At 45.4% G+C, this 144,179-nt stretch overlaps 1 protein-coding gene and 1 long non-coding RNA gene across 3 annotated transcripts; one reads left to right on the forward strand and one right to left on the reverse strand.

Annotated features, from left to right (window-relative positions):
• Nucleotides 1–22,927: 22,927 nt before the first annotated feature.
• Nucleotides 22,928–97,706, reverse strand: LOC143808768 (uncharacterized). 2 transcript variants are annotated; one of them, XM_077291750.1, is made up of 7 exons: nt 97,567–97,706; nt 59,871–60,023; nt 50,450–50,519; nt 44,733–44,796; nt 32,447–32,668; nt 29,968–30,515; nt 22,928–23,092 (listed from the first exon to the last, which is right to left on the reverse strand). In XM_077291750.1, the coding sequence occupies exons 2-7, from the start codon at nt 59,999–60,001 to the stop codon at nt 23,078–23,080; spliced, it is 1,050 nt and encodes a 349-aa protein (XP_077147865.1). In that variant the 5' UTR covers nt 60,002–60,023; nt 97,567–97,706; the 3' UTR covers nt 22,928–23,077. The 2 variants fall into 2 exon arrangements, with proteins under 2 accessions (XP_077147865.1, XP_077147866.1); XM_077291751.1 differs by lacking the exons at nt 59,871–60,023; nt 97,567–97,706 and adding an exon at nt 52,505–52,530.
• Nucleotides 65,249–70,432, forward strand: LOC143810229 (uncharacterized). Its single transcript, XR_013222712.1, has 3 exons — nt 65,249–66,192; nt 66,309–66,413; nt 69,727–70,432. It is a non-coding gene; the product is annotated as an uncharacterized LOC143810229 (long non-coding RNA).
• Nucleotides 97,707–144,179: the final 46,473 nt, after the last annotated feature.

Raw genomic sequence — 144,179 nt, forward strand, 5'->3', positions numbered from 1 at the left:
ACAAACGTTATGGCCCCATATAGTGCCTGCAGGAACGTTATGGCCCCATAGATGCTCCATAGAGACACTTGCCCCATTTGCTGCGATAAAAAAAATAAATCACATACTCACCTCTCCGTCGCTCAGGCCCCCGGCACTTTCAATAGTCACCTCTCCTCGTTCCGGGCGCCGATCTGTCTCCAGCACTGACGTTCAGCAGAGGGCGCGCACTGACCACATCACCGCGCCCTCTGACCTCAGCGTCACTGCTGGAGACAGATCGGCGCCCGGAACGAGGAGCAGGAGACTATCGCGCAGCGCTGCGCTCCCCTCCCCGTATACTCACCTGGTCCTGCCGCTGTGTATATCCTGCTTCCCCGACGCCGCAGCTTCATCCTGTACTCAGCGGTCACATGGTCCCGCTGATTACAGTAATGAATATGCGGCTCCACCCCTATGGGAGGTGGAGCCGAATATTCATTTACTGTAATGAGCGGGACCATGTGACCGCTGAGTACAGGAAGACGCTGAAGCTGCTGCTGCCGGCGCCGGGTAAGCAGGGACCGCGCCTGGACTAGGTATTTTTAGACAGCCCCCGCTCCCCCTCCCCTGCCGACCCCCGGTATGACTCGAGTATAAGCCGAGAGGGGCAATTTCAGCCCAAAAAAGTGGGCTGAAAATCTCGGCTTATACTCGAGTATATACGGTATTATTTATTTAGGACTTTTTTTTTTTTTTACACATGCAAAAAAAAAAATTTGTCTTTTTTTCCTTGCCCCGGGGGGGGGGGGGGGCATCACCTTATATTGACAGATCGCTGATCCGACACTTTGCTGTGCACTGTGTCAGATCAGCGATCACACAGGCACAGCAGGGAGGCTTACCAGCGCTTGCTCTGAGCAGGCGCTGGTAAGGGCACCTCCCTGCAGGACCCGGATGCAGCCCCGCGGTCATTGTGGATCCGGGCCTGCAGGGAGGAGGAGGTAAGAGACCCTCGGAGCAACGCGATCACATCGCGTTGCTCCGGGGGTCTCAGGGAAGCACGGAGGGAGCCCCCTCCCTGCGCAATGCTTCCCTATACCGCTGGAAAACTGCGATCATGTTTGATCGCAGTGTGCCGGGGGTTAATGTGCCGGGGGCGGTCCATGACCACTCCGGGCACATAGTGCCGGATGTCAGCTGCCATAGTCAGCTGACACCCGGCCGCGATTGGCCGCGCTCCCCCCGTGAGCGCGGCTGATCGCACTGGACGTACTATCCCGCCACTGGGAATTAAGTCCCAGGTTACCTTGACGGGATAGTACGTCCAATGGGAATAAGGGGTTAATGTACACTCCGCACACCATCTTGACTGAAAAAAAATCAAATGTAGAAATTTTTGCAAATTTATTAAAAAAGAACTGAAATATCACATGATCATAAGTATTCAGACCCTTTGCTCAGACACTCATATGTAAGTCCCATGCTTTCCATTTCCTTGTGATCCTCCTTGAGATGGTTCTACTCCTTCATTGGAGTCCAGCTGTGTTTAAGTAAACTGATAGGACTTGATTTGGAAAGGCGCACACCTGTCTATATAAGACCTCACAGCTCACAGTGCATGTCAGACCGAATGAGAATCATGAGGTCAAAGGAACTGACCAAGGAGCTCAGAGATAGAATTGTGGCAAGTCACAGATCTGGCCAAGGTTACAACAGAATTTCTGCAGTACTCAAGGTTCCAAAGAGCACAGTGGCCACCATAATCCTTAAATGGAAGAAGTTTGGGACCACCAGAAGTCTTCCTAGACCTGGCCGTCCAGCCAAACTGAGCAATCGTTGGAGAAGAGCATTGGTGAGAGAGGTAAAGAAGAACCCCAAGATCACTGTGGCTGAGCTCCAGAGATGCAGTAGGGAGATGGGAGAATGTTCCATAAAGTCAACTTATCCCTACAGCCCTCCACCAGTCGGGCCTTTATGGCAGAGTGGCCCAATGGAAGCCTCTCCTCAGTGCAAGACACATGAAAGCTGCATAGAGTTTGCTAAAAAACACATGAAGGACTCCCAGATTATGAGAAATTAGATTCTCTGGACTGATGAGACGAAGATAGACCTTTTTGGTGATAATTCTACGCGATATGTGTGGAGAAAACCAGGCACTGCTCATCACCTGCCCAATACGATCCCAACAGTGAAACATGGTGGTGGCAGCATCATGCTATGGGGGTGTTTTTAAGCTGCAGGGACAGGACGACTGGTTGTCATTGAAGGGCACATGAATGTGGCCAAGTACAGAGATAACCTGGATGAAAACCTCTTCCAGAGTGCTCTGGACCTCAGACTTGGCCGAAGGTTCACCTTCCTGTTATGACCCCAATGGCGAGGGTCTCAGAGGAACGTGGAAGTCTGCAGAATACAAAAATCCAGCTCATAGGACAGTGGTAACTGGGTTGACCATATATCTACTCCTAACGCCAACACTAGAAGTAGCCGGGGATCATTCCTACGTTGATTCTAGATGACACGCTCCAGCCGGAGAATCTAGCTACCCCTAGTAGAGGAAAACAAAAGACCTTTCTTGCCTCCAGAGAAGGGGACCCCAAAGCTGGATAGAAGCCCCCCACAAATAATAACGGTGAGGTAAGAGGAAATGACAAACACAGAAATGAACCAGGTTTAGCACAGAGAGGCCCGCTTACTGATAGCAGAATAAAGAAAGGTAACTTATATGGTCAACAAAAACCCTATCAAAATCCACACTGGGAATTCAAGAACCCCCGAACCGTCTAACGGTCCGGGGGGAGAACACCAGCCCCCTAGAGCTTCCAGCAAAGGTCAGGATATAGATTTGGAACAAGCTGGACAAAAATACAAAACCAAAACAAATAGCAAAAAGCAAAAGGCAGACTTAGCTGATATAACTGGAACCAGGATCAGTAGACAAGAGCACAGCAGACTAGCTCTGATAACTACGTTGCCAGGCATTGAACTGAAGGTCCAGGGAGCTTATATAGCAACACCCCTAACTAACGACCCAGGTGCGGATAAAAGGAATGACAGAAAAACCAGAGTCAAAAAACTAGTAACCACTAGAGGGAGCAAAAAGCAAATTCACAACAGTACCCCCCCCCTTAGTGAGGGGTCACCGAACCCTCACCACGACCACCAGGGCGATCAGGATGAGCGGCATGAAAGGCACGAACTAAATCGGCCGCATGAACATCAGAGGCGACCACCCAGGAATTATCCTCCTGACCATAGCCCTTCCACTTGACCAGGTACTGAAGCCTCCGCCTGGAGAGGCGAGAATCCAAGATCTTCTCCACCACGTACTCCAACTCGCCCTCAACCAACACCGGAGCAGGAGGCTCAGCAGAAGGAACTACAGGCACAATGTACCGCCGCAACAAGGACCTATGAAATACATTGTGAATAGCAAACGACACAGGAAGATCCAGACGAAAAGATACAGGATTAAGGATTTCCAATATCTTGTAAGGCCCAATAAAACGAGGTTTAAATTTGGGAGAGGAGACCTTCATAGGAACAAAGCGGGAAGAAAGCCATACCAAATCCCCAACGCGTAGTCGGGGACCCACACCGCGGCGGCGGTTGGCAAAGCACTGAGCCCTCTCCTGTGACAACTTCAAGTTGTCCACCACATGATTCCAGATCCGCTGCAACCTATCCACCACAGAATCCACCCCAGGACAGTCAGAAGGCTCCACATGACCCGAAGAAAAGCGAGGATGGAAACCAGAGTTGCAGAAAAAAGGCGAAACCAAGGTGGCGGAACTAGCCCGATTATTAAGGGCAAACTCAGCCAACGGCAAGAATGTCACCCAATCGTCCTGATCAGCAGAGACAAAACACCTCAAATAAGCCTCCAAAGTCTGATTGGTTCGCTCCGTCTGTCCATTAGTCTGAGGATGGAAAGCAGACGAAAACGACAAATCAATGCCCATCCTACTACAAAAGGATCGCCAGAACCTGGAAACGAACTGGGATCCTCTGTCTGACACAATATTCTCAGGGATGCCGTGCAAACGAACCACGTTCTGGAAAAACACAGGAACCAGATCGGAAGAGGAAGGCAGCTTAGGCAAAGGAACCAAATGGACCATCTTGGAGAAGCGATCACATATCACCCAGATAACGGACATGCCCTGAGATAGCGGAAGATCAGAAATGAAATCCATGGAGATATGTGTCCAAGGTCTCTTCGGGACAGGCAAGGGCAAGAGCAAACCGCTGGCACGAGAACAGCAAGGCTTGGCTCGAGCACAAGTCCCACAGGACTGCACAAATGACCGCACATCCCTTGACAAGGAAGGCCACCAAAAGGACCTGGCCACCAGATCTCTGGTGCCAAAAATTCCCGGGTGACCTGCCAACACCGAGGAATGAACCTCGGAAATGACTCTGCTGGTCCACTTATCCGGGACAAACAGTCTGTCAGGTGGACAAGACTCAGGCCTATCAGCCTGAAATCTCTGCAACACACGTCGCAGATCCGGAGAAATAGCTGACAAGATAACTCCATCTTTAAGAATACCAACAGGATCAGCGACTCCAGGAGCATCAGGCACAAAGCTCCTAGAAAGAGCATCGGCCTTCACATTCTTTGAACCTGGTAAATACGAGACAACAAAATCAAAGCGGGAGAAAAACAATGACCAGCGGGCCTGTCTCGGATTAAGGCGTTTAGCAGACTCGAGATACATCAGATTTTTGTGATCAGTCAAGACCACCACACGATGCTTAGCACCCTCGAGCCAATGACGCCACTCCTCAAATGCCCATTTCATGGCCAACAACTCCCGATTGCCCACATCATAATTTCGCTCGGCAGGCGAAAACTTCCTAGAGAAAAAGGCACAAGGTTTCATAACAGAGCAACCAGGGCCTCTCTGCGACAAAACGGCCCCTGCTCCAATCTCTGAAGCATCCACCTCAACTTGAAAGGGAAGTGAGACATCGGGCTGGCACAAAACAGGCGCCGAAGTAAACCGGCGTTTCAACTCCTGGAAAGCCTCTACGGCAGCAGGAGCCCAGTTAGCTACATCGGAGCCCTTCTTGGTCATATCCGTCAAAGGTTTCACAATGCTAGAAAAATTAGCGATAAAACGACGGTAGAAGTTAGCGAAACCCAAGAACTTCTGAAGACTCTTAACTGACGAGGGCTGAGTCCAATCAAGAATAGCTCGGACCTTGACTGGGTCCATCTCCACAGCAGAAGGGGAAAAAATGAACCCCAAAAAGGGAACCTTCTGTACACCAAAGAGACACTTTGAGCCCTTGACAAACAAAGAATTTTCACGCAAAATTTTAAAGACCAACCTGACCTGCTCCACATGCGAGTCCCAATTATCAGAAAAAACCAAAATATCATCCAGATAAACAATCAAAAATTTATCCAGATACTTCCGGAAAATGTCATGCATAAAGGACTGAAAAACTGAAGGCGCATTGGAGAGCCCAAAAGGCATCACCAAGTACTCAAAATGACCTTCGGGCGTATTGAATGCGGTTTTCCATTCATCACCTTGCTTAATGCGCACAAGGTTGTACGCACCACGAAGGTCTATCTTGGTGAACCACTTGGCACCTTTAATCCGGGCAAACAAGTCAGACAACAGCGGTAAAGGATACTGAAATTTGACAGTGATCTTATTTAAAAGCCGATAATCAATACAAGGTCTCAAAGATCCGTCCTTTTTTGCCACAAAAAAGAATCCCGCACCAAGAGGGGAAGAAGACGGACGAATATGTCCTTTTTCCAGAGACTCCTTGATATATGAACGCATAGCGGTATGTTCAGGTACCGACAGATTAAACAGTCTTCCCTTAGGAAATTTACTGCCTGGGATCAAATCTATAGCACAGTCACAGTCCCTATGAGGAGGCAGTGCACTGGACTCAGACTCACTGAAGACATCCTGATAATCAGACAAATACTCCGGAACTTCCGAAGGCGTAGAAGAAGCAATAGACACAGGCAGGGAATCCCCATGAATACCCCGACAGCCCCAACTTGAGACTGACATAGCCTTCCAGTCCAGGACTGGATTATGGGTCTGTAACCATGGCAGCCCTAAAACAACCAAATCATGCATTTTATGTAAAACCAGGAAACGTATCACCTCGCGGTGTTCAGGAGTCATGCACATGATAACCTGTGTCCAATACTGCGGTTTATTTGCTGCCAATGGTGTAGCATCAATACCCCTAAGAGGAATAGGATTTTCTAATGGTTCAAGAGTAAAACCACAGCGCTTAGCAAATGACAGATCCATAAGACTCAGGGCAGCACCTGAATCTACAAACGCCATGACAGGATAAGATGACAGTGAGCAAATCAAAGTTACAGACAGAATAAATTTAGGTTGCAAATTACCAACGGTGACAGGACTAACAACCTTAGCTATACGTTTAGAGCATGCTGAGATAACATGTGTAGAATCACCACAGTAGTAGCACAAGCCATTCCGGCGTCTATGAATTTTCCGCTCATTTCTAGTCAGGATTCTATCACATTGCATTAAATCAGGTGTCTGTTCAGACAACACCATGAGGGAATTTGCGGTTTTTCTATCACATTGCACCGAATTAGGTGTCTGTTCAGACAACACCATGAGGGAATTTGCGGTTTTGCGCTCCCGCAACCGCCGGTCAATTTGAATAGCCAGTGCCATAGTATCATTCAGACCTGTGGGAATGGGAAAACCCACCATAACATTCTTAATGGCTTCAGAAAGGCCATTTCTAAAATTAGCGGCCAGTGCACACTCGTTCCAATGTGTCAGCACGGACCATTTCCGAAATTTTTGGCAATACACTTCAGCCTCGTCCTGCCCCTGAGACATAGCCAGCAAGGCCTTTTCTGCCTGAATCTCAAGATTGGGTTCCTCATAAAGTAAACCGAGCGCCAGAAAAAACGCATCAATATCAGCCAATGCCGGATCTCCTGGCGCCAGCGAAAAAGCCCAATCCTGAGGGTCGCCCCGTAAGAACGAAATAACAATTTTTACTTGCTGAGCAGAGTCTCCAGATGAACAGGGTCTCAGGGACAAAAACAATTTACAATTATTCATGAAATTCCTAAACTTAAACCTGTCTCCGGAAAACAGTTCAGGAATCGGTATTTTAGGTTCTGACCTAGGATTTCTGATAACATAGTCTTGTATGCCCTGCACACGAGTAGCCAGCTGGTCCACACTTGTAATCAAGGTCTGGACATTCATGTCTGCAGCAAGCATAGCCACTCTGAGGTAAAGGGGAAGAAGAAAAAAAAAAAAAAAAAAAATCAGAATCTTCTTTCTTATAATCCCTCTTCTGCAATGCATTAAACATTTAATACTGGCCTGGCAAACTGTTATGACCCCAATGGCGAGGGTCTCAGAGGAACGTGGAAGTCTGCAGAATACAAAAATCCAGCTCATAGGGCAGTGGTAACTGGGTTGACCATATATCTACTCCTAACGCCAACACTAGAAGTAGCCGGGGATCATTCCTACGTTGATTCTAGATGACACGCTCCAGCCGGAGAATCTAGCTACCCCTAGTAGAGGAAAACAAAAGACCTTTCTTGCCTCCAGAGAAGGGGACCCCAAAGCTGGATAGAAGCCCCCCACAAATAATGACGGTGAGGTAAGAGGAAATGACAAACACAGAAATGAACCAGGTTTAGCACAGAGAGGCCCGCTTACTGATAGCAGAATAAAGAAAGGTAACTTATATGGTCAACAAAAACCCTATCAAAATCCACACTGGGAATTCAAGAACCCCCGAACCGTCTAACGGTCCGGGGGGAGAACACCAGCCCCCTAGAGCTTCCAGCAAAGGTCAGGATATAGATTTGGAACAAGCTGGACAAAAATACAAAACCAAAACAAATAGCAAAAAGCAAAAAGCAGACTTAGCTGATATAACTGGAACCAGGATCAGTAGACAAGAGCACAGCAGACTAGCTCTGATAACTACGTTGCCAGGCATTGAACTGAAGGTCCAGGGAGCTTATATAGCAACACCCCTAACTAACGACCCAGGTGCGGATAAAAGGAATGACAGAAAAACCAGAGTCAAAAAACTAGTAACCACTAGAGGGAGCAAAAAGCAAATTCACAACACCTTCCAACAAGACAATGACCCTAAGCACACAGTTAAAATAACAAAGGAGTGGCTTCAGAACAACTCTGTGACCATTCTTGAGTGGCCTAGCAAGAGTCCTGACCGAAACCCAGGGATGGCGTTAGTGGCAGGCAGACCAGGCAGCTGCCTAGGGCCCCCGCTCCCCTAGGGGCCCCCAGCCAGTGGCGTGCCACTAATAGCAGCTGCTATTGGGCCTGTGAGTCAGGGGGCCCTCCTGCCGCCAGTGCCAACTCGTCCCCATCCCTGCCGCATTCAACTATGCCGTCGTCTATGACGCCTGTACAGCACCCACTGTCTGCCGCCGCTCAGACTGGAACCGAGCCTGGAGCAGCGCGGGGCACGAGGAGAGGTGAAGATTGTGTTGCGTTTTTTGTACTGGACTGTGGGGCCATTCTCAGGGGGCTGCATTATAGTACATTATATTCTATGGGGGGCTGCATTATATCCTATGAGGGAGGATTGCATCATACTCTTTGATGGGGCTACATTATATTCTATTGGGAGGTGGGTTGTATTATATTCTATGGGGCTGCTTTATATTCTATGGGGAGGTGGGCTGTATTATATTCTATGGGGGCTACATTATACTCTATGAGGGAGGATTGCATCATACTCTTTGATGGGGCTACATTATATTCTGTGGGGAGGTGGGCTGTATTATATTCTATGGGGCTACATTATATTCTATGGGGAGGTGGGCTGTATTATATTCTATGGGGGGCTACATTATATTCTATGGGGGCAGCAGACGCAATGAAGACAGGCGCGTACACACCGAGAAGGCTCACATAGTAAATACCACACCGCAAACCAACAACCTCAATTTAACACAAATAATCAGGGAAAAAAATAATAAATTGCATTGAAAACACTTCACACTATTAAAATGGGCAATCCATTTAACAATGCGGCAAACATCACTTGATGGTATAAACAGATACTGTAGTATCATAGTTAGTACATCAGTTTAGCGAATCCATATGAAGACATCTTTCCAATTTGCTGCATCAATAATTTACAAAGGACTGGATATATCCCAAAATAATGTAGCATGAGATAACTAAATGTGGATAGGCGAAGTCACATGAAGATGGGATGGCATAAATTACACACTGGCATTGTGCAGGCCCCCCGAAGAAGGAAGGTCCGAAACGCGCGTCCGGGCGGACGCGTGCTGACTTGGCTGTATTATTATATTGTAGTATTATACTATATGGAGGACTGAGGAGTGTATTATACTATATGGAGGACTGTGGGAAGTGTATAATACTATATGGAGGACTGAGGAGTGTATTTTAATATATGGAGTACTATAGGGAGTGTATTGTACTATATGGAGGACTATGGGGAGTGTATTATACTATATGGAGGACTATGGGAAGTGTATAATACTATATGGAGGACTATGAGGCACATTATATTATATAGAGGACTATGGGGTGTGCATTTTACAATATGGAGGACTGTGGTGCACATTACACCATATGCAGGACTATGGGGTGTATTATACTAAACAAGTAAAATGCTACATATTCATCGAGTGATTGGATTGTTTATACCGGAACAGAAATCCTTGTTCTCAGCAGCACATCGCCGGTGTAAACTGTAGATAACATGATCCTGTATGGGGACAGATTGATCTAATTGTGATTCTTCTGTTCCCTTCATTCTTTCTCAGTTGGTGTAAAGAGGCTGGGAAACAAGCGAACGACTTTAATATTGTCGATCACACTCGTTTAGCGGCCTGAACTCAGTGCATGTAAATACAGCAGAAATGCTTCTGTGTGATGGTGAATGTGTCAGCATTTGGGGCCCCATTATAAACTTTTGATTAGTGCCCCACTGTGTCTAAAACCGGCTCTGCATAAACCCAACTTAGCATCTCTGTAGAGACCTGAAAATGGCGTCCACCAACGTTCACCATCCAACCTGGCGGAACTGGAGAGGATCTGCAAGGAAGAATGGCCGAGGATCCCCAAATCCAGGTGAGAAAAACTTGTTGCATCATTCCCAAGAAGACTCATGGCTGTACTAGCTCAAAAGGGGCTTCTACTAATACTGAGCAAAGGGGCTGAAGACTTATGACAATGGGATTTTTCAATTTTTCTTTTTTAATAAATTTGCAAAAATTACTGCATTTGTGGTTTTTTTTGGTCAAGATGGGGTGCAGAGTGTACATTAATGAGAAAAAAATGAACTTCTTTGTAATTACTGCAATGAAACATAGAACGAAAAATTAAAAGGGGTCTGAATCCTTTCCGTACCCACTATATATAAGGTGGATATTGCATGGCCTATAAGTCTCCGTACACACAGGGAGAAACATTACCTCTTAGATTTCCTAATAGATTATTACAATGTCTCAGCACATGTGAAATGTATCGATCTGCAGTGCGACTGTAGAATGTACAGAAGATTGATACAATTGTAACAAACCAGTTCAGGCTATAGACTAGAACACTCCTCTTCCCTGACAGCAGAGCTTCTTTATGGGAGAATTGAAATCCATTCTTATCTATTTACAATGTGATCTTATTATTATATTATATATATATATATTATTATAATATTATTATTATATCTTGTTCTCAGAGTTTTCTTATTTCTTCTCCAATTTCTTTCTAAGCAGAGATGCTGCAGTCGTGTGTGTTTCTCCTTGGTAATAGGAACCCAGCAGAATTTTGAATGCAGCTTTGGTTGTGACTATGAGGATGATCCTTTGCTTCTCCATCCCGGTATCTGCGGTGCGGGGGGAGACGTCGCCTCTTTTTTTTTCTCCTCATCTTTCAGCTTTAGAAGAAAGATTTCCCTTTGCAATAATTACAATCTGTTCACCTAAGATGGGACCGTCCCTTTAACGCCATCGCCGCTTCACCTAATGGGCCACTTGTAGGTAATAATGACCCGCGCGGCGGCAGAGATGACATTGTCACTTAGTTCAGGGATCTGAGGTCCAGATGGTAACGCCGAAAGATCTGTGACCTCTCCAAGAGCTGGAGCAGCAGCTGGGGGTGTTTTTCTGGAAGAGCAGATGTTCCTTTTCTTTAAGAAGCCACGTGACAACATAGATGGGCGAACGGGAAAGTGATGACTGTTGTGTTATAGCTTTCAGACCGGAAAGGTTCTACAAAAATTCCAATGTGTCCATGTATTACATGCAAACAGCGCATTGATCTCAATATCAACTGTGTAATACTTTGTTAGTCCAGCGGAGGCACCGCATGGAAACTGAAAACTTGCAGCCAGATTCTCCCACAGTTTCACTGGGCGTCACAGCAATGAAATAATCTGTAATTATTGACCAGTAAATCAATTCTGCACAAGTCGAGTTCGGAGCAAAAGTTTTGAAATTAATCCTAAGTTTGCAAATTTGAATAATTTGATACGGACCGATCGCCTAAAGTGATCGAGAAAGAAGGATCACGTGACATCAGGTGCAGCCATTAGGGCATGCAGGTAATCCACAGCCAATCATGAGGGATTTTAGGCTTGTAGCCACTATAAAAGCACAAGCAGGAGTAGCAGCTGCCATTTACTGTTAGAATGGGGAGATGAGAGAAGACCACAGGGCTCAGTCAAAGAGACGTAGTGGACAGATGAGAGGACATGAGAAGAGATAGATGGAGAGAGAGGCAGGAGTCACTGACTCTGTGTTAGGCAGACGCTTCTGCTGGCGCACGTGCAGTGTCTGCATTCGCCGCATCCAATATTACTTTTTGCATTCTCCAAATACTAGCTTTATAGACCACTCCACACCGCGTCATTCATCCACAGCACTGTCGACACCAGCCGTCCGGCCAGTAGTAGCAGACACACACCACGGTCGTCCCCTCCCCCCAGTTCTGTGCATTATTTAATAAAAAATTAATATTTTTAATTTTAAAAAGTATAACATTTCAGGCAGTGCAGGGCGATATTATGCAGATGTTATTACACCATCCATTCACCCATGACCAATTATGCTGAGTTTACCAAGGCTGTGCATGAGCTAAAGAGCTTGGAAGGAGTTGGATGCAGTCCTAGGAGACCTCAGAGTGTTACACGCGTTTTTTCAGAGTAATTAGATATTTTTGAGCAATTTAGAATCAAATCTAAATCGAATTTCTGGAATTCTGCTTCTCTTTACTCAATAGGTGGAAAAACTCATAGTGAGGGAGGAACATGGACACATTAAGGTGCTTATGCCAGAAATCTGGGGTACGCATCTTAAAAAGTCGCAATATTTTGGTTACGGTGGTGCACGCTGGGCATCAGACACGCCTGATTCATTCCGCAGCGAACATGAACCAGGTCAGCGCACTCCTATTTTGTTTGATTGTGTTTTTGTGCATTCAATTTTAACCCCTTCATGACATGTGACGTATATTTACGTCATATGTCTTGTCCCTGCCTTTGATGCGGGCTCACACGTTTTCCCGCACATGATGGATGATTTAATCAGCCATCATGAGCCTTTAACAGTACTCCACCTGCGACTGTTAACCTGTTAAATCCCACTGCCAATCTCTGACAGCGGGTACCTAACATGCGCCGACAGTGGGCCGCGTCATTTATGACCTCTAGGCACCAATAGGTTATCATGACAGCCAGGGGTCTACTGATGACCCCCATGCCTGGAAATCATAAGAGATCGTGATTTTCTGCATATACCATGCTATGTGTAGTACAAGGGATCAGATGATCGCAGCTTTGAGTCCCCTAAGGGGACTATTAAATAAAGTAAAAAGTTAAAATAAAAGTTTTTTAAAAAAACACAATGTTACAAATTGCCCCCCTTTTGCTCCATTGAAAATAAAACAATTGAAAAAATACACATATTTGGTCAGAATCGCCCGATCTATCATAAATTAACCCAATCATTGAACGGCGTTTTGAGAAAAAAAATCGGAATTCCAGAATTACGGGTTTTTGGCCTCTGCTACACTGGAATAAAAGGTGATTAAAACTTTGTATCTAGCCCAAACTGGTATTGGTAAAATCGTCAGCGCAGTCCACAAAAATAAGCTCCAGATCCCAAAAAATGAAAATGCTACGGGTTTCGGAAAATGGCGACAGAAGTAAAAAAAAAAATTTCATACAAATTTCTGAACTTTTTTCATGATTTAAATTAAAAACCTTATGCATGTTTGGTATCTGCGCACTCGTACTGACCTGGAGAATCAAATTGCCAGTGAACATGGAAAATAAAAAAATTAAAAAAAAACAGTTGTAGAATTGCACTTTTTTTTGCAATTTCACCTCTCTTGCAATTTTTTTCCCATTTTCCAGTACGTTATATGGTAAAATAAATGGTGTCGTTCAAAAGTACAACTCGTCCAGAAAAAAACAAGCCCTTATACTGCCATATTGATAGAAAAAATAAGAAAAAAATGTTATGGCTCTTTGAAGAAGGGGAGGAAAAAAACGAAAAAACAAAAAAAAAACGTAAAATGACCATGACGTGAAGGGGTTAAAGGGTTAAACACAGTGTGACTTTTCTCTCATACTGACAGTGTTAATTAAGCTCATAGCCTTGTAGGGGATTAAGCCAAAAAAATCTCATGAAAAAAAATGAAATCAAGAGCAAGAATGGTGATACATTTTCACAGAAGGAAACATTGTATCATAGTTGAGGTTTTTTTACTAAATTATTGCTAAGCAAAATTGTTTTCTTTTGCTCAGTTATATCTCAACATGGAATATTGATTAAAAAAACCCTTTGCTTACTTTTCCACATAACTGTATTGCACTGGGACGTGACCATTCATTCCTCCAGATAGGTGTGAACATCAAGATGGGGCAAACAAGACAGACCTGTTCCTGGAGAAGGCAGCTCATTGGAGGGTAAATATTGCTGTGTGGCCGCAGGGCAGGAGGCATAATTCGCCCGGAGCATTGCTCACATACTTTCTGCTCCATAGCTTCTTATTTTAGATCCCTCATTCATCTGTATTTCTTGGACTTTATAATCTATTGGATTCCTGCCACAACGTGAGGTCCAGGTGAGGACAACCCTAGATGAAGATGCCCCAAGTGGGAATCATTAAACAAAGTAGGGCCAATTTCATAGGAAGCTTCCGTAATTAACCAATCTTTATGTTTTTGGAGTTGGAAAGTAAACCAGAAAATCCAGAGGAAAATGCAAAAAAGCAAGGAGACCATATAGACTCTAAGCAGATGGCTTCCAAGTGCTATACTCAGCACGAGAGCCTGGTGCCGGAAGTTTTATGAAATGGTTCTCCATGGTGGAGCAGCTGCACAGAAGGGCAGGATCAGCATGCTCAATGCCACGTGTCTCCTGGAGTAATGTAAAGCATGACACTGTGTGGTAAAGGAAGCCTGTTCACTCGGGGTGATGAACTAAATCTCACTGTTGGCGTCGGATGGACGAAGTTGGGTTTGACAAATGCTCGGAGAATGATACCTGCCCTACTGGGATACATAGAACCTACTGAAGGGAATTTTTTGGTGCCGTATTTCCAGATTTTGTGCCCATTTTTCCAGTCCAGAATTCCTTCCTTGTACAACATTACCAATGTGGCAGAACTTTAAGGGATAATTTAATAAGGCCATAATGGTCTTTTGTCGATGAGGTGTAGAATTGACCCGGTGGCCTATACCTATACCAAGAATTCCACAGGATGCCCGAACAACCTCGGTGAGACAGAACTGGAGAAGGTACACAGTTTCGCTTATCACACCTCTGTTGTGATGGGGAAACTCAAACTCTTCAGGTAGCTGATGTCAGTGGACCAGTCGGGTCCAAGCTCCTGAGTTCATAAAGATAGAAGATTTTACGGCCTAAGGCTAGGTGAGCCTCATGTCATTGGAGGGACTGTATAGTTTATACCCCCACATAGGCCTAGGATTGGCCCTACCCTCTGATAGACTTTGCTTTGAATTTATTTTTGCTACATCTATAGTGCCCTTTTCCGCTAGATTAAGGGCGCTTAGGCAGCTGAAGGGTCCTACACCATCAGTTATGGACTGAACCACATTGAGGACTTCCCTAGCACTTTGTGGACTGTAATCAAGTTCAAGGACTGTGTTCCTGTTCCGGGGGTCCTTACCAAGAAGGACCAGATCAACTCTTAAGGACTGTTGCACCTTAAAGTTCTAGAATACATTATATTATGTGGCTGCTTTCATTGTGTTGCAGGTCTTGGATGGCTGAGGACGGCCATCATTAAAGAAGGGGGGAATGTAAGGGAGTGGAGAAGCTGTCAAAATCCCTACTGAAGATCTTATAGTGATAAAATGCTTTGAATGTTACTTTATCTATTTTGTGGCCTTCAGCACTTAGCTAACGAGAGGAGGAAACCATGAAGGGAGGAGTTAAGTGGGCATAGGAAATTCAGTTTCCTGTTTGTGAGTCAGATAGGGGAAAGCATAGTAAAAGTAAGGACCTGTGGTCCAAAGGGGTGTTGTGTGAAGACGAGAGAGGGGACCATACTTGGATAGCACATTCTAGGGTGAACAAGTAGCAGAAGAATCCTATATCGCATGCCTACAGCAAGCGTTATCTACACTGGAGAAGAAGCGTAAGTGTAGCCAGACCTGAGGGTCATAGAGGAGAAGATGGCCAGCCTGGGCCACGTTTTCGCCTACACTGAGGACTGTAGATGTAGAGGCCCATTTCAATTGGAAGTTGAGAATAGTTGTGAGGGGTCGTAGCGAAACACCTCGGGGAAGATTGAGGCTCCCATTGTGACCTAGGTCTTTAGTGTACCATGTACCAGAAGGACTGTATGGCCACGTGTAACCATGAGGTTCCTGCCTCTCGATTGTGCAGAAGATGGTCATGCCTGCTATCCGATGTACATACTTTTCACCAGTCCGTTCAGTAAATTTTATTTTTTAGCTCTCCCTTAATCATCTTTACTTTGTCGGGTCTTGGCCATGTTAATCGTCAGCGTTCGGTCCACAATGGTGTATCGCTAGGGTAAGAGCTCACACATCCAGCCAGGATCTTCATTTTTCTGTAATCTACAGGAACACGGAAACAACCAACCGGATGACAGTAGTAACCCATATGTAGGGGAAGTGTGGCCCTCCCTACTGACCTCTATGGAAGTTATGGACACCACAACTTTTCTTTGCTGGATAGAATCGCCAATTGGCCATGGACGAGGGAAGAAGACGACCCCTGATTGTCCACTTGTATGAAGCTTCTACACGGCCAATCATTGGCTGTTCGTAGAAAATTCGTGATCTAACATGGACCACAGTAATGGCCTCTAATTCAACTTTGATCTCCTACAGAGACATGAATGGCCGCACCCTGCAATGCTAGAGCTAAGTCTGAATGGGCCGGTTACCCTCCTCCATGCCCCGGCACCTGAACCCTTTCCTTTCAGGGAGCTTTCATGTTTGCACGTTATTGTTTGCAGTCTGTTTTCCTTCCCTCATCTATAAAACGTCCACTCTGATTAGATTAATGAAATGTTGTAAGCGCCGGCCGGCTGTAACTCGAGTGAGAAAACAACAGTTATGCAAGTCAGCACAAACTTGGCAGGTTTGCTAAGCCCATAGGACAGCGCGCTGCCGCTGCTTGCACTACCAGCAATGTTTAACTTTTATGAAGTTTGAGCTCAACATTCTGCACTTCGGAGGCTCAACAACAAGTTTTTACTAGTAGCCGTCAATGTAATGTATATTGGCCCAAACCTATGGAATCAGGAGGTGGATACATAGATGATATCTCAAGTGACTACAGACATTTCATACACCGGGGTCAGGAATTCAGTACGGACCCTGCTACCTCTGGTATCACTCCCCTAGGATTAGCTGCTCCTCGGGGGCGTGGCAATTTTACACAGCCCATGCGGTCCTTCATTATTGGGACTGAAATCTGATATGGAAGAATCCCGATGACTACCTATATTAGGAATGATAAATAAAGGCATGATGAGGGGTGTTATGTCATCAGACCCCTTAAAGATCCACAGCAATAACATTCGCCATGCATCTAGATCCTCTGTTGTGTTGTCTTCTCACATCGACTGTTGTTACTTCAACTGAAAAATGAAAGGATTCATCAATATTGTTGGCTTGTCTTTGAGACAGACTATGCAAAGCAGATGAGTGGTGGGCCAGACCCGACACCCCCATTGATTAACTGACTGAAGGAACCATGGCGATGTACAAAGAGTTGCATATTAATGTTTTTACCTCTCATGGCTACTTTTAATATTGGTTGTGCCTGGTACTGCAGATCTCTGCCACATAGTGAATGGGACTGAACTGCAGTACTAGGCAAAGCTACTACATAGAAGATCTGAGCTGCCATACCAGGAACAATCACAACCAAAAAGAATTGTCGGACCAGGCAAAGATACTACCAAAAATAACTGGATTGCAGGACCAGGCACAATCACAACCAAAAAGGACTGACGGACTGCAGCACCAGGCAAAGCAATTACTACTAAAAAGCACTGTACTGCAGCACCAGGCAAAGCCACTACATAGAAGGTCTGGGCTGCCATACCAGGCACAATCACTACCAAAAAGCACTCACGGACCAAGCAAAGCTACTACCAAAAAGAACTGGATTGTAGTACCAGTCACAATCACTACAAAAAGGGACTGACGGACTGGAAGTTCCACGCGAAGCTGCTACCAAAAAGGACTAGACTGCAGCACCAGGCAAAGCCACTACATAGAGGGTCTGGACTGCCATACCAGGCACAATCTCTACCAAAAATGGACTGATGTACTGTAGCACGAAACAAGGCAATGCTATTACTAAAAAGAACTGGATTGCAGCACCAGGCAAAGCAGTCACTACCACAAAGGACCAACGGACTGCAGCATCACGCAAAGCTACTTCTAAAAATAAGTGGATTGCAGCACCAGGCAAAGCCACTACATAAAAGGTCTGGGCTGCAGTACCAGGCACAGCTACTACCAAAAAGGACTGAACTGCAGCACTAGTCATAGTTACTACCAACAAGTATTGGACTGCAGCACCAGGCACATCTAGAACCAAAAAATATTGAACTGCAGCAGCAGGCACATCTACTACCAAAAAGTATTGAACTGCAGCACCAGGCACATCTACTACCAAAAAGTATTGAACTGCAGCACCAGGCACATCTACTACCAAAAAGTATTGAACTGCAGCACCAGGCACATCTACTACCAAAAAGTATTGAACTGCAGCACCAGGCACATCTACTACCAAAAAGTATTGAACTGCAGCACCAGGCACATCTACTACCAAAAAGGACTGAAGTGCAGTACCAGGCACAATAACTACCAAAAAGGACTGAAGTGCAGTACCAGGCACAATAACTACCAAAAAGGACTGAAGTGCAGTACCAGGCACAGCTACTACCAAAATGGACCAAACTGCAGCACCAGGCACAGCTACTACCAAAATGGACCAAACTGCAGCACCAGGCACAGCTACTACCAAAAAGTATTGAACTGCAGCACCAGGCACATCTACCACCAAAAAGTATTGAACTGCAGCACCAGGCAAAGCCACTACATAGAGGGTCTGGACTGCCATACCAGGCACAATCTCTACCAAAAATGGACTGATGTACTGTAGCACGAAACAAGGCAATGCTATTACTAAAAAGAACTGGATTGCAGCACCAGGCAAAGCAGTCACTACCACAAAGGACCAACGGACTGCAGCATCACGCAAAGCTACTTCTAAAAATAAGTGGATTGCAGCACCAGGCAAAGCCACTACATAAAAGGTCTGGGCTGCAGTACCAGGCACAGCTACTACCAAAAAGGACTGAACTGCAGCACTAGTCATAGTTACTACCAACAAGTATTGGACTGCAGCACCAGGCACATCTAGAACCAAAAAATATTGAACTGCAGCAGCAGGCACATCTACTACCAAAAAGTATTGAACTGCAGCACCAGGCACATCTACTACCAAAAAGTATTGAACTGCAGCACCAGGCACATCTACTACCAAAAAGTATTGAACTGCAGCACCAGGCACATCTACTACCAAAAAGTATTGAACTGCAGCACCAGGCACATCTACTACCAAAAAGTATTGAACTGCAGCACCAGGCACATCTACTACCAAAAAGGACTGAAGTGCAGTACCAGGCACAATAACTACCAAAAAGGACTGAAGTGCAGTACCAGGCACAATAACTACCAAAAAGGACTGAAGTGCAGTACCAGGCACAGCTACTACCAAAATGGACCAAACTGCAGCACCAGGCACAGCTACTACCAAAATGGACCAAACTGCAGCACCAGGCACAGCTACTACCAAAAAGTATTGAACTGCAGCACCAGGCACATCTACCACCAAAAAGTATTGAACTGCAGCACCAGGCACATCTACTACCAAAAAGGACTGAAGTGCAGTACCAGGCACAATAACTACCAAAAAGGACTGAAGTGCAGTACCAGGCACAGCTACTACCAAAATGGACCAAACTGCAGCACCAGGCACAGCTACTACCAAAAAGTAGTGAACTGCAGCACCAGGCAGAGCTACTACCAAAAATAACTGAACTGCAGCACCAGGCACATCTACTACCAAAAATATCTGGACTCTAGTGCCAGGCAAAGTCTCTACGAAGAGAATGGAGCTATAGCTTGTAAACAAAAAAAGTATGAAGGGCTCGCTGGAAAGCAACCGTCCCTAAGTCAGCAGAGACGGGAGTGAAACCAAAATGGAATCCTGACTTGTCAGATATTTATGGGGTATGCTGTCTATTGGTTTTGAACGGCTGTTCAAATGCAACTATTTATTTCCGTACGGTAGTTCAATGTCTACAGAGCGGAAATGAACTATTTCTGATTCCATCTGGATGGAGAACATCATGGCTTGCCTAATCCAGGAGTCTCTCGGTTATAAGGTATCACCAAGTGAGTAATGGGCCAACGTCGAGGTACAACGGGTCAGCAGCAAAACATTACAAAGACATTTTCAAAAGCTGTTGAATGTGAGTTTTTTAATTATATTAGTAATTATTAGAACATGCTGGGAGTAGTAGTCATAAAAGACATAGTCCTAATTCGTTTTATGATAGACTCTGCTCTTTGTTTTATCTATGGGTTTCCATTCTCGTCTCTCTAGTGCTTAATCTGAATAAATAGCAAATTTAGTAAACGACAGATCAAACATCTACAGCCTTCATAAAGCACAGATGGCGGTGTAGGAATGTAGACAGTATTGCAATGTTAGGTAAGTTATCACTTTGTATTCGTCTCTCTTTAATGACCTTTGCAGCAATATAATCATTTACTACCCTTTTGGCAAAGTTCCATATAAGAGAAACTGAGAGCCAAGGAAAGAATAGCGATTGTTTGATCTTTGATCGACTTTAGCAGTCACACCACCACCACCACCCTTGTAAACACAAGCTGGAATAACAATCTTACAGCATCATCGGGCTATGAACTGGGCTGTGATAGCTCCCTCCATTGTAGACAAGAAAAAAAATGGATTCCTGTTTTGTTGAAATACTGCCAAAGTATAATCCATGTTTCTTTATCAGCATTGTAGCCAAATATTGTACAAGAAGCTGTTTATCAAGATGTTGAAATATTCTATGTGTTAAATGTGAAGCATAAATTTAATAACTACTTAACACTCGCTGCTGTGCTATTCTAAAGCAGAAGCGCTGGATAATGCAGTACAAAGGGAACCGCCATGGGTACCTTGCAAAGGCTACTTATGTAGACATTTTAATAGAATTGCAAGCATTATGGCATGGGAACCACCATGGTCTCATATCTGTGTGTATGCTTCTGCATTGGAAATTACAAAGGGTGTGACTCAAAAATAAAACAGTAACATATGCTGTAGCAGATATATAGGCATATACAGCCTACAAATCCAATATAAAGAATAGCTATTAAGATATATCTGTGGATGATTTTTTTTTTTACTTTAGGTAACTCCCTATTACTAACCATTGTTATACTTTGATATAGAGGGTGTGAATATTGCAATACAGAGGTGACTGCTATGTGAGCCATATTTAAAGTATGGGCCTTTAACATGAATGCATGGCTGTCATTGTGGTTCAGAAAGCACAACCTCATGATTGCTTCTGATGCCCTGGTTCCTAGGTTAGGAATTGACAAGGCTATGACTAAAAGATAAAACCTAAGTACAGAAGTGAATGTAGCAATATACAAATCAGACTAAATATGTTATTGAGCTAACTATATGTTAAATTCATTGATAGTTTTATTTACAATAATAACTCCTCATTGTTAAGCAGTTAACCATTCTAATTCAGAGTATATGTGTATTATAATACAGGGGTGACCGCTATGGGTGCCATTTATAGATTAGCATTTTCACCATAACTAGAGTTGGTTTACTTAGCTTCTGTAACATACATGAAAGTTAGCACAGGAAATATGGTACTATGATAACTTCTGATGTTTGGTTTCTAAGTTTATTAATTGGTGATAAGGATATGATTAAAATGAATTAGTAAACTGCATGTAAAAATAAATACATAGGGGAAATATTAATGTTAAGAAGGTGAACATATTCATAATTGCTAACCATTGTATCATGCCAATGCAGAAGATATTGATATGATAATATAGAGCAGTGTTCCCCAAGTCCGCTCCACCAACAGGTCAATTTTTCAGGATTTCCTTAGTATTTCACAGGTGATGAAATTGTTGCCTGTGAAGGTGATGCAATTTTCACCTGGGCAATACCAAGGAAATCTTGAAAACATGACCTGTTGGTGGCTCTTGAGGACCGGAGTTGGGGGATCACTGATATAGAGGGAACAGCTATCGGTTGTGCTATGTATGCAGCTTTTAATTTCCAGCATTAATATAATCAGTTTAGACATGACATCAAAAGCATGGTCACATGATTACAGCTGCTGTCTTTGTTCCTGGGTTCTTAATAGTATAACTAAAATACAAAACAGCAACATAATTATCATATTGAAGTAGATACAGTACATCAAATAATGCTAAACTTTTGTATCCAATAATAATTTTATCTCAGGTAAGTAACTTGTTTTTCCTAACCTAACTTTCTAATACTGGGGATATAGAGATTGTAAAATAAATGGGGACCGCCATGGGTACTCTACATAGGCCGTTCCCTCAAATTAGAATTTGGTTAATAGGATTTTGTAAAATCAACAAGGTTTAATTCTGTGATACAGCTGCAATGATTTTTTGGTTCAAAATCAATGAGTATAACATTTTTTGCTGTTTCTGCAGAGACCTTTTCTGGTATTCCTCATTCCAAAACATACAGATGATGTTTTAGGTCATTTCTTATCCTTGTCATATTTCACAATCTCATGTCCTACTTATATTTGCTTGTGTAGCCAATTCTAATAAAGGAAACATTTACTTGGCTAGATTCCAAGTGTCTACCTATTCTGTCAGCATGAGCATGTCCTGTTACTAACACACAATCGTTATGGGGATAGGAACATTATGAACAATACAAAAAAATACAGAATATAGATAAAATTGAAAGATTTTTATACTGTAGTTTCTTTTTAGTTATCAGTTTCCAGTTATTTGAGCGAGAAGGATATTTGTTAAAATGAGTTAAAACGTAAGACACGACACTACAAAACTGATATGCAATCGAGGGTCCGAAGCAAGATTCATATAAAACCGCAAATAGGATCCCGGTGCTAAGCTCCGCCTCTTTGACCTTATGCTAAACATAGTACAATGTATCAATTTTGTATGATGTAGTCCTATAAAATGTTAATTCACAGAAGCAAATTCAACTGAATTCTTGCAGTAGCAAAATGTAAAAATAACATTTTTTATCACAACTGATACATGAGTTTTAAAGACTCTTTTAAGTCCGTATGTTTTATTATGTATTTACATCTGTCTAGCTTCAAGTCTCCTCAAACTGCGCCACAGACGTCTGCTTATCACCACAAAAGAGCAACTGGATGTCCCTTTGAAGACTTTATAATAAGTGTTGATGACTCTGGTCCATGTCTGCACCATGAAAGGATTCCATGAAGGACATACAGAAAATTTAAGTTCAGTCTGTATCCTCCTGCAAGAAAAAAAAATGCACATATATATTAAAGTATATACAAATGTGTACTTCCTTATCTTAAATCCTAGGCTTTCTATATTCTAAGAAAAGTGGTGCCAAATAACTAGCTTTAAAATAAAAAGGACTTCATAATACTCTATCTGGAGCCGTTTCAGCTTTAGGTGTCTGTGTGACCACCTAGTGGCTGTAATGTGAATAGCAGCCCGTTGAAGGTTTTGGTAGAATGTTGGCCAAGAAAAGGCAAAGAATGGACATACCTATAGGTATGAGCAATTCAACGAGGGGCAACATTTTGGATATTGAGGGACTTACGTGATAATCTGCAACCCAGATATCTGAAGGAAGGGAAGTTCACAGCTGGCCAGGTATAGGTTTCTGAATAAGGAGGCAGAGATTTCGAGCTCACCATAAAATGTTGAGTCCGGAGCAGGGAGACAGCTTTTCCACAGCATGAAGACAAATACGAGAAGAAAGATCCAGCCTGATGGACATGTTGGACTGGAGCTTTCTTCTCATAGTTGTCTGAAGCCTAACTTGCCATCTCCAACCATGTTCAGTCATGGGTTTGAATATGACTAGGTCAACGTGGATTCCTTTATTATGGGGTTCTTCATAACTCATGAGAACTTATTTTAGTTCCCTAGCTTCGGTATAAGTTAAAAAGTCTAAGGTCTTGATTGATTGCCCAAAAACATTGGCCAACTTTGTGACTTTATGTTCCTAGTTCCAGGAGGTTACACGTGAAAGATCCCTTTTTCATAAACATAAGTGGTCTTTGGGATCTTCTGATGCCATTATGGGTGATTTTCACACAGAGGATGTGTAGCAATACAGTCTAGCTGCTAAAAACGTCTAAAAAGGAAATGATTCAGACCCATGTGAACCACATATAGAGATTAGTACATGTGATGCAGAGATACTTTTCGGAAGGCTGATGTTATCAAACACGAGTGTCGCGTGGCGTGTGGCAGTTCTCCATCAACTGCATGCAATATCCTGCTGCTCTGACCTCATGCATTGGGCGGTGACATCGCTCTATCAAAGAACATTAAGCCATGGTTCAGTACTGACTAACACAGGTCAATGGGGACAATACATGGGACCCCGCTATAAATTCCATGCAAATACCGCATATATGGGTAATCACAAGACAATCATACCTAACCTCAGCTCACGGTCAAGTTGACCTTAAGCACTTAATATATTTTACTATGGTCCTAATTTGGAGCAATTACAATAATTGTTGGGCCATTTTCTGGGACCATTTGTCTCAACTGGGACTAGCTCAGCCATGTATGAGTAGCCAGGGTTCATTTTGTTTAGTTGATTGTCTTTGAGAGGGTGAAAGACAGGGAGAAACTGCCCCCAGACCAATGGGCAGAGGTCCTAGTTCCGTACGTTTCTGGGGAACCACAGAAATCGTACCAAGATCCTTGTCCAACAGTGTGCTGAAGAGTACGGCAAGCTGAAGGTGGAGATTACGGCATGTTTTGCCATAATCCTGGCAGTTCAGATGCAACATGTGCAAATTTGACGCTATAAAAAGGTCAAGCCTCCCCGGTCCCACATGTTCGACTATTTATACCAGGGGGAAAAATTGCTGTAGTCCGAGACCTGCTCTCCATCACAGATGGTGGAAAGAGTAGTAGTAAACTCTCCAGATCCTTGTTTCCACCCATTTGTGGATGCTTCTTCAAGTATGTTTGGCGTCATTGTCCTGCTGGATGACCCGTGACCTAGGACACAAACCCAGCTTTCTAACACTAGGCACTGTGTTGTGACCCAAAATCCTGTGATAATCTTCAGATTTCATGATGCCTTGCACACAGTCAAGACACCCAGTGCCAGGGGCAGCAGAACAACCCAAAAATATCTTGGAACCTCCACCATATTTGACTGTAGGTTCTGTTTTCTTTTCTTTGTAGACCTCATTCCATTTTCAGTAAAGAGTAGAATGATGTGCTTTACCAAAAAGCTCTATCTTGGTCTCACCTGTCCACAAGACGCTTTCCCACAAAAATTCTGGCTTACTCGCATACATTTTGGTAAACTGCAGTCTAGCTTTTTTATGTCTGTGCCATCAGGGGGGTCCTCCTGGGTCTCCTACCATTACGTTTCATTTAATTCAAATGTTGACGGATAATTCGTTCTGACACTGAAGCACCCTGAGTCTGCAGGACAGCTTCAATTTCTTTGGACCTTGATTGGAGCTGCTTATCCTCTATCCGGACTATGCTGTGTTGTAACCTTTCATCAGTTTTTCTCTGCCGTCGCCGTCCAGGGAGATTAGCTACAGTGCCATAGGTTGTAAACTTCTTGACTATTTTGCATATCGAGGACTAAGGAAGATAAAGGTCTCTGGAGACAGACTTGTACCCTTGAGATTGTTGGTATTATTTAACAATTTTGGTTCTCAAGTCCTCAGTCAATTCTCTTCACCTATTTCTGTTCTCTATGCTCATAGTGGCACACAGACCCACAATGCAAATGCAAAGTCAACGTCTCCATTTTTTATCTGGTTTTAGGTGTGATTTTCATATAAGCCCACACCTGTTGCTTGCCACAGGTGAGTTTCAACGAGCATCACATGCTTGAAACAAAGTTGTTTACCTACAATTTTGTTTGTCCCATTTTGGGGGATTGATTATGTACAATTTGCCTCTTCCTCTGTTTTTTTGTGTTGTTCCAATACAGACAATGGAAATAAACATGTGTATAAAAAAATGTGCGTAATTGCAATAATTTTCTGGGGGAATTTCAAGTGCCAACACTTATGGCCATGACTGTATGCAGTTATCACCCTTGTGGGTAAGCAATTTTGCTTCCAGCATGTGATGCTAATTCAAACTCATCTGTCGCAAGTAACAGCTGTGAGGAATATGGAAATCACACCAGGAACCAGGGAAAAAGGGGAGAAGTTGACTCCATCTTTGCACTGTGTATCTGTGTGTACCACACTAGGCATTGAAAGCAAAAAGAGAAGAGAACTATCTGAGGACTTGAGAAACAAAATTGTCGAACAATATCAACAATTTCGAGGTTTCAAGTCCATTTCCACAGATCTTGATGTTCCTTTGTCTATCAAGAAGTTTACAACCCATTGCACTGTAGCTAATCTCCGTGGACGTGGACAGCAGAGAAAAATTGATGAAAGGTTCCAATGCAGGATAGTCCGGATGGTGGATAAGCCCCAATCAAGATCCAAAGAAACTCAAGCTGTCCTGCAGGCTCAGGGTGCATCAGTGTCAACATGAACTATCCATCCATATTTTAATGAAATGAAATGCTATAGGAGTAGACCCAGGAGGACCCCAAAGCTGACAAAGACATAAAAAAGCTAGACTGCAGTTTGCCAAAATGTAGATGAGTAAGCCAAAATCCTTCTGGGAAAGCATCTTGTGGACAGATGAGACCAAGATACAGCTTTTTATTAGAGCACATCATTCTACGGTTTACCGAAAACGGAATGAGGCCTATAAACACAGTACCTACAGTAAAATATGGTGGAGATTCAAAGATGTTTGGGGGTTGTTTTTCTGCCTCTGGTACTGGGTGCCTTGACTGTGTTCAAGGCATCATGAAATATGAAGATTACCATTTGGGTCGCAATGTCGTGCCCAGTGTCAGAAAGCTGGGTTTGTGCCCTAGGTCATGGGTCTTCAATTACCCCAAACATACTTCAAGAAGCCCCCAGAAATGGGTGGAACCAAAGGGCTGGAGATTTCTGAAGTGGCAGCAATAATCTGGATCTAAATCCCATTGATCACCTGTGGAGAGATCTTAAAATTGCTGTTGGGAGTAGATGCCTTCACATTTGAGAGACCTGGAGCAGTTTGTAAGAAGAGTCATCCAAAATTCCAGGTGAGAGGTGTAAGACGCTTGTGGATGGTGTGAAGCAGTGACAAGTATTATATGCCAGGGTCGCTATGTATCCCCCAGGATGCGCATAGAAGCGTATTAAGGCCGCGGAAGTGCATTGCAGTCACAGACATAGCTGTGGTTGCAGTGCAGAATAAAAGTGTGGACTACAGGATGGTAGTGGGGCAGTTTGCTCCGTCCACGTAGGGTCTTACAAGTGGCCTATGGCCACAGATTCCATTTAAAAACCCTGCAGCAAAGGGTTGGAGGTGTCAGTCTTGGTTTGCAAACTGCAGAGCAGGTGGCTCTGCAACATCCAGCTGGTGTGAAGTAACACGGAGCCAACTGAAGCCAAAAGGCCTCACAACACTCAGCATGACAAGGTGGTACAGTCGCCCACGGCAACCGGTCTCGGATACTGACTGTCTTGACCCCCAGCTGTGATCCGGTGCATAGCATTTGTTTTCCATATGTGAGTTATGTTGGACATTAAAGACACTTTGTTTGAACTTTCCTGTGGTCACTGCCTGTCTGTCACACTGCACCAACCCCGCTGCACTACATAGGTTAAAGGAAGCAATTGATTGCAGTTATTTATGCCAAAGGGCGTGCAACCAAATTTTAAACTGAGGGTGCCAACAATTCTGTCCGGACCATTTGGGGAGTTGTGTGAAATTACGTCCAATTTGCCTTTTTTTCAGTTTTTTTAGTTGTTCCAATACACTAAACAATACAGTAAACATGTGTATAACAAAACGTGCAATGGCAATAATTTATAATTTTCTCTGAGAAATACCAAATTTTCTGGAACAATTTCTAGGGGGCCAACACTTTCAGCCATGACTTGATACAGGTGCTTCTCACAGAATTAGAATATCATCAAAAAGTTAATTTATTTCAGTTCTTCAATACAAAAAGTGAAGCTCATATATTATATAGAGTTAGCAATGACCTTTTGTGGCTTCCCCTCCTTGTGGAGTGTGTCAGTGACGCCTCCTGGACATCGGTCAGGTCAGCAGTCTTCCCCATGATTGTGGAGCTACTGACACAGACTAAGGGACCTTTATAAACACTTAGGAGCCTTTACGGGTGTTTATTGTTAATTATTCTAATTTACTGAGATAATGTGAGAAGCACCTGAATATATATATATATATATATATATATATATATATATATATATATATATGTATATAATTGGGTTCTCTAGTTTTCTTTTGTTCTGGTCATTTTAATATATAATATGTATTGAGTTATGTGATCGAACCGTTTGGCTTGGCGCATGTGGTGTTTACTTCTTTATTAGTGTTGTATACTATTTTTTTTAATATATACAGTATATCAACAGCGTTGTGCAAAAGCTTTAGGCGGGCGAGGAAAAAATGCTGCAGAGTAAGAATGTTTTCAATAATAGAAGTGTTAATGCTCTATTTCTTTCAATCAATTAACAAAATACAAAGTGAATGAACTAAGGCGAAATCTAACTCCCGCCAGTATCTGGTGACAGACCATCGTCTTCATTAGTTCTACTTTACATTGTTACTTGCACATCTCACAGGATCTCACATCGTCCCGTCTGTCAGGGATCAGAAGAGACAGAAGGATCTGCACAAGCCTCATACACAGAAGATCTGGGGTCGGGTCTCCAAGATGTTTGGAACAATCTCCTGCTGAGATCCTCCATGACCTGTGTACAAGTGACCAGGAGAAGTGATGGAGGTGATGGGCGGTCACCAAATACTGATGGTGGAGGTGATGGGAGGTCACTAGATACTGATGATGGAGGAGACGGGCGGTCACCAGATACTGATGATGGAGGTGAGGGGAGGTCACCAGATACTGATGATGGAGGAGACGGGCGGTCACCAGATACTGATGATGGAGGAGATGAGTGGTCATCAGATACTGATGATGGAGGAGACGGGCGGTCACCAGATACTGATGATGGAGGAGACGGGCGGTCACCAGATACTGATGATGGAGGCGACAGGAGGTCACCAGATACTGATGATGGAGGAGACGGGCGATCACCAGATACTGATGATGGAGGAGACGGGCGGTCACCAGATACTGATGATGGAGGCGACAGGCGGTCACCAGATACTGATGATGGAGGAGACGGGCAGTCACCAGATACTGATGATGGAGGAGACGGGCGATCACCAGATACTGATGATGGAGGCGAGGGGCAGTTACCAGATACTGATGATGGAGGAGACGGGCGATCACCAGATACTGATGATGGAGGCGAGGGGCAGTTACCAGATACTGATGATGGAGGTGACGGGCGGTCACCAGATTCTGTTGGGATTTAGATTTCTCTTTTGATCAGTCACTTTACATTTTGTTAATTGACAAAAATAATTAAAAAAATTTGATAAAAACTAACACTAACACTTCCATTTTTGAAAGCTTCTTTCATTCCAGCATTTTTCCACCCCTTGATTAAACTTTTTCACAGCACTGTAAATGTAAAAATAAAAAACATAAAATAATATAAGGAAAAAATAAACATAGTAATATTATCTATCCTCCGATGCCAATAATGACCAGGTCTCTCTGCCTATTGTCCTTCATTTTCCCTTTTTCCTCCTCCGGTTGGACGGGCATGTAACTGCAGCAGGCAATCATTGCCAGTAGCGGCCGGTGACCAAGGCACCAAAACTGATTATCTGCAGCGGTCACATGTCAGTCTGGCCGGGCTGGCTCTGTGCATCCTGTCCCGGTTACAGTGGTGGTGAGTTGGTAAGGTGAACATGACTTATCTTTGTATTATAGAGCTTCATTCATGGACAACCCCTCCAAGGACTTGGATTTCTCCTGATACAATACATTTTAACACAGACGCATGAAGCATAAACAACACCCTACAAAGTAAAGCAATGTTTGATCAGAATTGGTCATCTAGACCTCTCAGCTCAGGATGTCTCAAGTCAGATGATGAAGGAGACATCCGCACGTTGTCCACTTCTGGACACAATCCACCACAGCCGTAACTCATTTCACCATCTTACCTCAATGATATATTCATCGACTTCACTTTCTATGTCGAATCGCTTGACTGGGACCAGTGGCGGAACCTCTTGGATAATATTTAAAGTCATGGCTTCCTTGGGTGATTTTATACTCCTCTTCTTCCAATTATTTAACATCGAGTCTATTTTATTACCAGAACTCTGGGAATTTGGTGATTTTAGCTCCACGGATGCAATAAAGTCAACTCTTTGCTCATCACTGTTGAGTTTTTTCTGCAAAATAACGTTTTGAGCAGCAGAATCTTGAGGACTTCTCGTTTCTCCTCCTGGATCTCGCGGTGGTGGCTTCTTCACTGATGGATCCTTACGGATTACAGCATATAAAGGTTCAGGAACCACCTTATGACCTTCATCCTTCGTGACTTCATGACCTTGAAGCTCCGGTGTAGTCTCTGGGGTTGATGAAGATTCTTTCAGTTTATCTGTTGATTCATATAATGGATTTATCCGGTCCAGGTTCTGTGGTTCTTGGTTTTCCAGCGTGGTCACATTATTGGACTTGGAGATGTTCGTTTCGTTTTTGTTATCTGTGTTTGGAAAGAAAAAAATGGATGTCAGCAGGGTTGAACCTATCGGCTCTCACAGACCACAGGGCTTTATCTACAGACCTTGGACATCAGATACATCCTTTCTGTAGATTCTCCATAAATCTGAGACATCAGATACGTCCTTTCCTTAGGATCTCCATAAATCTGATACATGTTTAGAATTTTTTTATTTCTCAGAAACGAGATTTCCAAACCTATTCATAATGGACTTCACTTTTTAGCCTCATCCCAAGAACTTGGCCATGTGGGGCAAAAAGTAACAAATGCCCATGATGATTAGAACAGCTAAAAATGGCACGTAAAATTTTGACCAAATTTTGGAAAATATGGGTAATGGTCAAGAGCACGGTGTCCAGTTTTAGAAGACCACAGCCCACCCAAGGATTTGGAAATTGTCTCATTGACAGGGATTGACTTCAGCATTTCTTCCTGTGTGTCCTACCAATGGGTGAATGCAACCTGCCATGTAGTCGCCTAACCTCCACGATATAAGCCAGTACCTATGAAAAATACAATTTTGACTCTGACCAGATCTGGGTAGAGGAGATTATGATTCTCATGGAGGAGATCCAGCTAGGGAAGGGAGTCTTATGGGCAATGCTCCATGGGAAAAAACATGCAAATTAGCTCTCCTTCAGTAGGAAGAACGATGTCTAGCTTCACCTACCCTGTAAGTCAATGCTAGATCCATGGTGGCACCTTGCACCATGAGTAGAGACTCATCTGTTGGCAGAACAGCTTTTCGTGCAGTAAAATGCAAATTAATTATGTAAAAATCATACAATGTGATTTTCTGGATTTTATTTTTAGGGCTCATACTCACTTGGGATCATAGGAATACATGCAGCCGCATGCTCCGCTCCTGAGTGCCAGGTGCAGTACCGGGTATTGACGTGCGAGACTTTCTCGCAAGTGAGTATGAGCCCTTAGATTCTGTCTCTCACAGGTAAAGTGTACCTATGATAAAAACCTGCAAAATCTGCCAACACGGTAGCTCAGTGGTTAGCACTGTATGGTGACTCAGTGGTTAGCCCTGTATGGTGGCTCAGTGGTTAGCACTGTACGGTGGCTCAGTGCTTAGCACTGTACGGTGGCTCAGTGGTTAGCACTGTACGGTGGCTCAGTGGTTAGCACTGTATGGTGGCTCAGTGGTTAGCCCTGTATGGTGGCTCAGTGGTTAGCACTGTACGGTGGCTCAGTGGTTAGCACTGTATGGTGGCTCAGTGGTTAGCACTGTATGGTGGCTCAGTGGTTAGCACTGTACGGTGGCTCAGTGGTTAGCACTGTATGGTGGCTTGGTGGTTAGCACTGTATGGTGGCTCAATGGTTAGCACTGCACGGTGGCTCAGTGGTCAGCACTGTAAGGTGGCTCAGTGGTTAGCACTGTACAGTGGCACAGTGGTTATCACTGTATGGTGGCTCAGTGGTTATCATTGTATGGTGGCTCAGTGGTTATCACTGTATGGTGGCTCAGTGGTTAGCACTGCAACCTTGCAGCGCTGGGGTCCTGGACTCAAATCCCACCAAGGACAACATCTGCAAGGAGTTTGCATGTCCTCCCCGTGTTTGCATGCGTTTCCTCCGGGTTCTCCGGTTCCCTAACACATACTGATAGGGAATGTAGATTGTGAGCCCCATTGGGGACAGTGATGATAATGTCCGTACAGCGCTGTGGAATATGATAGCGATATATAAGTGAATAAAATAAATAAAACCAGATTCAGGACAGAAATAAAGACTTGTTTTTTATTTTGCACAAAATTCATGAACTGTTTGCGCCATCTTGATGAATTTGGTGCAAAAACACCCCAGCAAATACCAAAAGAAAATAAAAAAAGAAAGAATGGCGTAAATAAAACCCGAGAAATGATGATTAGGAGTCAGAGTCTATCACCCTGTGTAACACTCACTGCTCGGTGCACGGTTCTGCCGCGTTTCGGGCAGTGGTTCCTGCAGCTCTCGCACGCTGTCATACAGCGGATCACTCGCGGCCCGTGTGGTCTCCGGAGGGGACGGAAGGTCTCTGTTCATTAGATCCAGTGATGTCTGATCAGAGCCGGGGACTTTTCCATTTGTCAGCCCGGACGACATCTTCTTCTCCGTCTCTTTTTCTTCCGAAATTAATCCAGTTTCTACAGTGAGGAAAGAGGGAGACAACCGTAAGAGTCTGAAGATGAAAACCAATCCTCATAAAGTCCAGCTCTCGCAGCTGCACTTTGCTACAATGTATCAGAAATTCCAAGTGGAGGGGGTAGAAAATAAAAAAATAAATTAAATAAAAATTCCACCAGTTTTTCTTTTTTTACATCGTTCACACCTTGTGACTTTGTTTTACCAGTCAGTACAGTTCTGGGGAAACCAAAGTTATATGTTTAATCAATGAAAAAAAAAAAAAAGTTTAGGTTGTCATATTCTGAGAACTGTCATTATTTTTCCGGTGCGAGCTGCCTTTTTTTTATTGGGGATCTCTTTGTATTCCATTTCTTTGGTAGGAGGCAAAGTGGCCAAAAAACTGTAATTCTGCCACTTATCTTTTTTTTTCATTGTTCGGACAATTACGCGGGAAGAGATAACAGATATGTAAATTTTTTTTCATTTCATTATTTAGGTTTTAGAAATAATTTTAATGGTTACTGTGTAATCCAATCGGAGTAAAATGTAGAATTTTAAAACCTAACTTTTAATCTTTAATTTTGAAAAGGATAAACACACATTACAGCATCAATCCAAATACACCAGGACTCATTTCCATCCCCAAGGACTGAATAATGAAGGTTCACAATAATTAACAGCAAGCAGCGATATTATAAACAGTGAAAATTAACACAGAGTATATTAAAAAATTCTACAAATATAATATAATATATTGGGTAGATGCTGTCAGGTCACCAGGATGATGGATGATTGGGGCATCCGTTTATTTCTCATCATGTCTTGTATCCCAGGATCTGAGAAAAATCCGAAGCCTCGACACATTCTTGTCTCCGGCTCATGACATTATCAAAGGTGAGAGCTCCAGTGCCAAAACCAGACTGCAAAAAGGAAAAGTATCCTCCCCTGATGTGCTGAGACTCGCCGCGCCGTCCTCCTGTTATCACACGTCCACTATGTGCAGATACCTTCACCTGTACAGAAAAGGTGCAGCATATGGAAAGTGCTGCGGAAAGTGCAACAGGGAGAATGTGCAACACAGAAAAATGCTGCAAAAACGGAAATGCATGGAAAGGAATCTATGGAGAAAAAGGGTAAAATACAGAAGTGCAACATATTCAAAGTGATCCATAAAATGCAACAGGGAGAATGTGCAACACAGAAAAAGTGCTGCAAAAAGTGCAACAGGGAGAATGTGCAACACAGAAAAGGTGCTGCATAAAGTGCGACAGGGAGAATGTGCAACACAGAAAAAGTGCTGCAAAAAGTGCAACAGGGAGAATGTGCAACACAGAAAAAGTGCTGCAAAAAGTGCAACAGGGAGAATGTGCAACACAGAAAAAGTGCTGCAAAAAGTGCAACAGGGAGAATGTGCAACACAGAAAAGGTGCTGCAAAAAGTGCAACAGGGAGAATGTGCAACACAGAAAAAGTGCTGCAAAAAGTGCAACAGAGAGAATGTGCAACATAGAAAAGGTGCTGCATAAAGTGCAACAGGGAGAATGTGCAACACAGAAAAAGTGCTGCAAAAAGTGAAACAGAGAATGTGCAACACATAAAAAGTGCTGCAAAAAGTGCGACAGGGAGAATGTGCAACACAGAAAAAGTGCTGCAAAAAGTGCGACAGGGAGAATGTGCAACACAGAAAAAGTGCTGCAAAAAGTGCGACAGGGAGAATGTGCATCACAGAAAAAGTGCTGCAAAAAGTGCAACAGGGAGAATGTGCAACACAGAAAAGGTGCTGCATAAAGTGCAACAGGGAGAATGTGCAACACAGAAAAAGTGCTGCAAAAAGTGCGACAGGGAGAATGTGCAACACAGAAAAGGTGCTGCAAAGAGTGCAACAGAGAGAATGTGCAGCACAGAAAAAGTGCTGCAAAAAGTGCGACAGGGAGAATGTGCAACACAGAAAAGGTGCTGCAAAAAGTGCGACAGGGAGAATGTGCAACACCGAAAAAGTGCTGCAAAAAGTGCAACAGAGAGAATGTGCAACACAGAAAAGGTGCTGCATAAAGTGCAACAGGGAGAATGTGCAACACAGAAAAAGTGCTGCAAAAAGTGAAACAGAGAATGTGCAACACAGAAAAAGTGCTGCAAAAAGTGCAACAGGGAGAATGTGCAACACAGAAAAGGTGCTGCAAAGAGTGCAACAGAGAGAATGTGCAGCACAGAAAAAGTGCTGCAAAAAGTGCAACAGAGAGAATGTGCAACACAGAAAAGGTGCTGCATAAAGTGCAACAGGGAGAATGTGCAACACAGAAAAAGTGCTGCAAAAAGTGAAACAGAGAATGTGCAACACAGAAAAAGTGCTGCAAAAAGTGCAACAGGGAGAATGTGCAACACAGAAAAATGCTGCAAAAACGGAAACGCATGGAAAGGAATCTATGGAGAAAAAGGGTAAAATACAGAAGTGCAACATATTCAAAGTGATCCATAAAATGCAACAGGGAGAATGTGCAACACAGAAAAAGTGCTGCAAAAAGTGCAACAGGGAGAATGTGCAACACAGAAAAGGTGCTGCAAAGAGTGCAACAGAGAGAATGTGCAGCACAGAAAAAGTGCTGCAAAAAGTGCGACAGGGAGAATGTGCAACACAGAAAAGGTGCTGCATAAAGTGCGACAGGGAGAATGTGCAACACAGAAAAAGTGCTGCAAAAAGTGCGACAGGGAGAATGTGCAACACAGAAAAAGTGCTGCAAAAAGTGCGACAGGGAGAATGTGCAACACAGAAAAGGTGCTGCATAAAGTGCAACAGGGAGAATGTGCAACACAGAAAAAGTGCTGCAAAAAGTGAAACAGAGAATGTGCAACACAGAAAAAGTGCTGCAAAAAGTGCAACAGGGAGAATGTGCAACACAGAAAAGGTGCTGCAAAGAGTGCAACAGAGAGAATGTGCAGCACAGAAAAAGTGCTGCAAAAAGTGCAACAGAGAATGTGCAACACAGAAAAGGTGCTGCATAAAGTGCAACAGGGAGAATGTGCAACACAGAAAAAGTGCTGCAAAAAGTGAAACAGAATGTGCAACACAGAAAAAGTGCTGCAAAAAGTGCAACAGGGAGAATGTGCAACACAGAAAAAGTGCTGCAAAAAGTGCAACAGAGAGAATGTGCAACACAGAAAAGGTGCTGCAAAAAGTGCAACAGAGAGAATGTGCAACACAGAAAAGGTGCTGCATAAAGTGCAACAGGGAGAATGTGGAACACAGAAAAGGTGCTGCAAAAAGTGCGACAGGGAGAATGTGCAACACAGAGAAAGTGGGAATTTTTCTGAATATTTTCCCACGCTCGAGTTCATATGAGTTTATGCCAGCAGGGGGCGCAGCACCGCAAGTCTAAGTAGCTACGTTCCCCTGCTTTCCATTCATTCCCCAGATTTTACAGTCAGGAGCACAGCTGCATTAGCCGAGCTCCTGGCTGTAAACTTATTTAACCCCTTCAGATGGATTTACAGCTTGGGACATGACTGAACGACGGAAGGTATGGCATATTTTTGCTTTTTAATTTTAACTTTGTTTCAGGTGACAAGGGTCTTCAGTTGGATTGAGACTATAATAAACTATTACAACACCCTGTGTCTTTATTTCATTAAAATACTTTTTCCTAATGTTTGTGTGTTTTATTAACCATTTACTAGTATTGGATTAATAATGGATAGGTGTCATAATTGACATCTCTCCATTATTAACCTGGCTTAATGTCACCTTACAATAGCAAGGTGACATTAACCCTTATTACCCCATATCCCACCGCTACACGGGAGTGGGAAGAGAGAGGCTAAATGCCAGAATAGGCGAATCTTCCAGATGTGCCTTTTCTGGGGTGGCTGGGGGCAGATGTTTGTAGCCAGGGGGGCAATAACCATGGACCCTCTCCTGGCTATTAATATCTGCCCTCAGTCACTGGCTTTACCACTCTGGCGGAGAAAATTGCGCGGGAGCCCACGCCAATTTTTCCCATGATTTAACCCTTTATTTAAACAGCTAGAGCCCCCAAATTTAACACACATACACTTATAACATTAGTAAAGAGGAATATGTAAAAAAATAAGGGATATGAGATGGTTTACTGTATGTAACCATGTTTCATATACTGTCGGGTTTGGGAAGGAGAGAGCAAAAGCCGACAATTGAATTACCGGCTTTTCTGCTATCTAGCGCTGAATTAAACATAAATATATATATACCTATTCTATGTGTAGACATTTATTCTATCTATTCTATTCTAGTCTGTCAGTGTGATTTTACTGTACACCGCACTGAATTACCGGCTTTTCTCTAGAACACCGCTGCGTATTTCTCGCAGGTCACACTGCTGGTCCGTGTGTAATCTGTAATTTTCTCGCCCCATAGACTTTCATTGGCGATTTTTTGCCCAGTACGCTGACAAACGCAGCATGCTGTGATTGTCTACGGCCGCACAAGACCGTAAAATACTGATACGTAAAATACGGCAGATAGGAGCAGGGCCATAGAGAATCATTGTACCGTATGCAATATGTATTTTCTGCACCTCTCATACGTCCGTAAAACTCGCTAGTGTGACGCCGGCCTAAGAGTGCAACATATGCAAAGTGCTCCATAGAGAAAGGGCAACAAGGAGAATGTGCAGCAAAGGGAAAGTGCAACACTTGCAAGTGCTCCATAAAGAACATGCAACACAGAAACTGCTCCACACCGAAATCATAAAAGCTTCTTATGGAGAAAATGCAACACAAGAAAGAGATCCACAGAGAAAACGCAAAACACAGAAACTGCTCCACAAAGACCAACATGTGCAATGTAGAAAAAGTGCGACACAAAGAATGGGCAACAAAGGGTAAGTGCAACACACAGAAACTGCTCCATGGAGCTAGTGCAACACAGAAAAAGTGCAACACAGAGGAATCATTTCAAAGAGAAAGCACTCCATAAAGAAAGTGCCACAGGGAGAATGTGCAAGAAAGGGAAAGTGCAGAAAGTGCAGAAGCTGCTGCATAGAAAAAGTGCAACACAGAAAAAGTGCAACACATAGAAACTGCTGCACTGAAAAAAAGGTGCAACACAATGAAAGCAAAAAAAGCAAAAGAAAAAATCTAACACCATGAAAGTGCAAACCACAGAAACTGCTCCACAAAGAAGTGCGACACATGAAAATGTTCCATAAAGAAAGTGCAATGTAGAGGAAGTGTTCCACAAAGTGCCGAAGTTGCCTTCCCCATTGCCCTTAATAATAAAGAAGCATGCCATGCGGACCCCATCTGTGTGGCTTTCTTAACAGGTTCATAGCAAAAATGACATGGGAAGTTGAAAGGAGCCTTTTATAATTAATTGTAATCACGGATGTAAAAAATTTATGTCATAACAACTATGAAAAAATTGACCTACAGGACACTATACGAACGAAAACCATCCATTTAATCCTGCACAATGGTTTCTCTTGTTGGAGAAACTGCTCCATAGGAAAATGCACCATGAATAAAATACACCGTAGGTAAAGTGCTCTAGAGGGCAAGTGCTGTTTAGAAAAAGGACATCATTGCGTAGGGACAGTGTGCAATAAATAAATCATTTTAAAAAATGAAGTGGGGTCCCCCCTAGTTTTAATAATCAGCCAAGGGAAAGCAGACAGCTGGGGGCTGGTCTTTCAATGCTGAGAAAGGTCCAATATCCATGGCGCTTCCCAGCCTATTAATATCAACCTATGTCAAACTCTCTGCGTTGATTTTGCTAGTTATTATTAAATGGGAAGAACCTAAAAAATTATTTGGGTCCCCCTAATTTTAATAACCAGCTAAGGAAAAGCAAAGAGCTGGGGGGTGACAGTAATAGGCTGTAAAGGTCAATGGATATTGGCCCCTTCCTAGCCTTATAAGACATTCCTTCAACTGCCCCAAAATTGGCACATCCATTAGAGTTGGCACATCTAATGGATGCGCCAATTCTGGTGAAGCTGAAGGCTGGTGTTATTAGGCTGGGAAGGGACCAATATCCATTGACCTTCCCAGCCTATTAATATCAGCCCCCAGCTGTCTGCTTTCTCTTAGCTGGTTATTAAAAATAGGGGGACTCCACTTCGTTTTTTGGGGTGTTGCCCCATTTTAAATAACGAGCAAAGATAAAGCCAACAGTTTATAAACAGAGGTCGGCACCTGATTGTGCATGCTGAGAATATTTTGTTAATCAGATTCTGTGTTTATTCGATTTCAAAGTCGTTCATCAGACTATTATTCTCTGACCTTCCAATAATCCAGAATCTTTGACAGTCTGGCACTTACTGAGCACTTCTGCATGTCAGAACTTTCCCAGTTATCAATTGCAGCCCATCACCTGCTGTATAAACGCTTATCAGGAGGACTCGCTACCAGTAAGCACAGGTCCCGCTGCCTCCGGCTCCTCCAGTCCGTGCTTGCTCAGTAAGAAGCCAGAAACAAACCTTTTGTCTACCTGAAACTTTCCAGGTTCTCATCACACCCACAGCGAAGAAGAAGACGAAGAAGAAGAAGAAGAAGACGAAGAAGATGAAGAAGATGAAGAAGAAGAATATCTCCAGATAAAGGGACGAAGGCAAGAAATCATCGTGTAAAAGTAATTGGCCTGTGCTGAAGTATGCCTGCCACTAGGGGGAGCAGTAATGGGCAATGTGCAAATATAGGAGGAACCATCTGCTCTTAGTTTACTATCACTTATGGATATGCAGCACATCGCTATCCTATAATAATGCAGCACATCGCTATCCTATAATAATGCGGCACATCACTATCCTATAATAATGCAGCACATCGCTATCCTATAATAATGCGGCACATCACTATCCTATAATAATGCAGCACATCGCTATCCTATAATAATGCGGCACATCACTATCCTATAATAATGCAGCACATCGCTATCCTATAATAATGCAGCACATCACTATCCTATAATAATGCAGCACATCGCTATCCTATAATAATGCGGCACATCACTATCCTATAATAATGCGGCACATCACTATCCTATAATAATGCGGCACATCACTATCCTATAATAATGCGGCACATCACTATCCTATAATAATGCGGCACATCACTATCCTATAATAATGCGGCACATCACTATCCTATAATAATGCGGCACATCACTATCCTATAATAATGCAGCACATCACTATCCTATAATAATGCGGCACATCACTATCCTATAATAATGCAGCACATCACTATCCTATAATAATGCGGTACATCACTATCCTATAATAATGCAGCACATCGCTATCCTATAATAATGCAGCACATCACTATCCTATAATAATGCGGCACATCACTATCCTATAATAATGCAGCACATCACTATCCTATAATAATGCAGCACATCACTATCCTATAATAATGCAGCACATCACTATCCTATAATAATGCGGCACATCGCTATCCTATAATAATGCAGCACATCGCTATCCTATAGTAATGCGGCACATCGCTATCCTATAATAATGCGGCACATCACTATCCTATAATAATGCAGCACATCACTATCCTATAATAATGCGGCACATCACTATCCTATAATAATGCAGCACATCACTATCCTATAATAATGCGGTACATCACTATCCTATAATAATGCAGCACATCGCTATCCTATAATAATGCAGCACATCGCTATCCTATAATAATGCAGCACATCACTAGCCTATAATAATGCAGCACATCACTATCCTATAATAATAATGCAGCACATCACTATCCTATAATAATGCGGCACATCGCTATCCTATAATAATGCAGCACATCACTATCCTATAATAATGCGGCACATCGCTATCCTATAATAATGCGGCACATCGCTATCCTATAATAATGCAGCACATCACTATCCTATAATAATGCGGCACATCACTATCCTATAATAATGCGGCACATCACTATCCTATAATAATGCGGCACATCACTATCCTATAATAATGCGGCACATCACTATCCTATAATAATGCAGCACATCGCTATCCTATAATAATGCAGCACATCAGTATCCTATAATAATGCGGCACATCGCTATCCTATAATAATGCGGCACATCACTATCCTATAATAATGCGGCACATCACTATCCTATAATAATGCGGCACATCACTATCCTATAATAATGCGGCACATCACTATCCTATAATAATGCGGCACATCACTATCCTATAATAATGCGGCACATCACTATCCTATAATAATGCGGCACATCACTATCCTATAATAATGCGGCACATCGCTATCCTATAATAATGCAGCACATCGCTATCCTATAATAATACAGCACATCACTATCCTATAATAATGCGGCACATCACTATCCTATAATAATGCGGCACATCACTATCCTATAATAATGCGGCACATCACTATCCTATAATAATGCAGCACATCGCTATCCTATAATAATGCAGCACATCACTATCCTATAATAATGCGGCACATCACTATCCTATAATAATGCGGCACATCACTATCCTATAATAATGCGGCACATCGCTATCCTATAATAATGCAGCACATCGCTATCCTATAATAATACAGCACATCACTATCCTATAATAATGCGGCACATCACTATCCTATAATAATGCGGCACATCACTATCCTATAATAATGCAGCACATCACTATCCTATAATAATACAGCACATCACTGTCCTATAATAATGCAGCACATCGCTATCCTATAATAATGCAGCACATCGCTATCCTATAATAATGCGGCACATCACTATCCTATAATAATGCAGCACATCACTATCCTATAATAATACAGCACATCACTATCCTATAATAATGCAGCACATCGCTATCCTATAATAGTGCAGCACATCACTATCCTATAATAATGCAGCACATCGCTATCCTATAATAATGCAGCACATCGCTATCCTATAATAATGCGGCACATCACTATCCTATAATAATGCAGCACATCGCTATCCTATAATAATGCAGCACATCACTATCCTATAATAATACAGCACATCACTATCCTATAATAATGCAGCACATCGCTATCCTATAATAGTGCAGCACATCACTATCCTATAATAATGCAGCACATCACTCAGTACAGCAGCTCCTCATACTGCCACATAGTGCATCCTCCCAGGCAGTGCAGGCGCAGTGCTCTATATGTAGTGGCAGCATACTTCTTACAATCTCATTACCTGCAGCATCCACTGGGGGACACAGACTGCATAGACATTTCCAGTGGCATGTAAACATTTGGGCACCCCTGGTCAAAATGACTGGTATTGTGAAAAGTTGAAGATGAAAAGATCTCTGAAAGGCTTAACGTTACAGATGACACTTTCCCTATATATTTTAGGCAAATATATACATATATATATACTTGATGGAGGCGGTAATGTCACGATGGGGCAGGCATGCGGCGCTGTTGTTGCCTAATGGCATCCTGTGATAATCTAATGACTTTTACATCAGGGGACTCATGTGCTTGACGCCTACGCTTATATGCATTGTTTTTGTCCCAGCGATGCTGTTGCTCTTCAAGAGTCTCATTTGCCCGTTGTTGTCTTCGACGTTGTGCCTTTGCTGCTTTCCTTTCATTGACATTGGCGTACTTTTTAGGAGGAGCCATGTTGGCGTTAATATTTGCTTTTTAAAGGGGTTTTCCCACGAACAAAAGTTCATTTTAAAAATTGACTGTGTCTGACCATGTACCGAACATACCACAGCTCCTGGGCAGGGGAGGAAGCTAAAGACAATACTGACATTACAGCAGGAGATCGCAGAGGATACACTTTGTGAGGTAAAATATTTTTTAAAAACAGTCAGTGAAATATTTTACCTCACAAAATGAATCCTCTGTGATCCCCTGCTGTAATATCAGTATTGTCTTTTGCTTCTTCCCCTGCCCAGGAGATGTGGTACGCTCCGTACACGATCAGACACAGACAATTTTTAAAATGAACTTTCGTTCGTGGGAAAACCCCTTTAATGTGATCGGCTTCCTATGCCTGTAGACACGTCGCACATCTGCCGCCGGGATCAGCCGAATGATTCACTGCCTCTGTGCAGAATTCGCGGAGGCGCAGTAAATCAGACCGCCGCCATCTTTGTGCAGACAGATAGCGGCGGTCACATTAAAACTACGCATGCGCTCCTCCTGTACAAAGAAGGCGGCAGTCGGTGAATCATTCGGCTGATCCCGGTGGTGGCGTGTTCACGACGGTGTTTCCGCTGGTGGCACCGCTCATGAAGCTGCGTGAGTGTGTGTGTGTGAGTGAGAGAGTGTGAGAGAGTGTGTGTGTGTGTGTGTGTGAGGTGCGTACGGTGTATAGAGTGTGTGTATGTGTGTGAGTGTTGTGCGACGGTGTTCCACTGGTGGTACTGCACTATAGGTTGGTACCAGCAGCAGTTTCCATTTTGAGACACGCATCACTTGGGTTTCCCAATATGGCGGTCGGTGAACTTCAAGGCATTACAAGGCAATTATATAAACAGATAGTCATTTTTTCACTTCTTGTTTGAGGGATTTTCATCCTTTCTTCCTTAGAGAATTCCTCCAGTTCTGTGAGATTCCTGGAGCGTCCTGCATCCTCTGCTATTTTGAGGTCTAGATACAGATTTTCAATGATGCTGAGATCAGGGGACTGTGAGGGCCATTGTAAAACCTTCAGCTGGAGCCATTTGAGGTCGTCTATAGTGGATTGTGACGTGTGTTTAGGACAATTATCCATGTGTAGCAGCCATCCTCTTCCTCTTTTCACCTTCAGCTTTTTTACAGATGGTGTCATGTTTGCATCAAAGATTTGTTGAAATTTCATTGACTCCATTCTTCTCTCTACCTGTGAAATGTTCCCTGTGCCATTTGCTGCAACACAACCCCAAAGCATGATTGATCCACCCCCATGCTTAATGGTGGACGAGATGTTCTTTGCCTGAAATTGTGTGCCCTTTTTTCTCCACACATACCTCTGATTATTATGGCCAAAGAGCTCTATTTTAACCTCATCGGTCCTCAGGACTTGTTTCCAAAGTGCATCAGGCTTGTTTAGATGTTCTTTTGCATACTTCTGTTGCTAAATTTTATGGTGATGATGCAGAAGAGGTTTTCTTCTGATGACTCTTCCATAAAGGCCATATTTGTGCAGGTGTCTCTGAACAATAGTACAATGTGCCACAACTCCAGAGTCTGCTAAATCTCTCTGAAGGTCTTTTGCAGTCAAGTGAGGGTAGCAATCCTACAAGCAGCTCTCACTGAAATTTTGCTTGGCCTTCCAGACCTTATCTTGACCTCCACTGTTCCTAATAACTGCCATTTCTTATTTACATTTCAAACTGAGGAAAGACAACTTGAAAAAAGCTTTACTATCTTCTTATAGCCTTCTCCTGCTTTGTGGAGCTCCACCATTTTCATTTTGACAGTGCTCAGCAGCTGCTTAGAAGAACCCATGGCTGATGTTTTTTGGCAGAAGCTTGGATGAGGCTGGGTTTTTATAAAGCCGGTAAAATTTACATCACCTGGCCTTTCCTAGCGATTATAGTGAACCAGTCATAACCTTAACAGGGTATGTAAGGTCTGAAACCTTGGTCACAATTACCTGAGCACACAAATCTTCCTTTTTGTACTTTTTTAAATGTAAAAAATGACTATATATATATATATATATATATATATATATATATATATATATATATATATATATATATATATATATATATTTGCCTAAGATATAAAGGAAATGTGTCATTTTTAACGTTCGCCCTTTTAGGCATAATTTCATCTTTAACTTGCTTAACTGTTCACAATAACTGTGATATTGACCAGGGGTGCCCAAACTTTTACATGCCACTGTATAATGCTTCTAAAGAGACAATTATATACATGCTTGCAGTATATAAATAATCCAGGACTGTAGCGCAGTACATTCTGTTTGCCAAAAACTAAATATTCCTTATAAAAAGGACGTTCTGGTGATATTATAATGAGGAGAGTGCGATTATCATGAGGATTCCAGACGCTCAGTATTGTGATTAGGCTCAATTATAATGCTCCCCTTACAGTCAGGGAAAGGTACTGCCTGCGCACCCACCTGTAGTGATGACGCCGTTCTTTATCCCATTAGTTTCTTGTATCCAATTGTCCTTGTGCACGATCTGGAGGAAAGAAGAACATACAGTCAGATGTATCTCGTCAGACAGAAGACACAGGATTTCCTCGTATTATTGAGGAGACTGTCACCTTGAGATCCCCCTGATCTGGAGAACATAATTCTATGATGTAACCTGCTTTATCGCATATCCTTTGCTTGTTCATCTCTTCTTTAAGAAAAAACATCTAGAGAACCTTTTTTCGGCCTCCATCATGGACGTCACAACCAGTGGGGTTGTGTAGGTTGCCAACATTCGGAACAAGGCAAGTATTTGCACCCCCAATCCATGGAGCATAAGCACTTCCCGAGTGCTACTATAGATTCAGTATTAAACCCATTTATACTCAAATACTTTTGAAACTATGCTTAGAAAAAAGCTTAAAAAGCTTTGTGAAGAAACAGCATTGAATCTTAATTAACCAGACAACTATTATTATCCATCACGAGGGACACGGATCTATCATTCTACAGGAAACAACCTAGGGTACCTCAGCCCCGGTTGGAAGAATACAGTTCTGCTCGCTGAACCCTGGATTCTTTTGGAGAAAACCAGGATGGAGACCTGCTGGTCGCCTGGCTCCATATAGATGTTCGGAGAAGCCAGGTTGTGACCCTCGGGTCAACTGGCTTTGTATCTGAATGAACTGTCATCTTCCTAAGCTTGTCGTTACCTCCTTTCTGTGTGCATGCCACATGTGGGTAGTTGACCCTGAAAACTCTGATGTAACATCTGCCATTATCCTGGCGGGTCAGCGGAAGGGTGAGACTTTGTGATGTGCGCCATCTTGGGGTATTTTGCTGGGATTGTTTTTTGTGTTATCTGCCTGTTTTGTGGTTCAATAATGCATTGCCGCAGTGTTTTACCCTGACCCTGCGTTGTCTGAGTAGCGTTATGCCCACGTTAAAGGTAGAGCGGGCGTTTGGCAGGACAATCCCTGGTCCATGCGGTTTCAGCTAGCGGACCTGGGTGCTCGCCGACCCCCTGTGTCTCCACAAGCTTTTTTCAGCTTTTTACTAAAATCCAACATAAAAGTAAAAAAAAAAAAAAATAGTTATACATTTTTATAATATATACTACTATGCAAAAGTTTTAGGCAGGTGTGGAAACAATGCTGCAAAGTAAGAAGCTTTCAATAATGAAGTGTTAGCAGTTAATTTGTTTCAATTAACAAAATGTAAAGTGAATGAATAAAAGTCTTTTGTTTCTGGACTTGGTAGTTTTTGGGGCAGAGTTGCTGTTGAACAGATGGCATGGAGATATGCAGGGCAGGAAGGGTTAATTTCAGTCCACACCATAAATTCTTCGCGAAGAACATAACGAGCCAATATTAGATTAACGTGGAGTAGCCAAAAGGCCATATTGCAGATCCATCCCTTCTCTGCGGCTCCCATTGTTTTAACGCGGCACATGTGCATTAACTTACACACATCCAACATGATAAATCGTTGCACTTAAACTCATTTTCGAGAAACCCATCCTGCAGGAGCTTGCTCTGGACTTCTGAAGACTCGGCAGCTCCAGGGAACATTTCAGTGTTTTTATTTCCAAGGTGAAAAGGTTCCTGCCGATCTATAGGTAAAGATGTCTGATCAGGGCAGTCTCAGCGATCACTATAGTGGTAGCGCAATAACTTTGCAGTAGGGGACGCCATGATGAACTGAGGCATTTTGCACCTGATCAGAGGCCCAGCAGATGAGATGAGTGCTTTTCACCAGCTACCATGCTCTGCATAGGCAGCAACCAAGATGACAAAACTCAATTGTTCCGAGACCTTCGTCATCTGGCTGGCAACACACTTACTGTGTCGGACACCAACTGGATCAATTGACCGTGGAGGTGGAAAAGTGTGTCAAAATTGTGCTCTTCTTTAAAATGTGGTGCCTAGGACACCCCCACAAAAACACTGGCCAACTTGTCAATAATTACTTTCCATCTCCATAGGAGATAATTAATTTCTCCAACGTCACCCACTAGGACCACCAACTTTTATGGAAAAAAGCAATGAGAACTGTTGAAAATGTAAAAAAAAAGTTGCACATTTTTATGCAGAACAGACACGTGACAAAATATTCATCTTTATTTTATTTTATGATAGCTGTCAAAATTATAGTAAATCTGTTGGCTCATGATTGGGTGGTGTAAAAATTGCAAATTTTTGAACAAGTATGGGAAATACAAAAATAGAACATTTTTATTGCCATATATGTGGACATGCGCCTTCATACATTTCCCCCATAGTGTATAAACATCTTCAAATTTTGGGGACAACGATTTACATGGGAAGAACATTACATGTAGCAAGGGGACCAAACAAGTGGATCAAAATAAACATTTCATATTATGGATGAGGAAAACCACGCAATAATATGGATGAAAATTATTAGGCAGTACCACTGAGGAACATGCTGGTAGAGGCAGGGAGTGACCAAAGCCGGAGGAGAATTGTCCTAGTTTTTGGAGGCCCTAAGAGGAGTAACTTAAGAAAGAAACAGCCATAGATCTTTAGAGATCTGTATTACTACTCGGGGGGACTGTTCAAATATCGAGGGGACTGTACAACTACGGGGGAGACTAAACAACTACTGAGGGAACTGAGTAACTGCTGAGAAGACTGTACAACTACTGAGGAGACTAAACAACTACTGAGGGAACTGAGTAACTGCTGAGAAGACTGTACAACTACTCAGGAGACTAAACAACTACTGAGGGAACTGAGTAACTACTGAGAAGACTGTACAACTACTGAGGAGACTAAACAACTACTGAGGGAACTGAGTAACTGCTGAGAAGACTGTACAACTACTGAGGAGACTAAACAACTACTGAGGGAACTGAGTAACTGCTGAGAAGACTGTACAACTACTGAGGAGACTAAACAACTACTGGGGAACTGAGCAGCTACTAAGAGGATTGTACATCTACTGAAGTGACAGTTAACTACTGATGGGACTATACCACTACTGAGAAGCCTGTACAACTACTGAGGGAACTGGGTAACTACTGAAGGGACTGAGCAACTGCTGAGGGGCCTGAGCTACTACTGAGAGAACTGTACAACTACTGTGGGGACTGAACAACTGAGGAGACTAAACAACTACTGGGGGGACTGAACAACTACTGCTGGGACTGATCAACTGCTGAGGAGACTAAACAACTACTGAGGGAACTGAGCAGCTACTAAGGGGATTGTACATCTACTGAGGGGACAGTTAACTACTGATGGGACTATACCACTACTGAGAAGACTGTACAACTACTGAGGGAACTGGGTAACTACTGAAGGGACTGAGCAACTGCTGAGGAGACTAAACAACTACTGAGGGAATTGGGTAACTACTGAAGGGACTGAGCAACTGCTGAGGGGCCTGAAAAACTACTGATGGGACTTTACCACTACTGATGGGACTGTACAACTGCTGAGGAGACTGAACAACTACTGAGGGAACTGAGCAACTACTGAGGGGACTGAGCAACTACTGAGGGGCCTGAATAACTACTGATGGGACTTTACCACTACTGAGGGGACTGTACAACTGCTGAGGAGACTGAACAACTACTGAGGGAACTGAGCAACTACTGAGGGGACTGAGCAACTACTGAGAGAACTGTACAACTACTGTGGGGACTGAACAACTGAGGAGACTAAACTACTGGGGGGACTGAACAACTGCTGGGACTGATCAACTACTAAGGGGACTGAAGAACTGCTGATGGAACTGTACAACTACTAAGGGGACTGTACAACTACTGAGGGAACTGAGCAACTACTGAGGGGACTGAAGAACTGCTGATGGGACTACAACTACTGAGGGGACTGAACAACTACTGGGAGAAATGAGCAACTACTGAGGGGACTATACAACTACTGAGGAGACTGAACAACTACTGCTGGGATTGATCAACTACTGAGAGGACTGATCAACTACTGAGGGGACGGTACAACTACTGGGGGGACTATATAACTTCTGAGGGAACTGATCAACTACGAGAGGACAGTACAACTACTGAGCTGACTGTACAACTACTGAGAGTATTATATATTTACTGAAGGGATTGTATGACTGAGAGGAGTGTACAAATAATGAGGTAACTGTACAACTAAAGGGAATGCTAAACTATTGTCAGCACAAATAAATAATAATGAGAATAATGCTAAACTACTTATTGGATTTCTCAACTTCAGAGGAGACGTCTAAACTAATGTGACAACAACTAAACTACTGAGAGCACTCATAAGTAACGGAAAGGACTGTACAACTACTGAGAGGTCTGTACAACTGCTGAGGAAATTTGCTAAACTACTAAGGGGACTACAACTACAGAGCGGACTGTACAACTACTGAGGGGACTGTACAACTACTAGGGACTGAACAACTGAGAGGACCGAACAACTACTGCTAGGACTAATCAATTACTGAGGGGACTATACAACTACTAGGGACTGTACAACTACTGAGGGGACTGTACAACTACTGCTAGGACTGATCAATTACTGAGGGGACTATACAACTACCAAGGACTGTACAACTACTGAGGGGACTGTACAACTACTGCTAGGACTGATCAATTACTGAGGGGACTATACAACTACTAGGGACTGAACAACTACTAGGGACTGAACAACTACTGAGAGGACTGATCAACTACTGAGGGGACTATACAACTACTAGGGACTGAACAATTGCTGAAGGGACTGTTTGACTCCTGAGAGGACTGTACAACTACTGAGGGGAATGCTAAACCACTGCGGGCCGAAATTTATTAGTGAAGGTAATGCTATACTCCTCAGTGGACTGCTCAACTACTGAGGAAACACCTAAACTGTGGTGACAATGAAACTACTAAGGAGACTGTTCAATCACAGAGGGGATTGCTCAACCACTGAGAAGACTGCCCCATTACTGTGACTGACAGCTATCTCTGTATGCACAAGTATACAAGGAAAGCTGTCAATCACTGATAGAACCGCCCACTAGATGGAAAATCCCAGAAAGAGCAGAGGTTTAAATAATGAAAACACAAGTTGTTCTGAATGTTTTCTCATAAATCTTTGCATCAATCTTCTCTGCTCCTGCTCCGCTCTATCACATGGTGCCTGCAGATTGGGCAGCATTATGATGGTGGCCGGCTCCCTTTAAGCCGGTCTGTGCATAGTGACCTCTGTATTATATTCACACATAATCATTATCTTACAGGAAGCAGAAATATCAACCTCAGACATAGAAGTGTTACCGGTATCCTTCCTCCCAATATCCCTCCTTACAGTGCCAGATATTGCAGATAGACGACCATAACGATGGCCGTGCCGACACTTGTCAGCGCTCGTCACTTGTCAGCGCTCGTCACTTGTCAGCGCTCGTCACTTGTCAGCGCTCCTCACTTGTCAGCGCTCGTCACTTGTCAGCGCTCGTCACTTGTCAGCGCTCGTCACTTGTCAGCGCTCGTCACTTGTCAGCGCTCCTCACTTGTCAGCGCTCGTCACTTGTCAGCGCTCGTCACTTGTCAGCGCTCGTCACTTGTCAGCGCTCCTCACTTGTCAGCGCTCCTCACTTGTCAGCGCTCGTCACTTGTCAGCGCTCCTCACTTGTCAGCGCTCGTCACTTGTCAGCGCTCGTCACTTGTCAGCGCTCCTCACTTGTCAGCGCTCGTCACTTACCACTTTCTTCAGCTCAGATTTCGGCCTTTCCTGTTGATTCTTGATGAAATTTACCTCTCTACTCCTAAATCTGTGAAATAAAAAAATGAGAAATGTTATATCAAAACATTTTCAACCTCTGATATTAAAAATTATGGATAAGCAAATGTCTTACGATCCACCAGCATTCTGAAGAAGATGAGCTGCAGTTTAAAGCATGGAAGCAATAGACTACAATGGAAGCAGATATTAGGATCAGGTATCAAGCATTTCAGTGTCCGTGATCTTACATGAGGGAAAAACAATACGAATGTATAATGGGTTTTTATTTGACTCATGCTCCAATGCTTTGCCAATCTTCCATACTTTACACTGCAGCTTTGGTTGCTCTGTAGAATATAATGCCTATATGGAAGTATATATATATAGCGCTCACTGCCTGGAGGGAAATGCGCACAGACAGCGACCTCTCCTGGAAGTGTGTGATGGGTCACGGTCTGAGAGGTAAAAGGGGCAACTACAACAAATTCTCCAGAGTGGAAACATCTGCGGTGAAACAAAGCTCCAAATATCCAGCACAGACATATATAAAACAACAATGCCAATACCAGAGTAAGCTTATTATATACTATTAAATACTGAAGACAAACATGAGACAGACCCCATTTAGAAAGCTAGGAATAGACTAACATGGCTGCGGTGGATCATATTGTACTCCAGAGTCACTGTGTACATACATTACATTACTGATCCTGAGTTACATCCTGTATTATACTTCAGAGCTGCGCTCACTATTCTGCTGGTGCAGTCACTGTGTACATACATTACATTACTGATCCTGAGTTACATCCTGTATTATACTTCAGAGCTGCGCTCACTATTCTGCTGGTGCAGTCACTGTGTACATACATTACTGATCCTGAGTTACATCCTGTATTATACCCCAGAGCTGCACTCACTATTCTGCTGGTGCAGTCACTGTGTACATACATACATTACTGATCCTGAGTTTCCTCCTGTATTATACCCCAGAGCTGCACTCACTATTCTGCTGGTGCAGTCACTGTGTACATACATTACATTACTGATCCTGAGTTACATCCTGTATTATACCCCAGAGCTGCACTCAATATTCTGCTGGTGCAGTCACTGTGTACATACATTACATTACTGATCCTGAGTTACATCCTGTATTATACCCCAGAGCTGCACTCAATATTCTGCTGGTGCAGTCACTGTGTACATACATTACATTACTGATCCTGAGTTACATCCTATATTATACCCCAGAGCTGCACTCACTATTCTGCTGGTGCAGTCACTGTGTACATACATTACATTACTGATCCTGAGTTACATCCTGTATTATACTCCAGAGCTGCACTCACTATTCTGCTGGTGCAGTCACTGTGTACATACACTACATTACTGATCCGGAGTTACATCCTGTATTATACCCCAGAGCTGCACTCACTATTCTGCTGGTGCAGTCACTATGTACATACATTACATTACTGATCCTGAGTTACGTCTTGTATTATACCCCAGAGCTGCACTCACTATTCTGCTGGTGCAGTCACCGTGTACATACATTACATTACTGATCCTGAGTTACATCCTGTATTATACCCCAGAGCTGCACTCACTATTCTGCTGGTGCAGTCACTGTGTACATACATTACATTACTGATCCTGAGTTACATCCTGTATTATACTCCAGAGCTGCACTCACTATTCTGCTGGTGCAGTCACTGTGTACATACATTACATTACTGATCCTGAGTTACATCCTATATTATACTCCAGAGCTGCACTCACTATTCTGCTGGTGCAGTCACTGTGTACATACATTACATTACTGATCCTGAGTTACCTCCTGTATTATACTCCAGAGCTGCACTCACTATTCTGCTGGTGCAGTCACTGTGTACATACACTACATTACTGATCCGGAGTTACATCCTGTATTATACTCCAGAGCTGTACTCACTATTCTGCTGGTGCAGTCACTGTGTACATACATTACATTACTGATCCTGAGTTACATCCTGTATTATACTCCAGAGCTGCACTCACATGTGTGACATCTCGCAGACAGCTGACAAGTAGGATATAGCAGGAGACTGTAGAATGCGGGGTTATGTGATCTTCTGGTGTGACATGTGCGGTATTGATGTCACTATGATGTGGATATAGCAGATATAATGTTATTATTATGGTCTGTAGTGAACATTTTTGTTGAAGAGAAGTCCCAGCGGTGACCTGCTGAACGGAGCGCCCCATCACCCAGGAGGTCGTTCTTGGATCCAATAGTCAAGGCACTAATTCCACAAGATATATTACTAAACCTTTGGGGACCTCACATACGACTCCTGAATCCCCCACAGCCATGAACATGAGAAGTCAGTTTGTTTCCATCCATTTGTCCACGGAAGCTCCATGCAGTTCTATATGAAGCCTTGCAGATCGTCACCACTAATACTCACCAGATGCATCTAATTTCCTGGTCCTGGAGCCCGGACTCGCAGACGTTAGATCCGGCATGCTGGAATTTCCAGGGGATGTTTTGCACTTTAACTATTTAATAATCAGAACATGCCTAGCGCCAAAGGACATCCAATATGGCGGCTGTTACAGTTCCAACAAAGGCCCAGAAGGTCTGCTACCCAAGTTATTAACATTACAGGTCGACGCCTGACACAAGAAATCTTCCATCATGCTCCATAAGACCTGCAGTAGGTAAGTTTTCCTGATACACAGAGTTTAGGCTTTTGCGCTATCATAAAAAAATTGCCTGGCGCCATTTCACACACTGGTGAAGGCCAAGGAAGGCCATTTTATATTTGTACAGAGACGGAATAGGAGGGATAGAAAAGGTCAAACTCATATTGTGCTGCCCCACTGCAGTGATAGGCTTAGTCTGTAAATAATGCAAAGCTTTAAGTGATGAGGGGTGCAGGACCTGCATAGTCAGTGTGACTATCCTGACTGCAGTAACAGCAGGACCTGCATAGTCAGTGTGACTATCCTGACTGCAGTAACAGCAGGACCTGCATAGTCAGTGTGACTATCCTGACTGCAGTAACAGCACCTTTATAGCAGCCTTTTTTTTATTCTTCATACACAAGAAAGGAGGGGCAGTATTAAACCCCTCAGTGCTATTTTTGCTGCTTTAACAAAATCCTGAATCCAATAAAAATCTCTATAATCCAAAAATGTAAACACAATTTGCTATCTTACAAAGTGTCCGCATTGTAAAAAAATGTTTTTTTGCACACCTGATTGTTGTAATTAGTTCCATTTTAGAGCCATACATGTGGTGACCCAAACAAAGGACCCTGCCGCTTCCTGACTCTGCAGTCAATAGTGGCTCCTGCTTGAGCTGAGATAGCCCTAACCACAGACTGAATGTAGGGAACTTGGACCTATGCGGCCTTAAAGGCCATTAAGCGTTTCATGTTCCCCCTAAAGAACCGGATGGTTGAGAAGAGTGTAAATTACGTACAGAAGGGAAAGTGTGCTGAAATAGAAAGAGTTCCCAGAGTGAGCAAAACAAACCACAAAATACAAAATAAAGGATTAAGTATGCACTGTTAGTGACTGTCACCTACTTCCTAAAAAGAAACAGAAGGTATGTGCAGGGTAAAGAACATAAACTGCAGAGAGATAAACCCTAGCTGGTATTTCACTTACTGGCCATAAACTACAGCAGTATTATTATTATTATTATTATTATTATTATTCATTTTTATAGTGCAATTTATTCCATGGTGCTTTACATGTGAAATGTGAAAAGTATGACTGAATATCCAAATGAGACTATCACCAGCAGGAAATACCAGCAGGGGGAAAGTATATAAAGCTGTACCTGAAAGGTGATAGGGCAGACAAATGAGTAAATGAAAACATCTGTTGCTAGAAAAATTATTTTTAAACCGAAACAACAACATCATAAAACTCAATTAAAACAGCAGTTGCCACTTGTGTGACGGAATGCACAGCAAATAACCTATAAATGCAGTAACAATAATATTATGCATGTAACAGTTCAAATTAATATGGTGGGCATAAATTAACTATATCATAATTGCCTTCATATAAAAGTGTGTGGGTCCCCTAATATTCTGTACCTTAAAGTATTATACTCTTTATGAAAAATTGCACCAAAAAAAATCAAAGTCATACTATGGTACATATTTATAAGGTAATAGCTTTGGTCAGTGATTAAAAATAGATCTTTTTAAAGTGCAAGTGATTTGTAACAGAATTCTCTTGATGGATCAAAATGGGTTGCCTCAAAATGGCATTTAAAGAAAATGTACCTTTTATAGAAAGGGCAAATATTCTCCTATCTATTATAGGGATGTTACCCGTGGTAACTGGGAATCATAGGTATACCAGCATGAGTTAAAAAGTTGAGAGGTGATAACACCAAGGGCAAATGTATTTAATGTGCAAGTGCATAAAAATAAAAGTTAAATTTCTCCCTGTATATGTCTAGTGGCTGTGATTAATTTAAGTATAGGGAACACTGACATATTGGATTGTAAGTATAAAAATTTGCATTACCTATGGATGTAGGATGGACTGAACATGATGCGGACTGCAGCAAGGTTTGTTTGTGCCTCCCTGTGTCCCGACGCGCGTTTTGTGAAGACCTCCTCAGGTATGTTGTTGTGGGTTCTTTTGGACATCTTGAATAAACCATTGCTGCATTCTTGGGGTAATTTTGGTCGACCAGCCATTCCTGAGAAGGTTCACCACTGTTCCATATTATTTGCCATGTGTGGATAATGGCTCTCACTGTGGTTTGTTGGAGTCCAAAAGCTTGGGAAATAGCTTAATAACCTTTTAAAGATGGATAGATTTCAATTACTTTGCTTCTCATTTGTTCCAGAATTTCTTTGGATTGCGGCTTGATGTCTAGCTTTTGAGGATGTTTTAGTCTACTTCAATTGGTCAGGCAGGTCCTATGTAAGTGATTTCTTGATTCAGAACAGGTGTGGCAGTAATAAGGTCTGACTGTGGCTAGGGAATTTGAACTCAGCTTCCTAAAGATGTGATAAAACACAGTTAATTTATGTTTTAAGGGGAGGATGGGGCGATCACCTTTTCGCATGGACAACATATGTGGTAGAAATAAAAACCTTCCATGGAAAAAATGTGAAAGCCACAAACAGCCACAATACCTCCGGCTCTGTTGGTAGTAGCCATCCTAGCAATAGTAGTACCAAACGCAGGTCACACGTGGCTCCTTTGTAGTGGGTGAAGATCAAAAATCACAGCAGGATGATGTACGCCTCCTCCACTTTCTTTGTCTCTGATTGTGTGTCAAGGAAACAACCGTACGCTCCAAGTCATCCCCTAGTTTGCCAACTAAACTCTCACCAGCTCAAGATGTTGGTGGTGCAGTCACTACATCCTCTGGATTTGGCTGTCTTTTCAGAAATGATGGTGTGCACTCAGCCTTCCTGGAAGATACCCAACCACTATTATTTCTTAAAGAAAGGGGTGCCCACTCTCTGATCTCTCGTAGAGTAGAATGTTGGCTGCTCTTTCTACTTGTCTTTGAGCTCCAAAATGTACGTAGATACCTTGAGCAGCAACTATGGGCAAGGACAATCCATGAACTTCACAGCCTCCTGGAATAACACTTGAAGTGCCAATGATGAGCCAATGCATCTGAGACAGGTGGTGAGGACTCCTAGACTGGCAGCTGCATCTCTTTCCACCAGCAGCAGTTGTCTGTTTCCTCCAAAACTTACTCTGAATCCTTCTCAACAGATATGACCCCATACCCAACAACCACAGAGACAAGGTTGATTCCACAGTCTCCCCTCATTCCTTTTAGTCATGCAAGGTAAAGCCCTAAAAATGTATGGGTCCCCAAAAAACATACAAGCAGATCAGCTATTTCTGTACATCAATCTCATGCTGGGTGGCTTCTCATGACCTGTAGCTGGGAATTATCGCAAACTTTCTGACAGCTGTAAGTTGGGCAAAATAACTCATCATACATGCATACCACACCTCCTGATTTTAATTGTACTACATTTCTTTCAGAAATATGCCCAATTGAGGAAGGTGTTGTGACTAGCAATTGTTCTTACGTCGTGAAAAAAGGCAAGAACGGTCTTCCAAAGCGCTACTTGATTTGCACCATGAAAACCCACTGGAATTCAACACCGGAAATGTTGTAGCATCTATGTAAGAAACTTAAAGCTGCAGCGGACTGCACCGTGCAGAAGCCATAGAGGGTGGTTTACTTTGAAATCTGTCTTTGGCAGTTAATAAGGGATATGCGTGTTACCTGTTTATCATGGAAAAACACTCACCAGAGCGCAAGAGCAGATAGAGAAAGAACAACATTGCACATGTGCATCGTCACCCTGTGTCTGTTGGGGACCCTCAAGGTCAATGTTACATGCAGCAGGATTAGGAGGTGGAGGAGAAAGAGCAGAACGAGGAAGAGAAGAGAGAGAAGGCACAGCAGTAGGTTATGTGGAAGAGGCAGGAAACAAGATTGACACGGTGAAAATGACGATGACAATGCTAAACTTGTTATTCAACCATTGCCGCTAGGTGATGAAAATAGAACCAACGGGGTGGTCGTGTCACATGCCATGAATAAGGTCGATGTCGAAATGCGTTGGCTAAATGCTATTTTTTGTCCATAATGCCATAAAGTGCTGTAGTGGTTTACCCCATTATTCCTTTTTTATATATTTTGGACTAATAAACATGTGAAATTTTATCCAAGATGATTGTTTCCCGCTGGATTACGTTCCCTTTTTTTATACTGCAATATATAGTTAAATGGCTTGCTGGTTACCACCAGTTACCATCCGTTTTCACCTAGCCAGACATGTTTGACAAAACTACCGTAATCTGACTGAAACATCACCTTTTAGGATTGCTTAACAATAAAAACAACTTTACTTTGGAACTTGAAAAAGAGATCTGAGGTTTTTTTTACAATTGCATCACATGACTGACTTTGACTATCCAAAAATTAAAGTGAATCTGTCAGCAGGATTGTGCTCAGTAACCTACAGACACTGTCAGATCGGCGCCATTATACTGATTACATTGATACCTGGTGATCAAATTCGTCTTGTGGCTGTTGTTTACTTTACTTTTAGTTTTGAGTTAATGAGATGCTCGTGCTTCGGGGCGGTCTGTGGAGGGGTCATCATGTGGTGCTCTGACTATGTATTCATATTGATGGCATCTGACAAGTCACTGATCCCTCATTGACCTGCCCCCTAGTTTACATACTGAATATTATATATATTGAAAAAAAAAATCACCTTCAGCAGGAAGGCGCCTGCACTGCAGCATGATTGCAATAATAATGTGCATTTGATTCTTTTATTTGCTGGCATAAATACATTTTTTTTTTAAATCTTTCTCAAAATGGCGCTGGCTGCTCCTGCACAGTAATATCTATCGGCGATCAGTATAACAGAGTCAACCTGACACTGTCTGTAGGTTACCAGCACAATCCTGATGACCTTTAGGTAAAAAATGTGATTTTTGTCACCAAGGATTGTGTAGGAGTTGTTTGCTCAACCACTTCATTACATACTGCCCATAGATGGCACAAAAATTCCAAGATAGATAGATAAATGATAGATAGATAGATAGATAGATAGATAGATAGATAGATAGATAGATAGATAGATAGATACAGTGGAGAAATAAGTATTTGATCCCTCGCTGACTTTGTAAGTTTGCCCACTGACAAAGACATGAACAGTCTATAATTTTAATGGAGGGTTAATTTTAACATTGAGAGATAGAATGTCAAAAATAAAATCCAGAAAATCACATTGTATAAATTATATACATTTATTTGCATTTTGCAGTGAGAAATAAGTATTTGATCCCTCTGGCAAACAAGACTTAGTACTTGGTGGTAAAACCCTTGTTGGCAAACCCAGCAGTCAGACGTTTTTTGTAGTTGATGATGGGGTTTCCTCACATGTCAGGAGGAATTTTGCTCCACTCCTCTTTGCAGATCATCTCTAAATCATTAAGATTTTGAGGCTGCTGCTTGGCAACTCGGAGCTTCAACTCCCTCCATAAGTTTTCTATGGGATTACGGTCTGGAGACTGGCTAGGCCACTCCATGACCTTAATGTGCTTCTTTTTGAGCCTCTCCTTTGTTGCCTTGACTGTATGTTTTGGGTCATTGTCTTGCTGGAAGACCCAGCCACGACCTATTTTTAATGTCCTGGCGGAGGGAAGGAGGCTGTCACTTAGGATTTTATGGTACATGGCTCCATTCATTCTCCCACTGATGCGGTGAAGTAGTCCTGTGCCCTTAGCAGAGAAACACCTCCAAAACATAATGTTTCCCCCTCCATGCTTGACAGTGGGGATGGTGTTCTTGGGTCATAGGCTGCATTTCTCTTCCTCCAAACACGGCGAGGTGCGTTAATGCCAAAGACCTCAATTTTTGTCTCATCTGACCCCAGCACCTTCTCCCAGTCACTCACAGAATCATCCAGGTGCTCATTGGTAAACTTCAGACGGGCCGCACATGTGGCTTCTGGAGCAGGGGGACCTTGCGGGCACTGCAGGATTTTAAAGCTTTACGGCGTAATGTGTTACTAATGGTTTTCTTGGTGACTGTGGTCCCAGCTGCCTTGAGATCATTAACAAGTTCCCCTCGTGTAGTTTTAGGCTGATCTGTCACCTTCCTCATGATCAAGAATACCCCACAAGGTGAGATTTTGCATGGTGCCTCAGATCGATGTCGATTGACAGTCATTTTGTATTTCTTCCATTTTCTTACTATTGCCCCAACAGTTGTCTCCTCCTCACCCAGCATCTTACTTATGGTTGTGTAGCCCATTCCAGCTTTGTGCAGGTCTATGATCTTGTCCCTGACATCCTTATAAAGCTCTTTGGTCTTGCCCATGTTGTAGAGGTCAGAGTCTGACTGATTGAGTCTGTGGACAGGAGTATTTTATAAAGGTGACTATGTAAGACAGCTGTCTGTAATGCAGGTAATGAGTTGATTAGGAGTCTAACTGATCTGTAGGAGCCAGAACTCTTAATGGTTGGTAGGGGATCAAATACTTATTTCTCACTGCAAAATGCAAATACATTTATATAATCTATACAATGTGATTTTCTGGATTTTATTTTTGATATTCTATCTCTCAATGTTAACATTAACCTAAAAATTATAGACTGTTCATGTCTTTGACAGTGGGCAAACTTACAAAATCAGCAAGGGATCAAATACTTATTTCCCCCACTGTAGATAATAGATGCATAATAGATAGATAATAGAGAGCTAGATAGATAGATAATAAATAATAAATTATAGATGGATAGATAGATAATAGATGAGAGATAGATAATAGATAAATAGATAAATAGATGAGATGTATAGATAATCTTTGCATTTATCTTTACATGTGTAACCTACTTTTTGCAGAAGGAGCAGGCCAGTACCATTATGGCTGAGACAAGCACTGCATTCACCAGGATGAGCATCAATGAGGCTGCACTGCCCTCTCCATAGATGTCATACAGGAAGTGGTCTGTAGAGGGAGCCATGGAACCACAATCCAGAGACTTTCTGCAGATAAGAGCAAGCATGAGTCAGGAGAAAAAGCCAGACTACAGTGAGCACAGGAGACAGAAGACATGTCAGCAGCAGAGCTGGGGTACAGAGCTGGTGTACAGAGCTGGTGTACAGAGCTGGTGTACAGAGCTGGTGTACAGAGCTGGTGTACAGAGCTGGGGTACAGCACCCAACACTGGGCCAGAACGGAATCTAAAGGAATCTGCATGTCCTATACTACCAATACACAGCAGAATCTCAGCCCCTGCAGACAAGAGGCTCAGAAGAAAAGATACTACTATGCTATGTGTGTATGAGGGTCAGTCCTGTGTGTGAATCCTATGATGCGTTACACCAGAGGACGGCGCAGTGACTGACTGCAGACTTCAACTACAACATAGGAAAACTCGGCACAGAGCTTAGTGGTTACACAGGATACTGAGGCACAGAGCTTAGTGGTTACACAGGATACTGAGGCACAGAGCTTAGTGGTTACACAGGATACTGAGGCACAGAGCTTAGTGGTTACACAGGATACTGAGGCACAGAGCTTAGTGGTTACACAGGATACTGAGGCACAGAGCTTAGTGGTTACACAGGATACTGAGGCACAGAGCTTAGTGGTTACACTGGATACTGAGGCACAGAGCTTGGTGGTTACACAGGATACTGAGGCACAGAGCTTAGTGGTTACACAGGATACTGAGGCACAGAGCTTAGTGGTTACACAGGATACTGAGGCACAGAGCTTAGTGGTTACACAGGATACTGAGGCACAGAGCTTAGTGGTTACACAGGATACTGAGGAACAGAGCTTAGTGGTTACACAGGATACTGAGCCACAGAGCTTAGTGGTTACACTGGATCCTGAGGCACAGAGATTAGTGGTTACACAGGATACTGAGGCACAGAGCTTAGTGGTTACACTGGATACTGAGGCACAGAGCTTGGTGGTTACACTGGATACTGAGGCACAGAGCTTGGTGGTTACACTCAGTACTGAGACACAGAGCTTAGTGGTTACACTCAGTACTGAGACACAGAGCTTAGTGGTTACACTCAGTACTGAGACACGGAGCTTGGTGGTTACACTCAGTACTGAGACACAGAGCTTAGTGGTTACTCAGTACTGAGACACAGAGCTTAGTGGTTACACTCAGTACTGAGACACAGAGCTTAGTGGTTACACTCAGTACTGAGACACGGAGCTTAGTGGTTACACTCAGTACTGAGACACGGAGCTTGGTGGTTACACACAGTACTGAGACACAGAGCTTAGTGGTTACACTCAGTACTGAGACACGGAGCTTGGTGGTTACACACAGTACTGAGACACGGAGCTTAGTGGTTACACTCAGTACTGAGACACAGAACTTAGTGGTTACTCACAGTACTGAGACACAGAGCTTAGTGGTTACACTCAGTACTGAGACACAGAACTTAGTGGTTACTCACAGTACTGAGACACAGAGCTTAGTGGTTACACTCAGTACTGAGACACAGAGCTTGGTGGTTACACACAGTACTGAGACACAGAGCTTAGTGGTTACACTCAGTACTGAGACACAGAACTTAGTGGTTACTCACAGTACTGAGACACAGAGCTTAGTGGTTACACTCAGTACTGAGACACAGAACTTAGTGGTTACTCACAGTACTGAGACACAGAGCTTAGTGGTTACACTCATTACTGAGACACAGAACTTAGTGGTTACTCACAGTACTGAGACACAGAGCTTAGTGGTTACACTCAGTACTGAGACACAGAACTTAGTGGTTACTCACAGTACTGAGACACAGAGCTTAGTGGTTACACTCAGTACTGAGACACAGAACTTAGTGGTTACTCACAGTACTGAGACACAGAGCTTGGTGGTTACACTCAGTACTGAGACACAGAGCTTAGTGGTTACACTCAGTACTGAGACACAGAACTTAGTGGTTACTCACAGTACTGAGACACAGAGCTTAGTGGTTACACTCAGTACTGAGACACAGAACTTAGTGGTTACTCACAGTACTGAGACACAGAGCTTAGTGTTTACACTCAGTACTGAGACACAGAACTTAGTGGTTACTCACAGTACTGAGACACAGAGCTTAGTGGTTACACTCAGTACTGAGACACAGAACTTTGTGGTTACTCACAGTACTGAGACACAGAGCTTAGTGGTTACACTCAGTACTGAGACACAGAGCTTAGTGGTTACACTCAGTACTGAGACACAGAGCTTAGTGGTTACACTCAGTACTGAGACACAGAGCTTGGTGGTTACACTCAGTACTGAGACAGAACTTAGTGGTTACTCACTGTACTGAGACACAGAGCTTAGTGGTTACACTCATTACTGAGACACAGAACTTAGTGGTTACTCACAGTACTGAGACACAGAGCTTAGTGGTTACACTCAGTACTGAGACACAGAGCTTAGTGGTTACTCACAGTACTGGGACACAGAGCTTAGTGGTTACACTCAGTACTGAGACACAGAGCTTAGTGGTTACACTCAGTACTGAGACACGGAGCTTGGTGGTTACACTCAGTACTGAGACACAGAGCTTGGTGGTTACACACAGTACTGAGGCACTCAGTACTGAGACACAGAACTTAGTGGTTACTCACAGTACTGAGACATAGAGCTTAGTGGTTACACTCAGTACTGAGACACAGAGCTTAGTGGTTACACTGGATACTGAGGCACAGAGCTTAGTGGTTACACAGGATACTGAGGCACAGAGCTTAGTGGTTACACAGGATACTGAGGCACAGAGCTTAGTGGTTACACAGGATACTGAGGAACAGAGCTTAGTGGTTACACAGGATACTGAGGCACAGAGCTTAGTGGTTACACTGGATACTGAGGCACAGAGATTAGTGGTTACACAGGATACTGAGGCACAGAGCTTAGTGGTTACACTGGATACTGAGGCACAGAGCTTGGTGGTTACACTGGATACTGAGGCACAGAGCTTGGTGGTTACACTCAGTACTGAGACACAGAGCTTAGTGGTTACACTCAGTACTGAGACACAGAGCTTAGTGGTTACACTCAGTACTGAGACACGGAGCTTGGTGGTTACACTCAGTACTGAGACACAGAGCTTAGTGGTTACTCACAGTACTGAGACACAGAGCTTAGTGGTTACACTCAGTACTGAGACACAGAGCTTAGTGGTTACACTCAGTACTGAGACACGGAGCTTAGTGGTTACACTCAGTACTGAGACACGGAGCTTGGTGGTTACACACAGTACTGAGACACAGAGCTTAGTGGTTACACTCAGTACTGAGACACAGAGCTTGGTGGTTACACACAGTACTGAGACACGGAGCTTAGTGGTTACACTCAGTACTGAGACACGGAGCTTGGTGGTTACACACAGTACTGAGACACAGAGCTTAGTGGTTACACTCAGTACTGAGACACAGAACTTAGTGGTTACTCACAGTACTGAGACACAGAGCTTAGTGGTTACACTCAGTACTGAGACACAGAACTTAGTGGTTACTCACAGTACTGAGACACAGAGCTTAGTGGTTACACTCAGTACTGAGACACAGAACTTAGTGGTTACTCACAGTACTGAGACACAGAGCTTAGTGGTTACACTCAGTACTGAGACACAGAACTTAGTGGTTACTCACAGTACTGAGACACAGAGCTTAGTGGTTACACTCAGTACTGAGACACAGAACTTAGTGGTTACTCACAGTACTGAGACACAGAGCTTAGTGGTTACACTCAGTACTGAGACACAGAACTTAGTGGTTACTCACAGTACTGAGACACAGAGCTTGGTGGTTACACTCAGTACTGAGACACAGAGCTTAGTGGTTACACTCAGTACTGAGACACAGAACTTAGTGGTTACTCACAGTACTGAGACACAGAGCTTAGTGGTTACACTCAGTACTGAGACACAGAACTTAGTGGTTACTCACAGTACTGAGACACAGAGCTTAGTGGTTACACTCAGTACTGAGACACAGAACTTTGTGGTTACTCACAGTACTGAGACACAGAGCTTAGTGGTTACACTCAGTACTGAGACACAGAGCTTAGTGGTTACACTCAGTACTGAGACACAGAGCTTAGTGGTTACACTCAGTACTGAGACACAGAGCTTGGTGGTTACACTCAGTACTGAGACACAGAACTTAGTGGTTACTCACAGTACTGAGACACAGAGCTTAGTGGTTACACTCATTACTGAGACACAGAACTTAGTGGTTACTCACAGTACTGAGACACAGAGCTTAGTGGTTACACTCAGTACTGAGACACAGAACTTAGTGGTTACTCACAGTACTGAGACACAGAGCTTAGTGGTTACACTCAGTACTGAGACACAGAGCTTAGTGGTTACTCACAGTACTGAGACACAGAGCTTAGTGGTTACACTCAGTACTGAGACACAGAGCTTAGTGGTTACACTCAGTACTGAGACACGGAGCTTGGTGGTTACACTCAGTACTGAGACACAGAGCTTGGTGGTTACACACAGTACTGAGGCACTCAGTACTGAGACACAGAACTTAGTGGTTACTCACAGTACTGAGACACAGAGCTTAGTGGTTACACTCAGTACTGAGACACAGAGCTTAGTGGTTACACTCAGTACTGAGACACAGAGCTTGGTGGTTACACTCAGTACTGAGACACAGAACTTGGTGGTTACTCACTGTACTGAGACACAGAACTTGGTGGTTACTCACTGTGCTGAGACACCGAGCTTGGTGGTTACACACTGTACTGAGACACAGAGCTTAGTGGTTACACACTGTACTGAGACACAGAGCTTGGTGGTTACACACATTACTCAGACACAGAACTTGGTGGTTACACACATTACTGAGGCAGATAGCTTGTATTGACTCATTTATTTGGTGGTTACATATAGTATTGAACCACAAAAAACATGGTGGGTACAGCAGAGTAGGTCTAGTGCATAGACAGCATTCTGTCACTAGCCCATCTGATATCAGGGTCACTACTCAACTACAATAAGATCCACTTGAACCACGTATCCTCTTACTGCTATAGCTCAGCACTGATGGGCAATAGCTGCTGCCATCCTGTGCAATGTGCCAGCTTGTTGCATCACTATATGGCCATTCCACTGCGCTCTAATCTCCTTATTATGTCATTACTATTAGAGCAGAACTTGGACATATGAACCCAGACTTATCCATCCTGCATGCTGACTGCTGCTTAAGTACTGCAAACTAGGAACACTACATTACATGCATGTACACATGAAAGATACAAGACATGTAAACCAACTGCATCCATAACATAAGCAGCCAACCCTTGGAGAGGAGTGGAGCCAAATACAGGGCTCATGAGTCTTGGGTATGCCCTTGTTAGTGGCTCGCCATTGTAGACACCCATGTTGTTAAGGAGCTTGTGTGAATAGACGCCTCTCCCCAATAGTCTGCACTGATGGTTACATTGTATCACTGTTTACATTCTGGTGCTGATACAATGTATCCAGTTTACATTTGCATTCTACCACCACAGATTGAGGAAAGGTTCTGGTTACAGCATTGATGATCAATTTCTAAGACATTGATACCTGATCTATGCTTTACAAAATATATAGCGCTCCTTGAAAGTTTGTGAACCCTTCCGAATATTCCATATTTCATACTACATCGTTTTCGTGCTTTATCTGTCCTCTCGTATTTCCGCGCTCTACAGCACAGTATCTAACACTTTCCTATCCATAGACGACCTTCAGTCTAATTCTCCTGGTGGATGAATAGAATGACAGAATCCAGTGTAGACTGACATCTGGGGGAACAATATACAGATGATAGAGGAAGGTATTCAACCCCACAAGGAAAGAAGCTTGGTGAAGGTCATTCTCCCGACCTTGAGGTTGTTTAGCTCGGCTTTCTCCTGTCTCTTATCAGCAAAGAGGGAAAAACTAAATAATGAAAAGTTTCCTCTTAGCATTTATGGGTTTGTCTTCCTTGTTTCTCAGCTGATGGTGACTTTTCTCGTTCCGTATCTGAGCCCGCGCTGCCAGAACCATTCATGACTCTACAGCATCCTGTAACTACGGTCTGAAAAGTTCGACTGGATTTCAGAAATATCATTCACTCTGCAGAAACGTGCAAAAAAGGGGCAAAAACGCAGTGTGTGAGCAAGACCTTACTGATCTCCACCACCGGCTCTAGGTACATAACTATATGATAAGTGACGACTCTGCCGCTGCGGTGAGGTGAAGAACATCCTTCCTTACATCAGACCAGATGGGAAAACTTTGATGTTCTCTGTTTTCTTATCATTGCAGCAGATCTGGATATTTACACATTCTGTGAATTTTTGAAGATTATATCAGACTCCTTACATAGAGTAAGAGGAAAGAAAGAAAACAACCGGCAACGAAAAGTCTCAAGTAGGAAACAGTAACAATTATTTCCCTGTACAATAATCTATTAAAACAGTGCGTCATCCACAGATCCCCCATAACAGTGCGTCATCCACAGATCCCCCATAACAGTGCGTCATCCACAGATCCCCCATAACAGTGCGTCATCCACAGATCCCCCATAACAGTGCGTCATCCACAGATCCCCCATAACAGTGCATCATCCACAGATCCCCCATAACAGTGCGTCATCCACAGATCCCCCATAACAGTGCGTCATCCACAGATCCCCCATAACAGTGCGTCATCCACAGATCCCACATAACAGTGCGTCATCCACAGATCCCCCATAACAGTGCATCATCCACAGATCCCCCATAACAGTGCGTCATCCACAGATCCCCCATAACAGTGCGTCATCCACAGATCCCCCATAACAGTGCATCATCCACAGATCTCCATAACAGTGTGTCATCCACAGATCCCCCATAACAGTGCATCATCCACAGATCCCCCATAACAGAGAGTCATCCACAGATCCCCCATAACAGTGCGTCATCCACAGATCCCCCGTAACAGTGCATCATCCACAGATCCCCCATAACAGTGCGTCATCCACAGATCCCCCATAACAGTGCGTCATCCACAGATCCCCCATAACAGTGTATCATCCACAGATCCCCATAACAGTGCGTCATCCACAGATCCCACATAACAGTGCGTCATCCACAGATCCCCATAACAGTGCGTCATCCACAGATCCCCATAACAGTGCGTCATCCACAGATCCCCCATAACAGTGCGTCATCCACAGATCCCCATAACAGTGCGTCATCCACAGATCCCCATAACAGTGCGTCATCCACAGATCCCCATAACAGTGCGTCATCCACAGATCCCCCATAACAGTGTGTCATCCACAGATCCCCATAACAGTGCGTCATCCACAGATCCCCCATAACAGTGCGTCATCCACAGATCCCCATAACAGTGCGTCATCCACAGATCCCCATAACAGTGCGTCATCCACAGATCCCCCATAACAGTGCGTCATCCACAGATCCCCCATAACAGCGCGTCATCCACAGATCCTCCATAACAGTGCGTCATCCACAGATCCCACATAACAGTGCGTCATCCGCAGATCCCCCATAACAGTGCGTCCTCCACATATCCCCATAACAGTGCATCATCCACAGATCCCCCATAACAGTGCGTCATCCACAGATCCCACATAACAGTGCGTCATCCACAGATCCTCCATAACAGTGCGTCATCCACAGATCCCCCATAACAGTGCGTCATCCACAGATCCCCATAACAGTGCGTCATCCACAGATCCTCCATAACAGTGCATCATCCACAGATCCCCATAACAGTGCGTCATCCACAGATCCCCCATAACAGTGCGTCATCCACAGATCCTCCATAACAGTGCGTCATCCACAGATCCCCATAACAGTGCGTCATCCACAGATCCCCCATAACAGTGCGTCATCCACAGATCCTCATAACAGTGCGTCATCCACAGATCCCCATAACAGTGCGTCATCCACAGATCCCCATAACAGTGCGTCATCCACAGATCCCCCATAACAGTGCATCATCCACAGATCCCCCATAACAGTGCGTCATCCACAGATCCCCCATAACAGTGCGTCATCCACAGATCCCCCATAACAGTGCGTCCTCCACAGATCCCCCATAACAGTGCGTCATCCACAGATCCCCCATAACAGTGCGTCATCCACAGATCCCCATAACAGTGCATCATCCACAGATCCCCCATAACAGTGCGTCATCCACAGATCTCCATAACAGTGCGTCATCCACAGATCCCCCATAACAGTGCATCATCCACAGATCCCCCATAACAGAGAGTCATCCACAGATCCCCCATAACAGTGCATCATCCACAGATCCCCCATAACAGAGAGTCATCCACAGATCCCCCATAACAGTGCATCATCCACAGATCCCCCGTAACAGTGCGTCATCCACAGATCCCCCATAACAGTGCGTCATCCACAGATCCCCCATAACAGTGCGTCATCCACAGATCCCCCATAACAGTGCGTCATCCACAGATCCCCATAACAGTGCGTCATCCACAGATCCCCCATAACAGCGCGTCATCCACAGATCCCCCATAACAGTGCGTCATCCACAGATCCCCCATAACAGTGCGTCATCCACAGATCCCCCATAACAGTGTGTCATCCACAGATCCCCCATAACAGTGCGTCATCCACAGATCCCCCATAACAGTGTGTCATCCACAGATCCCCCATAACAGCGCATCATCCACAGATCCCCCATAACAGAGCATCATCCACAGATCCCCCATAACAGAGCGTCATCCACAGATCCTCCATAACAGTACATCTTCCACAGATCCCCCATAACAGTGCGTCATCCACAGATCCCCATAACAGTGCATCATCCACAGATCCCCCATAACAGTGCGTCATCCACAGATCCCCCATAACAGTGCGTCATCCACAGATCCCCATAACAGTGCATCATCCACAGATCCCCCATAACAGTGCGTCATCCACAGATCCCCATAACAGTGCGTCATCCACAGATCCCCCATAACAGTGCGTCATCCACAGATCCTCCATAACAGAGCATCATCCACAGATCCCCATAACAGTGCGTCATCCACAGATCCCCCATAACAGTGCGTCATCCACAGATCCACCATAACAGTGCATCATCCACAGATCCCCCATAACAGTGCGTCATCCACAGATCCCCATAACAGTGCGTCATCCACAGATCCCCATAACAGTGCATCATCCACAGATCCCCATAACAGTGCATCATCCACAGATCTCCCATAACAGCGCGTCATCCACAGATCCTCCATAACAGAGCATCATCCACAGATCCCCATAACAGTGCGTCATCCACAGATCCCCCATAACAGTGCGTCATCCACAGATCCCCATAACAGTGCGTCATCCACAGATCCCCCATAACAGTTCGTCATCCACAGATCCCCCATAACAGTGCGTCATCTGAAGATTCCTTTTATTAGTCTCCCTCGGTCTCTTGCACCTGCGATCACTTGTACTGTGCTGTGTAGTGTAGTATTGCGGTATGTTGTGAAGTGTCGGTGTGTCTGTACCGCTCTATTATAAGGCTCAGCCACATAGAGGGAGTACAAACATGGCAGACACGGCTTCAGCTCAGGGTTAGTCAGTGTCGCTCGCCGATACCTGAGATGCTGAAGGTGAGAGAATGTGAGCGATGCCATGGCGGGGGGTTAGCGCTGATTGCTGAATGCTGATGGACCGGTTTGTTGTATTTTCTGTAAGATAATTGTGTTTTATAGAATTTTACAGGATCCTAGAATGTTTCGTGGTTTCAAGGATGAAGGTAGATGAAGTCCATCGAGCGCAACCTGTATCCTGACACATTGAGTACAAGGCCGGGGTCACACTACCGTAGAATATGGGCGAGTGCTGTGCGAGAAAACATCACATAGCGCTAGGACCAGTGTTAATCTATGGGGCAGCTCATATCAGCATTTAATTTCTCTGCCATATTCAGCGTGCGTGTAAAATCACTGCATGCTGCGCTTGTCACCGAGACTTGGCCGAGACTCACCAATGTAAGCCTATGGGTGCAAGAAAAAAAAAGCACGGCACTCAGACCATGCTGTCCTGTCTGATTATTACACACCGGTGTCCTTTGAAAAGCCGGTAACTCATCTGCCGCATACAGTAAAATCACACTGACAGGTTAGTATAGAATAGATATATACACATAGACTACATAGATATATAGATGTCAGTGACACATATACATACAGTATATATGTATATATATTACATAGATAGATAGAAGAAAAGCTGGTAATTCATCTGCCGCGTTCTGTAAAATCACTGCAGGAGTCGACAGAATAGAATAGATAAATTCACATAGAATAGATAGATATATAGATGTCAGTGACAAATGCAATTAGCCTTTAATTAATAGCCTGGGAAGATCCATGGATATTGCCCCCTTCCCAGGCTATAAACATCTGCCCCCAGCCGTCGGCTTTCCCTCTGCTGATTAAAAAAATTGCGCAGGATCCCACACCATTTTTTTTCCAAAAAATTATCTTTTATTAATTAAATACATGTCCAGTAATTTGCACACACACTGTACTAATTGTATTTGTCACTGACATCTTTATATCTATCTATTCTATGTGTGTATTTACTGTATGTAATCCATCTCTTCTATCCTGTCGGCTCCTGCTCTGATTTTACAGCACACGGCAGATGAATTACCGGCTTTTCTTTTATCTATCTATGTAATATAAATTTATATATATGTACAGTATGTGTCTGACATCTATATATCTATGTATTCCATGTGTATATATCTATTCTAACCCATCATGTTGTGATTATACTGTACGCGCACATGAATTGCCGGCTTTTCTATCTATTATATATATGTGTGTGTTTTGACGAATATTTCCTTTGAAAATGATGTGTAAATGACATAGAGAATTCCTCTATGTCAGAGCTCATTGTCACGGATCACACCGTGCTGCCACCAATGTCACGGATCCCACCGTATATGCCAGGTATCCCACCAATCTGTCACAGTTCACAGGGAAGATACCTGTATTATCCCCACTATTCACACCAATTTGTCACAAACCGGGGTTGTTTGGTTGCACCTGGTTCCTTCTGTAGGTGATTTATCTATATCCCACTTCCCAGTTCCGCTTTGGGACTTGCAGCTCTCTGGCGTCCCCTTACCCTCAGGTCAGTCAGGGTACAGCACCTAGGGTAGTTAGTCACCAGAAGGGCTGCCTGATATGTACTGGCTATTGGGCACGCTGCAGCGAGGGCGATTGTAATAATTATAGGGGATAACTCAGGAGACTCTTTGCGTGGAACAAGACAACTACAGGACACAGTTTTATAAGTGGTAAAGTCTATATTATCACACGGTGATTCAAACAGGTGCAGAGAGAAACTCAAGTCCACAACACTTGGTGCAAATATTAAACGCAGCTTAGCAGTCTTCAGAGAAAAATGCAATCAAGCAGAAAGTCTATGAAGCACAGTTATTCTTGAGGAAACTTGACACGAATAAATCCTTGTCTTAGTCCAGACACAGATAGATATGCTTATAAGGCAGTTCAAATCATATCTTAGCTCAACCAGGGAGGCCTGGTTAATAGTCTCAGGTTATTGTAGCAGCGGCTACGGCTTACATGTCCAGCAAATGCAGGTGGAAGTAAACACGAGCAGCAGATGAAAGAGGATTACTGGAAACTGGTGTATGCAGCAGGAACTCAGAGCAGAGTAGCAGGATCACCACACAGGTTCACAGGAGCAGGTGTATAGCCAGGGAGTAATCAGAGGTCAGGAGCTGGATGCAAGGCAGAATACTCTAGCACAGACTGAAGGCTGGGGTGGCGTTTTATAGCAGGAAGACACAGTGCACATGAGACCAAAGACGCCATCTTGGAAAAGGGCAGTAATGCACAAAAGGTAAAAAAGTCCTGACAGCGATATAACTACTCCCACTCAGGCGGGAACAATAATTATCAACGCCGCCGTCGCTACAAAGCCTCCCAAACGCACAGAACAAAGTATGCTGCCACCAGCTCCGATTGTCCAAGGATTAGCGGGTCCGGACCCAACCCAAATCAGTAGCATAATTCACCTCAGAGGATGCAACAGTTTGTTTAGAGCATGGAGAGACAAGCTAGTAAATGTATATTTTACTCCAAAAAAAAAGGTAGGCAGTGCTTACAAGGTATAAGAATGATATTATAAAGAAGAGAAAATCATGTGTACAATACAAATTACAAATAAAATGGGATTAAAATTGAAAAGAACACTTACAGGTCATTCAGATCATTTGATATCATCATGGCGGCCGTGGGCTTTGTTGGATGATTCTTGCCCCTGACAAAGCCACTCTTGTTGCGACACGCGTTGGGCTGAGTGCCCCCCGTATTTCTTGCTTGCATACACTCTGGTCATGCTCTTGAGCTGAGGTTTCCTCCTATTCCACCATTGTTCATAGCATATGACAGCTTTATCTGAGCGTCACATGTGGTCATAGGTATATTTGAACTGTTGCCTATGGCAATTTTTTCTTACCTTCATGGGGTCATAATGTAGGGAGCTTTGATAGAGAGTAGCCTCTCTTCCTTGGTGGTTTTTGGGTATGTCTTGATGAACTCATTATTTGTGCTATTTTTAGCACCTTGGTTATGATTTATATTTTCTCAACATACCCTATGATAAATTGTGTTGGAGTTTTCCTTCATGGGATTTCATTGAGGCCATGATCCATTCCATTTCTCTGCCCCAGGTGGGTTGGGATAAAGCATTCATAACTTAGATGGTAAAGCCTACGTATAAGATTTATTTCATGCTACTTATCTTTATCACATCTTGTTAGATTACTGGTCTTCATTATTACTAACTGTTGACCTATTGTTCAGGTCTCCCACCTTTCTTCGTTCAGGCCTTTGGGGAATGCATTAGAATGGTGCATTAAGACCTTTTCTCATTTAGAATATTTGTTAATTTTCAACACATTGCTGAGATATTGTATCCTTCAAACCACGGCTCCAGCAGCAGTTTGCATTTCGGCTTATATGTATATTGTATCCAACCAGGTTATATCACGTTTTCAATATCCAGAGTGTATCTTTATTTAGCACAATCAGGTGCCTTATTTGTGATAGCGTCATTGATATATGGGGGAAAACCCCAATAGGGGGCACGTGTCATTGTTTTAAAATGTTTAATCTATTGTTTAGTGTGTTTTTGGACTCTAATAAAATGTGTTATCTTCTAATGATTGTTTGGTGGTCCCTGGTTCATAGTATGTTTCTTTTTTCTTTGTGTATAGGATGCACACATCTAGATGCATATCACATCTGTACGCAGCTAGACCCCGGACACAAAGACTCTGCAAGAATGCTCTCTCTCTAAGGGTACTGTCACACAGTACCATTTTGATCGCTACGACGGCACGATCCGTGACGTCGCAGCGATCGTATGATTATCGCTCCAGCGTCGTAGACTGCGGTCACACGTTGCAATCACGGCGCTGGAGCGATGCCGAAGTCCCCGGTAACCAGGGTAAACATCGGGTAACTAAGCGCAGGGCCGCGCTTAGTAACCCGATGTTTACCGTGGTTACCAGCGTAAACGTAAAAAAATCAAACAGCACATACTTACATTCCGGTGTCTGTCCCCGGCGTTCTGCTTCTCTCCACTGTCATAGCCGGAAAGCGAGCACAGCGGTGACGTCAGACGTCACCGCTGTGCTCGCTTTCTGGCTGGCCGGCGCTCACACTGCAGAGAAGCTGAGACGCCGGAGGACAGACACCGGAATGTGAGTATGTACTGTTTGGTTTTTTTACGTTTACGCTGGTAACCACGGTAAACATCGGGTTACTAAGCGCGGCCCTGCGCTTAGTTACCCGATGTTTACCCTGGTTACAAGCGAACACATCGCTGGATCGCTGTCACACACAACGATCCAGCGATGTCAGCGGGTGATCAAGCGACGAAAGAAAGTTCCATACGATCTGCTACGACGTACGATTCTCAGCAGGATCCCTGATCGCTGCTGCGTGTCAGACACTGCGATATCGTAACGATATCGCTAGAACGTCACGAATCGTACCGTCGTAGCGATCAAAATGGTACTGTGTGACAGTACCCTAAGGCATTCCTAGCCCTAAACCCAGGCACTCCCCTGTGGTGACATCACTTAGAGGCTGACACCTCCCTTTTACTTAGAATCTGAAAACTATTTTTATGCATATCTCGCTGTAGGAATCTCGTATCCGGACTACACCAGGTTCCCGGGGTGCACCACGTTGGAGCGATTCTTTTAAGTGTAAGCACGGCGTAATTACATGAACCGCTTAGGGAGAAATCCATGCTTTGCCCTCGTTGCGTTTAGCTGCTAGCGCTTTCGGTGAGTGATAGATCTATTGATGGACATTCGGAATATATAATTCTTATATCCCTAGCCTGGATCGGTGCCACTATATATCAAATTAATAGAACAAAGAATCTTAACAAAGAAAGTACCAGTTTTGGCCAGTATTCGATGGGAGGGGAGAATGAGGAGTCTAGGTAGAATTGTCTGCCAAGCATAGAGCTATAAAAATTCTTTTGGTGGGAGGGAAAATGAGGGGTTTTGGATTGCACACACACAAGCAGCAGGCAGAGTGAGAAGAGGTGGGGTCGAAATGGCCTGCAGCGTGTCTTGTAAAGTTAGGTAGATACTCAAACATGGCATATTCACATCATCGTGACACTCATGTTAAAACCGCGCTGCAATCAGATGTAAATCAGATGCTAGTTGTGAAAAATCAGATTGTACTCGCATAACACTTATTACATTACACTCATGCGACTCTCGGCAGTGAGACTCGGACCGATTAATCATACATTTAGTGTGACTCAGGCCTAAGATGGTTCCTTTCGCAGACATCAAGGAAAGATCTTAATTTTGGAATAAAAACACAAAATAGCATCAGTATAACACATTACTACAAGATGCTACCACCCAATGATTCTGGAGGAGGACCCGTCACTACATCAAGTGTCCAGTTTTGCTCTTATTTTATTCTTGTTGCCCCCCTGACTTTGTCGTTCTCTTCTGTTAGTAAACCCGCCATACTACTCTAGAGATATGAGCTTTTTTTCAATTCAATGAAACTTTTTGCTCTCGGGATTCCTCAGGGGCAGGTCTTTATTCTGCTCTTTATAATTGCCCTGTGTGCCACGCCCATAAAATTAAGCAATACCTGAAGGACCGTATCTCTGGGAAAAAAAAACAGAAGGGAGCAGAGGAAATAAAAGAAGGGCAAAAAAACTGGAGACATTTTACTTGGTGGAAGTTTCTCTGTAAATTGCATTGATCAATATAGTTTTGCAGTTGGGTCCATCAGCGGGAACTGACAAAAATTATCTTATGTGCATGGTGAGGAATTATTCCTAGGGGGGGCAGAGGTGGTATTTGGTATAAGTGGGGGTTCATATTCCAGTCTGCCAAATAAATGGACGCCATTGTTATAAATAGTACATGATAAATTCTGTGTGTATGAATGGTGACAAGTAGTGATGAGCAAGTTTGTTCAGAAAACGATCGCCAAACATAAATTCGGCACGAATATGGAACATTCAGATTCATGATAGGAAAACTGAGCAAAATTTTATAAAATCAGTCAAAATGGGTAATTTTTGGTACAAAGTTCGGGAAAATATTTGCGTTGCCCCAAGCGTATTTTCAGCACGTTGGCTATGATAATGGTGGTGTATCAGAGGCGCAGCGTTCTTGTAAACAGTGTGAGATAGTGCTCACCCCATGTGTTGGGGGACACTTGCTTGGCAACGGGATACACTCAGACAGGCACGGTTTTTCATTTAAACAGTCTATGTGGTTTATTATATTCTCAGCATAAACCACTGTAGGCCATGTTACATGTCACAGACCTCACATAGCCCTTAGGCTACGTTCACATTTGCGTTGTGCGCCGCAGCATCGGCGACGCAACGCACAACGCACACAAAAACGCAGCAAAACGCACGCTAAAACGCTGCGTTTTGCGACGCATGCGTCCCTTTTGGCCGAAAGTTGGACGCAAAAAAAATGCAACTTGTTGCGTTCTCTGCGCCAAACGCTTGCGGCCATGCGTCGCAAAACGCAGCACAACGCATGTCCATGCGCCCCCATGTTAAATATAGGGGCGCATGACGCATGTGAATGTGAACGTAGACTTAGCACTTCATCATATACGGCTTTGAAACGCAGTCACTAACCATGCTGGACATTACTCCATCCAGTTACCATGGGAGACCGCACAGTTCATAGAACACAATAAGCACCAACAGTCTGTGGAGGTACCTTACGGGAGCTCCTGCTCCACGTGCTGACTCCTAGTCAGTCCTCTCTCCTGGGGAAACTGCCTTACGGGTTCACCAACTTGCCTGGCAGGCACACATCAGTCAGTCCAGACCCACTGAAGGACAGTAGCTTCCCCACACAGCAGCTGTCACAGGCTCTGCAGGTCCTTGGCCTCACCAGGTGCTCTTCAAGGATTCCGGTCCTCATTCTGGACCTCCCAACACCAAGGACTCTACAGTGTGCTGTTCAGAACGTCCATCCCCACTTGGGACCGTCCAACACACAGGCCACCAGGTGCCAAAGCCCCACCACTTGCTATTCAGGAAGTTAGCACTCCCAACACATAGGCTTCCAGGACCTTCCAGCACAGAACCATTCAGGTCCATACTCAGAGACATGTGACCCACTCCCTGGTCACATTACATACTTGTAACCACTCCCCTAGGTGGGATTGTGTGTGTAGCTAGTTCAACCCACCAGGCCCTGCTCTTAGAACTAGCCCTGCCAGCCTCCCTTCACAATTACTTCTGGGATTACAGGTCCCAAAACAACCTTACTTCAGGCTGACTGTGCAGAGTGTCTTCCTCTGCAACACACATACCGGCCATTCACCACAGTTATGCCTGTGACTGCCATGCATTCCTATGGCCTCAATACGCCTCCATGCGTATTCTGGGGAGACCATGCAGCGGCCCCTACCTGTAACAGGGGTCACTGCATCACAACAGTCATTTTTTCCTAACTTTGTGTGCGCATTGTGGCTAGCCAATCAGGGTGCAGAAAACACCCACAATGTCCTGACACAAAGGCTTGTGTAATTGGTTGCTGAAATCACATGTCCCTCTCCATATAAATAGTGGACATCTCCTTTTAGCTCCATTTTGACACTGCAACAGCGCAGAGTCTTCTCCTGACGCTGGCACTGTTAGCAGCAAGATTTTAGCTAGTTTGTCATTTTCTTCGGTTGAAATTAAGCTGTCTGCAGATCTCATGCACATAACCCAAAAAAAATTATCTGTTCTTAGTGTCATACAGTAAGGGACCTGGCTTTAAAATAGTTTGCAGCATCTAGTGTGTTATAGAGGCCTGACCCAGAGGCCACAAAAAAATCTTCTGTTCCTAGTGTCATACAGTAAGAGACCTGACTTTAAAATAGTTTGCAGCATCTAGTGTGTTATAGAGGGCTGATCCAGAGGCCACAAAAAAATTCTTGTATTCCTGACATCATACAGTAGGGGACATCTGACTTTCAAATTGTTTGTAGCATATCTTCTTTGTCATACAGGCCTCATCCTCACTCAAACAATTATTTCTTCTGTGACTAACTCTGTGATTAACACGATGCAGCATGCCATATTTGTTGTGAATTTGGATTCTGGGCTCCCCCGGTGGCCGCTTGTGGAATTGGACTTGTCATCCTCTTTCCTGTTTCACCTGTTTCCATCAGTAGTGGGTGTCGCTATTTAAGCTCATTTCTCTGGTGGTTTCTTGCCGGTCAACAATGTTATCTGATGCCTCTCAGTGCTTGTTCCTGCTTCTGACAACTACTAGATAAGTTGGACTTCTGTCCAGGTTTCGTTTTGCCTATTTGTTCCAGTTCACAGCTGAAGTTTTGTTACTGTGTCTGGAAAGCTCTCGTTGATCAGGGATTGCTACTCTGGTGTTATGAGTTAATGCCAGAGTTTAAGGTAATCTCTGGATGGTGTTTTGTTAGTGTTTTTCTGCTGACCATGAAAGTATACTATCTGTCTTCTGCTATTTAGTAAGCGGACCTCAAATTTGCTAAAGACTATTTTCCTGCTGCGTTTGTTGTTTCATCTGAACTCACCGTCATTATATGTGGGGGGCTACTGTCTTCTTTGGAATATTTCTCTAGAGGTGAGCCAGGTCTTATATTTCCCTCTGCTAGCTATTTAGGTCTTAGGCCAGAGCTGGGCATCTAGCAATAAATAGGAAATGCTACCTGGCTATTTCTAGTTGCGCGGCAGGCTTAGTTCATGGTCAGTATAGTTCCATCTTCCGAGAGCTTGTCCCTCTATAGGCTTGCTATGATCTCTGCCTGCAGAGATCATGACAGTGGGGCTACTGTCTTCTTTGGAATATTTCTCTAGAGGTGAGCCAGGTCTTATATTTCCCTCTGCTAGCTATTTAGGTCTTAGGCCAGAGCTGGGCATCTAGCAATAAATAGGAAATGCTACCTGGCTATTTCTAGTTGCGCGGCAGGCTTAGTTCATGGTCAGTATAGTTCCATCTTCCGAGAGCTTGTCCCTCTATAGGCTTGCTATGATCTCTGCCTGCAGAGATCATGACAGTTTGACCGGCCCATAAAGTGTTAAAGACCCAGGTTGAGAAAGGAGAGTTATAAGAAGTCTGCTGGAATTTTTTTTTTTTTTTTTTTCCTCCAGTTTGCCTTGCTGCAGTCTTTTTTCTCTCTCTCCTCCTAATCTCTGTATGGCTCTGTGTGCACCTGACAATAATGGATCTTCAGAGTGTAACTGCGGGTTTGAATAATCTCATCACGAAAGTACAAAATTTACAAGATTTTGTGGTACATGCTCCAGTATCTGAGCCGAGAATTCCTTTGCCGGAGTTCTTCACAGGGAATAGAGCTAGCTTCCAGAATTTCCGAAATAATTGTAAGCTTTATTTGTCCCTGAAGTCTCGTTCAGCTGGAGACCCTGCTCAGCAGGTTAGGATTGTGATTTCCTTGCTCAGGGGTGACCCTCAAGATTGGGCCTTCTCATTGCCAGCAGGGGATCCTGCGTTGCGCGATGTGGATGCGTTTTTTCTGGCCTTGGGCTTGCTTTATGAGGAACCTCATTTGGAACTTCAGGCAGAAAAAACTTTGATGGCACTATCTCAGGGGCAAGACGAAGCTGAGGTTTACTGCCAAAAATTCCGTAAATGGTCTGTGCTTACTCAGTGGAATGAGTGCGCCTTGGCGGCAACTTTCAGAGAAGGTCTCTCTGATGCCGTTAAGGATGTTATGGTGGGGTTCCCTGTGCCTGCAGGTCTGAATGAGTCCATGACAATGGCTATTCAGATTGATAGGCGTCTGCGGGAGCGCAAACCGGTGCACCATCTGGCGGTGTCTATGGAAAAGACGCCAGAAAGTATGCAGTGTGATAGTATTCTGTCCAGGAGCGAGCGACAGAATTTTAGACGGAAGAATGGATTGTGCTTCTATTGTGGGGATTCTACTCATGTTATATCAGCATGCTCTAGGCGTACAATGAAGCTTGATAAGTCTGTTTCCATTGGCACCATTCAGTCTAAGTTTATTTTGTCTGTAACCCTGATTTGCTCTTTGTCATCCATTGCCACGGACGCCTATGTTGACTCTGGCGCCGCTCTGAGTCTTATGGATTGGTCCTTTGCCAATCGTTGTGGTTTTGATTTAGAGCCTTTGGAGACTCTTATTCCTCTGAAGGGGATTGACTCCACCCCATTGGCTAATAATAAACCACAATACTGGACACAAGTAACCATGCGTATCAATTCGGATCACCAGGAGATTATTCGTTTCCTGGTGCTGTATAATTTACATGACGATTTGGTACTGGGATTGCCATGGTTGCAGTCTCACAATCCAGTCTTGGACTGGAGAGCAATGTCTGTGTTGAGCTGGGGATGTAAGGGTATTCATGGGGACTTACCTTTGGTTTCTATTTCGTCGTCCATTCCCTCTGAAGTCCCTGAGTTCCTCTCTGATTATCAAGACGTCTTTGACGAACCCAAGCTTGGGTCGTTACCTCCGCACCGTGAGTGCGATTGTGCCATAGATTTGATACCGGGTTGCAAATATCCAAAGGGTCGTTTGTTTAATCTGTCTGTGCCGGAACATGCTGCTATGCGGGAATATATAAAGGAGTCTTTGGAAAAGGGACATATTCGTCCATCTTCTTCTCCCTTGGGAGCTGGGTTTTTCTTTGTCTCAAAAAAGGACGGCTCTTTGAGACCATGTATTGATTATCGGCTTCTGAATAAGATCACTGTTAAGTACCAATACCCATTGCCATTGCTTACTGATTTGTTTGCTCGTATAGAGGGTGCTAAGTGGTTCTCTAAAATTGATCTTCGTGGGGCGTATAATTTGGTGCGGATCAGGCAGGGGGATGAGTGGAAGACCGCATTTAATACGCCCGAGGGCCACTTTGAGTATTTGGTCATGCCTTTTGGTCTTTCTAATGCCCCTTCAGTTTTCCAGTCTTTTATGCATGATATTTTCCGCGATTTTCTGGATAAATTTATGATAATATATCTGGATGATATTCTGATTTTTTCTGATGACTGGGACTCTCATGTCCAGCAGGTCAGGAGAGTTTTTCAGGTTCTGCGGTCTAATTCTTTATGTGTGAAGGGGTCTAAGTGCGTTTTTGGGGTCCAGAAAATTTCCTTTTTGGGGTATATTTTTTCTCCCTCTTCCATTGAGATGGATCCCGTCAAGGTGCAAGCTATTTGTGACTGGACTCAGCCCTCCTCTCTTAAGGGTCTTCAGAGATTTTTGGGCTTTGCCAACTTTTACCGCCGATTTATTGCTGGTTTTTCGGATGTCGTTAAACCACTGACTGATTTGACCAGACATGGCGCTGATGTTGCTAATTGGTCCCCTCATGCTGTAGAGGCCTTTCAGGAGCTTAAGCACCGTTTTGCCTCTGCCCCTGTGTTACGTCAGCCTGATGTGAATCTGCCTTTTCAGGTTGAGGTTGACGCTTCGGAGATCGGAGCTGGGGCAGTGTTGTCGCAGAAAGGTTCCGACTGCTCCGTCATTAGGCCTTGTGCCTTCTTTTCTCGCAAATTTTCGCCCGCAGAGCGGAATTATGATGTTGGGAATAGGGAGCTTTTAGCCATGAAGTGGGCGTTTGAGGAGTGGCGCCATTGGCTAGAGGGGGCTAAGCATCAGGTGGTGGTATTGACTGACCACAAAAATTTGATTTATCTTGAGACTGCCAGGCGCCTGAATCCTAGACAGGCGCGCTGGTCTTTATTTTTTTCTCGCTTTAATTTTGTGGTGTCATACCTACCGGGTTCTAAGAATGTTAAGGCAGATGCCCTTTCTAGGAGTTTTGACCCGGACTCTCCTGGTAATGCTGAACCCACAGGTATCCTTAGGGAGGGAGTAATTTTGTCGGCCGTTTCTCCTGATCTGCGGCGGTCCTTGCAAGAGTTTCAGGCGGATAGACCGGATCGTTGTCCGCCTGATAGACTGTTTGTTCCGGATGATTGGACCAGTAGAGTCATCTCTGAGGTACATTCTTCTGCATTGGCAGGTCATCCCGGAATTTTTGGTACCAGGGATTTGGTGGCAAGATCCTTCTGGTGGCCTTCCCTGTCACGAGATGTGCGAGTCTTTGTGCAGTCATGTGACATTTGTGCTCGGGCCAAGTCTTGTAGTTCTCGGGCTAGCGGACTGCTGTTGCCCTTGCCTGTTCCTAAGAGGCCTTGGACACACATCTCGATGGATTTTATTTCAGATCTGCCTGTTTCCCAGAAGATGTCTGTCATCTGGGTGGTCTGTGACCGTTTCTCTAAAATGGTCCATTTGGTTCCTCTGCCCAAGTTGCCTTCTTCTTCTGAGTTGGTTCCTCTGTTTTTTCAGAATGTTGTCCGATTGCACGGTATTCCTGAGAATATTGTTTCTGACAGAGGTACCCAATTTGTGTCTAGATTTTGGCGGGCATTCTGTGCTAGGATGGGCATAGATTTGTCTTTTTCATCTGCTTTTCACCCTCAGACTAATGGCCAGACCGAGCGGACTAATCAGACCCTGGAGACATATCTGAGGTGTTTTGTCTCTGCTGACCAGGATGATTGGGTTGCTTTTTTGCCATTGGCAGAGTTCGCCCTCAATAATCGGGCCAGCTCTTCCACCTTGGTGTCCCCGTTTTTCTGTAATTCGGGGTTTCACCCTCGATTTTCCTCCGGTCAGGTGGAATCCTCGGATTGTCCTGGAGTGGATGCGGTGGTGGAGAGATTGCATCACATCTGGGGGCAGGTTATGGACAATTTGAAGTTGTCCCAGGAGAAGACTCAGCGTTTTGCCAACCGTCATCGTCGTGTTGGTTCTCGGCTTTGTGTTGGAGATTTGGTGTGGTTGTCTTCTCGTTTTGTCCCTATGAGGGTCTCTTCTCCTAAGTTTAAACCTCGGTTCATCGGCCCTTATAGAATATTGGAGATTCTTAATCCTGTTTCTTTCCGTTTGGACCTCCCTGCGTCCTTTTCCATTCATAACGTTTTTCATCGGTCGTTATTGCGCAGGTATGAGGTACCTGTTGTACCTTCAGTTGAGCCTCCTGCTCCGGTGTTGGTGGAGGGTGAGTTGGAGTACGTTGTGGAGAAAATTTTGGACTCTCGTGTTTCCAGACGGAGACTCCAGTATCTGGTCAATTGGAAGGGTTACGGCCAGGAGGATAATTCTTGGGTCAATGCATCTGATGTTCATGCTTCTGATCTTGTTCGTGCCTTCCATAGGGCTCATCCTGGTCGCCCTGGTGGATCTGGTGAGGGTTCGGTGCCCCCTCCTTGAGGGGGGGGTACTGTTGTGAATTTGGATTCTGGGCTCCCCCGGTGGCCGCTTGTGGAATTGGACTTGTCATCCTCTTTCCTGTTTCACCTGTTTCCATCAGTAGTGGGTGTCGCTATTTAAGCTCATTTCTCTGGTGGTTTCTTGCCGGTCAACAATGTTATCTGATGCCTCTCAGTGCTTGTTCCTGCTTCTGACAACTACTAGATAAGTTGGACTTCTGTCCAGGTTTCGTTTTGCCTATTTGTTCCAGTTCACAGCTGAAGTTTTGTTACTGTGTCTGGAAAGCTCTCGTTGATCAGGGATTGCTACTCTGGTGTTATGAGTTAATGCCAGAGTTTAAGGTAATCTCTGGATGGTGTTTTGTTAGTGTTTTTCTGCTGACCATGAAAGTATACTATCTGTCTTCTGCTATTTAGTAAGCGGACCTCAAATTTGCTAAAGACTATTTTCCTGCTGCGTTTGTTGTTTCATCTGAACTCACCGTCATTATATGTGGGGGGCTACTGTCTTCTTTGGAATATTTCTCTAGAGGTGAGCCAGGTCTTATATTTCCCTCTGCTAGCTATTTAGGTCTTAGGCCAGAGCTGGGCATCTAGCAATAAATAGGAAATGCTACCTGGCTATTTCTAGTTGCGCGGCAGGCTTAGTTCATGGTCAGTATAGTTCCATCTTCCGAGAGCTTGTCCCTCTATAGGCTTGCTATGATCTCTGCCTGCAGAGATCATGACACATATTTCACCTTGGAATTTACTGTCGCTGAAAATCAGCTGTTTGCAGAGGTGGTGCAGAGTTTAAAATCTAATTTTTTGTTGGTAATACTGTGCTCCTACCACACTATCTGAGCCACATGACTGGGAAAAAACAAGGCTGTGGTGGAAGGGAAATTAGGCTTGGTGTTCAAGGTGTACGTGGGGTAGATGGTAATGTTTGTGAAAGCACTAGTGAAGCAATGTCACGTCCCATGCAAAGACAAATGACAACTTTTGTTACTGGTCGGGCTACTCCACTAACTTTCGTTGGCAGATGCACAGCGGTACACCTTATCAATGATGTCCATAAAGAGCATGTACTCGAGTGGATTGCTATGATAGATGCTGTGTGTGAGGCAGCTGAGAAAAGCAAGGAGACTGGACTCTGTAAAGACTGTTTGCTGCCAGCTTGTGTGTGAAGGTGTTAACCCCTTCATCTTGGGAGCCTGTGGTTCTGCTTTGGAACAAGGACAGAGCATTCTTGAGCTGAGTGACTGTAGAGCTCTATGGAGACCCTTTTTGTGGTTAGCTGACAAGCAATAGAAAACATCCTGTGCAGATTCAAGCAGTTTGCTCTCAGGAGAATTTGTGAATGACTGCTGGAAGGAAGAGAGACGGTATCTTGTACCTTCGTGTTGAGAGGGACCCAGACAAGCACCGTTGAAGTGCTATCTCGTACCGTATCATGAGGCTACAGAACTGTAAGTCCCCAGCGTGTGGGCTCGGCATCGGCCGACAAGACGCGGATCTTTGCTTTTCTATAGCTGTTTTGGCGCCGAAGATCTTGGGACTGGCTGCAGCCAATGCAAGTTATAAGCCTGAGTAGAGGCTTCCTTCAGGTTAACGGTACCATAATAATAGATACCCGGGTGTCCTTATATTTAGTGTTTTAGAGCTCCTGTTATATCTATAGACATTGTATTGTGGGTTTTGATCTATTTATACTCAGTGTGCCATCCCAGGGGGTCCCATAATACCACTTCAGCCGATTTACACCTGTTTACTTAGTACCTGATTTGATCTTTTGCACAGGTAAATTTATTTTATATCACAGTGTAACTAACACACTCAAAAAGGGAACCTTGGGATTGGCATATGGATTCCAGCTCCGGCTGAGTGAGTGTATTCAATAAGGGGATTTCAGTCTGTTTCTTTCAAATACTAAATCTCACCCCTACTGTTATTTTAGTAAAGACAATATTGAGATTTCTGCCTCAGACTCGGTTTGTGACCCACTGGATCTTATTAGGACCTCTGGTCATTACACAGTCACCATTACTTTTCTGTGTCAGCGCTACACCAGCATGTCTCAGACAACATCACCCATTCCATGACTAAATCTCTGCCTTCCAGGGTGCATTTCACCACGGACATTTAAACGAGTAAGCATGGCCAAGGGCATTACATCTCGCTGACTGGGCACTGGGTGACTCTGGTGGCTGTGGGGACAGGCGCTGCTCCACAAGTCTTGGAATCCCCAAGGCTTGTAGGACAAACCTCTACATTTAACACTTTCTCCACTGCTTCTGCCTCCTCTATCTCCTCTAGGGTCTCCACCTACGCCCTTAACCTCTGCCTTAACGAGACATGCATTCCAACAGTGCAGAGCGAATCCCCACCACCTTCGTACTGTGCAGTCAGGGCTCACCACAATCAGGCAGCATTAAAATTGACTTGCCTTGGAGATCGCAGTCATACAGCTGAAGAGTTGTGGACATATCTCCAGGCTGAGTTTGATCAATAGCTGTCTCCGCTGAACCTGCATCCAGGGAAGGCCATGTCCGATAATGGTGCGAACCTGGCGGTGGCCCCACGGCGAGGCAAGCTCACATACGTGCCTTGCATGGCTCACGTCCTCAACCTGTGGTACAGCGTTTTCTCCGCCACTATCCTGGCCTGGGTGAGCTGCTTCAGAAAGCACCTAAGGTGTGTGCTCCTTTCCATTGTTCGCACACCTCTGGTCATCGACTTGAATCGATACAGAGGTCTTTGTCCATGCCAGTTAGCAGGTTGATATACAATGTGCCGACATGGTGGAATTCCACTCTGCACATATTGCAGCGACTGTGGCAGCAGCAACAAGCCCTGACGCAGTATGTCATGTCATACAGCCTGGGCCAACAAAGTACGGTGGTCGTGACGCATATCACGTTTACAGAGTGGGCACAGATTAAGGACCTCTGGACCTTCTGCACAGTTTTGAAATGGCTACTAAGATGGTTAGCGCTGATGGTGCCATCACAAGCATCACTATTCCGGTCATCTTTATGCTGGAGCAGACTTTGATTAGCCTGCGGGAGGAGATGGTGGTCCCAGAGGAAGAGGAGGAAGCCGAGGAGGGTGGGGAAGGGATAACAGAGTCTCTAAGTTCCCGACTGTCATCACACAGGTGGGTGCCACAGGAGGATGGATTACTGAGATCGAGGGGGGCTGGTGATAACAGACAAACTTATCGAAGATGTAAGATCCGAGCAACAAATGGCGGAGGAAGAGGTGATGGGCAAGCCAACTGTCAGATGAATAGGATAATCCTTCCCTCTCTGTTCTCCGTGGTTGGTGGAAAGTAACGGAGGAAACAAGCCTCATTGTTACCCAGCCATCAACCCAGCATGGGCTTGAACCTCATGGTAGAGGCCGACATATGAGTGCCTTCTTGCTGCACTGTCTGCAACATGATCCCTGTATAGCTATGATTAGGAATACTGCTGACTACTGGGTGGCGACTGTTAGATCCATGTTATAAAACCAAATTTTGCCATTTGTTTAAATGTGAACACTCCTGGTTGTGTGTCCATCTGCTGGATTGGGTGTAGTGGAAGACCTGTCGGTCCCTATTATACTATTTCTACTGTGGTGAAATTGATGCCACTTTGGTGGTGACTGGCACTGGTTTTTGAAAATATGTAGACTCCTGGTTGGGTCTCCTTCATGTGTGTTGCATGTTGCAGTAGGCCTCCGAGATTGTCAGTCCTCCACTTCCTTGGAATCAACCCGTGTTACTATCCTTAAATTTTTCTGACAATGGTGGTCTGCAAAATTGACATTTGTGCCTCCTGTGTGGCTCAGCATAAAAGCAGGTTGAGCTGTTGCATGTGGTATCAGGGCTCCAAGCACAGGAGTCCTACACCAATCCCTCACCCACCACGTCTTACTGTGACGTTCAATTGAAAGCTGTAAATGATGTCCCAGACCCCGATACCTCATGCCTGGCTGATTGCTGCAGTACCATGCTACAATTTGTACTGTGGGTGAATTGAGGCCACTTTCCTGGTGTCCCTCATTTCATGTGTTTTAGCAGCATTTGGGGCTGTTAAAAGGTGTTGTGCATGCGTTTGTTTTTGCCTCCCATGGACATGAATGGCGTTCGGCTATGTTTGGCAAATATTCGATGAATTAATCTGCAAATATTGCATCTTCGGCGATCGTAATCTGCACTGAACAAAAAATATACTCTTGTGCCGAGTAACTAACACTGTGTCTCCCAACCGTGAATAATAGAAAAGAATCATAGAATCCTAAAATGTTAGATTTGGAAGGGATCTCCGGGGTCATCCTGTCCAACCCCCTGCTCCATGCAGGATTCACGAAACCATCTCAGACGGATGTCTGTCCAGCCTCTGTTTGAAGACTTCCATTGAAAGAGAACTCACCACCTTTCGTGGCCGCCTTCTCCACTCATTGATCACCCTCACTGTCAAAAAGATTTTTCTAATATCTAATCTGTATCTCCTCCCATTCAGTTTAATTCCTTTGCTTCTCGTTTTTCCATGTGCAAATGAGAATAAAGATGATCCCTCTACACTGTGACAGCCCTTCAGATATTTGTAGATGGATATTAAGTCTCCTCTTAACCTTCTTTTTTGCAAGCTAAACATTCCCAGATCCTTTAACCGTTCCTCGTAGGACATACTTTGCAGTCCGCTCACCATCCTGGTAGCTCTTCTCTGAACTTGCTCCAGTTTTTCGAAGAGGGACATACAATGTAGTTTATACTCTACACCCAAACATCACCTAGTCCGTAATATGCACCCAACAGAAATATTCTCCTACTGAAAACCTTTATGTCCTCATATAGTATCATTGGACCCCTCTTATGGTCCAAAAAATGTCTAACAATTCTGCTACACCAAAAGAGACACACACAAGCCCTGTTACACCAAAACACACACACACAACACTGCTACATCAAAACACATACCCACGCTCTTGCCTCTGTCCTGCTCTTCTCTGCTGCCTAGACAGTGATCTGAGAAGTTCTAGCGACTCAAAGGGTTTGGCATTATAATCAGTATTTACATAGACAGTAGGCGGAGGAAGGACCTGTCGAATCCTTACTCCACCATTATATTCAGATGCATCTGTGTCCTTTGAAGCAGTTTAGGATTTAAAGACTTTACTGCAGGAGTTAGAAAGAGGCCTGGCAAAGAATGTGAGTGACGGGCAGAGGTTTTTAATGGATTGGTTTCCTAAGATTATGTGTCACTTGCAGAGTTGTAGGGATATTTTATCAGTTGCAGAGGGCTTGTGTCAGTTGCAGGGCTTGTGTCAGTTGCAGACAGCTTGTGTCAGTTGCAGAAAGCTTGTGTCAGTTGCAGAGGGCATGTTTCGGTTGCAGAAGGCTTGTGTCAGTTGCAGACAGCTTGTGTCAGTTGCAGAATGCTTGTGTCAGTTGCAGACATCTTGTGTCAGTTTCTGACAGCTTGTGTCAGTTACAGAGGGCCTGAGTCAGTTGCAGAGGGTCTGAGTCAGTTGCAGAGGGCTTGTGTCAGTTGCAGAGGGCTTGTGTCAGTTGCAGACAGCTTGTGTTAGTTGCAGAGGGCCTGTGTCAGTTGCAGAGGGCTTGTGTCAGTTGCAGAGGGCCTGTGTCAGTTGCAGAGGGCTTGTGTCAGTTGCAGAGGGCTTGTGTCAGTTGCAGAGGGCCTGTGTCAGTTGCAGAGAGCCTGTGTCAGTTGCAGAGGGCCTGTGTCAGTTGCAGAAGGCTTGTGTCAGTTGCAGAGGGCTTGTGTCAGTTGCAGAGGGCCTGTGTCAGTTGCAGAGTGCCTGTGTCAGTTGCAGAGGGCTTGTGTCAGTTGCAGAGGGCTTGTGTCAGTTGCAAAGGGCTTGTGTCAGTTGAAGACAGCTTGTGTCAGTTGTAGAGTGCTTGTGTCAGTTGCAGACAGCTTGTGTCAGTTGCAAAGGGCCTGTGTCAGTTACAGAGGGCTTGTGTCAGTCCTCTATTTTGTTTACTAGTAGGAGTCTCAGCTGAATGACCCTAAGTGATCTGCTACCAGCGACCCTGAAAAGCATTTTAATAAATTTTCCTCTTTCTGTTTAAAATCCTCAACTTTGCAACATCAGTCAAAGCTAAGGGTCAATACAGAAATACACAGAATACTCAGAATCCTCTGTGAGCTACACACATCCACAGCACATCACTTATATATCATCGTGAGAGGAAGGCAAGCCAGACCAAATGTCTCCGTGACCCCTGTAGTGTGCACCACGGAAAAACTGGCTCCCAGACAAGAAGCCAAACAATAGGAACAACTCAACATCAGAAATTTTCCACAATTATATACAAGTGCTTCTCACAAAATTAGAATATCATCAAAAAGTTAATTTATTTCAGTTCTTCAATACAAAAAGTGAAACTCATATATTACAGTTATATGAAAAAGTTTGGGCACCCCTATTAATCTTAAGCTTAATGTTTTATAAAAATTGTTTTTTTTGCAACAGCTATTTCAGTTTCATATATCTAATAACTGTTGGACACAGTAATGTTTCTGCCTTGAAATGAGGTTTATTGTACTAACAGAAAATGTGCAATCTGCATTCAAACAACATTTGACAGGTGCATAAGTATGGGCACCTCACCAGAAAAGTTACATTAATATTTAGTAGATCCTCCTCTTGCAAAAATAACAGCCTCTAGTCGCTTCCTGTAGCTTTTAATGAGTTCCTGGATGAAGGTATTTTTGACCATTCCTCTTTACAAAACAATTCCAGTTCAGTTAAGTTTGATGGTCGCCGAGCATGGACAGCCCTCTTCAAATGATCCCACAGATGTTCAATGATATTCAGGTCTGGGGACTGGGATGGCCATTCCAGAACAGTGTAATTGTTCCTCTGCATGAATGCCTGAGTAGATTTGGAGCGGTGTTTTGGATCATTGTCTTGCTGAAAGATCCATCCCCTGCGTAACTTCAACTTTGTCACTGATTCATGAACATTATTGTCAAGAATCTGCTGATATTGAGAGGAATCCATGCGTCCCTCAACTTTAACAAGATTCCCGGTGCCGGCATTGGCCACACAGCCCCAAAGCATGATGTAACCTCCACCAAATTTGACTGTGGGTAGCAAGTGTTTTTCTTGGAATGCTGTGTTTTTTTTCCGTCATGCATAACGCCTTTTTGTATGACCAAACAACTCAATCTTGGTTTCATCAGTCCACAGGACCTTCTTCCAAAAAGAAATTGGCTTCTCCAAATGTGCTTTTGCATACCTCAGACGACTCTGTTTGTGGCGTGCTTGCAGAAACAGCTTCTTTCGCATCACACTCCCATACAGCTTCTCCTTGTGCAAAGTGCGTTGTATAGTTGACCGATGCACAGTGACACCATCTGCAGCAAGTTGATGCTGTAGCTCTCTGGAGATGGTCTGAGGATTGTCCTTGACTGATCTCACCATTCTTCTTCTCTGCCTTTCTGATGTTTTTCTTGGCCTGCCACTTCTGGCCTTAACAAGAACTGTACCTGTGTTCTTCCATTTCCTTACTATGTTCCTCACAGTGGAAATTGACAGGTTAAATCTCTGAGACAGCTTTTTGTATCCTTCCCCTGAACAACTATGTTGAATAATCTTTGTTTTTAGATCATTTGACAGTTGTTTTGAGGAGCCCATGATGCCATTCTTCAGAGGAGATTCAAACAGGAGAACAACTTGCAAGTGGCCACTTTAAGTAGCTTTTCTCATGATTGCATACACCTGGCTATGAAGTTCAAAGCTCAATGAGGTTACAAAACCAAAAAAGTGCTTTAGTAAGTCAGTAAAAAGTAGGTAGGAGTATTTAAAACAAGAAAATGATAAGGGTGCCCATACTTATGCACCTGTCAAATTTTGTTTGAATGCAGATTGCACATTTTCTGTTAGTACAATAAACCTCATTTCAAGGCAGAAACATTACTGTGTCCAACAGTTATGAGATATATGAAACTGAAATAGCTGTTGCAAAAAAAACAATTTTTATAAAACATTAAGCTTAAGATTAATAGGGGTGCCCAAACTTTTTCATATAACTGTATATAGTCATTACACACAGAGTGAGCTATTTCACGTCTTTATTTCTATTAATGATGATTATGGCTTACAGCCAATGAAAACCTAAATGTCATTATCCCAGTAAATTAGAATACTTTATAACACCAGCTTAAAAAATGATTTTAAAATCTGAAATGTTCCCTACTGAAATGTATGATCAGTAAATGCACTCAATACTTGGTCGGGCTCCTTTTGCATCAATTACTGCATCAATGCGGCGTGGCCTGGAGGCGATCAGCCTGTGGCACTGCTGAGGGGTTATGGAAGCCCAGGTTGCTTTGATAGCAGCCTTCAGCTCGTCTGCATTGTTGGGTCTGGTGTCTCATCTTCCTCTTGACAATGCTCCATAGATTCTCTATGGGGTTAAGGTCAGGCGAGTTTGCTGCCAATCAAGCCCAGTGATACTGTTATTTGTAAACCAGGTATTGGTACTTTTGGCCGTGTGGACAGGTGCCAAGTCCTGCTTTAGAATTACATTTCCATCTCCATGTAACAACTCTGCTGGCATCACGGCATGGCCTCTCATCTCTCACACTATCTTACCCACTGCTCCAGGTCATGATGTGGTTTCTGTTTCATGCCAGCTCCATGTTCTGTGTCTCTGCTCTCTGCATGCTTCATGGCTCTGTGTATAGAGGGGCGGCGCCTGAACTCTCTGGTTCTTATAGGAATCAGGTGCATCTGTCCAATCTGTTCCAATTGCCAGGAGGCCTCCAGTATTTAGTGCAGTTCCACCCAGTGTTCTGGGCCTATGCAATGTGTTAGCTCAGTTTGTGTTTAGCTTCTGAGTTTGCCAGGCCTAGCTCTGTGTTATTCCCTCTCTAGAGGCTCCTTGCTTTGCTTTGCCTTGCCTTGATCTTGTTGTCCGCCCTCCAGGAGGCAGAATATCCTGGTCCCTGTGTCTTTGTCCTTGTGTCTTGTTCCATTGCCTTGTCTGAACTTAGTCTTATTTCGGTCTCCTTGTCTGTGGCTTTCTTCCCTGCTGTGTCTTTCCTCGTGTTCTCAGTCTGCTTATACTCCGCACTCTTGTGGCTCTGCCTGCTCTGTACCTTTGTGACTTTACCTCTGCTCCATACTCCTGCGGCTCTGCTCCTTTCTGCTCTGCTCTGCCGCTGCAGTTATCCCTTGCTGCAGCTCCTCTCCACATTCCTTGTGGCTCCGCTCTGCTTAGCTTCTGCAGAAATCTCTTGCTGCAGCTCCTCTCCGCATTCCTTGCGGTTCTGCTCTGCTTAGCTTTTGTTGCTACACTATCTCTTGCTGCTCTACCATTCCTATCCACAGCCTTGCGGTTCTCTTCCTGTGTGAACAGGTACCAACCCGTTCCTTCATTCACCTTTCCTTCTGGTTTGTTTCCGTACCTGCATCTCCTGTGTGAACAGTTCCCAACCTGTTCCTTCTTACCTCGTTCCTTTCTGCCTGTTTCCTTTCCTGCACCTCCTGTGTGAACAGGTCCCTACCTGTTCCTTCATAAATCACATCAACCAGTCCTGTGTTTCCTGCCATCCCTGCCAGTCCTGTGTTCCTGCCAGCCCTGTGTTCTTTGCCGTGTCTCTGCCAGCCCTGTGTTCTTTGCCGTGTCTCTGCCAGCCCTGTGTTCTTTGCCGTGTCTCTGCTAGCCCTGTGTCCTCTGCCGTGTCTCTGCCAGCCCTGTGACTCAGCCGTGCCAGCCTACTCGTCTGAGTTTCAGCCGTGCTCTTCTGCCAGTCCTGCCTGATGCCGGCACCAATCCTGGTATTCCTGTCTCCCAAGTGGGATCAGCAGCCACAGCCAGACACCACCCTGGAGTAGCACCTGGCAGCTGCCTGCTGCACAAGCCTGACCTCACCATCAGAGGCTCCAGTGAAAACCCAGGCAGCTGTCATAGTCACGCCCCTTCCAGGGTAGTCTGCTTTGTAGCACAGTGGGGCCACAAACCCCCCGAGCTCACGCCCACCAGTCAGGGCGTAAGCGTGACACTCCAAAAAGCTTGTCGGCAGAGGGAAGCATGAAGTGCTCTAAAATGTCCTGGTAGATGGCTGCGCTGACTTTGGTCTTGATAAAACACACTGGACCTACACGAGCAGATGACATGGCTCCCCAAACCATCACTGATTGTGGAGACTTCACACTAGACCTCCAGCAGCTTGGATTGTGGCCTCTCCACTCTTCCTCCAGACTCCGGGACCTTGATTTCCAAATGAAATGCAAAATTTACTTTCATCTGAACACAACACCTTGGACCACTGAGTAACAGTCCAGTTCTTTTTCTCCTTGGCCCAGGTAAGACGCTTCTGGCGTTGTCTATTGGTCATGAGTGGCTGACACAAGGAATGCGACACTTGTAGCCCATGTCCTGGAGACGTCTGTGTGTGGTGAAGCAATGACTCCAGCAGCAGTCCACTCCTTGTGAATCTCACCCAAATTTTTGCACCTTTTTCTACCACACTTTTTCCTTCCACTCAACTTTCCATTAATCTGCTTGGATACAGCACTCTGTGAAAGGCCGGCTTCTTTAGCAATGGCCTTTTGTGGCTTCCCCTCCTTGTGGAGTGTGTCAGTGACGCCTTCTGGACATCTGTCAGGTCAGCAGTCTTCCCCATGATTGTGGAGCTACTGAAACAGACTAAGGGACCTTTATAAACACTTAGGAAGCCTCTACAGATGTGTATATTGTTAATTATTCTAATTTACTGAGATAATGACTTTTGCGTTTTCATTGGCTGTAAGCCATAATCATCAACATTAACAGAAATAAACACGTGAAACAGATCACTCTGTGTGTAATGACTCTATATAATATACACACTCACCGGCCACTTTATTAGGTACACCATGCTAGTAACGGGTTGGACCCCCTTTTGCCTTCAGAACTGCCTCAATTCTTCGTGGCATAGATTCAACAAGGTGCTGGAAGCATTCCTCAGATTTTGGTCCATATTGACATGATGGCATCACACAGTTGCCGCAGATTTGTCGGCTGCACATCCCAAAGATGCTCCATACAAGGCAGGATGGATCCATGCTTTCATGTTGTTTACGCCAAATTCTGACCCTACCATCCGAATGTCGCAGCAGAAATCGAGACTCATCAGACCAAGCAACGTTTTTCCAATCTTCTACTGTCCAATTTCGATGAGCTTGTACAAATTGTAGCCTCAGTTTCCTGTTCTTAGCTGAAAGGAGTGGTACCCGGTGTGGTCTTCTGCTGCTGTAGCCCATCTGCCTCAAAGTTCGACGCACTGTGCGTTCAGAGATGCTCTTAGGCCTACCTTGGTTGTAACGGGTGGCGATTTGAGTCACTGTTGCCTTTCTATCAGCTCGAACCAGTCTGCCCATTCTCCTCTGACCTCTGGCATCAACAAGGCATTTCCGCCCACAGAACTGCCGCTCACTGGATTTTTTTTCTTTTTCGGACCATTCTCAGTAAACCCTAGAGATGGTTGTGCGTGAAAATCCCAGTAGATCAGCAGTTTCTGAAATACTCAGACCAGCCCTTCTGGCACCAACAACCATGCCACGTTCAAAGGCACTCAAATCACCTTTCTTCCCCATACTGATGCTCGGTTTGAACTGCAGGAGATTGTCTTGACCATGTCTACATGCCTAAATGCACTGAGTTGCCGCCATGTGATTGGCTGATTAGAAATTAAGTGTTAACAAGAAGTTGGACAGGTGTACCTAATAAAGTGGCCGGTGAGTGTAAGTTTCACCTTTTGTGTTGAAGAACTGAAATAAATTAACTTTTTGATGATTTTCTAATTTAGTGAGAAGCAGTTGTGCAGTCTCTGGTCTCTCCACCTGCAGGTTACATGACCACCATGCAGGTCTCAGGCCTATGTAACATACACTGGGCTTGTCAATCATTAACACTAACAGCCTCAATATCGAGGCTGTTAATGTTACTTCCCTGGTTTCTCTATGATTCTCCAGGCCACTTCCCTGGTTCCCCTGTGATTCTCCAGACCACTTTCTCAGCTTCTCTATGATTCTCCTGGCTACTTCCTCCCCTTTGATTTCCTAGGCCACTTCCGTGGTTCCTCTGTGAAACTACAGGTCACTTCCTAGATATCTCAATGAAACTCGAGGCCACTTCCCTGGTTCTCTTGTGATTCTGCAGGCCAACTTTCTAGCTCCTCTCTGATTCGTCAAGCTACTTTCCCGACTCCTTTGTGAATTCTCCAGACCACTTCCCCTGTTCCTTTGTGATTCTCTAGGGCAATTCTTCGGATTCCTCTATGATTCTCCAGGTCACTTTGCTGGCTCCTCTGTTATTTAGCAGTTCATTTCCCCGGATTCCTCTATGATTCTCCAAGCCACTCCCGGACACTCTGTGATTCTCCAGCCCACTTCTCTGGGTTCCTCTGTGATTCTCCAGGCCATTTCTCTGGATTTCTCTATGATTTTCCAAGCCACTTTCCCAGCTCCTCTGTGATTCTCCAGGCCATTTCTCCAGGTTCCTCTATGATACTACTGGCCACTTTCTTGGTTCCTTTGTGATTTTCTAGGTCATTTCTCTCGGTCGGTCCCTCTATGATTCTATAGGCCACTTTCCCAGACCCTTTGTGATTCTCCAGGCCATTTTCCAGGTTCCTTTGTGATACTTCAGGCCACTTCCCTGGGTTCCTCTATGATTCTCAAGGCTACTTTGCTGGTTTCTCTGTGATTCTCCAGGCCACTTCACTGGTTACTCTGTGATTCTCCAGGCCATTTCTCCGGGTTCCTCTATGATTCTACAGGCCACTTTCTTGGTTCCTTTGTGATTTTCTAGGCTATTTCTCTCAGTCCCTCTATGATTCTATAGGCCACTTTTCCAGACCCTTTGTGATTCTCCAGGCCATTTTCCAGGTTCCTTTGTGATACTTCAGGCCACTTCCCCAGGTTCCTCTATGATTCTCAAGGCTACTTTGCTGCTTTCTCTGTGATTCTCCAGGCCACTTCACTGGTTACTCTGTGATTCTCCAGACCACTTTCTCAGCTTCTCTATGATTCTCCAAGCTACTTCCTCCTCTTTGATTTTCTAGGCCACAACCACGACTCCTCTGTGAATCTACAGGCCACTTTCCAGGTTCCTCTATGAAACTCAATTCCACTTTGCTGGTTCCTCTGTGATTCTCCAGGTCATTTTGCTGGTTCCTCTGTGATTCTCCAGGCCACTTCTGCGGGTTTCTCTAGGATTCTCTAGGCCACTTTCTTAGTTCCTCTGTGATTTTCCAGGTCACTTCCCAAGTTCCGCTATGATTCTTCAAGTCACTTTCGTGGCTCTTCTGCGATTCTCCAGGCCAGTTCTCCTGGTTCCTCTATGATTCTCCATGCCATTTTCCCGGGTTCCTCTATGATTTTCTAGTCCACTTTGTGGATTCCTCTGTGATTGTCCAGGCCACTTTGTTGGTTCTCCAGGCCATATTCCCAGCCCCTCTCTTATATTTCGTTCCTCCATCATTCTCGAGGCCACTTTCCTGGCTCTTCTTTGATTATCAAGGTCACTTCTTTGGTTCCACTCCGATGTTTTATATCATTCCAGTACTTTACTCCTTGCTTCGGGCCCTCGTCGTCACAGTGCCGTCCTTGGCAACAGTTTAGAAATTGACCATCAGAATAACGCATATATGTCCTTCTGATCCATGATCTGTGTTGTGCCACCACATATACTTTGCTTCACATTATCACAACTTCTTCCACTCTGAGAAGTGTGGTACACCTGGACCTGTGCCAGTGGTTGCTCCCTGCCAACTTCCAATTTGTAGCCGCCCACCCATCACCCAATAAGGCCCAAATCTATCACACAATATCTTCAGCTGTCACTCGACCGAGTAACTAGTGTACCCGAGCACCCCGATGCTTGACTGAGTATTGAGCAGTGCCGAGAACGTTGACCCATCACTGATTATCATTATTCGCCATTACTCAGAAGAACACCCAGAAATTGCATTGCTGGAAAATGAACAGATAATTAAACATAGACAAGTGCACTGAAGAAAAGTCCATGACAAGAGGATGACTTCAGGCCACTTTTACCCTATTACAATTTTGCGCTTCGTTACAATGTGTCAGTGCAGGTTCAGAATCTTTAAACTCACTTATAATTGCCTAGACTGGATGCAATTGTTGCAAACCCTCAGCTGTAAGTATGATGTCCGTGAGCCTCATTCCGAGCACGGACCCTAATACACCAACTGTCCATGAATCTCGCAACCTCACACATTGCTACAAGCTCTGTACCTGTAAGACCAGAACTGGATGAAAACAATAAGTTTCCATTCAATGACAGTAAGCAGGCAAATACTTTTCTTCTAGCCCGTCAGTTTGTAGTAAGAGCTCTGTCTGTACTAAACTGATCCTCTTGTTCTGTCTTTTCCTTTTTTTTTCCGTATGTGCGTCAGCTGACACTGCATGAAACAGCAAGCCCTGGATGAACAGATCTATAGTTTCGCTGGGTCCTTTAAACACATAGTGATAGACCTATAAAAGTAACTTTCAGCTATGGCCAAATAAGATCATGACACTCAGATCACACCTGGAGAACAATCTAAACATTTGGGCAAGAAAAAAGTTTGTGAACCTATCTGTAAATAATTGCAGATGAATTTCCCGTGATATTTCTTTGGTGGCGGACGCTCTTTGTACAGATAGCAATTTTTTTTTGCAATAAATGACCCTTTAATTTGCAGTTCAGGACAGTGCACTGACAAATAGTGAAGACATGTAAGGGGCCCACACTCACCTGGATCGGTCCGATGTCTGGTGCTGGTCCTCTGCCCCGGTCCACACTGGCGGTAGCAGAGCTCGTACATCCGTCCCTCACGTTGTCAGCACATCTCCTTCTCTGCCCCTGATCTTTCTGCCTGGCTCACCTGCGTCAGGTAACCTTTGCTCGTGATTTTGCCGTCTCTTCCTCATTCCGTGTCATAGATAACTACAGCGGAGATCCTCATACCAAACAGTGCAGGGACGTCGGAGCCAAGAGGAAATGCACTCGGTGTACACAGGGTGGTGGATTATAAGGCGTGCACTGTAAGGCCGGCGTCACACTACCGTAGAATGCGGGCGAGTGCTATGTGAGCACATGTCAGCATGCTGCGCTTGTCGCCGAGACTCGCCAATGCAAGCCTATGCGTGCGAGAAAAAAAATAATCGCACAGCACTCAGACCATGCAAGTGCTGTCCGACCTTTACGCACCGGTGTTCTTTGAAGAGCCGGAAATTCATCTGCTGCATACAGTAAAATCACACTGACAGGATAGAATAGAATAGATATATACACATAGAACACATAGATATATATAGATGTCAGTGACACATATGTAGCGCCCCCACTGCCGCAGGGCCGAGGGGTACCCGGTACCGGGCCTCTGAGTCTCTGCTCTGGGGTTGTCACGGTGGCTAGGCCCGGTCCGTGACCCTGCTGAGGGGCGCACAATTAAAGGTGGTGGTATGGTGCTGATGTTATGGTGCGGTGTAGTGCCGGTCGCGGTCAATAACGAGGACACCAGGTTGCAGTCTCTTTACCTCTTTACTGAAGGCTTCTGAGTCCCAATCCGGAATACGGTTAACAGGGCTGCGCAAGTCCGGCCGGTCCGATGGCACCTCCAGAGTTCCCTTTGCAGATGGAAATCTGTGCCTACCTTCCTGCGCTTGTGTTGTGGTCCTCCCCTGCTGTGCTTACGGGATAGTACCCCACAACTGTTGTGTCTGTTTCTCGTGTTCCCTCACAACTCGATTCTGATGTTCTCCCTCTACGTCCCCCTGATCTTACGGTTAGGACGCACCCGTATGACGGGGAGGCTCGGAGCTCTTCCGGGACTCTTGCGACGCCCCACTCCTGTTGTTACCCCCCTGTGTCTTCCTGGGTCTGGGTGAGACAGCCCGCCTGTAACTGACTGTCCTGCCGTAGGTTTGAAGTTTGGCTTGGAGCTCTATACTTCCTCGGCGTTCCGGCCACCGGTTATGCGCCTCAATAGGATGTTGCCTCGTCTTACAGCACGACTCCTACTGGTATTCTCCTTGTTGTGTTGATCTCGTTTCTCACTCAGCACAATAAACCTCGCTTCTTGTCCTTTCTTAGGGTGCCGCCGCTATATCGTGCAGGCGTGGTCCCGTAACGTTCTCTCTGGTTGCTAGGCCTCTGTCAGGATCCCACCCCTGACAGGGACCCCTCTGAATCTTCCCCTACAACACCCTCTGCCACAAGGTGTTGCCTGGTTCCAACCCAGTCAGCTTCTCTCTTCTAACTTCCTGCCAAACCCCCAGTTTTACCAGTATGTGAGGAGTGGCCTAATAAATAGCACCCTTAGCTCCCCCTGGAGGCCCGGCTGTGAAATGTATTGGTGTCTGTGATACCTGGTCAGATGAACTCCTTCAGTGCCATCAGACGTACCATAGCCCCCCTTAGCGGCGGAGCCACAGTACTGCAACGACCAGGACTCTGGGGCGCTGCACATACATATTTATATGTACTGTATATCTATTACATAGATGGGTAGAAGAAAAGCCGGCAATTCATCTGCCACTTACTGTAAAATCACAGCAGCAGCCGACAAGATAGAAGAGATGGATTGCATACTGTATATATACATAGAATAGATAGATATACAAATGTCTGTGACATATATAATTAGTACAGTGTGTGTGCAAATTTCTGGACATGTATTTAATTTCTAGAAAAAAAAATGGCGTGGGCTCCAGTGTAATTTTCTTAACCAGCAGAAGGAAAGCCGACGGCTGGGAGCATATATTTATAGCCTGGGAAGGGGGTAATACCCATGGGGCTTCCCAGGCTATTAATAGCAGCTCACAGCTGTATAATTAGCCTTTACTGGTTATTAAAACAACAGCGTCCAGTAGATGGCATGATCACATTGGCCCACGTCCCCTGATGAGCATGGCAAAACGCGTCGGAAGTGCTATATATTAGTCCTTGTGGACATACAGGTTCAATAGAAGGTTTTATGTGTGGCAAATATCCGGACCTTGTGGATGTTAATAGGGTCTTGGTACACGGTCACACCCACTATTTGGTTACTATGCTCTGTATATAAAAAAACTATAATATTTAGGGCTGATGGAGTGGGTGTTTAGGACCATTGGAGCTATATGGAGGATGCGCTGACCAGGCATGACCATAATTTTGGGACTGTCAAAAGGATTAGTTTCCGCCGCAGTGAATTGATACACACACCGCACATCTAATAGGAAGTTGGTGGGTTGTGTGGTAATACAATAAGTAGTGGCTTACCTTTATTTAAAAGAAAACTTTGCAAGGACTGTCCTATAGAGTCATGTGCACCCCATAGGCGTATTTAGTGTTGTCTGTTCTTTGCACCTTGCACTTTTTGTGTTGTCTTAATATTCTGAATGAGCTTTCAGTATATGTAATTAAAGGTTATATTTTAATTATTAAAATGGGGACCGTAAAAAAAAAATTACATAGGGTCCTTCTATAATTAATAACCAGCAAACGCTAGGCAGACAGCTGCAGGCTGATATTAATAGCCTAGGAAGGGGCCATGGATACTGCCCCCCCCCCCCCAAGGCTTGAAACATCAGCTCTCAGCTGCCCCAGCAGAAAAGGCGCATCTCTAATGTGAACAATACTCCCATCTGCCGCTCCTGCTGGCACTGCTAGTAGTGCTAGCTAGTAGTGGCAGCAGATGTATAGGCTAATGGGAGTAATAGTCCCATCAGCCGCAGCCTGGTCTCATTGTTATTACTTGACTATAACTCTCACCATTCTCCCCGGCTTGTGCAGCGCCCCAGAGTCCTGGTCATTGCAGTAATGTCATTCTTCCACCAGGGGGGTGATATTACGTCTGAAGGTAAGAAAGGAGTTAATCTTTCCAGGTATCACAAACCATACACCACACTTCACACTCCAATCCACCAGGGGGAGCTACGCTCCTATCTTTTAGGGCATTCCTCACAGAAGGGTAAACCTGGTGGTTTGGATAGGAAGTTAGTCAGACGCTGCCTGGGTTTGACCCAGAGAGTTCCTGTCATGCAGATGGGGGAAAGGAGGATCATCTGAGCTGCAGACAGAGGGTCCCTGTCAGGGGTGGGATCCTGACAGAGGTCTAGCGGGACAGAAAGACACGGAGCTGCGCCTGCCCCACGTGCGGCAGCATCCTAAGAAAGGACACGAAGAGAACTGTGTTGTAGAGAGTGAAAAACAGTCACAGCACTAGGAGATAACACTGGGAGGAGTTCTGCCCTGAGAATAGGCAGCCTCCTTCTGAGGCGTGTAGCCGGTGGCCGGAACACCGAGGGAGTAATAGACTCTACGCTTTAATTCAGAGACCGGCAGGAGTCGATTCCAAGTTGGCTGCCTGACCTTAATACCTATGAAGACACGGAGGCAAATTGTGGGGGTCGGGGCGTCTCTAGGGTCCCTATAAACAAGCCTCAGGCCATCAGTCATACGGGTTTGTCCTATCCACACCATCTGGGGGACAGAGAGGAAGACATCTAGAACATCCACGAAAGTTGTGAGGACCTCACCGAGTTGCTCAGCAGGGAGGTACTACAACACACAGGCGCTAGTAGGAAGGCTACTGATTTCCACCTGGATAAGGGGACTCTGGATTTGCCTTCAGACCGGCTGGACTCTGCTTACCCTGTAATTCGGTGCCTTGGACTGTGGATGCTGAAGTCTTCAGTAAAAGGTAAAGAGACTGCAACCTTGTGTCCTCGTTATTTTCTGCGCCTTACACCATCCACCATCACCATGTACATTTCTGGGAAGCGCTGGGGATACACTTCACCTGTGGGAAGGTATACCATCTAGCTGCCATAACATCACCCCAGCGGACCCCTAAGCAGCGTCGGTCGCCCTTACCGAATACCACAGGTGGCGTCACGAACATTATACAAACTACACCTGTAATTGGACACCCCTCAAAGGGCCATGGTCCGGGTCAGGCCACTGTGACATCTCCCGAATCGAAGCACCTGGTACCGAGTACCCCATTGCCCTTAACGTGGGGGCGATCCATTTTTTTGGCGTCACAAACAGGATCTACTTAAGCCTGAAAATCAGGTCTTGTGTGCCTAAGAACTGTGCCAGAACTGTATTTGAACTGTGATTTGTTTAAAGACTGTGTATTGCCATTTGCCGCTAAAATTCCCGCCAAAACTGCCGCCATTACAGCACCACGAGGAGCAGAAGAAAAAGAAGAAGGGCGTGGAGTTGTGCGCATAGACGAACTGAGAAGCGCGAAAAATAATTGCCGCCCAGTCTAAATATCTTTGTATCCTGAGGACGTGTCTGTCGGCAGCTGAGGTCCGCCTCCTGATTCTCCATGGCGGGCGGAGACAACAGAAACGAAACCATTCTCCAGGAGAGGAGGGAATGGAGTTGGAGATCGGTGGGGACCCCCGAAAAAGAATGGCCCCGCATCGACCCCCGTCACCGGAGGATTGCACTTGCATGCCGCCGCTGGAGAGCATGGACCCCTGGGAGCTGTCTATGGAAGCTCCGCTGCCTGCACCGTCACCAGCCCTGGCGCCTTCCCTGGAGGAGTGGAGTGGCGCCGAAAGAGTCATCTCACGTGCAGGTACTCGGTGCCGTGGCATTCCGGGAGTCCACCTTCCCTCTGCACTTGCTCCGTTCACCACCGTGACTGCTGGAGCCCCAGCGTCCCCGTCACCAGACCCCAGACCACCAGGAGGGCATGACCTTGGGCCCTTTCCTTGGGGAGAATACCGGCGGCATCTGATGGCGGAGTATAAGCGGGAAGTGGATCGGGAGGCCCGAGGCGAATCGCTGGATGACTCTCTGCCGAAGTGGGGTGTTGTAGTGGTATACCAACCTCAGAAAGAAAAAGGTTTCATTAGAGAGATCGGGTCACCAGTGAGAGTCCATGTTGCCCGGGACAAGGTGGAGTCCTGCCTGTGCGGAGACAACGCAGATTTAGCCTTGAACCCCGGGGATGCTGTGACTTATCGCTGGTGCCGGAAAGGAAACAGCTGGTGGGCCCGGGACGTGCAGAGGTGCACAGCCATCTTGGCGGTATCCAGGACCCTGGAGGAAGAATTCACCGCTGACGCGGCTGCGGCGACACCTGCTGTAACCTGCATTCACCATCAGGCCACTCAGACCTTTATTGCCGCGCACGACCTGACTGTGCATGGAAAACAAACTAACGGTGTATACCTGGCGCCGGGAGTGATCCTGGACCCGAACTATCCTAAGCCACCGAGGGCTACATGTCATGTAAAGCCCTGGTGGAGGCCGCCAGAGTAAAACTCGGAAACCTGAAAATGTAAATAGTTAACTGTTTGTTTCCTGCTGCTTAAACCCATCAAGGGTTAACTCTTTAAGGGATCCCTTTGTTTACGCGGGATCCCTGTTGTTTCAAGTTTTGCACGAGTTTATTACTGTTTTAAAAGAACTGCCGAATCATGGATGGTGAATGATTCACAAACTGTTCCTGTATACAGTTTGCACCTTCTTAAAGGTGCTCTCTACTGGTTTTACAAAGAAGAGCTTTACGAAGAGACTGTTCCTGATGACAGCGTGAAAGTTCTTGCTGCTTCTACAAGTTGATAACTGACTTGTATGTTGATTGTTTGGACTACCTCAGAAGAGACTGGAGATTTCCTCTTAAAGGGAATGTTAGTTGTGGCACTTTCGCTTAAAAGTGATAATGTTGCCTTGAATAGTTAGATAGTAATAATGTTTATACATAGCTGATAGTATGTAGCCACGAATAGGAAATGTTAATGATGTACTTTAAATAAAAATTGAAGTTAAAGTAAATATTAGGTTTTATGTGAGTAGGCTGAAGAAAAATGCAGTGAGCCCATAGGGGTTGATAGATAGTCCTGCATATGTGGAAGTGAAAGAAGAAACAAGGAAAATGTTAAATTGCACTTTGAAGTCTTATAGTATACCCTTAGAGGCTACTTGCACTTAAAGAGAGAAAAATACTGTTATAGTATACCCGCATGGGTGATAGTCGTTCATAGTTAGTTAGTAATTGTTATTTAAAATCGTACCCACATGTAAATATGTTCTTGTTTGCAACGTTCAAGTGTTCTCACCTCCCATAAAGGGAAGTATTGTTATATTAACTTGTTTTACAGCATTCCAAAAATTTGTATGTCTTTTTTGCTTATGTATTGTTGTTTTCTTTTCCCAGCCCGGGGGTGCTGGATTTAACGGGGGGGTGCAGCGCCCTAGAGTCCTGGCCGTTGCAGTAATGTCATTCTTCCACTAGGGGGGGGGGTGATATTACGTCTGAACGTAATAAAGGAGTCCATCATTCCAAGTATCACAAACCATACACCACACTTCACACTCCAGTCCACCAGGGGGAGCCTTGCTCCTATCTACTAGGGCACTCCTCACAGAAGGGTAAAACTGGTGGTTTGGATAGGAAATTAGTCAGACGCTGCCTGGGTTTGACCCAGAGAGGACCTGTCAGGCAGACAGGGGGAAAGGAGGAACATCTGAGCTGCAGACAGAGGGTCCCTGTCAGGGGTGGGATCCTGTCAGAGACTGAGCGGGACAGAAAGTCACGGCGCTGCGCCTGCCCCACGTGCGGCAGCATCCTAAGAAAGGACACGAAGAGAACTGTGTTGTAAAGAGTGAGAAACGAAGTCACAGCACTAGGAGATAACACCGGGAGGGGTTCTGCCCTGTAAAGGCTGCCTCCTTCTGAGGCGCGTAGCGCGTAGATTTTGCATGCAGAAAAAAAAGCACGCAGCAAACTTGCAATGTGTGAACATAGCCTTAGAGTTAGAAAGAGTTTGTAAAAACATAACACTTAGTATTATGCTAGTATTTTGGTATTTTTTTTGCAGGACCCATTTCTTTCCATTTGGGACAGTTTTCCTTGCAAGTGTCTTAAGTTCCTCTTGCAAAATTAAAAATGAGGCAGGAGTTGTGCGAGAGCACATCATTCCTCAGCTGCAGAGCCTCTGCGATCTCCTTTGCTGCCTATGCAGAGCGCGGCAGTCGAGAAGCGTTTGACATCGGCTACTGCGCTCTGCATAGGCAGCAACTAGGATAAGAGCGCTGAAATCTTTGTCATCTCAGTCGCTCTTTATGGCTGACTCCTGCAGTAGTGCCACTTGTCAGCAATGCCGCAGCAGCGCTCAGCGCATTGGCAGCACTTCCCCTGGCTGCTCTCCTCCGCCCGCTCCTTTCCTGGCAAATACTAATGATTTGCGTTCTGCGCCACACCATGGATTCCACCACTTGTTCTGGAGTCATAAACTCTCTAGTAGGAACTGAGACAATGTGAAGAAGGGGAAATTCTTTTTACAGATGTGGCAGCGATTTTACGACCTGCGTCCCGGTGATAAATTCTCTTTCTGCCGAGAAATGACGGGGACAAAGGTCCGGACCTTGTTTAATGATGACAACGTCGTTGTCTGAACGAACCTTGCTCCTTAAAGGGTCAATATTGACTTTTATTTAGGATCTCTACCTCCAATAGGTGGCGCTAGAGCCTGCTCGCCAATTTAATGCCCCTAAAGGCATTGCAGGGAGGCCACCAATGGATTACATAGACATCAACAACACCCTTCACTCCCAAGCTTACTTAAAGGGAACGTCAAAACCTTACTTAACCCCTTAACCCCCGGAGGTATTTCTGTTTTTGCGTTTTCGTTTTGTGCTCCCCATCTTCCCGAGGGCCATGACTTTTTTTATTTTTCCATCAATATAGGCTTGTTTTTTGCAAGAAGAGTTGCACATTTGAACAACACCATTGGTTTTAACATATCGTGTATTGGAAAATGGCAAAAAAAGTGCGGTGAAATTGCAAAAAAAACTGCAATCCCACAGTTGTTTTTTTGGATTTTTTTTGCTATGTTCACTAAATGCTAAAACTGGCCTACCATTATGATTCTCCGGGTCATTACGAGTTCATATACACCAAGCATGTACATTTTACATCTAAGTGGTGAAAAAAAAACAAAAAAACAAAGTTTGTTAAAAATAAACAATTGCGACAAAAAAAAAAGTAATTTTTGCATTTTGACTTTTTTATTGTTACGCCATTTAGCGATCGGGTTAATCCTTTTTTTATTGATAGATCGGTCAATTCTGAACGCGGCGATACCAAATATGTGTATGTTTGATTTATTTTTATAGTTTTATTTTGGGGCGAAAGGGGGGTGATTGGAACTTTTATATATTTTTAAAAACATTTTTTTTTCACTTTTTGCATGTTTCAATGGTATCCATGGGAGACTAGAAGCTGGAGGTCCGCTGGAGACTAGAGTTGAGCGACTTTTACTTTTTTCGGATCGAGTCGGGTTTAGCGAAACCCGACTTTGTGAAAAGTCGGGTCGGGTGAAATCGGCCGATTATTGCGAAAAGTCGGGGGCCGACTGAAACACAAAACCCAATGCAAGTCAATGGGGAATCAAAGTCGGCATTGAGTGGAGGCCAGGAAAACACCTACAGTGCCGATTTTAATGCCAAAAACATCAATTCTTGTTACTTAAGCTTGTCAATCTTAATTTACTTTATAATAATAGTTAGGCGTTGAAAATTGGGGGTCATTTGGCTAAAGTTGTGGGGGGGTAGGGCTGGCTCAAGTTTTTCATGGGCCCAGGAATCGTGGACTACATCACGGCGGTGGAGCAGGGAGAGGTAAGTATTTCAACTTTGCAAGTGCTGTGATCCTGAGCAAGCAGGGAGGCCCACTTGTTCGCATTGGCACTGGCACAGGGCCCCTCATAGTACGGCGTTGTGTTTGACGGCGGTGGCGCCTCCCACCAGCAGAGACACTTTTGCGTACTATGAGGGGCCCTGTGCCAGTGACGTCGCCAACGAGTATGCCCCCCCCCCACCTGATGAAGGAACCTGCACTTTCATCTGCACCTTCCTCTTTGTCCCTGTGTAAGGTGGTATAGTATACGGGAAGGGGAACCTGACTTTCAGCAGGGTCAGATTCTGGCTGTGTAGAGTGCAAGGGGAATGTAGTGGTCTGGGTCAATGTACCAGCAGACTCATCTAGCAGTGGCTGGGCAATGGGCAGGATGAGGAGGAAACAGATATAGGGCCAAAGAATAAAGTGGGCTAAATGCAGTTCAAATGTGGTAACAGGACTAACCAGGCGGCATTGGTTTGTTCAGTGGAGGACAACTGTAATGAGTGGCAGACACAGTTAGTAGGTCCAAGTAATAAAGTGGGCTAAATCATAGCTCCCAACCGTCCCTCATTGTGCGGGACTGTCCCGGTTTTGAGCCTTTGCCCCGCTGTCCAGCATGGGACGCTCTGCTTCCCGCAGACAGCAGGACCGACACGCCCCCTTGTGTTAAGCCATGCCCCGGGCCCTTACCCTTCCGTATGGCTGCCTGCTTTCTGCGCACAGGACCTGTGATGAGGTCACAGGAGGGGAGGAGTCAGGGGTCACATGATCGGGACCTCCGTGGATTGCAGGACTCGGCTGTGCTGGTTGCCAACTTGCCACATGGTGCTGCAGGATGAGGTAAGTAATGCCTTGTGTGGGGTCAGGAGGTGTACAATGTGGATGTAGCAGAGCCATGTGTGTATGAGGTGTATGGAGCGGAGCCATGTGTGTGTACGAGGTGTATGGAGCGGAGCCGTGTGAGTATGAGGTGTATGGAGCGGAGCCGTGTGTGTATGAGGTGTATGGAGCGGAGCCGTGTGTGTATGAGGTGTACGGAGTGGAGCCGTGTGTGTATGAGGTGTACGGAGCGGAGCCGTATGTGTATGAGGTGTATGGAGCGGAGCCGTGTGTGTATGAGGTGTATGGAGTGGAGCTAAATGTGTACGAGGTGTATGGAGCGGAGCTGAATGTGTACAACGTGTATGGAGCAGAGCCGTGTGTGTATGAGGTGTATGGAGCGGAGCCGTGTGTGTATGAGGTGTACGGTGCGGAGCTAAATGTGTACGAGGTGTACGGAGTGGAGCCGCGTGTGTACGAGGTGTATGGAGCAGAGCGCGTGTGTACGGAGCGGAGCCGTGTGTGCAAAGTGTACGGAGCGCAGCCGCATGTGTAGGAGTAGCTATGTGTGGCCATTATATGGTACGAAGTATCATGTGCGGCAAATATACAGTATGGAGCATCATGTGCAGTCATTATACAGTATGGAGCATCATCTGCGGTCATTATACAGTATGGAGCATCATGTGCAATCATTATACAGTATGGAGCATCATGTGGGGTCATTATACAGTATGCAGCATCATGTGCAGTCATTATACAGTATGGAGCATCATGTGGGGTCATTATACAGTATGGAGCATCATGTGCAGTCATTATACAGTATGGAGCATCATGTGGGGTCATTATGCAGTATGGAGCATCATGTGCAGTCATTATACAGTATGGAGCATCATGTGGGGTCATTATACAGTATGCAGCATCATGTGCAGTCATTATACAGTATGGAGCATCATGTGCAGTCATTATACAGTATGGAGCATCATGTGGGGTCATTATACAGTATGGAGCATCATGTGTGGCCATTATACAGTATGGAGCATTGTGTGGCCATATTTTTTTGTTTATAATTATTGTATATGAAACAGTGTGATCAGCAGTCCTAAATGAGCGTGGTTGGGACGTGGATATGGGTGTGACTAATTATGAATGGGTGTGGTCAGAGGCGTGGCCTAAAATTTGCCGCGCAAACTTTGTCCCTCTTTCCCATCTTCAAAAGTTGGGAGATATGGCTAAATGTCTGCCAAAATTTTTTTTCATAAATAAACAGGTGGCATAGCTAGGTACAGGGGTGGGCTCCTCTGCTGAGTAGCAGACAGTGGTAGTAGGCGCAAAGTATTAACTGGTCTAAATGTATGACAGGGCCCCTGTATATTTTAACTATCATCTATCATTTCAACAAATTTGTATTGGCAGTGCCATTGAAGGATTTAACAGCACAGACTACACAGTGGTGGAGTCGGGAGAGGTAAGTTTTGCAAGTGGTAGAGCTCTGTTCGAGCTGGGGGGGGGGAAGACTCTCTCGTGGGCGGCGGTACTGGCACAGGGACCCTCATATTACGACGGTGTGTCTGACATTGGTTGTGCACCACCACCATCAGAGACACTTCATTGTACTATGAGGGACCCTGTTGTGAATTTACCTTTTGGCTCCCTCTAGTGGCTACTAGTGTTTTTACTCTGGGTATGTCTATCATCCCTTGTATGCTCACCTGGCTCGTTAGGTCAGGGGTGTTGCTATATTAGCTCCCTGGACCTTCAGTTCAATGCCTGGCAACGTTGATATCAGAGCTAATCTGTAGTGCTCTTGTCTACTGATCCTGGTTCCTGCTTGATTAAGCTAAGTCTGCTTTCTTGCTTTTTGCTATTTGTTTTTGTTTGCATTTTTGTCCAGCTTGTACATAATCTGTATCCTATCCTTGCTGGAAGCTCTGGGGAGGCTGGAGTTCTCCCCCCGGGCCGTTAGACGGTTCGGGGGTTCTTGAATCTCCAGTGTGGATTTTTGTAGGGTTTTTGTTGACCATATAAGTTATCTTACTATATTCTGCTATTAGTAAGTGGGCCTCTCTTTGCTAAACCTAGTTCATCTCTGTGTTTGTCATTTCCTCTTACCTCACCGTTATTATTTGTGGGGGGCTTGTATCCAACTTTTGGGGTCTATTCTCTAGAGGCAAGAGAGGTCTTTGTTTTCCTCTTCTAGGGGTAGTTAGTCCTCCGGCTGGCGCGAGACATCTAGCGACCAACGTAGGCATGTTCCCCGGCTACTTCTATTGTTGGCGTTAGGAGTAGATATATGGTCAACCCAGTTACCACTGCCCTATGAGCTGGATTTTTGTACTTCGCAGACTTGCTGATATCTCTGAGACCCTCGCCATTGGGGTCATAACAGTTTGCCAGGCCAGTATTAAATGTTAAATGCATTGCAGAAGCGGGATTATAAGAAAGAAAGTTCTGAGGTTTTTTTTCTCTCTCTCATTTTTTTTTCTTTTCCCCTTTACCTCTGAGTGGCTTGTGATTGCTGCAGACATGAATGTCCAGACCTTGATTACAAGTGTGGACCAGCTTGCTGCTCGTGTGCAGGGCATACAAGATTATGTTACCAGAAATCCTATGTTAGAACCTAAGATACCGATTCCTGAACTGTTTTCCGGAGACCGATTTAAGTTTAGAAATTTCAGGAATAATTGTAAATTGTTTTTGTCCCTGAGACCCTGTTCCTCTGGAGACTCCGCTCAGCAAGTGAAAATTGTTATTTCTTTTTTACGGGGCGACCCTCAGGATTGGGCTTTCTCGCTGGCGCCAGGAGATCCGGCATTGGCTGATATTGATGCGTTTTTTCTGGCGCTCGGTTTGCTTTATGAGGAACCCAATCTTGAGATTAAGGCAGAAAAAGCCTTGCTGGCTATGTCTCAGGGCCAGGACGAGGTTGAAGTGTATTGCCAAAAATTTCAGAAATGGTCCGTGCTGACCCAGTGGAACGAGTGTGCATTGGCTGCAAATTTTAGAAATGGTCTTTCTGAAGCCATTAAGAATGTGATGGTGGGTTTTCCCATTCCCACAGGTCTGAATGATTCTATGGCCCTGGCTATTCAAATTGACCGGCGGTTGCGGGAGCGCAAAACCGCAAATTCCCTCATGGTGTTATCTGAACAGGCACCTGAATTAATGCAATGTGATAGAATCCTGACTAGAAATGAGCGGAAAATTCATAGACGCCAGAATGGCTTGTGTTACTACTGTGGTGATTCTACACATGTTATCTCAGCATGCTCTAAACGTATAGCTAAGGTTGTTAGTCCGGTCGCCATTGGTAATTTGCAACCTAAGTTCATTCTATCTGTAACTTTGATTTGCTCACTGTCATCGTATCCTGTCATGGCGTTTGTGGACTCAGGTGCGGCCCTGAGCCTTATGGATCTGTCATTTGCCAAGCGCTGCGGATTTGTTCTTGAGCCATTGGAAAATCCTATCCCTCTTAGGGGTATTGATTCTACGCCATTGGCAAAAAATAAACCGCAGTTTTGGACACAGGTTACCATGTGCATGACTCCCGAACATCGGGAGGTAATACGTTTTCTTGTTCTGCATAAAATGCATGATTTGGTTGTTTTGGGTTTGCCATAGTTACAGACCCATAATCCAGTCTTGGACTGGAAGGCTATGTCAGTGTCAAGTTGGGGCTGCCATGGAATTCATGGAGATTCCCTGCCCTTGTCTATTGCTTCTTCTACGCCTTCGGAAGTTCCGGCGTATTTGTCTGATAATCAGGATGTCTTCAGCGAGTCTAAGTCCAGTGCACTGCCTCCTCATAGGGAATGTGACTGTGCAATAGATTTGATCCCTGGCAGTAAGTTTCCTAAGGGGAGACTGTTTAATCTGTCGATACCTGAACATACCGCGATGCGTTCATATATCAAGGAGTCTCTTGAGAAGGGGCATATCCGTCCTTCTTCTTCCCCTCTTGGTGCGGGATTCTTTTTTGTGGCCAAAAAGGACGGATCTTTGAGGCCTTGTATTGACTATCGGCTTTTAAATAAGATCACTGTCAAATTTCAGTATCCTTTGCCGTTGTTGTCAGATTTGTTTGCCCGGATTAAAGGTGCCAAGTGGTTCACCAAGATAGACCTTCGTGGTGCGTACAACCTTGTGCGCATTAAGCAAGGGGATGAATGGAAAACCGCATTCAATACGCCCGAAGGTCATTTTGAGTACTTGGTGATGCCATTTGGGCTCTCTAATGCACCTTCAGTTTTTCAGTCCTTCATGCATGACATTTTCCGGAAGTATCTGGATAAATTTTTGATTGTTTATCTGGATGATATTCTGGTTTTTTTCTGATGATTGGGACTCGCATGTGGAGCAGGTCAGGATGGTTTTTGAGATTTTGCGTGAAAATTCTTTGTTTGTAAAAGGCTCAAAGTGTCTCTTTGGTGTACAGAAGGTTCCCTTTTTGGGGTTCATTTTTTCCCCTTCTGCTGTGGAGATGGATCCAGTCAAGGTCCGAGCTATTCATGATTGGACTTAACCCTCGTCAGTTAAGAGTCTTCAGAAGTTCTTGGGTTTTGCTAACTTCTACCGTCGTTTTATCGCAAATTTCTCTAGCGTTGTTAAACCGCTGACGGATATGACCAAGAAAGGCTCTGATGTAGCTAACTGGGCTCCTGCTGCCGTGGAGGCTTTCCAGGAGTTGAAACGCCGGTTTACTTCGGCGCCTGTTTTGTGCCAGCCTGATGTCTCACTTCCCTTTCAGGTTGAGGTGGATGCTTCGGAGATTGCGGCAGGGGCCGTTTTGTCGCAGAGAGGCCCTGGTTGCTCTACTATGAGACCTTGTGCCTTTTTCTCTAGGAAGTTTTCGCCGGCAGAGCGAAATTATGATGTGGGCAATCGGGAGTTATTGGCCATGAAGTGGACATTTGAGGAGTGGCGTCATTGGCTCGAGGGTGCTAAGCATCGGGTGGTGGTCTTGACTGATCACAAAAATTTGATGTATCTCGAGTCTGCTAAACGCCTGAATCCTAGACAGGCCCGCTGGTCATTGTTTTTCTCCCGTTTTGACTTTGTGGTCTCGTATTTACCAGGTTCTAAGAATGTGAAGGCCGATGCTCTGTCTAGGAGCTTTGTGCCTGATGCTCCTGGAGTCGCTGAACCTGAGGGTATTCTTAAGGAAGGAGTTATCTTGTCAGCGATTTCTCCAGATCTGCGACGTGTGTTGCAGAGATTTCAGGCTGGTAGGCCTGACTCTTGTCCACCTGACAGATTGTTTGTGCCTGCTAAATGGACCAGCAGAGTCATTTCCGAGGTTCATTCCTCAGTGTTGGCAGGGCACCCGGGAATTTTTGGCACCAGAGATCTGGTGGCCAGGTCCTTTTGGTGGCCTTCCTTGTCAAGGGATGTGCGGTCATTTGTGCAGTCCTGCGGTACTTGTGCTCGAGCTAAGCCTTGCTGTTCTCGTGCCAGCGGGTTGCTCTTGCCCTTGCCTGTCCCGAAGAGACCTTGGACACACATCTCTATGGATTTCATTTCGGATCTCCCGGTGTCTAAAGGCATGTCTGTCATCTGGGTGATATGTGATCGTTTCTCCAAGATGGTCCATCTGGTTCCTTTGCCTAAGCTGCCTTCCTCTGCTGATCTGGTTCCTGTGTTCTTCCAGAACGTGGTTCGTTTGCACGGCATTCCTGAGAATATTGTGTCGGACAGAGGATCCCAGTTTGTTTCCAGGTTCTGGCGATCCTTTTGTGGTAGGATGGGCATTGATTTGTCGTTTTCGTCCGCTTTTCATCCACAGACTAACGGACAAACGGAACGAACTAATCAGACTCTGGAGGCGTATTTGAGGTGTTTTGTCTCTTCTGATCAGGATGATTGGGTGACCTTCTTGCCGTTGGCTGAATTTGCCCTTAATAATCGGGCTAGTTCTGCCACCTTGGTTTCGCCATTTTTCTGCAACTCCGGTTTCCATCCTCGTTTTTCCTCGGGACATGTGGAGCCTTCTGACTGTCCTGGAGTGGATTCTGTGGTGGATAGGTTGCAGCGGATCTGGAATCATGTGGTGGACAACTTGAAGTTGTCACAGGAGAAGGCTCAGCGTTTTGCCAATCGCCGCCGCGGTGTGGGTCCCCGACTTCGTGTTGGGGATTTGGTATGGCTGTCTTCTCGATTTGTTCCTATGAAGGTCTCCTCTCCCAAATTTAAGCCTCGATTCATTGGTCCTTACAAGATATTGGAGATCCTTAATCCTGTATCCTTTCGCCTGGATCTTCCGATGTCGTTTGCCATTCACAACGTATTTCATAGGTCCTTGTTGCGGCGGTACGTTGTGCCTGTGGTTCCTTCTGCTGAGCCTCCTGCTCCGGTGTTGGTTGAGGGCGAGTTGGAGTACGTGGTGGAGAAGATCTTAGATTCTCGTCTCTCCAGGCGGAGGCTTCAGTACCTGGTCAAGTGGAAGGGCTATGGTCAGGAGGATAATTCCTGGGTGGTCGCCTCTGATGTGCATGCGGCCGATTTAGTTCGCGCCTTTCACGCCGCTCATCCTGATCGCCCTGGTGGTCTTGGTGAGGGTTCGGTGACCCCTCACTAAGGGGGGGTACTGTTGTGAATTTACCTTTTGGCTCCCTCTAGTGGCTACTAGTGTTTTTACTCTGGGTATGTCTATCATCCCTTGTATGCTCACCTGGCTCGTTAGGTCAGGGGTGTTGCTATATTAGCTCCCTGGACCTTCAGTTCAATGCCTGGCAACGTTGATATCAGAGCTAATCTGTAGTGCTCTTGTCTACTGATCCTGGTTCCTGCTTGATTAAGCTAAGTCTGCTTTCTTGCTTTTTGCTATTGTTTTTGTTTGCATTTTTGTCCAGCTTGTACATAATCTGTATCCTATCCTTGCTGGAAGCTCTGGGGAGGCTGGAGTTCTCCCCCCGGGCCGTTAGACGGTTCGGGGGTTCTTGAATCTCCAGTGTGGATTTTTGTAGGGTTTTTGTTGACCATATAAGTTATCTTACTACATTCTGCTATTAGTGAGTGGGCCTCTCTTTGCTAAACCTAGTTCATCTCTGTGTTTGTCATTTCCTCTTACCTCACCGTTATTATTTGTGGGGGGCTTGTATCCAACTTTTGGGGTCTATTCTCTAGAGGCAAGAGAGGTCTTTGTTTTCCTCTTCTAGGGGTAGTTAGTCCTCCGGCTGGCGCGAGACATCTAGCGACCAACGTAGGCATGTTCCCCGGCTACTTCTATTGTTGGCGTTAGGAGTAGATATATGGTCAACCCAGTTACCACTGCCCTATGAGCTGGATTTTTGTACTTCGCAGACTTGCTGATATCTCTGAGACCCTCGCCATTGGGGTCATAACAGGACCCTGTGCCAGTGCCGTCGCCCAAGAGTGGGCCCACCCACCTGTCCAGGCAAATGGCACTCGCACGGGTGCTTGCGCCAGGTGGTGACCACGGCCCTGTGGGGGGAGTCAGCCCCTTTGGGGAGGTATAAAAATGGCCTATGGTGGACATTCAGCAGCTGCAAATGGAGGAATTCGAGCAGTCAGTAAGGCTGGGTTCACACTGCGTTAGTGTGACCCGTTTAAGGGACTACGTTACACCGCGGCATAACGCGGTGTAAAGTAGTCCGTTAACGCCGCCATTGAATGCAATGGCGGACGCATCGCTAGCGCACGCCCACAATGGGCGTGCGCTAGTGATGTGCCGTCATTGAGTGACGGACCCTGAGACGCGGGCTGCAGCGTTTCCGGGTCCGTCACTGCTAGCGCAGATAGAGCTAGCGGAGCTCTATCTGCGCTAGCTGGATGCAAACGCCGGCACTTGCGCTAGCAGCAGCCCGTTAGCGTATGTGCTGAACGGGCTGCTGCTAACGCAGTGTGAACTTAGCCTAAGAGGAGGCCAAAAGCAAGACATTTTTCAGGCAAGCTAGGTGTCAGCAGGGAAAGGTGGGGCCAAATAATTTGAAATCCATGATTGGTTCATTTTAATGAAGGTTAGATCATCAACATTTTGGGTAGCCAGGCGAGTCCTTTTTTCGGTCAGTATTGAACCAGCAGCACTGAATACTCTTTCTGATAGCACACTAGCAGCAGGACAAGCGAGCTCCTGTAATGCATATTCTGCCAATTCAGGCCAGGTGTCTATTTTAGATGCCCAGTAATCAAAGGGGAATGACGTGTGAGGGAGAACATCGATAAGGGCGGAAAAGTAGTTCGTAACCATACTGGACAAATGCTGTCTCTTTGAATCGATGCAGCAGTACCTGTCGTGTCTGCGGTCATTGCGAAATCACTCCACAACCTGGTCAGAAAACCCCTCTGTCCAACGCCACTTCTGATTTGTGCACCTCTAACACCTCTGCCCTGTTGCCCCCTGCAGGTCGTGTGAGAACCATCACCGGCGCTGTGTGCTGGGAATGCCTGAACCAAACGGTCTACAAGAGTTGCTTGTTTGGTAGCCAATATTTGCTCAAGGTTCTCATGTGGCATTATATTTTGTAATTTCCCTTTGTAGCGTGGATCCAGTAGGCAGGCCAACCAGTAATCGTCATTGGTCATCATTTTGATAATGTGGGGGTCCCTTTTTAGGATACGCAAGGCATACTCAGCCATGTGGGCCAATGTTCCAGGTGTCAATTCACTGCTTGTGCTGGGTTGAGGAGCACTTTCTTGCAAATCAACATCACTTGTGTCCCGCAAAAACCCTGTACCTGACCTTGCAACGCCACCAGTTTTTATTGCCCCCTGAGAAGCATCCTCCTCCCATAAATATTCATCCCCATCATCATCATCCTCCTCCTCTTCGTCCGCCACCTCGTCCAGGAGAGTTCCCTGAGCAGACAATGGCTGACTGTCATCAAGGCTTCCCTCCTCTTCGGCTGCAGACGCCTGCTCCTTAATGTGCGTCAAACTTTGCATCAGCAGACGCATTAGTAGGATGCTCATGCTTATGATGGCGTCGTCTGCACTAACCAGCCGTGTGCATTCCTCAAAACACTGAAGGACTTGACAGAGGTCTTGTAGCTTCGACCACTGCACACCAGACAACTCCATGTCTACCATCCAACTGCCTGCCCGTGTATGTGTATCCTCCCACAAATACATGACAGCACGCCTCTGTTCGCACAGTCTATGAAGCATGTGCAGTGTGGAGTTCCACCTTGTTGCAACGTCGATTATTAGGCGGTGCTGGGGAAGATTCAGCAATCGCTGATATTTCTGCATACGGCTGGAGTGTACGGGCGACCGGCGGATGTGCGAGCAAAGTCTTCGCACCTTCAGGAGCAGGGCTGGTAACCCCGGATAAGTTTTCAGGAAGCACTGCACCACCAGGTTCAAGGTGTGAGCCAGGCAAGGAATGTGTTTCAGTTCTGAAAGGGCTATGGCAGCCATAAAATTCCTTCCTTTATCACTGACTACCTTGCCTGCCTCAAGATGTACAGTGCCCAGCCATGACTGAGTTTATTGCTGCAAGTTCTCCACCAGTACTTCCACGGTGTGTCTGTTGTTGCCCAAACACTTCATTTGTAACACAGCCTGCTGACGCTTACAACTAGCTGTTCCATAATGGGACACGTCTTGTGCAACACTGGCAGCTGCGGATGGAGTGGTCGTGCGACTGCGCTCTGTGGACGAGCTTTCGCTTCTGGAGGAGGAGGGGTGTCGAACGCCTACTGCCAACTGTTTCCTAGACCATGGGCTAGGCAGAACTGTCCCACTATGGCTGTCCCCTGTGGACCCTGCATCCACCACATTAACCCAGTGCGCCATGATGGACACGTAACGTCCCTGGCCGTGCCTACTGGTCCATGCATCTGTTGTGAGGTGCACCTTTCTATTGACTGATTGCCTCAGTGCATGGAGAATGCGGTCTTTGACATGCTGGTGGAGGGCTCGGATGGCTTTTCTCGCAAAGAAGTGCCAACTGGGTAGGTCATAACGTGGTACTGGTAGGGCATCATCTCTAACGAGATTAGTATAGCAATGTGGGCGTTCAAACCCTGTGTACGCGGATGAGAGGATGAGTACTTCCTTTTCCTAACGAGCGTCTCTTGTAGGGTGAGCTGGACTGGAGAGCTGCATATGGTGGAACTAGCGGTGGGGGTGGTGGACATGGCGGATTGAGAGAGGGTTGGTGATGGTATTCTTGATGTTGGCCTACATTGTTGTGAATTCTGTTCTTGGGCTCCCTCCGGTGGTTATAAGTGGTAGCGCTGCTGTCTGTCCTTCACAGCAGTTATCAGGTGTGTCCACTCTGGACTGGGCTATTTAGTCTGGCCTCACCCTTTAGTGAGTGACAGTTGTCCATTGTATTCTGGAGGATTCACATCCCTTCATGGTTTCTCCTGCTTCCTGGTCTTTTCACCAAGATAAGTTCTGCTTGTTTTGCAGCCCACATGTTGTGGGCCTCATTGTTCAGTGCATTTCATGTTTTTTCTTGTCCAGCTTAATCTGTGTAAGGATTTATGCAGTCAAGCTGGAATCTCTGGAGAGGCAGATATACCCTCCATATCTTTAGTTAGATGTGGAGTTTTTTGTATTTTCTGTGGTGGATATTTCATAGTATTTTAATACTGACCGCATAGTTCTCTGTCCTATCTTTCCTATTTAGCTAGAAGTGGCCTCCTTTGCTAAATCCTGTTTTCAGCCTGTGTATGTTTTTTCCTCTCCTCTCACAGTCAATATTTGTGGGGGGCTGCCTATCCTTTGGGAATTTTCTCTGAGGCGAGATAGTTTTCCCTTTTCTATCTATAGGGTTAATTAGTCCTCCAGCTGTGTCGAGGTGTCTAGGATCAGTAGGTACATCCCACGGCTACTTCTAGTTGCGGTGTTAAGTTCAGGGTCCGCGGTCAGTATAGATACCACCTTCTCCAGAGTACGTCCAATGCTACTCCTGGGCCACCAGATCATAACAGTACAACTGGCCTACAATGAGTTAACAGCATCTTAGAAGAAGGGAAAGAAAGTGCTGAGCCATTTTTTTTTCTGTACTCTGTTGTGTTTTTTTTCCCTCTTTACCTCTGGGTCGTTCAGGAGTTTGGCGCTGACATGGATGTTCAGGGACTTGCTTCTCGGGGGGATCAACTTGCTGCTAGAGTACAGGGTATTTCTGATTATATCATTCAGACTCCAGCTTTGGAGCCTAGAATTCCAACTCCTGATCTGTTTTTTGGGGACAGGTCTAAATTTCTGAGCTTTAAAAATAACTGTAAACTGTTTTTTGCTCTGAAGCCCCGTTCCTCTGGTGATCCCATCCAGCAGGTAAAAATTGTCATTTCTCTGTTGCGTGGCGACCCGCAGGATTGGGCATTTTCCCTGGAATCTGGGAATCCGGCCTTGCTTAATGTAGACACCTTTTTTCAGGCGCTTGGGTTATTGTATGATGAACCTAACTCTGTAGAGCATGCTGAGAAAACCTTGTTGGCCCTGTGTCAGGGTCAAGAAGCGGCAGAATCATATTGCCAGAAATTTAGAAAATGGTCTGTGTAGACTAAATGGAATGAGGATGCTTTGGCGGCAATTTTCAGAAAGGGTCTTTCTGAATCCGTTAAAGATGTTATGGTGGGGTTCCCCACGCCTGCTGGTTTGAGTGATTCTATGTCTCTGGCCATTCAAATTGATCGGCGCTTGCGTGAGTGCAGAGTTGTGCACCATATGGCGGTGTCCTCTGAGCGGAGTCCTGAGCCTATGCAATGTGATAGGATTTTGATTAGAGCAGAACGGCAGGGATTCAGACGTCAGAATGGGCTGTGTTTTTACTGTGGTGATTCTGCTCATGTTATTTCTGATTGCCCTAAGCGTACTAAGAGGGTCGCTAGTTCTGTTACCATCAGTACTGTACAGCCTAAATTTCTGTTATCTGTGACCCTGATCTGCTGTGGATTCAGGCGCCATGCCGAGTTATGTTAAGGAGTCTTTGGAGAAGGGGCATATTCGGCCATCTTCTTCTCCATTGGGAGCAGGTTTCTTTTTTGTTGCCAAGAAGGATGGCTCCTTGAGACCCTGTATTGATTATCACCTCTTGAATAAGGTCACGGTCAAATTTCAATACCCTTTACCTTTGCTCTCTGATTTGTTTGCCAGGATTAAGGGTGCTAGTTGGTTTACTAAGATTGACCTTCGAGGGGCATATAATCTTGTTCGTATTAAGCAGGGGGACGAATGGAAAACAGCCTTTAATACGCCCGAAGGCCATTTTGAATATCTTGTGATGCCATTCGGACTCTCTAATGCTCCATATGTGTTTCAGTCCTTCATGCATGATATATTTCGGAATTATCTTGATAAATTCATGATTGTATATTTGGATGATATTTTGATTTTTTCGGATGATTGGGAGTCTCATGTGAAACAAGTCAGGATGGTATTTCAGATCCTTTGTGATAATGCCTTGTTTGTGAAGGGGTCTAAGTGCCTCTTTGGAATACAGAAGGTTTCTTTTTTGGGCTTTATTTTTTCTCCCTCATCTATAGAAATGGATCCTGTTAAGGTTCAGGCCATTCATGATTGGATCCAGCCCACATCCGTGAAGAGCCTTCAGAAATTTTTGGGCTTTGCTAATTTTTATTGCCGTTTCATTGCCAACTTCTCCAGTGTGGTTAAACCCCTGACCAATTTGACGAAGAAAGATGCTGATGTGACGTATGGGTCCTCTGCGGCCGTTTCTGCCTTTCAGGAGCTTAAACGCCGATTTACTTCTGCCCCTGTGTTGCGTCAGCCGGATGTTTCTCTTCCTTTTCAGGTTGAGGTTGACGCTTCTGAGATTGGGGCAGGGGCCGTTTTGTCTCAGAGGAATTCTGATGGTTCCTTGATGAAACCGTGTGCCTTCTTCTCTCGAAAATTTTCGCCTGCGGAACGCAATTATGATGTCGGTAATCGTGAGTTGTTGGCTATGAAGTGGGCCTTTGAGGAGTGGCGACATTGGCTTGAGGGGGCTAAGCACCGTATTGTGGTCTTGACCGATCATAAGAATCTGATTTACCTCGAGTCTGCCAAACGGCTGAATCCTAGACAGGCCCGATGGTCCCTGTTTTTCTCCCGTTTTGATTTTGTTGTCTCGTATCTTCCGGGTTCTAAGAATGTTAAGGCTGATGCCCTCTCTAGGAGTTTTTTGCCTGATTCCCCTGGGGTCCTTGAGCCGGTCGGCATTCTGAAGGTGGGGGTGATTCTTTCTGCCATCTCCCCTGATTTGCGACGGGTTCTTCAGGAATTTCAGGCTGATAAACCTGACCGCTGTCCAGTGGGGAAACTGTTTGTTCCTGATAGATGGACTAGCAAAGTGATTTCTGAGGTTCACTGTTCTGTGTTGGCTGGCCATCCTGGGAGTTTTGGTACCAGAGATTTGGTTAGTAGGTCATTTTGGTGGCCTTCTTTGTCACGGGATGTGCGCTCCTTTGTGCAGTCCTGTGGGACTTGTGCGCAGGCCAAACCATGCTGCTCACGCGCCAGTGGGTTGCTTTTGCCTTTACCGGTCCCTGAGAGGCCTTGGACGCATATTTCTATGGATTTTATTTCAGATCTTCCGGTTTCCCAGAGGATGTCGGTTATCTGGGTGGTTTGTGACCGGTTTTCTAAGATGGTTCATTTGGTACCTTTGCCTAAATTACCTTCCTCTTCTGAGTTGGTTCCGTTGTTTTTTCAGCATGTGGTTCGTTTGCATGGCATTCCGGAGAATATTGTGTCCGATAGAGGTTCCCAGTTTATTTCCAGGTTTTGGGGGGCCTTTTGTGCTAGGCTGGGCATTGATTTGTCTTTTTCTTCCGTATTTCATCCTCAGACAAATGGCCAAACCGAGCGAACTAACCAGACTTTGGAAACTTATTTGAGATGCTTTGTGTCTGCCGATCAGGATGATTGGGTGGCTTTCTTGCCATTGGCCGAGTTTGCCCTTAATAATCGGGCTAGTTCTGCTAACTTGGTTTCACCTTTATTCTGTAATTCTGGGTTTCATCCTCATTTTTCTTCGGGGCAGGTTGAGCCTTCTGAATGTCCTGGGGTGGACTCTGTGGTTGACAGGTTGCAGCAAATTTGGGCTCATGTTGTGGACAATTTGGTCTTGTCTCAGGAGGAGGCTTAGCGTTTTGCTAACCGTCGGCGGCGTGTGGGTTCCCGGCTTCGGGTTGGGGATTTAGTCTGGTTGTCTTCCCGTCATGTTCCTATGAAGGTTTCTTCCCCTAAGTTCAAGCCTCGGTTTATTGGTCCTTATAGGATTTCTGAGATTATCAATCCAGAGTCTTTTCGTTTGGCCCTTCCAGCCTCTTTTTCCATCCACAATGTTTTTCATAGATCTTTGTTGCGGAAATATGTGGTACCCGTCGTTCCCTCTGTTGATCCTCCTGCCCCGGTGTTGATTGATGGGGAGTTGGAGTATGTTGTTGAGAAGATCTTGGATTCTCGTTTTTCAAGGCGGAGGCTTCAGTATCTTGTCAAGTGGAAGGGTTATGGCCAGGAGGATAATTCGTGGGTTGTTGCCTCTGATGTTCATGCTGACGATTTGGTTCGTGCCTTCCATTTGGCTCGTCCTGATCGGCCTGGGGGCTCTGGTGAGGGTTCGGTGACCCCTCCTCAAGGGGGGGTACTGTTGTGAATTCTGTTCTTGGGCTCCCTCCGGTGGTTATAAGTGGTAGCGCTGCTGTCTGTCCTTCACAGCAGTTATCAGGTGTGTCCACTCTGGACTGGGCAACTTAGTCTGGCCTCACCCTTTAGTCAGTGCCAGTTGTCCATTGTATTCTGGAGGATTCACATCCCTTCATGGTTTCTCCTGCTTCCTGGTCTTTTCACCAAGATAAGTTCTGCTTGTTTTGCAGCCCACATGTTGTGGGCCTCATTGTTCAGTGCATTTCATGTTTTTTCTTGTCCAGCTTAATCTGTGTAAGGATTTATGCAGTCAAGCTGGAATCTCTGGAGAGGCAGATATACCCTCCATATCTTTAGTTAGATGTGGAGTTTTTTGTATTTTCTGTGGTGGATATTTCATAGTATTTTAATACTGACCGCATAGTTCTCTGTCCTATCTTTCCTATTTAGCTAGAAGTGGCCTCCTTTGCTAAATCCTGTTTTCAGCCTGTGTATGTTTTTTCCTCTCCTCTCACAGTCAATATTTGTGGGGGGCTGCCTATCCTTTGGGAATTTTCTCTGAGGCGAGATAGTTTTCCCTTTTCTATCTATAGGGTTAATTAGTCCTCCAGCTGTGTCGAGGTGTCTAGGATCAGTAGGTACATCCCACGGCTACTTCTAGTTGCGGTGTTAAGTTCAGGGTCCGCAGTCAGTATACATACCACCTTCTCCAGAGTACGTCCAATGCTACTCCTGGGCCACCAGATCATAACACTACATACAGTGTTTCCTACCAAGAACCTTGTGATTCACTGACTGCTTTGGCCTTGCAACGATACCTCCACATTTGCTGCTGGTGGTGTCCTAACCGGTGGGCTTACAGTGAGGGAAGCAATGTAGTGTTGCTGACTACCTTCATTCTGAGCAGGTGCACCAACGGTACGGGACGTTTGGTAGTTAGTCCAGGCTTGCAAGTGCATGCTGGTTAAATGTCTAAGCATGCACGTTGTATTTAAATTTTGAAGATTCTTCCCTCTGCTAAAGGTCTTTGAGCATTTCTTACAGATAACTTTGCACTGATCATACGGATCTTGGTTAAAAAATTGCCACACTACGCTCTTCCTACTATGGAATACCTTTTCAGGCATTGCACGCTGTGCTACTTTCACCGGATGGCCACGCTGTCCTAAAACTGTTTTTGTTTTTGACAAACGTTTTTGGCCTTTGTGAAAAGTCGGGTCGGGTGAAATCGGCCGATTATTGCGAAAAGTCGGGGGCCGACTGAAACACAAAACCCAATGCAAGTCAATGGGGAATCAAAGTCGGCAGTGAGTAGAGGACAGGAAAACACCTACAGTGCCCATTTTAATGGCAAAAACATAAATTCTTGTTACTTAAGCTTGTGAATCTTAATTTACTTTATAATAATAGTTAGGCATTGAAAACTGGGGGTCATTTGGCTAAAGTTGTGGGGGGGTAGGGCTGGCTCAAGTTTTTCGTGGGCCCAGGAAACGCGGAATACGTTACGGCAGTGGAGCAGGGAGAGGTCAGTATTTCAACTTTGCAAGTGCTGTGATCCTGAGCAAGCAGGGGGGGCTGTTGTGATCCGCTTTTTGGCTCCCCTGGTGGTGGCTGGTGGTACTGGAGACTTGTGTGTGCTTTTCTGCCTCAGCTCACCTGCTTCCATCAGTTTTGGGAGTTCCCTATTTAGCCTTGCTCTCCAGTCACTTCCTTGCCGGTCATCATTGTAACCTGAGTCTTTCAGTTGCATGTTCCTGCTACTAGTCTGCTGATCAGCTAAGTGGACTCTTGTCCTTATTGTTTTGTTTTTCTTGTCCAGTTTACAGTTTTGTCATTTCCTGTTACTGGAAGCTCTTGTGGACTGAAATTGCCACTCCTGTGTCATGAGTTGACACAGGAGTCTTAAAGTAATTTCAGGATGGGTTTTTTGAAAGGGTTTTTCAGCTGACCGTGAAGTCCTCTTTTGTATCCTTCCTCTATCTAGTAAGTGGACCTCGCTTTGCTAAATCTACCTTCATACTGTGTATGTCTTTTCCTCTGAACTCACCGTTAATATACGTGGGGGCCACTATCATCTTTGGGGAATTTCTCTAGAGGTAAGCCAGGTCTTTTCCTTCCTCTTCCAGGCGTAGTTAGTTCTCCGGCTGGCGCATGGCATCTAGGCAGCCGTAGGAATGCTTCCTGGCTACTGTTAGTTGTGTGGTAGATTTAGGTCACGGTCAGCTTGAGTTTCCATCACCCGAGAGCTAGTCTGTTATTTTTGTGTTTCTTATGTTCCCATGCCATTGGGGAATCATGACAGGGGGCACACTCGTTGGCATTGGCACTGGCACAGGGCGGTGTTTGACGGTGGGTGGCGCCTCCCACTGGCAGAGACACTTTTGCGTACTATGAGGGCCCTGAGCCAGTGACGTCGCCAACGAGTATGCTCCCCCACCTGATGAAGGTACCTGCACTTTCATCTGCACCTTCCTCTTTGTCCCCGTGTAAGATGGTATAGTATGCGGGAAGGGGAACCTGACTTTCAGCAGGGTCAGATTCTCGCTGTGTAGAGTGCAAGGGGAATGTAGTGGTCTGGGTCAAAGTACCACAAGACTCATCTAGCACCGGCTGGGCAATGGGCAGGATATACAGATATAACAGATATAGGCCCAAATAATAAAGTGGGCTAAATGCAGTTCAAAATTGGTAACAGGACTAACCAGGCGGCATAGCTTTGTTCAGTGGAGGACAACTGTAATGAGTGACAGACACAGTTAGTAGGCCCAAATAATAAAGTGGGCTAAATCATAGCTCCCCACCGTCCCTCATTGTGCGGGACTGTCCCGGTTTTGAGCCTTTGCCCCGCTGTCCAGCACGGGACGCTCTGCTTCCCGCAGACAGCAGGACCGACACGCCCCCTTGTGTTAAGCCATGCCCCGGGCCCTTACCCTTCCGTATGGCTGCCGGCTTTCTGCGCACAGGACCTGTGATGAGGTCACAGGAGGGGAGGAGTCAGGGGTCACATGATCGGGACCTCCGTGGATTGCAAGACTCGGCTGTGCTGGTTGCCAACTTGACACATGGTTCTGCAGGATGAGGTAAGTAATGCCTTGTGTGGGGTCAGGAGGTGTACAGTGTGGATGTAGCAGAGACATGTGTGTATGAGGTGTATGGAGCGGAGCCATGCGTGTGTACGAGGTGTATGGAGCGGAGCCGTGTGTGTATGAGGTTTATGGAGTGGAGCCGTGTGTGTATGAGGTGTATGAAGCGGAGCCGTGTGTGTATGAGGTGTATGGAGTGGAGCTAAATGTATACGAGCTGTATGGAGCGGAGCTGAATGTGTACGAGGTGTATGGAGCGGAGCTGAATGTGTACGAGGTGTATGGAGCAGAGCCGTGTGTGTATGAGGCGTATGGAGTGGAGCCGTGTGTGTGTATGAGGTGTATGGAGTGGAGCCATGTGTGTATGAGGTGTATGGAGCGGAGCTAAATGTATACGAGGTGTATGGAGCGGAGCTGAATGTGTACGAGGTGTATGGAGCGGAGCTGAATGTGTACGAGGTGTATGGAGCAGAGCTGTGTGTGTATGAGGTGTACGGAGCGGAGCTAAATGTGTACGAGGTGTACGGAGCGGAGCCGCGTGTTTATGAGGTGTATGGAGCGGAGCGCGTGTGTACGGAGCGGAGCCGTGTGTGCAAAGTGTACGGAGCGCAGCCGCGTGTGTAGGAGTAGCTATGTGTGGCCATTATATGGTACGAAGTATCATGTGCAGCCAATATACAGTATGGAGCATCATGTGCGGTCATTATACAGTATGGAGCATTATGTGCGGTCATTACACAGTATGGAGCATCATGTGCGGTCATTATACAGTATGGAGCATCATGTGCGGTCATTATACAGTATGGAGCATCATGTGCAGTCATTATACAGTATGGAGCATCATGTGCGGTCATTATACAGTATGGAGCATCATGTGCAGTCATTATACAGTATGGAGCATCATGTGCGGTCATTATACAGTATGGAGCATCATGTGCAGTCATTATACAGTATGGAGCATCATGTGTGGCCATTATACAGTATGGAGCATCATGTGTGGCCATTATACAGTATGGAGCACTGTGTGGCCATATTTTTTTGTTTATAATTATTGTATATGTGTGCTTGGGACGTGGCCTAAAATTTGCCGCGCAAACTTTGTCCCTCTTTCCCATCTTCAAAAGTTGGGAGGTATGGCTAAATGTCTGCCAAAATTTTTTTCATAAACAAACAGGTGGCATAGCTAGGTACAGGGGTGGGCTCCTCTGCTGAGTAGCAGACAGTGGTAGTAGGCGCAAAGTATTAACTGGTCTAAATGGAGGGCAGGGCCCCTGTATATTTTAACTATCATCTATCATTTCAACAAATTTGTATTGGCAGTGCCATTGAAGGATTTAACAGCACAGACTACACAGTGGTGGAGCAGGGAGAAGTATTGCAAGTGGTAGAGCACTGTTCGAGCTAGGGGGAACACTCTCTCGTGGGCGGCGGTACTGGCCCAGGGCCCCTCATATTACTACGGTGTGTCTGATGTTGGTTGTGCACCACCACCGTCAGAAACACTTCTTTGTACTATGAGGGACCCTGTGCCAGTGCCGTCGCCCAAGAGTGGGCCCACCCACCTGTCCAGGCAAACGGCACTCGCACGGGTGCTTGCGCCAGGTGGTGACCACGGCCCTGTGGGGGGAGTCAGCCCCTTTAGGGAGGTATAAAAATTGCCTATGGTGGACATTCAGCAGCTGCAAATGGAGGAATTCGAGCAGTCAGTAAGGCTGGGTTCACACTGCGTTAGTGTGACCCGTTTAACGGACTACGTTACACCGCGGCATAACACGGTGTAAAGTAGTCCGTTAACGCCGCCATTGAATGCAATGGCGGACGCATCGCTAGCACACGCCCACAATGGGCGTGCGCTAGCGATGTGCCGTCATTGAGTGACGGACCCTGAGACGCGGGCTGCAGCGTTTCCGGGTCATCACTGCTAGCGCAGATAGAGCTAGCAGAGCTCTATCTGCGCTAGCTGGATGCAAACGCCGGCACTTGCGCTAGCAGCAGCCCGTTAGCGTATGTGCTGAACAGGCTGCTGCTAACGCAGTGTGAACTTAGCCTAAGAGGAGGTCAAAAGCAAGACATTTTTCAGGCAAGCTAGGTGTCAGCAGGGAAAGGTGGGGCCAAATAATTTGAAATCCATGATTGGTTCATTTTAATGAAGGTTAGATCATCAACATTTTGGGTAGCCAGACGAGTCCTTTTTTCGGTCAGTATTGAACCAGCAGCACTGAATACTCTTTCTGATAGCACACTAGCAGCTGGGCAAGCAAGCTCCTGTAATGCATATTCTGCCAATTCAGGCCAGGTGTCTATTTTAGATGCCCAGTAATCAAAGGGGAATGACGTGTGAGGGAGAACATCGATAAGGGTGGAAAAGTAGTTCGTAACCATACTGGACAAATGCTGTCTCTTTGAATCGATGCAGCAGTACCTGTCGTGTCAGCGGTCATTGTGAAATCACTCCACAACCTGGTCAGAAAACCCCTCTGTCCAACGCCACTTCTGATTTGTGCACCTCTAACACCTCTGCCATGTTGCCCCCTACGGCTCGTGTAAGAACCATCACCGCCGCTGTGTGCTGGGAATGCCTGAACCAAACGGTTTACAAGAGTTGCTTGTTTGGTAGCCAATATTTGCTCAAGGTTCTCATGTGGCATGATATTTTGTAATTTCCCTTTGTAGCGTGGATCCAGTAGGTAGGCCAACCAGTAATCGTCATTGGTCATCATTTTGATAATGTGGGGGTCCCTTTTTAGGATACGCAAGGCATACTCAGCCATGTGGGCCAATGTTCCAGGTGTCAAATCACTGCTTGTGCTGGGTTGAGGAGCACTTTCTTGCAAATCAACATCACTTGTGTCCCGCAAAAACCCTGTACCTGACCTTGCAACGCCACCAGTTTCTATTGCCCCCTGAGAAGCATCCTCCTCCCATAAATATTCATCCCCATCATCCTCCTCCTCTTCATCCGCCACCTCGTCCAGGAGAGTTCCCTGAGCTGACAATGGCTGACTGTCATCAAGGCTTCCCTCGTCCTCAGCTGCAGACGCCTGCTCCTTAATGTGTGTCAAACTTTGCATCAGCAGACGCATTAGGGGGATGCTCATGCTTATGATGGCGTCGTCTGCACTAACCAGCCGTGTGCATTCCTCAAAACACTGAAGGACTTGACAGAGGTCTTGTAGCTTCGACCACTGCACACCAGACAACTCCATGTCTACCATCCAACTGCCTGCCCGTGTATGTGTATCCTCCCACAAATACATAACAGCACGCCTCTGTTCGCACAGCCTCTGAAGCATGTGCAGTGTGGAGTTCCACCTTGTTGAAATGTCGATTATTAGGCGATGCTGGGGAAGATTCAGCGATCGCTGATATTTCTGCATACGGCTGGAGTGTACGGGAGACCGGCGGATGTGCGAGCAAAGTCTTCGCACCTTCAGGAGCAGGGCTGGTAACCCCGGATAAGTTTTCAGGAAGCACTGCACCACCAGGTTCAAGGTGTGAGCCAGGCAAGGAATGTATTTCAGTTCTGAAAGGGCTATGGCAGCCATAAAATTCCTCCCGTTATCACTGACTACCTTGCCTGCCTCAAGATGTACACTGCCCAGCCATGACTGAGTTTCTTGCTGCAAGAACTCGGCCAGAACTTCCGTGGTGTGTCTGTTGTCGCCCAAACACTTCATTTGTAACACAGCCTGCTGACGCTTACCACTAGCTGTTCCATAATGGGACACCTCATGTGCAACACTGGCAGCTGCGGAAGGAGTGGTTGTGCGACAGCGCTCTGTGGACGAGCTTTTGCTTCTGGAGGAGGAGGAGGAGGAGGAGGGGTGTCGAACGCCTACTGCCAACTGTTTCCTAGACCGTGGGCTAGGCAGAACTGTCCCACTATGGCTGTCCCCTGTGGACCCTGCATCCACCACATTAACCCAGTGCGCCATGATGGACACGTAACGTCCCTGGCCATGCCTACTGGTCCATGCATCTGTTGTGAGGTGCACCTTTCTATTGATTGATTGCCTCAGTGCATGGACAATGCAGTCTTTGACATGCTGGTGGAGGGCTGGGATGGCTTTTCTTGCAAAGAAGTGCCAACTGGGTAGGTCATAACGTGGTACTGGTAGGGCATCATCTCTAACGAGATTAGTCTAGCAATGTGGGCGTTCAAACCCTGTGTACGCGGATGAGAGGATGAGTACTTTCTTTTCCTAACGAGAGTCTCTTGTAGGGTGAGCTGGACTGGAGAGCTGCATATGGTGGAACTAGTGGTGGTGGTGGTGGACATGGCGGATTGAAAGAGGGTTGGTGATGGTATTCTTGATGTTGGCCTACATACAGTGTTTCCTACCAAGAACCTTGTGATTCCCTGACTGCTTTGGCCTTGCAACGATACCTCCACATTTGCTGCTGGTGGTGTCCTAACCGGTGGGCTTACAGTGAGGGAAGCAATGTAGCGTTGCTGACTACCTTCATTCTGACCAGGTGCACCAACGGTACAGGACGTTTGGTAATTAGTCCAGGCTTGCAAGTGCATGCTGGTTAAATGTCTACGTATGCACGTTGTATTTAAATTTTGAAGATTCTTCCCTCTGCTAAAGGTCTTTGAGCATTTCTTACAGATAACTTTGCACTGCTCATTCGGATCTTGGTTAAAAAATTGCCACACTACACTCTTCCTACTATGGAATACCTTTTCAGGCATTGCACACTGTGCTACTTTCACCGGATGGCCACGCTGTCCTAAAACTGTTTTTGTTTTTGACAAAAGTTTTTGGCCTGAGACGGGCCTGCCAGATGACAGCTGTTGCGATGTAGATGGCTGCTGCGGATCATCCTCCTCCGCTTCTGAGCTACTGGCAGCGGCACCCTATTCCCCCAATGGCAGCCAATCTGGGTCAACAACTGGGTCATCTATCACCTCCTCTTCTATGTCCTGTACACCTTCCTCTGTGTCACCGTGTAAGGTGCTCTAGCGTTCGGGACGGGGCACCATAGTCTCATCAGGGTCAGATTCTGGCTCAGTACACTGCGAGGGCAATGTAGTGATCTGAGTCAATGGAACAGCACAATAATCTAGCTGTGGCTGTGCATCAGTGCACTCCATGTCCGATTCATCTTGTAATGGGCAGTTAACAATTTCCCTTTCTAACCCAGGCACGGTATGTGTAAAGAGCTCCATGGAGTAACCGGTAGTGTCGCCTGACGCATCCTTCACTTTTGGTTTGGGTGAAGGACACAAGGAAACGTCTTGTTCCTGACCGGGAGCATCCACTGACGACTCGCTGCTTTTATATTTTGAACTTTCTGAAGAGGAGGCGAAAGAGCTAGAGGCAGAGTCAGCAAGGAAAGCCAAAACTTTTTCCTGCTGCTCCGGCTTTAAAAGCTGTTTTCCAACTCCCAGATAAGGGAGCCTTCGAGGCCTTGTGTAGCCAGACGATGACGCTGGCTCAACACCTCCAGCCTTAGGTGCTATTGTGCTTTTGCCACTACCACCAGATGCATCACCACCAGCACCATCAGTACCAGCTGGCAACGACCGCCCACGGCCTCTTCCACCAGACTCCCTCATTTTTTGGAACATCTAACCAAAATAACAACCGTTATATGGTAGTGTAAAACAAGGTTGAAGGTGTATATAAACTTGTTGAGAATTTAAATCTCCCTTTTTTTTTTTGGGAGACTGAACCAAAACTCAGGCCCAGTGTATAACACAACACAATGTAAGTGGCAGAAAGTGGCTGGAAGATATATGAAAAAATTCAAGGACTGTAGTACAATTTCAATCTCCCTACAATGATCTCAGGACAAGTATGGCAGCAATAAAAAGGACTGCTGCACACAAAAGTGTGGACAAATAAACAAGAGGACTGTGCAGAAAGGAGCAACAGGATTTTTGCTTTTAAAAAAGCAGTTGGTTTGCACAGCGGCATACACACAGCAATGCAGCTATCAGGGAGCCTTATAACCTACAGAGGTGATGCACAAAAATCTAGCCTCCACTGTCCCTGCAAAACAAAGGTGGTGTTGGACAGTGGAAATCGCTAGAGCACAAGCGGTTTGGGGGTTAATCTTCCCTCCCTAACTATATCCCTGCTTCTGATGAAGCTGCAGCAACCTCTCCCTATGCTACGATCGGCAGAAGTAAGATGGCGGTCGGCATGCACGCCCCTTTATAGCCCCTGTGACGCCGCAGAAAGCAAGCCAATCACTGCCATGCCCTTCTCTAAGATGGTGGGGACCGAGACCTATGTCATCACGCTGCCCACACTCTGCGTCCTCCTTCATTGGCTGAAAAATGGCGCTGAAAGCGTCATACGAAACACGACTTTGGCGTGAAGATCGCCTACCGCATGGCCGATCCCACACTAGGATCGGGTCGGGTTTCATGAAACCCGACTTCGCCGAAAGTCGGCGATTTTTGAATTTGTCTGATCCGTTTCGCTCAACCCTACTGGAGACCTCTGGTTGTCAAGCAGACCCATCGGTGACCCGCGATAACATGACAGGGTCACCGATGGGTGGGATTTCTGGCACAAATGCCGGAAGCGTGTGTTAATAGATTAACAGCGGCATTTAACTAGTTAACAGCAGCAGATGGATCGCGATTCCACCCGCGGCTGTTAGAGGCACATGTCAGCTGTATATATCAGCGCCTTCTGGGAAATATAAACATTTGTACTTATTTTATTATTTATTTTCCTGTAAACACTGGGATGCTCCGTCCAGACGTTGCAACGTTTATTGAACGGAGCATGTGAGGTGTTTACACGGCTGGGATCAGAGTTCTCTCCGATCCAGGCCGGCGCAGCAGGATGCCGGCTGTACTGTATATTGCAGAGGCAGATGGCGTTGGCAAATTATAGTTTTGCTCATTTTGGGAAGGGGTTAAAGACGCACGCTTGTAAGGCTCCTTGTTTTCTCAGCTTGTGTCTTTCCTCTGTGTGATGTTTGTGGATGGATTAATCCTGTCTGGCTGAGACGTGTTCATTCATCTCTGCGTCGTCCTCTCCGCTGGATATAATGGTTTCTAGGATCCTTGTGTTGTAATCCATGAGAACATCAATAATCTCACAGCTCTGATCGGAATCCCACCAAGGATCCCAAGGAAGAACTTAATAAAAAAAAAGGTAATAACGAAAAAAGTGCAGTAAGGTTAAAGCCGTGTAACAATGGTGTACTTACTCTACTTGAAGCGATGGCCGGGGGACCACCACGGTGCAGGAAGACTACTGTACACAAGGTGCAAACAACAAAGGGTAGATGTGATGGTGTGATATGTTATGTGGGTATCATTTTGTGTATATTTCTATTTTACTGATTATCATGGTGTTACTGTATCTTGTAGGATGAATTGTTATTTGCCATCTGATATTCTCCCCACAGTTCTGTACTGTTATCGCTCCACAGGGTCAGTGAATAATATTGTTTGCTAATATGCTAATGACATGTTGACCTAGCTTGTTGAAACAATGAGCCCCTGAGAACCCCCCCCCCCCAACCTGTGAATGGGGAGGTGAGACAGAGATCAGTCTTGTTTGGAAATATGAAGTGAAGACAGCACGTCAGAGAGAAGGGGAAGCATATGGACCATTTTTTATCCTCTGTGTGCTGGATTGTTGGATCCTCAGTGTGGTGGATTATATGGACCTTTCGTGTTTTTGCCTAAATAAAGGTTCTGGAATTGTTGACTATTCTCTTGCTCTGTTGATTGTGTGATACCGGAGAAGGAACCCGTGTGTTGTGGATTCTGTTTGTGGGCTCCCTCTGGTGGTTACTGCTGGTACTGGGTGACTTTGGTGGGTTGCGGCCTTTGGTTTCCACCTGTCCATCAGAGGCTGGGTGGTTCCTATTTTACCTGGCCTTTCTGTCATTCCCTTGCCGGCTATCAATGTATTCAGATGTGCTCTGTTTGGTTCCTGACTACCTGCTCCCAGATCTTTCAGGATAAGCTAAGTGCTGATTTTCAGTTGTTGGTTTTTTGTCCAGCTTGCTTATTATGTCTCTATGCTAGCTGGTAGCTCTAGTGGACTGAGGTTCTCCCCATGTGCCATGAGTTGGCACATGGGTTCTTGTAATCTCAGGATGGTTTTTTGATTAGGGTTTTTTGCTGACCACTCAGACCCCTTTTGTATCGTTCTGCTTTCTAGTTTACAGCGGGCCTCAATTTGCTGAACCTATATATATCATCTCTATGTGTGTGCCTTCCTCTCATTTCACCGTCAATACATGTGGGGGGCAACTATACCTTTTGGGGTTCATTCCTCTGGAGGCAAGTGAGGTCTTTATTTTCTCTGCAGTACTAGTAAGCTCTTAGGCTGGTGCGTGGCGTCTAGAACCAACGTAGGCACGCTCCCTGGCTATCTCTAGTTGCGTTTGTCAGGCGTAGGGCAGCGGTCAGCCCAGGTTCCATCACCCTAGAGCTCGTCCGATATTTTGTATTACTTTGCTTGTCCCTTGTTATCCCTAGCCATTGGGATTCATGACAGTATAGCCGGCCCACAAAGTGTTAATTGTTTGGGCTGAAGCAGGAGAAAAAGAAGTGTTTAAGGGAAATTTTTTTATTTTTTTTTTCCTTCAGAGTTTTGCTGCCTAGCCCTTAATTGCTGTCTAGCTGCTTCTTACCTCCTCTTAACCCTTGAATGGCTCTGATATTAGCTGTTTAACATGGATGTCCAGAGTTTGGCTTCCAGCCTGAGTAATCTCGCGGTAAAAGTTCAAAACATACAGGATTTTGTTGTTCACACTCCCATGTCTGAACCTAGAATTCCTATTCCAGAGTTCTTTTCTGGAGATAGATCTACCTTCCTGAATTTCAGGAACAATTGTAAATTGTTTCTTTCTTTAAAATCTCGCTCCTCTGGAGACCCTGCTCAACAGGTCAAGATTGTAATATCTTTCCTGCGGGGCGACCCTCAGAATTGGGCATTTGCATTGGCACCAGGGGATCCTGCATTGCTCAATGTGGATGCGTTTTTTCTGGCATTGGGATTGCTCTATGAGGAACCCAACCTGGAGATTCAGGCTGAAAAGGCTTTATTAGCCCTCTCTCAGGGGCACGATGAAGCGGAAATATATTGTCAAAAATTTCGGAAATGGTCGGTGCTTACTCAGTGGAATGAGTGCGCCCTGGCTGCAAACTTCAGAAATGGTCTTTCCGAGGCCATTAAGGATATTATGGTGGGGTTCCCTACGCCTACAGGTCTGAATGAGTCGATGGCTATGGCCATTCAGATTGATCGGCGTTTACGGGAGCGCAAACCCGTGCATCACTTGGCGGTGTCTTCTGAACAGGCACCTGAGACTATGCAATGTGATAGAATTCAGTCCAGAAGTGAACGGCAAAATTATAGGCGGAAAAATGGATTGTGTTTTTATTGTGGTGATTCAGCTCATGTTATATCAGCATGCTCTAAACGCACAAAAAGGGTTGATAAATCTTTTGCCATTGGTACTCTGCAGCCTAAGTTCATTTTGTCTGTGACTCTGATTTTTTCACTGTCTTCCATTTCCGTCGATGCCTATGTGGATTCAGGCGCTGCCCTGAGTCTTATGGATTGGTCATTTGCTAAACGCTGCGGTTTTAGTCTGGAGCCTCTGGAAGTTCCTATCCCTCTGAAGGGAATTGACTCTACACCATTGGCTATGAATAAGCCGCAGTATTGGACACAAGTGACCATGCGCATGACTCCCGTTCATCAGGAGGTGATTCGCTTCCTTGTACTGTATAATTTACATGATGTACTAGTGCTTGGTCTGCCATGGTTACAAACTCATAATCCTGTCCTGGACTGGAAAACAATGTCTGTGTTAAGCTGGGGATGTCAGGGGGTTCATGATGATGCACCTCCGATTTCAATCGCTTCATCTACTCCTTCTGAGATCCCTGCGTTTTTGTCTGACTATAGGGATGTTTTTGAGGAGCCTAAGCTCAATTCGCTCCCTCCTCATAGAGATTGTGACTGTGCTATAGAATTGATTCCTGGCAGTAAGTTCCCTAAGGGTCGTTTATTTAATCTGTCACTGCCAGAGCATACTGCTATGCGGAATTATATTAAGGAGTCCTTGGAAAAGGGACATATTCGTCCATCTTCGTCCCCTCTGGGAGCAGGTTTTTTTTTTGTGGCAAAAAAAGATGGTTCCCTGAGGCCTTGTATAGATTATCGCCTTCTGAATAAGATTACAGTCAAATATCAGTATCCACTGCCATTATTGACTGATTTGTTTGCTCGCATTAAGGGGGGCGAGGTGGTTCACTAAGATAGATCTTCGCGGTGCGTATAATCTGGTGCGGATAAAACAGGGTGACGAGTGGAAAACCGCATTTAATACGCCTGAGGGCCATTTTGAGTATTTGGTAATGCCTTTTGGACTCTCCAATGCTCCGTCAGTCTTTCAGTCCTTTATGCACAATATTTTCCGTGAATATCTGGATAAGTTTATGATTGTGTATTTGGATGATATTTTGGTGTTTTCTGATGACTGGGAGTCTCATGTTTTACAGGTCAGGAAGGTGTTTCAGGTTCTGCGGGCCAATTCTCTGTTTGTGAAGGGCTCAAAGTGTCTCTTCGGAGTCCAGAAGATTTCTTTTTTGGGGTACATTTTTTCTCCTTCTACTATTGAGATGGATCCCGTCAAGGTTCAGGCGATTTGTGACTGGACACAACCTACATCTGTTAAGAGCCTTCAGAAGTTCTTGGGGTTTGCTAATTTTTTATCGTCGGTTCATTGCTAATTTTTCCAGTATTGTTAAACCTTTGACTGATTTGACTAAAAAGGGTGCTGATGTTGCTGATTGGTCTCCTGCAGCCGTGGAGGCCTTTCGGGAACTTAAGCGCCGGTTTTCTTCTGCTCCTGTGTTGTGTCAACCAGATGTTTCACTTCCTTTTCAGGTTGAGGTTGATGCTTCCGAGATTGGAGCGGGGGCGGTTTTGTCACAGAGAAGTTCTAATGGCTCGGTGATGAAGCCATGTGCATTCTTCTCTAGAAAATTCTCGCCCGCCGAGCGCAATTATGATGTGGGTAATCGGGAGCTTTTGGCCATGAAGTGGGCATTTGAGGAGTGGCGTCATTGGCTTGAGGGTGCTAAACATCGTGTGGTGGTCTTGACTGATCACAAGAATCTCATTTACCTTGAGTCTGCCAGGCGTTTGAATCCTAGACAGGCTCGTTGGTCGTTGTTTTTTTCTCGTTTCAATTTCGTGGTTTCATACCTGCCAGGTTCAAAGAATGTGAAGGCAGATGCTCTTTCCAGGAGTTTTGTGCCTGACTCTCCTGGAGACTCTGGGCCTACTGGTATCCTTAGGGATGGGGTAATATTGTCCGCCGTATCCCCAGACTTGCGACGTGCATTGCAGGAGTTTCAGGTGGATAAACCGGATCGTTGTCCGCCAGAAAGACTGTTTGTTCCGGATGATTGGACCAGCAGAGTCATCTCCGAGGTCCATTCTTCTGTGTTGGCTGGTCATCCTGGAATATTTGGTACTAGAGACTTGGTGGCCAGGTCTTTTTGGTGGCCTTCCTTGTCTAGGGATGTGCGTACCTTTGTGCAGTCTTGTGAAGTGTGTGCTCGAGCTAAGCCTTGCTGTTCTTGGGCCAGTGGGTTGTTGTTATCCTTGCCCATCCTGAAGAGGCCTTGGACGCACATTTCCATGGATTTTATTTCTGATCTCCCGGTTTCACAGAAAATGTCCGTTATCTGGGTTGTGTGTGACCGCTTTTCTAAGATGGTTCATTTGGTGCCCTTGCCTAAGTTGCCTTCCTCCTCTGAGTTGGTCCCTTTATTTTTTCAGAACGTGGTTCGTTTGCATGGGATTCCGGAGAATATCGTTTCTGACAGGGGATCCCAGTTTGTGTCTAGATTTTGGCGGACGTTTTGTGCCAAGATGGGCATTGATTTGTCTTTCTCGTCTGCATTCCATCCTCAGACGAATGGCCAGACGGAGCGAACTAATCAGACCTTGGAAACTTATTTGAGGTGTTTTGTTTCTGCTGATCAAGATGACTGGGTTGCTTTTTTGCCACTGGCCGAATTTGCTCTTAATAATCGGGCTAGTTCTGCCACGTTGGTCTCTCCTTTTTTTTGTAATTCGGGGTTTCATCCTCGTTTTTCCTCTGGTCAGGTGGAGTCTTCGGATTGTCCTGGAGTGGACGTGGTGGTGGACAGGCTACATCAGATTTGGAATCAGGTGGTGGACAATTTGAAGTTATCTCAGGAGAAGACTCAGCAGTTTGCTAATCGCCGTCGCCGCGTGGGTCCCCGACTTCTTGTTGGGGATTTGGTGTGGTTGTCTTCTCGTTTTGTCCCTATGAAGGTCTCTTCTCCTAAGTTCAAGCCTCGGTTCATCGGTCCTTATAGGATCTCGGAGATTCTTAACCCTGTATCTTTTCGTTTGGATCTCCCAGCATCGTTTGCTATTCATAATGTGTTCCATCGGTCGTTGTTGCGGAGGTATGAGGTGCCCGTTGTTCCTTCGGTTGAGCCTCCTGCTCCGGTGCTGGTGGAGGGAGAATTGGAGTATGTTGTTGAGAAGATCTTGGATTCTCGTGTTTCCAGACGCAAACTCCAGTATTTGGTTAAGTGGAAGGGTTATGGTCAGGAGGATAATTCCTGGGTGGTCGCCTCCGATGTTCATGCGACTGATTTGGTCCGCGCCTTCCATAGAGCTCACCCTGATCGCCCTGGGGGTTCTCGTGAGGGTTCGGTGACCCCTCCTCAAGGGGGGGGTACTGTTGTGGATTCTGTTTGTGGGCTCCCTCTGGTGGTTACTGCTGGTACTGGGTGACTTTGGTGGGTTGCGGCCTTTGGTTTCCACCTGTCCATCAGAGGCTGGGTGGTTCCTATTTTACCTGGCCTTTCTGTCATTCCCTTGCCGGCTATCAATGTATTCAGATGTGCTCTGTTTGGTTCCTGACTACCTGCTCCCAGATCTTTCAGGATAAGCTAAGTGCTGATTTTCAGTTGTTGGTTTTTTGTCCAGCTTGCTTATTATGTCTCTATGCTAGCTGGTAGCTCTAGTGGACTGAGGTTCTCCCCATGTGCCATGAGTTGGCACATGGGTTCTTGTAATCTCAGGATGGTTTTTTGATTAGGGTTTTTTGCTGACCGCTCAGACCCCTTTTGTATCGTTCTGCTTTCTAGTTTACAGCGGGCCTCAATTTGCTGAACCTATATATATCATCTCTATGTGTGTGCCTTCCTCTCATTTCACCGTCAATACATGTGGGGGGCAACTATACCTTTTGGGGTTCATTCCTCTGGAGGCAAGTGAGGTCTTTATTTTCTCTGCAGTACTAGTTAGCTCTTAGGCTGGTGCGTGGCGTCTAGAACCAACGTAGGCACGCTCCCTGGCTATCTCTAGTTGCGTTTGTCAGGCGTAGGGCAGCGGTCAGCCCAGGTTCCATCACCCTAGAGCTCGTCCGATATTTTGTATTACTTTGCTTGTCCCTTGTTATCCCTAGCCATTGGGATTCATGACACCCGTGACAGTAGATTTATTGGAAAGCAAGGAATGAAGTGGATGAGGAAGATGCAAACAGGGATATGCAATGGCAAAAGATAATTTATAAGAGTTATATTCTTTAGCTTGTCCGTAAATTAGCACGGTTCTCCAACTGTTACAGACTCAATATATGTCACACAAGTAAATGCAAACAATAAACAAAGAATGATGCTACTCTACGTATAACCTCCCTGGCCTTTACTAAGCAGGCCTCACGGCTGCCGTGTTCTGACTATAGAAGCCTACACTAGGCCCTAACATGTGCACAAAACAGGAACAAACTCATGATGTTGGGGACTCAGATCCAGTCCCAGGGGGGCCCTAGCAGTCTAGTACAGTGGTGCGCACAGCTCTCTGCCAGCTCCGTGAAATGTGGTCTTCTCCTTGCTTCTGGGTCCAGAAGGTGCTCCTGGAAACTGTAAATCCCTTTCTCGGTATCTTCGTGGCTCCTCGAACTAACACAGGACAGCCACCCTGTGGAGGGCCAGATCTGTCCCTCGCGGCAAGGTGACCTCCGCGGGGCCCACATTCAAAGTTCTTATGGGGACATGTCCTCGCTGGACCACAGCTATTGTACGAGCTATCATGACTTCTTGGTCCACTCCTCTGCCTACCACAGGCTGAACAATCACTTCCAACCCATCAGGGTTGCGATGAGTCCCCACTGGAAGGTATACTATAGTTTCTTGCTCGGCAGGCAGGATTACAGGTTCTTTACCAGGAGCCCTGATGACCCCTATCGTCTGATAAGATGGCACATGCTTCTGCATCCCACAGACGCGGATCAGTCGTTGAAGTGCTTCTTGAGTAGGCTTATGTGTAGTAGCCTTCTTCCAATATCCAGGTCCCCGTTTGGTAAACATAATCTGATCGAGTTCACGTAGGATATTCATTCCCAGTAAAACAGGCACATCTTCCTTGATAGGTTCAGGGACTAGCAGGATCCCTTTTCTCCCCACTTCTTGCCCACAGATTCGAATATTCATCCACACGACCCCTGTGATCGGGATAGGTTGTTGGTTGGCAGCAAACAACTGGATCAATGTCTCTTTTTCTGGCTTGGCCAGGGCCTGGAAATGCTGCCTGAAATACGTTTCTGGCATCGTTGTCACTTGTGACCCGGTATCTATCAGGCAATCCACTAGAACTCCTTCGAATTCAGCACGTAGGATGGGGCTCCCAGCAATCAAGTGTTCATTATGATATGGAGTGGCCTCTCTCCTAGCCTCCCCCGCAGAGTGCCGCACTACTGTGGGGGTTGGTAGTTTACCGGCGGCTTCCGCTGACCTTGAGGATAGTTCCGACAGTCTCTGGCAAGGTGCCCCCTTCCTCCACATTCCCAGCATTGGATGCCTCCTCCTCGCCGGGGGGGGGGGCACCTCGAGCCTGTCCTCGTGCCTCCGATGCCTGACAGGAGGGGGCTTGCTCCCACTGATCCCGTATTGGTCGGGCCGAAGAATGGTTGCATGAGTACGGTGGGTCAGACTGTTGTAGTTCCCCCGCCCTTCTCTCCATCTGGGTCAGTTTCTCTTGCACGTAGACAAGGGACTGCTGCAAGTCTTGCACCACCTGGACCAGCACCTCCTGATGGTTTGGGTCCCCTCTGGTATTGGTGCCCAGGACACGCATCACCCTTGACGCGTAGATCTCTTCTTTACTTCGGGCCACTGTTTCCGCCAGGATTTGACGAAATGTTAGAGCCGGATCTGCCCGGACTCGTTCTGATAGTGCTCGCCTCAAGGATGTGTTGTGCAGTCCCAGAATGAATTGCTCCCGGAGTATCCGATCTTTAGAGCCCATGCCGCCAAATCCATCCGCCTCCTTTCTATGCACCTCCGCTAACACTTATTGCAGTGCTGTTGCATACTGAGAAATCCCTTCTTCTTCCCGCTGCAGCCTAGAGAAAAATTTGGCACGAAGGTGTCCGGCGCTAGCAGTCTCGCCGTAGATCTCTTCCAGGAACTTTACTAGCTCCTTCAGGGTACTGCAGGTGAGTTCTGGTTGTAGGCAGACGTTTCTACGGGCTTCTCCCTCTAGGGCAGTTAACGCAATGTCCACTTCAAGGTCTGGGCTGATGTTATAAATCTTCAGGGTGCTTTGCAGCTGGGACACCCAGTCGGAAAGTGGCATATTATGGCCATCAAACTTTGGTAGCACACTAAATATAGTGCCCATAGGGAGTGTCCTTGCAGGGGTTCCACCAATGCCCACAGCATCTCCATTAACATTAGCATTCCTGCCATTGCTGCCTGCTGCCTCCATCTTGGTCACAGTACCCTGCTCGTAGCGCCACTTGAAGCGATGGCCGGGGGACCACCACGGTGCAGGACGACTACCGTACACAAGATGTGGTGCAAACAATAAAGGGTAGATTTATTGGAAGGCAAGGAATGAAATGGATGAGGAAGATGCAAACAGGGGTATGCAATGGCAAAACATAATTTACAAGAGTTATGTTCTTTAGCTTGTCCGTAAAATAGCACGGTGCTCCAACTATTACAAAATCAACATACGTCACGCAAGTAAATGCAAACAGTAAACAAATAATGATGCTACTCTACGTATAACCTCCCTGGCCTTTACTAAGCAGGCCACACGGCTCCCTTGTACTGACTATTGAAGCCTACACTAGGCCCTGACATGTGCACAAAACAGGAACAAACTCATGGTGATGTTGGGGACTCAGATCCAGTCCCGGGGGCCCCCAACAGTCTAGTACGGTGGTGCGCCCGGCTTTCTGCCAGCTCCGTGAAACGTGGTCTTCTCCTTGCTTCTGGGTCCTGGGGGTGCTCCTGGAAACTGTAAATCCCTTTCTCGGTATCTTCGTGGCTTCTCAAACTCACACAGGACAGCCACTCTCGCTGCACCCAGAAAAGTCTGTCAAATTTCACAAGTCCACTCCGTTACAGGCTGTGGGTCCTCTATTGCAGAAAACAGCACAAAGTTCTCTCTGCAGAAGCTTCAGCTCACACACGCTGTTCAGGCTCCATCCCCACCCACTGCACAGTCCAGTTCATTCACACAGTCCATTGCAGGAGAGAAGCAGAACATTCCATCACACCAAATAAGGGGGTGCAGTCTCAAAGTGACAGCGTGTTCCTTACGCCCGACCACTTGCACCAGTGACCCCATTCCATCACATCTCCTCCAGTCCCTTTCCCCGGCTGTCACCTCTCACATAACAAAAATATTCAACCTTTCCCTCACTTCTGGTATTTTTCCCTCCTCATTTAAGCATGCCATCATACATCCATTACTTAAAAAACCCTCCCTCGACCAAAACTGTGCCGCTAATTATAGACCTGTCTCTAATCTTCCCTTCATCTCTAAACTCCTGGAACGCCTGGTCCACTCCCGTCTTACCCGCTATCTCTCAGATAACTCTCTTCTTGACCCTCTTCAATCTGGCTTCCGCTCTTTACACTCTACTGAAACTGCCCTCACTAAAGTCTCTAATGACCTACTAACAGCTAAATCTAATGGTCACTACTCCATGCTAATTCTATTGGATCTTTCCGCAGCATTTGACACTGTGGATCATCAGCTCCTCCTCACTATGCTCCGCTCCATCGGCATCAAGGACACCGTTCTCTCTTGGTTCTCCTCCTATCTCTCTGACCGATCCTTCACTGTATGTTTTGCTGGTTCCTCCTCCTCTCACCTTCCCCTTACTGTTGGGGTTCCTCAAGGATCAGTCCTAGGCCCCCTCCTCTTCTCTTTGTATACTGCCCCTATTGGACAAACAATCAGTAGATTTGGTTTCCAGTACCATCTCTATGCTGACGACACCCAATTATACACCTCTTCTCCTGCTTTCACTCCGACCTTCTTAGAAAACACCAGTGATTGTCTTACCGCTGTCTCTAACATCATGTCCTCCCTCTATCTGAAACTGAACCTGTCAAAAACTGAACTCCTCGTGTTCTCTCCCTCTACTAACCTACCTTTGCCTGACATTGCCATCTCCGTGTGTGGTTCCACCATTACTCCAAAGCAACATGCCCGCTGCCTTGGGGTTATCCTTGATTCCGAGCTTTCATTCACCCCCCACATTCGATCACTGGCTCGCTCTTCTTATTTGCATCTCAAAAACATTTCTAGAATTCGCCCTTTTCTTACTTTCGACTCTGCAAAAACTCTTACTGTTTCTCTTATTCATTCCCGTCTGGACTATTGTAACTCTCTACTAATCGGCCTCCCTCTTACCAAACTCTCCCTGCTCCAATCTGTCCTGAATGCTGCTGCCAGGATCATATTCCTCACCAACCGTTACACCGATGCCTCTACCTTGTGCCAGTCATTACACTGGTTACCCATCCACTCCAGAATCCAATACAAAACTACTACCCTCATCCACAAAGCACTCCATGGCTCAGCACCACCCTACATCTCCTCTCTGGTCTCAGTCTACCACCCTACCCGTGCCCTCCGCTCCACTAATGACCTCCGGTTAGCATCCTCAATAATCAGAACCTCCCACTCCCGTCTCCAAGACTTTACACGTGCTGCGCCGATTCTTTGGAATGCACTACCTAGGTTAATACGATTAAGCCCCAATCCCCACAGCTTTAAGCGTGCCCTAAAAACTCATTTGTTCAGACTGGCCTACCGCCTCAATGCATTAACCTAACTATCCCTGTGTGGCCTATTAAAAATAGAAAAAAACAAAACAAAACACATAATCAGGTTCCTTGCATCGTGTTCTCATACACTTTATGCAGTTAATAGCCCTCTGTGTCTGTACTGTTACATACTCAGGCTGATAACTGGTTCATGCAGCTTTACATGAACACCCGAGCCTTACACTATGGCTGGTCCAAATAACTAAAGCAATTGTTACCATCCACCTCTCGTGTCTCCCCTTTTCCTCATAGTCTGTAAGCTTGCGAGCAGCAGGGCCCTCATTCCTACTGGTATCTGTTTTGAACTGTGATTTCTGTTATGCTGTAATGTCTATTGTCTGTACAAGTCCCCTCTATAAGTTGTAAAGCGCTGCGGAATATGTTGGCGCTATATAAATAAAAATTATTATTATTATTATTATTATTACTGTCCATAACAGCACCATCCTCTTACAATATAAGTCTAGCCTACCTGGTTTTGCTACATAAGATTTAGTGTTATTCCTTCATGACTAAAACCATGTACACTGGACATTCCCTCTAAGAGACATCTGACACAAGATAACACCTCCTTCCATCTATTATTGGTGCATTTTACAGCAGAGAAATAATCATTTTAAATATATGTCTCATTTTCATACCCATAATCATCACTGTTCTTCACAAACCACATTACTTCACCCTCCATTCACACCCAAAAAAGTGGGAAAGTTTTTTTGCGGGTATTGCAAAAAAAAAGTCTTTATCCAAATTGAAAATGTCTTTTCGCAAGGTTAAACTGCAATGTAATCAGCTCCTCTGACATATCTTAGCTCATACATCAAACAGCTGTTAGCGATATTGATCTGGACTCAATCCTGGGATAACTACCAGCAATGGACAACGAGGTCCACAGGGATTCGACTTCAGAACCTCAAACAAACAGGAAATGACATCATGGATCGGACGGAGAACCACGAATGTCAAACAAATGTAAAATCAATAATCCTTCATATTTGGAGAATGACTTGTGAGAGTCAGGCTGAATGGCGTGATGTGAAGCTTTCTCTACTCGGCTCCCACCGGGACGTCTGCCGTTAAGTTAGATTTTTCGGGAGATGATTAGCATTGTCAGGTCTCGTTCTTGGATACATGTGTGTCTTATAACCATAAAGTC

This window comes from Ranitomeya variabilis, chromosome 2 (genome assembly GCF_051348905.1).
Source record: "Ranitomeya variabilis isolate aRanVar5 chromosome 2, aRanVar5.hap1, whole genome shotgun sequence".
In the NCBI taxonomy this organism is placed as follows: Eukaryota; Metazoa; Chordata; class Amphibia; order Anura; family Dendrobatidae; genus Ranitomeya; species Ranitomeya variabilis.

Excerpts from the sequence above, each read along its gene's own strand:
- LOC143808768 (XM_077291750.1), bottom strand. The coding sequence starts at position 60,001 with ATGGCTCCCTCTACAGACCACTTCCTGTATGACATCTATGGAGAGGGC. Across the intron at positions 44,797-50,449 it reads AATCTGAGCTGAAGAAAGTG|ATCGTGCACAAGGACAATTG; the intron begins GTAAGTGACGAG and ends TCTTTCCTCCAG. Across the intron at positions 32,669-44,732 it reads GAACGGCGTCATCACTACAG|AAACTGGATTAATTTCGGAA; the intron begins GTGGGTGCGCAG and ends TCCTCACTGTAG.